This window comes from Oryctolagus cuniculus, chromosome 10 (assembly GCF_051225735.1).
Source record: "Oryctolagus cuniculus isolate XC-2025 breed Fujian yellow rabbit chromosome 10, ASM5122573v1, whole genome shotgun sequence".
NCBI lineage: Eukaryota > Metazoa > Chordata > Mammalia > Lagomorpha > Leporidae > Oryctolagus > Oryctolagus cuniculus.
The window spans coordinates 16,796,508-16,940,686 of record NC_142876.1 but is presented as its reverse complement, the minus strand read 5'-3'; the positions used below and the strand labels follow the sequence as shown (position 1 = coordinate 16,940,686).

The 144,179-nt window shown below is 47.8% G+C and overlaps 1 protein-coding gene and 1 long non-coding RNA gene across 11 annotated transcripts in view; both read right to left on the bottom strand.

Annotated features, from left to right (window-relative positions):
* Positions 1-46,804: 46,804 nt before the first annotated feature.
* RNF152 (ring finger protein 152) lies at positions 46,805-124,810 on the bottom strand. 10 transcript variants are annotated; one of them, XR_016213912.1, is made up of 5 exons: positions 123,635-123,774; positions 122,354-122,477; positions 121,837-122,013; positions 118,152-118,330; positions 110,484-117,303 (listed from the first exon to the last, which is right to left on the bottom strand). XR_016213912.1 is itself a non-coding variant. In XM_051851160.3 (4 exons), the coding sequence occupies exon 4, from the start codon at positions 54,686-54,688 to the stop codon at positions 53,966-53,968; it is 723 nt and encodes a 240-aa protein (XP_051707120.1). In that variant the 5' UTR covers positions 54,689-54,706; positions 121,837-122,013; positions 122,354-122,477; positions 123,635-123,923; the 3' UTR covers positions 46,805-53,965. The 10 variants fall into 10 exon arrangements, 7 of the variants coding, with proteins under 7 accessions (XP_051707120.1, XP_089161146.1, XP_051707118.1 ...); XM_051851160.3 differs by lacking the exons at positions 110,484-117,303; positions 118,152-118,330 and adding an exon at positions 46,805-54,706 and having other exon boundaries at positions 123,635-123,923; XM_089305020.1 differs by lacking the exons at positions 110,484-117,303; positions 118,152-118,330; positions 121,837-122,013; positions 123,635-123,774 and adding exons at positions 46,805-54,706; positions 124,692-124,810.
* A 13,907-nt stretch (positions 124,811-138,717) lies between these two features.
* Positions 138,718-144,179, bottom strand: part of LOC149123689 (uncharacterized) — a 12,649-nt gene continuing 7,187 nt past the window's right edge. Inside the window, exons 5-7 of the long non-coding RNA XR_016213911.1 lie at positions 140,375-144,179; positions 139,463-139,698; positions 138,718-138,948 (exon numbers count right to left, since the gene is read on the bottom strand). The exon at positions 140,375-144,179 is cut by the window's right edge and continues 3,625 nt beyond it. This is a non-coding gene — a long non-coding RNA (uncharacterized LOC149123689). The remainder of the gene's footprint in view (positions 138,949-139,462; positions 139,699-140,374) is intronic.

Sequence of the window (144,179 nt, the reverse complement as noted above, 5' to 3'; positions counted from 1 at the left end):
CTCTGTCCTTTGAATTGTGTGGACCCCCCAGTCTCTCCTCCCTTCTCTACACAGCCAGGTTTCTCCTTCCACCTTTTGTTTTGCTGCCAGTCAGCCTAAGCACTCTATTTTCTGCCTTTCTCCCCACGAGCACCTTTGTTTATATAGAACACACAGAGTTTGGCATCTTGTCTACAGACAAGCTGTCCACAGGCTGCAGGTGGAGTGTAGCCAGCTCCAGGCTGAGCCAGGAGGCCCGTGTTCTTGCCGAGCCATGCGGCTGTGACTGCCCCTCCCCCTCCCCCGTGTGCCAGTGTTTCCCATGGATAAGGAAGGAGTGGGACTTGAAGGGGGTAACAAACTCCAAGTCTGAGCAAGGTGAAGAGAGGACACCCTCGGTCAACCTCAGGTTTCACCTACCCACCCCCGAAATAGCAGGCACAATTTCACCAAATATGTGGCTCCTCCAGTGGCCAGGATGTAGCCAGGGCCTGCTTCTGCTTTGTACAGCACGTTGTCCAAGCAATGAGAGGAAAGCTGCTCAGTAAGCCCCCCTAAAGCGAGGTTCTCTGAGTTCTAGGAATTCAAATCCTAGGCCGCAGGGGCTCTGAGAGAGCCCAGATTGCTGCCCTGAAGGCAGAGCCATCTCTGACCTCTGAATTTTAGGTGGCAATCTGTGAGCTGCTTTGTGAACCGCGCCGAGGCAGTGCTGCGTCATGCAAAGCTGTGCAGGGAAGATGTCTGAAGACGGCAGTGCTTACCCTTGTGACCGGGACTGGAAGGGCAGCACACATGGCAGCCCCTCGAGAACGAGAGCAGCGAGTGGAGACGCAAGGAGGGGAACAGCACAGTCCAGCCACTTCCCAACACATCCGGCAGTGCAAGGAGGTTGCCCTGCTGCTCCCGTGTTCCAGGGCCTTGGCTGGGCCCTCTCGGGATCTTATTTCAGCTTCAGGACTCTTGCAGGCATCATTATCACTGTTTGTGTTGTTGTAACTGACAGGAGAGAGGGGAAATCGCCTCCCTAGACACACACAGCTGAAAAGAAAGCAGAGAGTCCAGGCTTTTGTAGGCTTTTCTCGATGCATCTTGCTCTCTGTGCAACGTGAAGGGAAGAACAAATGTCTTGAAGGGGTAACCATATCAGCGGGTGTTTATGTTTTTATGTTAGGAGAGGGCTGTGCATGTTTGTCAAAGGGTGAAAGTGTCCTGGGAAAGGGAAGGAGGAAGGAATACAAGACCAAGAGGAGGGCAGGACCAAGAGGAAGGGCAGGATCAAGATGAAGGTCAAGACCAAGAGGAGGGCAGGACCAAGAGGAGGGCAGGACCAAGAGGAAGGGCAGGACTGAGAGGAAGGTCAAGACCAAGAGGAGGGCAGGACCAAGAGGAAGGTCAAGACCAAGACGAAGGTCAAGACCAAGAGGAGGGCAGTACTAAGAGGAAGGTCAAGACCAAGATGAAGGTCAAGACCAAGAGGAGGGCAGGACCAAGACGAAGGTCAAGACCAAGAGGAGGGCAGGACCAAGAGGAAGGGCAGGACTGAGAGGAGGGCAGGACCAAGATGAAGGTCAAGACCAAGACGAAGGTCAAGACCAAGAGAAGGTCAAGACCAAGACGAAGGTCAAGACCAAGACGAAAGTCAAGACCAAGAGGAGGACAGGACCAAGAGGAAGGGCAGGACGAGGAAGATGGTGAAGACGGAGAGGTGTGAAGATGGTGAAGACTAGGAGGAGTGTGAAGACCAAGAGGAAGTCAAACCCAGGGAGAGGCTCTCCTTCCTCCAAGCTGAGACAGGGCAGCTTTTTCGATTTGGACTGGTTTGCAACCCCTCACACTGGGACCCTTCCTCTGGCCTCTTCTCTAGGAGGGGAAACCAGTGAGGTTTTCTTGAGGCTTCTCTCCTGAGTCACGGCCACGTCTGCCTAGCGAGGCTCAGATACCACCGATCCAGTGCCCGTTCCTCTCTCCTTCTTCCCATTGGCCTTCAATACCCCAGACGAAGTCCTTAGTAAGAGGAGGGAGATGAGCAGCACAGAAACAACAGAGGGACGGCATGTAGCGCCTGAGCCATGGGTATAAAAATCGGAAAAAAAGTTCCATTTTTGCTTTCAATTTCTCTGCCATCACAGGGAATCTTGGTCGTTGTTATAGAACTGTAGAGCTCTAAGATGCAACCTGTGATTAAGACTCCTGTATGCAATGCAAGAACTTGGTGGATGTTGCTGGCTCCACTTCAGTCCTGGAGAGAGGGCACCAGACCTGCCTGAGCTTTAAGGAGACAGATTGTCAGAGGCTCAATTGAACAACAGCCTCAGAGAAAGGCTGAAGTTCAGTCTTCCAGCAATGAGCTGAGCTGTCTTATTTGTTCTGAAGTAATAAAAATCAGAATTTTAAAATATATTCCCTTATTTGCCCTGAAGGGCTCAGGAACTCTTTCTTTTTGTTTTTTTATGACTCTGGTTTTACCCATAGAAGTAAGTGGCACTATAAATCCCAAATAGCTTCCTACCTGCTGTTCTCCCCTTGTGGGACTTGCAGTGATTGCTAGCTATGGTTTCAGGCTCTGCGGAAACAATAGGAAACAGAGAGTTTGCTTTCTGCTCAGATGTACTAGGGATAGAAGGGAATTTAAATGACATTTCATGCTCTCAAAAGAGTTGGCAGCAAATATGCGATATTACTGAGAATAGGCACTTAACTAATTTCTATTATTGGAGGTCATTCCATTGGAATTAGAGTAAAACTTCCAAGTTCAAACTCTTCACTTTACCTTATCAGACAGTCTTGTACTAAACTGTCACTCTGTAAGACCAGTCGCAGCTGGAACTCGTCACTCCTTTCAACAATGGGTAGAGGTAAAGCAGAGAGGGACTCAGCACCTTACCTGCCAGGATTCTGCCCATGCTGGACCATTTTATAGGCTTCTTCCCCACTTCCAGAGGGGGAGACATTGGTTGACAGTGCGCAAGTTGTCTTTTAAAGAGGACAACACCTGCTCTAAGCCCCAAGTCATTGAGAAGTACACATTAAACCAGAATCTCATTACAGTTGTCAGAATTACAATGATTGACAGCTAAGGAATCTCATTATGCATTTCCGCAGGATTGCAGTAAAGCTTTGACTAGTGTTTAGATATTCACATTTGCAGAAGTAGTATTTCTACTTGCTCTCACAGAACTTCCAGTAACACCCAGCCCCAGCATTGCAACTCGACCACATGCTGGTGGTGAGGCTGGTGCCCACAAACACCACGATGTGCTTTGTTTCATTTCTCCTCAATTTACTTTACTTTTAAATGATATGTACAGGCCGGCGCCGCGGCTCACTAGGCTAATCCTCCGCCTAGCGGCGCCGGCACACCGGGTTCTAGTCCCGGTCGGGGCGCCGGATTCTGTCCCGGTTGCCCCTCTTCCAGGCCAGCCCTCTGCTGTGGCCAGGGAGTGCAGTGGAGGATGGCCCAGGTGCTTGGGCCCTGCACCCCATGGGAGACCAGGAAAAGCACCTGGCTCCTGGCTCCTGCCATCGGATCAGCGCGGTGCGCCGGCCGCAGCGCGCCGGCCGCGGCGGCCATTGGAGGGTGAACCAACGGCAAAGGAAGACCTTTCTCTCTGTCTCTCTCTCTCACTGTCCACTCTGCCTGTCAAAAAAAAAAAAAAAAAAAAAAAAATGATATGTACAAATCGTTTCCCTCAATTTCATCCAGGCTAGCTCAACTCTGGTTTTCCTCCTCTAGGACAAGAAAGCAGCAGAAGAGAAGTTACCCAGCCTGTGATTCATGCTCTTGACCTCTGAGAAGCACTTCCAGTTTTACGTCTCATAGGGATGAATGGCAAAGCAGATGGCTTTAAGAAATAAATCAAAAAGTCATCTTTATTTGCAACCAAGAAGGGCCACATCTATACATTTGGTTAAATCTCATAGCTGCAAGAAAACTAGCATATGGTAGGAATGAGATTTTCGTAGAATTTTTGACTTATTATTTAAAGTCATTGGTGACCAATGGTGGAAAACTAAGCTTTTTTCCCCCAAAATTACTCCTTTTGGTAGAGGGTATGGTACTAAGGCCACGAGTGCCGCTCACTGGAGTAGTTTGGGAAGTAGTTATTGTGCCGGTTACTGAGCTGTTGCGTCTCAGCTTTAAATCCAATATTCCACACTCTGTGATTCTGGAGCTGGGATTCTGCAGAATCCTCCTTTTTTTTCCTCCTTCCCTAAAATAGCCTCTAACTGACACAGAAAATTTTGTTTTACTTCTGTGTACCCCAAATAGAAAGAGATCTTTGAAATTCAGCATTGGGAGTGCTTCATTCCCATCAGGATCCTTCCAGTGGGACGTTTCAGGAAAGGGGACGCGGGACGAGGTCTCTGGGGTCAGGTCTGCCCTCCGGGTTAGACCCCCAGCAGCAGTTGGGAGAACAGAGTGAACGGAAGCACAGCAAGTCTGTCCGAGAAAGGCACGCTCACTCCTAAGCTCGTGAGAGACAATTCCGGAAAACCATGACAACTTTCCCAGGCCCTGCGATATCCCCTCCCTTTTCCCAGCTACCCTTTCCCACTGAGGACAAAGTGACCACTGGGAGCTGTGCAGCTGCAGGGCCCTGAGGCCACTCCCTGAAGATGTACAAAACAGAGTGTGAGTCCTCTGGTTCCTATCATCAGCAACTCCAACCTACGCCCTACGTCGAAGCCCTGTGTGACTCACAGAGTCAGCAGTGAAGGGGGCGCTAGTGAGTCACCTGGCTATGGACTAGCAACTCCCTAGGAGTTTCAAATCCCATCTCCAAATCCCCAGACTGAACCTGATCCTTCCCATGTTAGCTGTGTTTACTATATTAGCTTTCATGATGGACAGCTCCTAGGATGCTCTCTCTTGAGATTCCAATGTGCATAAATACCATTGAGAGTGAGCAGGTCCCTGAAGCATTTCCTCTGTAAACCACAGAAAGGAGACCACTGGGAAACAGAGCCACACTCAGATGCAAATGCTGAGATGTGAGCTACAGATGCCCCTCCCTGAGGACGAGCGATTCTGATCATGTCTCAGGAAATTAAATTCCTCAGTCATGGCTCTTCCAGGTCATTTTCTTTTTCTTTCTTTCTTTCTTCCTTCCTTCCTTCCTTCCTTCCTTCCTTCCTTCCTTCCTTCCTTCCTTCCTTCCTTCCTTTTTTTTAAGATTTATTTATTTATATGAAGGCAGAGTTACAGAGAGAGAGGGAGAGACAGAGAGAATCTTCCACCTGTTGGCTCAATCCCCAGATAGCCCCTGCGGCCAGTGCTAGGCAAGGCTGATGCCAGGAGTCAGAAGCTTCTTCCCACATGGGTAGCAGGGGACCCAGGACTTGGGCCATCTTCTGATGCATCTCCCAGGCCATTAGCAGGGAGCTGGCATGGAAGTGGAGCAGCTGGGACACAAACAGGTGCCCATACGGGATGCCGGCATCACAGGCCACAGTGATCTCCTGATCATTTCTAATGGTGTCTAGGAATAGTCTAGCAAATAGCCAAAGGCAAGGAAGTTAAGTCCACAAATGCCAAGGGTCTAGCCTGGACGTTTATGTTGCTTGATCTGTTAGGATTAAGATCTGATAACCAACATTCGTACCAAGTGAGAATGCGGCAGGAAATATCGGAAATAGAATGCAGCGTGGAAATGGGCTTCACGTACAAGTCCTTGGGCGGGGCATTTGTCCTCTCTGATAGAACCAGTAAGGATATTGTCTTCATGTTGTTGTGGGGATGGATGCAATTTTTTTTTTTTTTTTTCTGAAAACGCCACCAGCAGGAGAACTTCTGAGCACAGGAGACACTTCAGAGCTCTTGCTAATCCCCCCGGCAAATCCAGGTATTCGATGTTTGTTGAGTGACTGACTGATTTATTGAAGTATCCTGACAGCCTTGTTGTGCAATGAAGGAGTTTATGTAGCTACTAAAGGAACCTATGTGGGAGAGAAGAAATCTAGACACACGAAGGATTTGAACCATTGAAAATCTTAGATTATGTGTAATTCATGTAAACAAAATAATTCTCCTAAGAAGTTTCCAGGAATTATGTTGTTAGTCATCGCTCCTTCTGACAAACAAAAGGAAGAGAAAAAAGCCTGCCAGCTACAGCAGCTGCGCATCGGCTAAGGAAACCGAGGCACACTCTGCTACTTTGGTCGGCTACCCTGGGCCCTGGGCCTTCAAAAGATGGGCCGTTTCCAGAAATTGCGGATAAAGAACAACAAAACCGTCATTTGCCTCTTACATATCCTGAACGCCTCTCTGCTGAGAGGCCACATTCTCATTTCTTCTTCTCAATCCCCGAAAGGAGAAAGGGAAGGATGCGCTCCACTGGCGCTTCGTACAAGAGAGCCCGAGAGTGGAGACTGCCTGGTGACTGCTGTCACAGCTTCTGGCTTCTCTGTAGAACAGCCTCCATATTGAGATAGATCGGAGGTCATTTGGCCAACACCTCTCAGTCTTTAGCATCCCCTGGCCTCAGCTCTGTGCTTCTGATGGAAACCAGGCCCCACAGCTTAGCGGGCTGCCAGGGAACGTGCTGAACCTCCCGAGTCCCCAGTATGTTTCCTGACACTCACAAATCCATTATAAGCCAGATGAGTCGCTCAAGCACTGTCAGGGAAAATGCTTCCAGGGGTCCAAGCATGCTTTTTATGTTGTTGAAGTGCTGGACATTATGCTTAAATGTTAGGCAGAGCTATAATTAAAACTCAATCCTATTTATATGTGGCATTGTTTCTTCTGAATCTCCCCACCAACGCACCAGGAATGGCAGCTCCATCAAGACCCTACCACACGAAAAGATGATCCAATACCACCACCACCACCACCACTAGCCACTCAGGAAACGAAATGGCATATCAAAATGATTTCCTTATATATTTTTATAAGTTATTTCTTTGAAAGGCACACTGAGGGAGAGACACAGAGAGAAAGATCTTCCATCCACTGGTTCACTCTCCAAACAGTTGCAATGGCCATAGCTGGGCCAGACTGAAGCCAGGAGCCAGGAGCTAGGAGCCTCTTCCTGTTCTCTACGGTGGGTGCAGCGACCCAAGCACTTGGGCCATCTTCCACTGCTTTCCCAGGCCATCAGCAGGGAGCTGGATCGGAAGTGGAGCAGCTGGGACTCAGACCAGTGCCCATATGGGATGCCGACATCTCAAGCAGCAGCTTTTCCTACTATACCATCCCCAAGATGATTTCTTATTAGATATAAAAAGTAGTAAGTAACTTGTGATAAATTTTAGAAAACATTTTCCCAAACCAGCCAGGATGAAATCAATGATGTAAAAAAGAATCAGTTTTGGGATTGTGTCCTAAGAGATTCCACTAGCACACAGTGGTTCCTAACAGTGGCCAGAGTCTGTGGCTGAATGTTCCTGTGTGAGACACACTACAGAGAATCGTCTAGATGTCTGATCTTCCCATTTAGCCATGAGTTCCTGGAGGACCTCACATATTGTGGATGCAGGAAAAATGGAAGGAAGGAAAGAGAATTTTAAGTTCCTGCTATAAGGGCATAGAAGGGAAAATTCTGGAAATATTCATAGGAGCACCTCTTCTGAGGACACAAATGGTCACCTGACACATGGGAAGAGAGGACCTGGGAGGGGCAGGTCATCAAGCGTGACCTTTGGGGAAGGAAGTCACAGTCCACTCAAACAGGCACGATGAGTGACAGGAAAAGTGTGCTCAGCTAACCCCTGCTCCGCCATCTTCTCAGGATTTGCCCATAGGCAGCCACGTGCCTTGGACTTTCTGAAACTTGAGGCTTCTTGCGACCCTTCTCAGGCACAGTAGCGACTGGAACTGCCCTGGGGGGCGGGGGGGGGGGGGGGGCTGTGGAATCCCAGATCTGCTCTTGGCTAACTGTGCGCATTCCTTGTACCTCATTTCCTTTGCTGGAAATAAAAGATTATAATCATTGTGAAAACTAAGTACCTAAGGAAACAGCTATCCTAGTCTGTGGCATGCAGGCACTCAATGAAATATATACGTATATGTATATGTATATGTATATGTATATGTATATGTATAGCATGTGCTGTGTTCTAGCAACTTCCACTGCTATGGGGCTGACAGCTGTTAGATTCCGTAACACTTGCGATGACTGGGAAGATGGGTAGCCAGATGTGTTCAAAGATAGGGATCGTTACATTTGAGTACGAATCATGTAAACACCCACACAGCACCGCAGCTCTCGCTCAGTATTGGTTGTTCCTTCCTTCCCCAATTCCAAGCAGTGATTACTGTCAGCTCCGGAGTCTCAGGGTCACAGAGAGGTAATTCAAGGAAGAAAAAGACTCAGAGGCATGCAGAAGCGCTATCTTTCCTGTGATAATCCAGACCAAAGCATTCCCAATTCCACGCGAGATAGGCAAAAATGAAAAGAAAGCAATATGCCAAAGAAGCCTCCCTCGTGGAGCTGTCCAGCGGGTGAGATGACCTGAGCGACCTGTTCAGATGCACAGCGAGGATTTGACGCATTCACGGCCGAATTCTTGTGCTGAAGCAGTTGTGTGCCTGGTACCACACAGTCAGACCCTTGGGGACTCCGGGGATGCAGAGCCGTGGGCTCCTAGGGCAGCCCTCCTCTTCTTGCACGTGTGGCTGGGGGAGTTCCTTAGCCTCTCCGGGTCTTGGCTGCTATCTCCGCAAAATGGAGCCAGTAGCACATACTTTGCAAAATTGCAGGGAGAATGAAAAGAAATGAGGCCCATCAAGCCCTTGTTTCTCCTCCCCTTGACTTCCTCTTATGTTGGTATATCAGGTTTGCACCATATCATCATGATTCGCTTATTGCATTCGTTATAACACGTATTATATGATTCTACCTATATGAAGTACCCAGAATATGCAAATTCTCACACAGAAGGGAGAACTGTGTTGCCAGGGTCTAAGAGGAATGAGAATGGAGAGTCACTGGAATGAGTACAGAGTTTCTGTTTAAGAGGAGGAAAAAGTTCTGGAAATAAATGGTGGTGATGGTTCCAAACGTTGTAAAGGTACCTACTGCCATTGAATTGTGCACTTTAAAATAGTTTAAAATTGCGTATCACATGTTAAGCATATTTTACCACTAAAAAAAAAAAGAAAAAAAATTAAGAGCTTGGCCTGAGAAACCTCTGAGCTTCCAAGGACTTCTGTCTAAATTCTCCAAGTATGGAAATTGCTTCTGTGAGGAAATTATTTGTGGTTGATTGATCGTGATGATTAATTTTCAAATTCTAATAAGAAAGCAGAAAAAAGAAACTGAATTCACCCACCAAGTCTACCTCAAACTTCACAGAGAAGGGTGGGAACATGCAGTCAGGTGACCAAAGCAAAACGACGCTGATTCTCAGATGCCGCAGCTGGCAGAGGGCTCCTTAATTTATTCATTTATTGGCTGTGAAAACCACAGCTGAAGATGTGAGGTGCACCTCCTCATCCAGAAAGTTCAATTATATAGTGTGAAGCAAAGTGAAGCGATGTTTTCCATTGGGGGAACGTTGGTGAAAGGAACCAGGTTTTAAATAGATTTTCGGAAGCAAACAGAGCATGAGAAGGGGAGACGTACAGACTGAAAAGCCGAGACTGGAAATGGGTGAGGTTCTCTTTTGAAGGAAAGTTCAGGCGCGATTTCAATAAAAACGTGAGCTAACTAACCACAGAACCTGGGCTTTCATTGCCTGCCTAACGTAGGCCTCCGGCTGCTAGGAAGACTTAACACTGAATATTTCACAAATCTCGTTCCAAAACCCAAGTGTGTTAAGGCCACAGGGCTGTGAGATGTCACACTCTCACTCCTTGGCGCTGGGTTTAGAAGAGGTGGCTTTTGGAAGGGAGGTGGGCTGCAGAAGGAAAGAAAGTGCAAATAAACAATAAGGCCGGCTCCGAGGAGCCAGAGTGGCAGTGTTTCCGGTAAACATGCGCTTCCAGAAAGCTCAGCTTCTTGCTGAATCCTGATGCCCTCAGTCACTTCTGCATCCTGATGCCCTCAGTCACTTCTGCTGAGCGGTCAGCGCTGACGCCCTGAGTCGCCTCTGCTAAGCTCACTGCGGCAACAGCCAAGGACAAGAAGAGGTTTTCTTCTCATTGAGTGATGTTAATTGGCCCCCGGGAAGCCAAAGGGGAAGCCTGCATTGATTACCAGTCTTATCTGCGCAGAGCAGCCCCTGCAGCAGCAGCTCAACGCCTAGGCTGCACGTCCCTCCGCAGTGGCAGCCGGGCTCCCCTGGGACTGGCTCGGCCACCCTCCGCCCGGTCACTCACTCCGGAAGTCGACCGCCGCCCTTCCCACCTCGGCTCGCAGCCCACGCTGGGTTCCGTTCCTTTCCCAACTGTCTCCCTTCTTGGGACTGCACAGATCTTTTCGGACTGACGTGGCCTCCAATTCTCTTAACCCCTGTTTCTCTCTCCCTTGGCCCCTTGTCATTTGGGGTGGCTGTCGTGACCATATGCAACGTCTGGCTTCTCTTTTGATCAAAAAGAGGCTCCGGGGGCCAGCACTGGGGCATAATGGGTTAAGCCACCGCCTGAAATGCAGATATCTCATAAGGGTGCCAGTTTGAGAGCCAGCTGCTTTGCTTCCAATCCAGCTCCCTGCTAATGCACCTGGGAAAGCAGCCAAAGATGACCCAAGTAATTGAGCCCCTGCACCCACGTGGAGGCCCAGGTGACGCTCCTGGCTCCTGGCTTGGGCCTGATCTAGCCCCAGTCATTGTGACCATTTGGGGAGTGAACCAGCAGATGGAATATCTCTAACTCTGCCCTTCAAATAAATAAAATAAATGTTTAAAAATCAATAAATAAAATAAAAAAGACGTCCAAGCTCTTGGCTGCGGTAAGGAGAACCACATCTGAATCTTCCCTACCCCATGTGGCCATTAGCAAGAACACAAATCTGGAATTGGAGACAGAGTTGAATCCCATCCTTGACTATTTATCTCATCACCAAGTCATTTAACCTCACTAGCCTCACGTCCCTAGGAGGAATGTTGTAAGAAGTTAATAAAATGACGTGTGTCAAAATGCCAGGTGCAGCTTAACAGGGAAACAGGAGGTCAGCCTGCTGATCCATCGCGGCCTGGAGGGATATTGCCTGCCTTGGCGATTATTTGAGAGATTTTGCTTTTGATGTCTGTCGTTTGCTTTTTGGGGTTTGTTTGTTCATTGGTTGTCTAACTGAATACCTTACAAATACTTCTGTGTGTGTGTGTGTGTGTGTGTGTACAAAGAATAGCAACACAATAACCCATGAGCCACTCTAAGGAAAAGATTGTTGCCATTACCTCTGAAGAACTCCCATTGCATCCCCTCCCCCAGATACAGGTTTATTTTAATTTTAATTTAGTTATTTTCATTTTATTTGAAAGGCAGAGAGACAGAAGTCCGAAATTTTCCATCCACTGCTTTGCTCCCCAAAAGCCTGCAATGGCCGGGTCTGGACCAGGCTGACGACAGGAGACTGGAACTCAGTCCTCATCTTGGATGTGTGGCAGGGATGCAAGTAGTTGAGCCATCACCTGCTGCCTCCCAGGTCACATTAGCAGGAAGCTGGATCAGAAGTGGAGTTGCCGGGACTTGAACCAGGCATTCCAATACCAGATGCATGTATTTCAAGCAATGTTTCAGTTGCTGCAATGTTTTGTTGTCTGTCCCAAAGAATAATTTTTAATTTGGGAATCATTCCCTTGCTTTTTTGCTTATTGTTTTGACTTTGTTTTTGTAACCCTATGCAATATATCTAAATTAGCTCTAAAATGTTTAATATATATATAAAACATACTGCAAATATTTTTCTGAGATTTTTTCATTCAATGTTAGGTGTCATCCATATGGTTGTGCATAACTATATAATTCATCCACTGTCACTTCTTTGTGGTATTCTAATGCATGATGTACTACAATTTGTTTATTGAATCACTATGCTATTAACAGAAATGTCTGTTGCTTCTAGGTTTGGGTTACTTCAGGGCTACTGTGAGCAATGTCATGTAAGTCTCCTGTTACACATATGAAAAATTTCTCTAAGGGATATATCAGATTATTATATATGTACTTTTCAATATTAAATATTGCTAATTATTTTCTGGCATCATTGTAAGAATTTATATACCCCCAAGCAATATTTTCACATTGTTCCCTATCCTTATCAAAATTTGACCTTTGTCTTTTCTAAGAAATCTTTCCTCATAACCAGTTCATGAAAACAGTCCCCTGCTTTGTCCTCTAGAAGCATCAGAGCTTTGTCTTTCAGATCCAGTGTATAATTCACCTGGAATGCACTGCTATGCGGTGTGAGACAGGAATTCAGTCTGATGCAGTCTGGCACTACTTTTTAGAAAGGTTTATTTATTCTTTTTTTTTTTTTTTTTTTTTTTTTGACAGGCAGAGTGGACAGTGAGAGAGAGAGAGACAAAGAGAAAGGTCTTCCTTTGCCATTGGTTCACCCTTTAATGGCCGCCGCGGCCAGCACGCTGCGGCCAGTGTGCAGCGCGCTGATCCAAAGCCAGGAGCCAGGTGCTTCTCCTGGTCTCCCATGGGGTGCAGGGCCCAAGCACTTGGGCCATCCTCCACTGCACTCCCTGGCCACAGCAGAGAGCTGGCCTGGAAGAGGGGCAACCGGGACAGAATCCGGCGCCCCGACTGGGACTAGAACCCGGTGTGCCGGCGCCACTAGGTGGAGGATTAGCCTACTGAGCCGCGGCGCTGGCCTATTTATTCATTTTTGAGAGAATTACAAGGGGTGTGTGTGTGGGAGAGCGAGCTAGAGAGAGAGAGAGAAAATCTTCCCCTCACTGGTTATCTCCCCTAATGTGTACAGCAAGCCAATTCTGGGAGCCTGGAACTCCACCCAGGCCTCCCCTATGAGTGGCAGGGACCCAAGTACTTGGTTCATCATCTGCTGCCTTCCCCAGCATATTAGCAGGGAGCTGGATCAGAAGCTGGGTAACTGGAACTCCAACTGGCACTCCAGTACGGGATGTGGGCATCCCAAGCAGTGGCTTAACCTGCTGTGCCACAAGGCCCAGCCCAATCTGACACCATTTTCAATAGTCCATTCTGTCCCCAGTAACCAGCAGGGCCTAAGTTTCTCTATATAGCTGGGTCTGATTCAGGTCCACTGTTTAATTTTCCCTCCCAAATTTTCTTAGCAAGTCTTGATATATTTCTGGCAAAGCAGGACACTCTCTTCAGCAGAGTTGGATATTCTTGGTCCTTTCCTCTTTGATAAAAATTTTCAAATCAGCTCATCAAGTTCAACAAAACAAAACCACCTAACAAAATTTATTAGTGTTTCTCGGAGAATTGCACATAAATTCGGGGAAAACTGACTTCTTTGTTAAGTTTTCTTCCATATCCATTAACACCAAATAGTCTTCATTTACTGGCGCCTTCTTAAATATGTTTCAATAAAGTTTAATAATTTTCCCCATGCTCTTCCTTTCAGATTTTTCCTCCTAGGTACTTTATTATCATTTATTAAAATTTATTAATTTTTGTACATTGATGTTATATCAGGCAATTTTTCTAAATTTCAATTAACTATAATAACATTATACTATCCTTTGGTTTTCTATGTACATAATCATATCATCTGCAGAAAAATAAAATCATACCTTTTCTAAATCTCACTGGCCTGCTTAAGGCTTCACTAATATCTATCTGCCTGCTGATTGATATTAGAGGCAATCAATACAATTGATTCTCATTATTCACAGATCCCATGTTTGCAAATTCACCTACTTGCTAAAACTTAATTATAACCCCCAAATCAATACTCCTAATAAGGACCAGCTTTGTGGTGTAGCGGGTTGAGCCACCACCTGCGCCAATGGCATCCCATATGAGAGCAGGTTCAAGCCCTGGCTGCTCTACTTCTGATCCAGGACCCTGCTCATGTGTCTGAGAAAGCAACAGAGGATGAACCAAGTCCTTGGGCCCAAGCTCTTAGCTTTTTTTTTTTTTTTTAAGATTTATTTGAAAGACAGAGTTACAGAGGGAGGTAGAGCTAGAGCTGAGCTGATCTGAAGCCAGGAGTCAGGAGTTTCTTCTGGGTCTCCCCTGCAGGTGCAGGGGCCCAAGCACTTGGGCCATCCTCTACTGCTTTCCCAGGCCATAGCAGAGAGCTGGATTGGAAGTAGAGCAGCCAGGACTCAAACTGTCACCCATATGGGGTGCCGGCACTGCAGGCCAGGGCTTTAACTTGCTGCCAACCCCACCAAGCTCCTAGCTTTGATGTGGACCAGCCCTGGCTGTTGCAGCCATTTGGGGCATGAACTGAGGGATGGAAGATCTCCTCTGCGCTCTGTAACTCTGCTTTTCAAATACATAGATAAAAGCCTTTTTAAAATGTGGGTTGTTTGACATACAGGTGCGCAGCCAAGGACAAGCCAAGCCTTCCTCTTGCTTCCTGTTTCAGTTCTCAGTTGCAAACAAGTGTCCTTTTCAAGGTCTACAGAATGTCACATTTTCCCACTTTTGTGCTTTTTATTAATGATTCTGCTGTTTAAAAAGGTCCCCCAGTGCAGTGCTCAAGCACTGTCTGGCGTTCCTGAGCCCAAGAAGTCTGTGATGTGTCTTTGCAAGAAGACTTGCATATGTTAGCTAAGCTTTGCTCGTTTATTTGCTATTTTTATTTCTGTGTAAGTTATATTTTCTGAGAAACATGTCCATTTTATTTGTTTTCAACTACAGTAGAAGCAAGTGTTTCATTCTTTTTTCTTGTATTCTGAACCACTGAAGCACTCACAGCCATGGCCCCTTTCATGCCCTGATACTGTACTTGTGCCTTTCATCTTATGCCTGATGGGTGTGCAGCAGGACACCTTGGCTTACACAATCCAGGTAGGACCCAGGGGCTCTGGTTACCTGGCAGTGGATGCCAGAGAAAGAGCTCCGACCTCCTCTGTGAAAATCTCGACTTCCCAAGAAATCTAGAGCCTCCTTCTCCAGAGGTCCAAATGCAACTTGGCACAAGTTCACGGTGCTAACTGCCGGTTCTCAGATGACTCCCCATGCACACTATCTGCCTCTGAGTCACCTGTTTCCTGCCCACCCAATACTTTTATCACTCTAGCAGCTACAAGGCTGTAGAGCAGCTGGGGAACAGTGTCCCCTGCTGAAGCAGCAGGTGACACGGGGCGACTGCCTTCATTCGCCCTGCCATAATCAATCCATCCAGTAGGCTTTCAATTCCATTGCTCTTTTATCATCCTCTCTAGTTGAAGCATTCTACTGTCCTCTACTTTTTCCTGTCCTCTGTTTTCTTTGGATTTATTCTGGCAATCTTTCTCAGTTCTTGCATTAGACACCTAGCTTATTAATTTTAGGTCTTCCATCTACTATAAGCATTTAAAGCTAAAAATTTCCCCTCTGAGTAAATAATATGTCAAATGTATGACACAAGTTTCGATGTTTGATATAAGTATCATTCAATGCTATGTATTTCTATTATTTCTTACCTGATCCAATTGATTTCGTAAGTATGTATAATTATTTTCATTTTGAAAATTTTCAAAAATATTCCAAAGAGATAAATGTATATAATAAACCCTCATAGATTCATCACTAGCCTTCAACAAACATCAAAATTAAACCATTTTTGTAAGAAGTATGTTTCAAATACATGACATTTTTCTAGTCTTTTTGTTGTTACTTTTAATTTATAATGTAATCATAGACGTGTGAAGATCTTCCATTTACTGATTCACCCCCTCAAATACCCACAACAGCCAGGGCTCGGCCAAGATGAAGCCAGGAACACAGAACACCACCCAGGTCTCCCACGTGGATGACAAAGACGATGATACTTGGGCCATCATCCACTGCCTACAGGATGAGCATCTGCAGAAAGCTAGACCAGTAGTGGAGCTGGACTTGAACCTGGCACTCGCTTATGGGCTGCAGGCGTCTCAAGCAGTGGCTTAACTGCCCAGGCAAAGCCTGCCTCCCCATTCTCCTTCTCCCCTACCTCCTCTTTCTAGCTGCTGGGGAAAATTCTCAGATATCATTTCACGTATTCCTTTTGTTCTTTTTTTTTTTTTTCACTTCCTTTTCAGGTAGCTGAATAAGAAAGATGTCAGGTGTAACATTTACTCCTGCTACCTGTATCTTGACTTCCTTTACATATTTTCAATCTCTTGATTTCTCTGTGCTGCATTCTAGGTATTTCTTCCAGTTCCTTCTTCCAGTTCACAATTCTCTCTTCAGCTGTGTTACTCTGCTTTTGGTGTCTGAGTATTCCTCTTTTCTTGCATTTGGAAAATAATTTTTTAAAGATTTTATTTATTTATTTGAGAGGTAAAGTTATAGAGACAGGGAGAGACAGAGGGAGAGGTCTTCCATCCACTGGTTCACTCCCCAAATGGCTGCAATGGCTGGAACTGGGCCAGGCAGATGCCAGCAGCGGGGAGCTTCATCTGGGTCTCCCATGTGGGTGCAGAGGCCCAAACACTTGGGCCACCTTCCACTGCTTTCCCAGGCCAGAGCAAAGAGCTGGATCAGAAGAGGAGCAGCTGCCCATATGGGATGCCAGCGCCACAGGTAGAAGCTAGCCCACTACGCCTCAGCAGTGACTCCTGGAAATGATTTTTAAATTGGTTCAGAGGCAGAGTCAGCATGGTGCCAAGTCCAGCGTGCTGACGGAAATGGAAAGGTTCCTTTAAGTTTTGCAGGTTTCTAACGAAGCATGAGTTGATTTGACAATGCTCAACCACATTTCCAGCAAAATAATTTAGAGGGCTTATTGTGTCCTGGTGACCTCAGTGTGGTTGATCTCACACAACTGCCTACAGAGATTTAAATCTAGGGGTGTGAAAGGTAAAAGTGGGGTCAATGGCATGTTCTTGTCATCTGAAGTAAACTTTTGGGCAAGACACAAGTCCTGCTCCTCAGCCTCATCCTGTGTCTATCCCCACACAGGGAGACTCTTCATTTTCAGGCATCCCCAATGTGATTACCATTGAACCTATCTGCTGTGCCAAACCTGAATTATCTAGGAAAAAGTAAAAGATACCATCCTCTGTCGCTCCCCGTCTTCGTGGAGGAACGACACAGGACCCTGCGCTGTTCTTCTATCTGCTCGGCCCTTCCCGGGTTTGCTGCTGGTTCTTCCCGGGTTGGCTACCGTCCCTCCACCTCCGTGGAGGGGCGGGCCCCCTGCCACTTTCCCCACTTCCGCAGGGGAGCGGCACACCGCCGGCCAGCTCTCTCGGGGGCTGCACAGGTGTTATTCGGATAGATGTTCCTTGGTGCATGTTGTCTCTCTCCTCCTTTATAGTCCTCTTCCACCAATCCCAACTCTGCTACCCACACGCTGAGTACGCTGCTCTCCTCCAATCAGGAGCAGGTCCTGCTGTTTATTGGTTGAACTGGAGGCAGCTGTGTAGAAGCTGTTTCCTCCTCTCCCAGCGCCATATTGTGGGAGAGCAGATGCATAGAATAAGTCTTAATTCCAGTAACTTAGTCTAGTCCGAGTTGCTCCCAGTTGCTCCCCACAATCCTCAACATCTTTAGACAGCTCTTCAACAAACCCGGCTATTCACATCTGCCAACAGAGCTCTTCGAGGTTATAGAACCACAGAGGCTTACAGTTCGAGGTCAGTGCTACAACACCGCACTCAAAAGCTAAGGTGTGGTGGGGCGGGCACCTGGCATAGCAGTTGACACTGCTGGAGACACCTGCATCCCATATCAAAGTGCCTGGGTTCAAGTCAGAGTTCTGTTCCCTATTCCACCACGCTTGCTAATGTGCACATTGGGAGGCAGTAGCGATGGCTCAAGTAACTGGATCCTTGCCACCCACATGAGAGACCTGGCTTCTGGCTTCCACCTGGCCCTGCCTGGCTGTTGTGGGCATTTGGGAAAGAAATCAACAGGTGGAAGATCTTTGTCTCTGTTTCTATACCTTTCAAATAAAATAAAAATAAGGGGCCGGTGCCATGGCTCACTTGGTTAATCCTCTGCCCGCAGCGCCAGCATCCCATATGGGCCCCAGGTTCTAGTCCCAGTTGCTCCTCTTCCAGTCCAGCTCTCTGCTGTGGCCTGGGAAGGCAGTGGAGGATGGCCCAAGTGCTTGGGCCCTGCACCTGCATGGGAGACCAGGAGGAGGCACCTGGCTCCTGGCTTCGGATCGGCGCAGCTCTGGCTGTGGCAGCCGTTTGGAGAGTGAACCAACGGAAGGAAGACCTTTCTCTCTGTCTATAACTCGACCTATCAAATAAATAAATTAAAAAAATTTAAACATAAAAATAATATAGGTAGATTAATAGATACATATTAAAAAAAAAAAAAAAGCTAAGGAAGTTGAGGTCCAAAGGTGTCAGCTAGGACTAAATCTGTGCCTTGTGCATTGCCCAGCTCTTAGGAAACAAATGGATTTAACTCAGGTGACCTCCCAGTTCAGGCCTTTTCCCACCAGGTACCATTGCTAACAGCACTGTTCATATCACCCAAGTCTAATTCTCTGAAACGGTCTTAAGAGGGTTCTAGTGCAAACATTCCCCAAGAGAGACACTTTTTCCTCAGCCTAAGAAAACACGCAGAGTGCCTGCCACCCACGTGGGAGACCTGGATTGACTTCCCAGCCCAGTCCCAGCACTGTAGGCATTTCAGAGTGAACCAGTAGGTGGACGCTCTCTCTCTTTCTCTCCCTCTCAGATAAATAAATCAGAAACAGACCAAAAAAGATGCACAAGGCTATTGCTAACGCATGATGTAAAGTGAATTTCAGGTCTTCTTTTTAGGTCACATCTGCGATTTGGCCACTCATAATTTTTTACGTGCTACTTGTGTAATTTAATAGCCCATGAGACCCTTTTGTATAATGCACATTGGGCCTTTATACCCAATTTATAGGCATAACTGTTTCAATTAATTGAAGAGGTTAATAGTTTTGTGTACTCAGTTTTATGGCACATCTTTCACATCTCCATTATTTATTTGATATTGCATTCTGGACCAGACATGCAGCTCCCAATTACGGCACAGTTCCCATGGGAAAACACAGCTTGCTTTATGACAGTCACTTTACGACAACAATTTCTAGAATGAATTATTGTCTACATATAACTTGCAGCATCAAATTTATTGGTGATGGGATTAGAAGGTGTGGCTTATGTGTTATAATTTTAAGGGTCAGTGTCAAAAGCAGTAGAATTTTAACAATTTTCCATGGGAAAACTATGATTTTATGATAATGAAAAAGAAGGGATTGGAAATGAAGCATTTAAGGAGAGTTTGCACATTTATTAACTAATGTGATATACAGGAATCTCATCCAGCCAGTAAAGAATGCTGAATTTGTTATTTCATAGCAGGCTGTATGTCTCCCAGGGAATAGTAATATTGATAATATATTTTTCATGGGATGACTGGAGAATTTTGCTTACTTACAGAATTTGCAGAGTTATTTTAGAAAAGAATTATAATGATTCATGTGCGGGTCTGTTTTAAAGTAGAGAAGATACACTGGAGACTTAGAACGCTGGAAAATGCAGCACATGAGTGGTCACGGGATACGAGGATGAAGATAATGAGAATCATCACTTGTTCAAAGGAACCAAGTCAAATGTTGACTGAGCATTAAATACTTCCAGAGGTTTGTACTTGATTATGTGCCTTTTGTTGTAACCACAATGGAAACTTTTGTCACCCTTTAACGTTAACAAACCATTGAGCAAACATAGTGACCTATCATGGTATTCCAGGTTTGCTTAGTCAGCTGCAAACTTACCACGCAGCGTCTCCCAGGGCAGGTGGTTGTGGATGAGCTACGCTCTATCTACGAGAAACAGCCAGGTTCCAAATAGTGATAAGCTTAATCTGGCAACATTAGCAGCTGGTATTCATCGCAACATGTGATTAAAACAAGTTGTGATTAGCTAATGATGATTTACTTCTATTATCACTGCTCACCATGCTCCTATAACAGGTTGCATAACGGTTTCTAATTTAAAACCAGTTGATCAGTCAGCATGATTATAAGGTACCCATGTAGGTTTATCTGCCTGTTTGAGATCACAAGCTGCCCAGTAGTAGAGATATTCAAGGAGATGAGAGTGTCCAGGATCACCTTCTGAGCTATGCCTCTCCTTCCTTGAAGGAAGGTATCCATGACAACAAGGTAGGATTGGGGAGGTTCAAATGGCTGGAGAACACAGGACACAAAGAGCGATCAAAGTTGTGAACTGCCACTTCAAGTTAAAGCAAATTCACCCCAAACTTGCTAACTTCAACAGCAAAACAGTCATCCATGTGGTATAAGGAGAGAAGTATGGGTCCAAAACTCAGGAGTTCTGAGTCCAAGTCGCAGCCCTGCCACTAATAACTGTAAGATCTAAAGCAAGTTCATTCACCTTTCAGCATTGACACAGGACTGAATAACCCTTCCCAGCCTCAATCTTTCGCCTATTTTATGCCTGTCTAGACTAAACCAACATGTTTCCATTTCTCCAGGAATCATCTCTTGCATCAGGGTTCACCACTCCCTCAGCTATTCTAGGTATGAATACAGGGAAGTCATTAGCTGTTCTAGGCTAAGAATACAAGGAAGGTCTCAAGAGACACGGCATTTGCCTTCCAGGACCCCACGATCTAGCCCACAGATGAGAGGCGTCTCACCCACAGGAAATCAAGAATGCACCTGTACAGTGCTAAGTAGAACAGATGGGCAGAGAGCAGACAGTGGTGCAATGAGGGAGGACCACTTCATCAAAACCCAGAAGAAACAGGGCTCAGAGGACGTCTCGGTCAGTCCCCCTAGGAAGAGCAGGATTTGTTCAGGCTGGAGGCACAGGCAGGGTACTTCAATGTGTGAGCGCAGCACAAGAGGACTTGGCAGGTAAGGATGAGTGTGGCTTCTGGAGAGAACATTACTCACACAGAAAGAAAGGGAAACACCAGGGTTTAAGACTGGCTGGAGGCCGGCGCCGCGGCTCAATAGGCTAATCCTCTGCCTAGCGGCGCCAGCACACCAGGTTCTAGTCCTGGTCGGGGCGCCGGATTCTGTCCTGGTTGCCCCTCTTCCAGGCCAGCTCTCTGCTGTGGCCAGGGAGTGCAGTGGAGGATGGCCCAAGTGTTTGGGCCCTGCACCCCATAGGAGACCAGGAGAAGCACCTGGCTCCTGCCTTCAGATCAGCATGGTGCGCTGGTTACAGCGCGCCAGCCATGACGGCCATTGGAGGGTGAACCAACAGCAAAGGAAGACCTTTCTCTCTGTCTCTCTCACTATGCACTCTGCCTGTCAAAAAAAAAAAAAAAAAGACTGGCTGGAAAGGTAATAATGAACTTCATCACAAGGACAAGAAAATAACCTGCTGAGCTCACACTTGATGCGGCGAAGCCGATGGATAAAGGGAACTTTGAGCAGGGGAGGTGTTCAGTGAAGGACTCTGGGAGAGGCTTACCCAGGTATCCCTTTGTAAACTGGGGTTATCTGTGGATGGGAGGGAAAGCCATAGACTGAAACAGGTTCAGGAGAGCAGAGTGGAGGAGCGAGGAGAGGCGGGGGAAGGAGGAGGCCTCTTGACAGACACCTCGGTGTGGAGGCAGTGAGGCTTGTGCACAGGAGGGCGCGCAGGCTGTCTGCACAGGAAATGCCTTTTTATAAAAGCAGGGAGTGACCTTCCTTAGTGCACTGCTCTGCTCCCATCATCTCCATCTTGCCAGGGACTGCACTCCATTTATCATTCTGCCTCTCTCTCCCCTCCTTTGAGCCCTCCTTCCCGCCCGTCTGCACAAGAAGTTTTCTGCCATCTGCACAAGAAAATGCATAAGCTTCATCCATAAGAGAGAAAAGAAAATCCCACATCCTCTTCCAGCTACCTCTCTCTCTCTCTCTCTCTCTCTCTGCCTCTGCCTCTCCGTAGTTCTGCCTTTCAGATAAATACATAAACCTTAAAAAAAATCAAGGGGTGCAATGGAGACCTCATCTGGCTGGACAACTGGGCGGTAGTTTATCCTGCTGAGCACCATCTCTGTCCCTCTCTCTACCTCTCAGTAGACTCCTGGTCTGGTTCCCACCTGCTCATCTCATCCTCCCTTCCAGGCTTCACGGCTGCTCATCTTCTGTGAATGAGCGCTCATGTGCACCCTCAGCCCCTAGTTCCATCCTGGGCTCAATTTCATTCTCACTCCGCACGCTTCCTGAGTGACCACATCCACTCTTCGGCTTCAGGTACCACCATGTGCTGGTGGTGCCTAAGTCAGCATCTACAGGAGAGCTCTCACTCAGGAACGTTAGACCCTCGTCACTGGCCTCCTGCACGCCTCCACGTGCATGTGTTCACAGTACCACACCGCGGCATCCCGTCCTCCAATATGGCCTGGTTGAAATGGCAGAAATGCCGTCAAACACCCAAACCAGAAAGTTCACATCTCCTCTCTCACGTGCACTTCCCATCAGTTATAATCAAGTGGATTATATCTTCCTCGGGGCATTGGAAAACTTTATAATGTGCTGCCTGTCTGGAAGGCCATTGATAAACTTCACAATTTACCAGAAAGGAAATGGTTTAATGATGATCTCATCTGTGTATGAGGAAAAAGTATTTGAATATTCAAATGAATTGATATTCATGGGTGATAAAGAAATGCTTTGGGAGAATGTAGCAACCTCATCTTGAGTACGCTTTTGCCAGTCTGCTTTGGAAGCATTTGAATTGTGTTTGTTGTAACAGTGTCTATTTAACATCAGCCAGCCTGGTAAGTTACTTCCAGAAGCCCCAGGAACAGCGGCTGTTGTTAAGTGATAAGGCATCCGATTTAATGCCCCCAAAGCTCTAGAAGAAGCAGGGAGGCAGTCAGCCAGGCCGGCCTGTAAGGGCTAATTATGGAGGTCTCCTGTTGCTTGCCCAGAGCCTGTTACATGCTGAGCCAGGCTTTCAGAGCCCTTCCTATGCACAAACACTCGGCTTCCCCAGAGCACACAGATGAAAGTTACATCAGGCCTCCCAGCCAACCTGCAGGTGACGGCAATAAAATTCCTGAAAGCAAAACCGCAAGGCTGGCCACTAGATCATCTCTGCTGTGACTGAAGGCTCTTAAAGGGCACTAGAGGTTGAACTGGGTTCCTCCAAAATAATGTTCAAATCCAAATCCCTGAGTCCCGGTGAAGGTGAACTGACTTGGAAAGAGTCTCTGTGGTTGTAACAAGTTAAGATGGGGTCAGATCGGAGTGAGGGAGTTTCCTAATGCAATGACTGGTGACTTTATAAGAAGAGAGAAATGTGGATCCATGTGAAGATGGCAGCAGAGCAGCAGGCATTGTCCCAGTGGTTGAGGTGTGTGCATCCCTAAATGGAGTACCTGGGTTCAATACCCAGCTCTGACTCCTGACTCCAGCTTCTCGCTAATGCAGACCCTGGGAGGCAGCGGCAATGCCTCAAGCAGTTGGGCTCCTGATCCCCATTTGGGAGATCTGGATGGAGTTCCTGGCTCCTGCTTTGGTTCAGGCACAGGCCCAGCCAGTGCACATATTTGGGGAGTGAACCAGTAGATGGGAATACAAACACACACTCTCTCTCTCTCTCTGCTTCTCAAATAAATAAATTTTAAAAATTTCAAAAGGAGGAGGGAGAGATTGGAGTAACGCATCTATAAACCAAAGGAAATGATGGATTTCCAGACGCTCCCAGAAGCTGGGAGAGAAGCATAGAACGGATTCTTGCGTGGAACATCAGAGAAAGACCTGATTTTTGACCTCCAGTACTGTGGGACAAGAAACTTCTGTTGCTAGAAGTGGCTCCAATCAATCTGTTACTTTGTTACAGTGGCCCCTAGGAGACTAAGACAATAAGGAATCCCTAGGTGGGACAGAACTAGGATGCAAAGAGGGGATGGTGCCCAACACCTCCACCCCACCACAGCTTAAATGGCAGATGAGCCCACATTGCATCTCGAAGGCTCTCAGACCCACCTGCTTCTCCAAGCTGGACCCCCATGCCATCTTGCCTGGCTTCTGTAACGGCCTCCTAACTGGTCTGCCTGCTCCAGTCTTGTATCACAGGAAAGGGGAAGATCCCAATCCTCCTTTACCTTAAGCCTTGCTGGGGCCCTGTGTGATCAGCAGGGTGATAAAGCCTGGAGTGGGGGCCTGGGGAAACTGCAGTAAGGAAGCTGAGTCACCAGCCCGAGGCCGCAGGGACTGCACAGCTGGAACTGAAGCCCAGGTGCGGCGACGCCCACAGCTGAAACTCCTGGAACAGGGTTGCCTGGGGAAAACCGCAGTTCCGGGCTTGAAGGAGCAAGCAGAGCCCCTAAAAGGAACCCAGCAGCCGGCCTGAAACTGGAACCCAGGGGAGCCTGGAAGCCTCGTCCTGATTCTCAGCAAAGACTCTAGAATCTGCGATTCACCGCCGGTCCCAGTGTGGTCACAAAGCAGACCAGAAACACCACTTGCCACACACTTTCTCTTCCCCTGCTAACCACTGCCTCCTCCAGCCCGTGCCGAGCAGAGCCTGATGGAACCGGAGCTCCTTCCAGCTGTGGCTGAGCCGGGTCCCCTGGGGCGATCCAAGGCTAACGCTGGCTCACTTGCCAGCCAGCCTGTTATCAGGAACTTTTCCAAGAGTGCAGTGAGAGTTAATGTTTATAAAGTGCTCTGAGAGCCACTGATAAAAGACCTTAAATGGCATAAATGGAACACATTGTGCAGGCCCCACATCTCGCTGGGGCTTGATGGAGACGCGTCCATCTCCCGCAGTAGGTGGACACTTTGCTGGAGATGAATTGAGCTCATTAATTAGGATCCTGCCTGTAGTTTATTGTGAAGGATGTTCAGTTATTACCGTAATTAGGACCCTGAGCCAAGCCCTTCCCTATCTCACTGTAAACATATTGGGGTAGGGGGCCTGCTCCTTGAACCCGCTGCGCTTACAGTTGCTGAATTCAAGCCCATTATCTTGCACAGACAGGCAGCCCGGGCTCTAATAAAATAAGGAAGCGGCTGATTTCAATGGTGCTCTTTCTTCGAATACTCCCATGTAACGGTGATGAATGCATTGCTTAATAGTGCTTCCCTATTTCCAGATATTAGCACAATTTTGGACTCGGGACACGTCTATACATCAACTCCGCTCAGCATCTAATAGACAGTTCAAAGCAAAATCAAGCTCCTTTACGCATTGGTCACCCAGAGGCTACTTCAGTTAGCCACAGAAGCTGCAGTGCCTTCAAAGCAATCCTTCTCAAGCCTGGTTGCACCCTCAAAGCCTGTAGGGAGCATTAAAATAATCTGATGCTCGGGCCTCAGCTTCGGAAATTCTGATTAGTTTGAGGACCAGGCATCAGTGTGTGTGTGTGTGTGTGTGTGTGTAGACATGTTGACATATTTTTTTTTTAATCAGTAGACTTTATTCTTTAGAGTAATTAAAAAGAATTGAACAGAGGTTAGAGATACCCCTTCCCATAAACCATGCAAAATATTTTTTGTAATATCTAGAGTGATTAAATGTTAGCAGGCAAGGCTAAGAACTGTTTTACTGCAAGTGCTACCCAACACAGCTGGAATCCGCAGCCTTTTTTTTTTTTTTTTAAGATTTATTTGAAAGGCATAGTTACAGAGTCAAAGACAGGTTTTCTATCTGCTGGTTCACTCCCCAAATGGCCACAATAGCTGGAACTGGGCCAGGCAGAAGCCAGGAGCCAGGAGCTTCTTCCGGGTCTCCCATATGGGTGAGGGGGCCCAAGGGCTTGGGCCATCTACCACTGGTCTCCCAGGCCCATTAGCAGGGAGCTGGGTCGGAAGAGGAGCAGCCAGGACATGAAAGGAGGCTCATATGGGATGCCTGCATTGCAGGCAGCGACTTAACCCACTACTCCATGACACTTGCCCCTCCAGGAGCCTTTTTAAAAATCCCTTCTGATTAAGTCACAGCCCTAATTCTTCTAGATTTTCCTCAATACTTTTCTTTAGTGTCACAGTCTATGCTTGAGAACATGAGTGGTATTCACTCATTCATTCAAAGATGACTGCTCACTGCCATGGTTTGTGCCTTCAGATTGCTTAATGAACCTTCTTATCAGCTGTCCCAGGTTTTGGAGTGCGCTCTTCCTTGTTAGATTAAAACGAGTATAAATAGAACACAAGGAAGGGCAGTCTATAGCTCTTGTGTATTGGCTGAAAGTTTGCAGAACTTAAGGAAAATTAGCATAGTATTTCAAAAAAGGAGTCATTGAATATTTTTTAACATTAGCAATCATGCTGGAAAGACAATCAAATAGAGTGGAGGGAGCAATCCATTTGAAAAGGAATAGAAAATATGTAAAAAAAATTTTCAGTATCTTAAAGGAAGCTACACACTTAACTGGGTTTTGGGGATCCATATCATTCATTTATTCACTGAACAAATATCTAAGCCGCTATTCTGTTCTAACTTCTAAGTGCTATGGATGAACCAGGAACCAAAATAGTCAACAGAGTTGCTCCTACAGAGCTTATATCCTGAGCATATTAGAATATATACACGTTCACATAAAATACATTGGAATTGTGTTACAACAGTTGCTTATTTTTAGAAATTTGCAATATTGGGGCCAGTGTTGTGGTGCAGTGTGGCGAGCTGCTACTCATGATGTTGGCATCCCGATTCAGAGTGCCAATTCCAGTCCCAGCTGCTCTGCTTCCAATCCAGTTCTCTGCTAATGCACCTGGGAAGGCAGTGGAAGATGGTGCAAGTACCAAGATGGGCCCCTGCCATCCACATGGGAGACCCGGATGGAGCTCCAGGCTCCAGCCAAGTTGTTGGAGCTATCTGGGAAGGTAACCAGAGGATGGAAGATTTCATTCGCTCTGTCTCACTCTCTTTCTCTCTCCTCTATCACTCTGCCTTTCAAGTAAATAAAATAAATCCTATAAAATAAAAAATCTTGTTAAAAAAGAAATGTGAAATATTATGTAAAGTGTTAAGATTGACATCCTGATGGCCTTTCATCAGCATTACGATGGAAAAAACCTCAAAATTCACTATGAAATGCCTTTAATTGTTGGATTTTGACTGCAGAGAAAGTGTGCATGCTTTGATATTGATGGGCTGTAACAAATGAATTGTTGAAGTGTAGGTTATAAATCCTATGAAGTACAGGAAAGAAATGGATGCAGGTTCCTTTCATAAGGTTAGTGGGCACGTTGGTCTGTTCAAGTCCATAGTCATCTGTTTTGGAAACTTGCTGGGGGAAAGTGGCTCCTTTATACAGTGAAGGGCACTGGGATCCAGCAGTTAGCTTTTACTGCATAAAAAACTTCTCTAAATGAAGTAGCTTAAAACAACAGCCACTTTCTTTAGCCCTCAATTCTGTGGGTCAGCCGGGAGTTTCTTCTGGAATGCTCAGCTAATTTTTGTCAAGCTCTGGTCAGCTGGTGGGAGAGCCTCCATGGCCGGCAGCTGCCAGGCTGCTGGGTCTGGAGCCCTCCATGGGGAAAGACCACCTCTGCTCCACGTGGCCTCTCATCCTCCAGCAGGCCTGGGTTTCTTCAAGAGGGGGCCCAATGCTCAACTATTGTTCAAGTCTTTGATTGTGTCACATTTGCTTATTGTCCTGTTGACCAAAGCAATGCATGGGGCCAAGCCCAGAGCCAATGTGCAAGAGAATGCCGGAGGGGTAGAGAGAAAAATCACTGTGGCCATTTGTAGAAAGAACCAGCCCTGGTGTTCCACTGCTAGAGTACAGTTTTCTCGGGAAGGAACCTCCTGAAATTTGCTACTGCATGTGAGGGTCCCACTCTGGTCCTGGGCGCCATACACACTCAGGATTGATTGTTCTAGTGAATACTGCCATGACTCTCCCCTACATGCAATTCTGAGAGAAGGGAAACATCTCCCGCAACCCTGAGACCATACTGGTTCCATCTCAGAGGGCTACACTTTCCTCTCTTAAAGCAGCCTCATAAATGTCATTTACACTTCTGATCTCCAAGAGGACCAAGCTCCTGTGTCTTTAAAAGAAGAGAAAGATGTTTATGATACTGTTGTAAACCTCTTTCTCCCAGGTCTCAGACCCAAACTATCTTCTTACTTGAGCCAAAAATGGAAGTGAGTCACTATTTGCGTCACTTACAGGTGAAGTGGGTGTTCTGCCCAGTGGTTAAGACACAGGCAAAGATGCCCCTGTCCCATATCAGAATACTTGGTTTGAGTCCTGGCTCTGGCTCCTGACTCCAGCTCTCTGCTAATGCAGAGACCTGGGAGGCCGCAGCGATGGCTCCAGTAGCTGGGTTCCCGCCACTTACCTGGGATACCTGGGGTGAATTCCTGACTCCCTCTTGGACTGAACAGACTGGAGCTCTCTCCTTCAGAGCCAAGAGAAACTATCAAATAAGAAAACCAGGAAATCTCATCTAGTACCTACATCTCCGTGTCTGTAATTTAATAAACTCCATGTAAAATTGTGCTGATGGCGTTGGCTATCAAGTTTGAATATAATTGTCATGAGTCACTCCCTGTCCTTGCGCAAGAGGTGATACTGTGTTGCAGCTAAAACAAGCTCTCAGGAGCAGGCATTTGGCCCAGAAGATACACATCTCCCATGTCTAGGCATCTGGATTTGATCCCTGGTTCGTGCCCCTGCTAATGCAGCCCCTGGAAGGCAGCAGGTAACGGCTCAAGGACTGGGTCCCAGCCACCCATCTGAAGACCTGGATGGAGTTCAGGGCTATTGGTCTTGTCCTGACCCAGCCCTGGACGTTGTGGGCATCTGGGGAGTAAATCAGCAGGCAGGAGATCTGTCTGTCTGCCTGTTGGTTTCTTTCACATTTTCTCTGACTTTCAAATCAATAAAATAAATTTAAAATTTTTCATTAAATTGATATTCCAAAAGAAGGAATGTTGGAAGAGCTCCGATCCTTTAAGACTGAACTACTGGGACCAGCGTCGTGGTGTAGCAGATTAAGCCGCCACCTGTGATGCGGGTATACCTTCCAGTCAACGGTTCAAGTCCCAGCTGCTCCATTTTCTATCCAGCTCCCTGCCAATGTGCCTGAGATAGCAGTGAAAAGTGGCCAAAGCACTTGAGTCCCTGCACCCACGTGGGAAACACAGATGATACTCCTGGATCTTGGCCCAGCCTGTGGGGGAGTGAACCAGCAGATGGAAAATCTCTCTATGTGTGTCTCTCCCTCTCTCGCTGTAACTTTACCTTTCAAATAAATAAATAAATCTTAGAGAAAAAAAAAAGATAGAATGATTGCTTTAGGGGCCCATCACCTAGCAACAAGAAGCTTATTTACCTGCTCTCCTCCAACAGGTAAACCTCAGGCGTTTCTAATTGCAATTTCAGGCTTCCTGCCACACTCCTGAGAAACCACCATCTTAAAGGGGTCAAAGCGAACAAGTCAAAGTCATATGTGAATGCGCCACTTTCCAAATGGTCGGCTAACGCGATTTTCCCTGGGAGCTGAGTTCTGAAGCTTCACATTGTGTCGGTTAAGTAGCTTTCTTGCACTACAGTTCTCGCAGTCTCACAAAAGGAGTCTGTAATAAAATTCCTGTTTGACTCCTGTCTGGGGATCAAAGACAAATGCTGAAGTGAAACAAGGTGTTAAATTGGTAGCAACTTGTCACCAGGTTGACTTATCTTGTACTCCTCCCTCCCTCCACTGGATCCTCCCATCCCAAGTCCATTGTAAAGGCCATTCGTTCTGTTCGCTCCTTGCTTCTCCTTTCACTGTCACCCTTAGGGGGCTCTTCTGACTGGCTCGGACCCACCCTTCCCCCAGTTATTTATTCCTGGTGAGACACGGCTGTGGGGAGCAACTGGGAGCAACTCGGACTAGACTAAGTTACTGGAATTAAGACTTATTCTATGCATCTGCTCTCCCACAATATGGCGCTGAGAAGAAAAACAGCTTCTACACAGCTGCCTCCAGTTCAACCAATAAACTGTAGAACCTGCTCCTGATTGGAGGAGAGCAGCGTACTCGGCGTGTGGGTAGCAGAGTTGGGATTGGTGGAAGAGGACTATAAAAGAGGAGAGAGACACCATGCACCAGGAACATCTAGAGGGAACATCTATCTGAGGGAACACCTGAGGAACATCTGAGCAGCCCCCGAGAGAGCCGGCCAGCGGTGTGCCGCTCCCCCGCGGAAGTGGGGAAAGTGGCAGGGGGAACCGCCCTTCCACGGAGGTGGAAGGGTCGGTAGCCAACCCGGGAAGAACCAGCAGCAAACCCGGGGAGGGCCGAGCAGACAGAAGAACAGCGCAGGGTCCTGTGTCGTTCCTCCATGAAGAGGGGGAGCGACACACGGCCTGTCCTGAGTCTTCCCTGTGCACAAGTTTCAGCAGCCATGGTCACTCCTTTCAACAATGGGCAAACTCCCTTGCTTCTCTACCCATCAATTGCAGTCAAACACAAATTTCTTGTCTCCCCCAAACATACTCTAAGGCTTTTTGCATTCTATGCCTCTATTTATACTTGAACCTCCATGAATGCCCTCTTCTGAAGTCCTAGGCCAAGGTCAAGCACCTGCTTCTGCAGGAAGCCTCCCTTGGTTTCCCTTCTTAGCAGGAGGCTTCATCTTTCAACGAAACCCTTTGTGTCACACACATCAACAGGCCACAGCGGTTAGGAGCACAGCTTTGGAGGCAGAGAACCGGGTTTTAGCCCCAGCTCTAGTGTTGTCTTAGCTGTGTTTCCTTGGACAAATCACTTACCCTTTCTGGGTCACAGCTTGCACTGGTCTGCTTTGAAAAAGAAGGTATAAGGTACTCAGTGGTTGTGAAAGTTAAGTCATGGAAAGTCTTTAGCGCAGAGCCTGGCATGTAGCATTTTTTTTATTCATGCTTATCTTGTAGTGTAGGTCCTTCTATATTTTGTCCATCTCCTTTCTTCATTGTAAAATCTTCGTGAGCAGAATCCTTATCATAATCGCACCTGGTCCCACTTGTCACTTCCATGCATGAGTACTCAAGAATAATTTGCATGAAAAAAACCTTTTATTCAAAATCACACTCATCATGGCCTTCATTGAGTAATCTATCTAAAAAGGTCCCATGCCACCTGGTCCCCCTAAATCTCATCATTGAGCTGTATTTTTATGATACTTAATTATCATCTGAAGTGGCAATATACACTTATTGTTTTAACAATTTGTTTTATTGCATATCTTTCCCACTAAATATACACTTACAAGACAGGGACTCGTGTGTGTGTGTGTGTGTGTGTATGTGTTTAAGATTTATTTATTTATTTATTTGAAAGTCTGAGTTAAATAGAGAGAGGAGAGGCAGAGGGAGAGAGAGGTCTTCCATCCGCTGGTTCACTCCCCAATTGGCCACAACAGCCGGAGCTGTGCCAATCCAAAGCCAGGAGCCAGGAGCTTCTTCGAGGTCTCCCAAGCTGGGTGCAGGGGTCCAAGCACTTGGGCCATCTTCTACTGCTTTCCCAGGCCATAGCAGAGAGCTGGATCTGAAGAGGAGCAGCCGGGAATCAAAACATCACCCATATGGGATGCCGGCACAGCAGGCAATTGCTTTACCTGCTACACCACAACGCCAGCCCCAATGCCAGATTTCTGCACTTAGGTCAATGCCTTGCACAGAGGGGCCCTCAACAAATATTGGATGAACGAATGAAGATCTCCAGTTTTTGCTTTTTTCTGAGTTGTATCTCTGTGTTACTCAGTCCAGGCTGCTATGAAAAAATAGCACAGGTACTTTACAAATAATAGAAAATTCTTTCTCATTTTTCTGGAGGCCAGGAAGCCCAAGATCAAAGCACTGGCAAGTCTGTGTCTGATGAAGCCTCACTCTCTCCCAAGGAGGCGCTTCGTTGTTGTATTTCACTGTTGTTGCATCACATGGAGGAAGGCGGAAGGGCAACAGTGACTGTTTTTATTTTTTTCAAAGATTTATTTATTTATTTGAAAGTCAGAGTTACACAGAGAGAAGAGAGGCAGAGGCAGAGAGAGAGAGAGAGAAAGAAAGAGGTCTTCCATCCGATGGTTCACTCCCCAATTGGCTGCAACGGCTGGAGCTGCACCAATCCGAAGCCAGGAGCTTCCTCTGGGTCTTCACTCCCCAATTGGCTGCAACGGCTGGAGCTGCACCAATCCGAAGCCAGGAGCCAGGAGCTTCCTCTGGGTCTCCCACGTGGGTGCAGGAGCCCAAGGACTTGGGCCATGTTACACTGCTTTCCCAGGCCACAGCAGAGAGCTGGATCGGAAGTAGAGCAGCTGGGACTAGAACCGGCACCCATAAGGAATGCTGGTACCTCAGGCCAGGGCGTTAACGCACTGCGCCACAGCACCGGCCCCAACAGCAATGGTTGCTTTGTGAAGCCCCTTTCACAAGGGCCCTCATCCCCTTCACAAGGCCAGGGCCCTCATGACTTAATCACTATCTAAAGGCCCTGCCCTTAATATACACATTGGTGATTATGTATCAACATATTTGGGTGGGGACACACGCAGACCTCAGAGCTAGGTGTAGAGAAAACAATTCGAATATTGACCAATTTGTCTGTTACCAGTTGAAGAAACTCAGAATGTGGTTGGAAATGCACAGTGCCGCCTTCCAGGGTTACCCTTGACTGGCGCGCCTCAATGTTGGGGCACCTAAGAGGGTGGAGGCCTCATTTCTCCTTGCAGTTAGGCAGAGATGGAAAAGAAAAGTAAGGCTTCTACCTAACACAGGGAACTCAAATGCCCACAGGGGCCAAGCAGAGAACGCAAACAAGAGAGACAACAGGTAGGACAGAACTACCAATGTAGGTGGGGCATCCACCACCCACTACCCACCTACTGCTTTGGAGTGAGGGGTCCATGTTTCCGGTAACACCGATATTCCGATTTTTCAAGAAAAGTCAGAAATCCGTAAGAAACAGCCAGATTGGCAGCACTGGCAACTAAGATGAAAGTTGGTGCAGGTCCGACACAGCCAGTTTGTGGCTGGATTGGATTACATCCTTGCACCCAGTGGCCTACGTCAGCTGGGCGGGCAGCTTGGGAGAAGTCCCCTGTTTGCATTTCAAATGACGCTGGGTTTCCTGCATGCAGGACATCCTGAACTCCGCTGACACTGATGAGAGGGTCATGCGCTGACCACATAATCCCCTACTTTTGAAGAGAAAGTTTCACCTGATCTCCCCGTCTGCAGTAATTGTGCTGAGCCTCTGGCGCGCTGCCGAGCGCTGTCCAAGAGAGTTCGGCCCTGATTAATTACACTGTGTTTGCCGAGAGCAAATGGCACAGCCGTCAATCACATTACACGGCTCTTCAGGAGGAAGCCCTGGTCTAGGACTTCAAAACTGCTACTGGGAAAAAGTAGTCCTCCCCATCCAGTTTCCATTTTGTTTCTACGGTGGAGAAACAGACATGATAGCTTGCAGTTCAGCCGTGTTTGAATGTACAGTTCAGGCACACTAAACACACTCACCGTGTTCTACAGCCAGCACCAGCGCTTCTTCATCCTCCCCAAGGGAGGTGGAACACATCACGGAAGTGCCCTCCCAGCCCCCACTCTGCCGGTACCCTCTGTCCGGCTTCCCCCGTCCGAGGATTCGCCCACCCCAGCTGCCGTGTGCACTGGCGTCCTTCTGTGTCAGCCTGTTCATGCCACGCGTGTTTCCAACACCACCCAGGGCACAACACGCATCCCTTTTATTGTTTATTGTGTTCCCTTCCCCTCCTGCCTCCTTAACTCTCTTGTCTATTGTAGTTGTAAATGTATACAAAAAGGATAGCACTTCTAGCGCCAACATCACTTGAGGTTTTCATTTTCTTAAAAGGATCCTGATTTATCTGAAACTATGGTTTTCAGATCACTTATATCTGAACCCTGCCATCATTAACCACTTGCTGGCCCTAGGAAAGCTATGTAACTTTCTTTGCCTTAGCACCTCATCTGAAAATCCAGGCCAACCATAATCTTATGCATACTAGTATATATCTAATATACGATGCTGTATCTATTATTTTATCTAATATATGATGTTATATCTATTATTTTTGTAAAAAATATTTATTTATTTGTTTGAAAGGCAGAGTTACAGAGAGGCAGAGGCAGAGAGAGAGGGTTCTTCCATCCACTGGTTCACTCCCCAAATGGCCACAAAGGACAGAGCTGTGCTAATTCAAAACTTGGAGCCAGGAGCTTCTTCCAGGTCTCCCAAGCTGGTGCAGGGGTCCAAGGACTTGGGCCATCTTCTACTGCTTCCCCAGGCCATAGCAGAGAGCTGGATCAGAAGTGGAGCAGCCAGGTCTCTAACCAGCGCCCATATGGGATGCTGGTACTGCAGGCAGTCGCCTTACCCACTACGCCACAGCGCTGGCCCCTGTTATATCTATTTTTAATGTAACAAAAATCTGAGGTGTATCCATGTGCAACGTTTGCTGATAACAACCTGAGGTATACCCGCGTACAACACTATGTGTAATATGCACGGACATAAACACAACAGCCCCCATTTAGTCAGACAACTTTTGGTCTTTGCGTTTCAGAGACTAGTTATGTATGTGATAAAGGACCAATTCTCTTTTTCACTATATAAATTTAATACAAGCGATATATCCAAATGGGTCCTTGTTATTAAATATAGACCATTTGTTCATCAGGGGCCGATCTGCGACAGTGGTCAGCAGAGCTGTCACAAGCCCCCGCACATTTCCCTGTTAGATGCTCAGTAGCCCCAACCTCTGCCTTCCCGGAAGCAGAGGACACATTGCACAGATCACAGGGACAAGTCTCAGGCGGGAAGTTGGCTGAAAGCTTTTGAAGCAAAGGAGGGAGGAAGAAACGGAGGGAAAGACAGGAAGAAGAGGAGGACTCCGAGCAGAACCACGTGGGCCATTCCATGTGGGTGCAGAACCCTGACCTGGACCCTGACCTCCCATAGGCAAGCACGGCTGAGGGTGCGGCAGGTGAGAGAAAGCGCAAGCTGAGCCTCCACACCGCCCCCCCCCCCCCCCCCCGCAGATCACACAGTCCTCAGGGACAGAAGTCCTTAAGGAGCAGGGGTCCCAGGGGAGGGATGGTGGAGCCCTCTCTCCAGGATCAGAGAAGCCTCCTGCTGGGGACATCATCTGCAATGCATTTTGAAAATCGCGTAGGAGGTTCCCATTCCGACCAGACCAGCAGGGGGAAGAGGGAACTATATGGACAAATCACCAGGGGAACATCGAAAATTGTTCAACACTGCTGGAGCTTAAAACAGACTGCAGGGGGAGGTAGGGGTGTGTGGCTCAGCTACCTGAGCCCTGGCCGCACTGAGAAGATGGAACCAGGAGGATGCGGTGTGAGCAGCAGGTGGCCCACTCAAAGCCCTGTGGGTTTTAAAAGAATACACTGGCTGTGGCGTGGCGGGTGAGGCCACTGCCTGCAGTGCCGGCATCCCATGTGGGCACTGGTTCGTGTCCCAGCCGCTCCTCTTCCAGTCCAGCTCTCTGCTGTGGCCTGGGAAGGCAGTGGAGGATGGCCCAAGTGCTTAGGCCCCTACACCTTTGTGGGAGACCCGGAAGAGACTCCTGGCTCCTGGCTTCGGATTGGCGCAGCTCCGGCCATTGCAGCCAATTGGGGAGTAAACCAGCAGATGGAAGATCTCTCTCTCTCTCTCTCTCTCTCTCTCTCTCTGCCTCTCCTTCCTCTCTGTGCAACTCTTTCAAATAAAATAAAATTAATTAAATAAATAAAAATAAAAGAATACACTGGTTTTGGTGAAAAGTGGGCAGGAGGCAGAGGCATCAGTCAGGAGGTGACTGGAGCATCTAAACCAGGGTGATGACCACAAGGCCATGGAAGGGAAAAAGCACATAAGACGTGTATTAGCCTTCTCAATCATTTGTTTAACGGGCACGTAAGAGCGTTCATGGGTAACTAAAGCATTCCAGCAGTGTGTGTTATACTCTTAAGCTTTGAAGCATCTGATTCCCAGAGTAGCTAAGTGAGGCCCATTTTACAGATGCAAAACTGAAGTGGAGAGGGACGTTCATTTTTCCCGAGGTTAACAAGAAGCAAGCTGCAAAGCCCGAGTTAAACCCAAATCCTTCCATCCAGGTGCACTTCCACCTCCATCTCATGATGGAACCAGCTCAAGACCACTCCCCTATTTAGGCATCTCCAGGAAATGAAAATTGGCTCAACAACAGGCCGTCAGTCATGAGAATGAAAAATTCCAAAAGTAGTGGAAACGCTCAGTGGATTACAGAATTCCCAGTTATTGCTTTGGGCGCAAGTGGCCTGGCAGATAGGAGGAATGCAGCGCTGTTTCTGGTTTGTCCTGCAGTAGGCAGTGACCCCCCTTGCACATGCACGTGGTGGTGAAAGAGTGAACCAGGAGGACTTACAGGGCTCTCACAGGATGCCTTCCTCTGCTCCCTGCTGCCTGGTGCAATCCCTCCACGAAGCAGAAGGGCCATCCTGCCATGACGGACAGTCTCGCTCCATCACCAGGAAAACCAGAAAGCATCTGCTGACCCGCGTAGGCTTCATGTGCTTCGAGACTTCTCTGCCGCCCATAATTGCACACTAATTTTGTTTGGTGTCTCCATTCTCCAGCCTCCCAAACACAAGTGCCTTCTAAAAAGCCAAGGTCACATCTGCCACCTCCTGCTAAGTACATCACTTACTCGGTTTTCTCAGATCCACTCGGTGAAAAAACCATTTTCTGTTCAGAGATAAATACGGTTGATCCTGCCAATGTATTTACGTGACTGGGCCTGCCTTTTATGGCTGTAAACAGAGGAGTCCCTGCTAGAATAGTATTTTGCTTTCAGAAAGCACTTCGGGCCGAGAGGCCCCTTTGAGCCCACTTTGGCTTGAAACTGCCTTTTAGAAATCGGCCACTTTATGCCACTGAACTTGACTGTGACCACAAAGAACAGCTCCAGGTCAAAGGCACAGCCTTAAAGAGGCCAGGTTGGTCACTTGTTTCCTGACCTGCCATGAGAGGGGCCTCCACACTCTACAACCTCACGGTGAGACCCCAATTAGAGTCAACCGAATCAGGGAGAGAGACTGGCTGGGACAAGAGGAGAGTGGAGCCAGAGGCTATCTTGAAAATACCCAGAGAAGTGGCGTTCGCTTTTCTCTCCATCAGAGCTCCGTGTGCACCAGCATAACAAACGTCAGCTGGGTCGGAGTGGCCACAGCCTTCCCCTTGTGCTCCCCTTCCAGAACATTCTCTGGAAACTATCACTTCCTACCAACTTCTTCACTTTTCAGCTAAGGAAACGGAGGACCAGAGTTGTTCGGTGACTTGGTCCGAGGCCTGTGGCAAGGACAGGGGCAGTGTGATGGCCTACGCGGGGCTCCTCACCAGAGCGGGGTTGGGGAGGGGGGCTGGAAAGAAAGAAGAAACAGCGGCGGCACACTGGCTCTCCCTTGGACAGTGTCCACGTGATGGCTCTTCTAAGTGTGAACCTTCAGATCGTCCCTCAGCTCCCCTCCGATCTGTCTCTCCCTGCCCTCCCCCAACCAGAGACAGGCATTTTGCTCTTTTTTCCTCCTTGACCAGGCTGGAAACCTTTCCGGGACACACAATCATAGGCCCCCGGGCCTTCCTATCATGAGTCACCACTTAATGGGCTCCAGGGGAAACAGCTCACGTCTCAGCGCAGTGGGAGCAGCGACCCTCTCCACTTCCCACCACACTGCCCTGCAAGGGGCCTGCTCCCCTCTCCCTGCTTAGCCACACTTCTCTTTCTGTACAGAGAAATTTTTAAAAATATTTATTTTACTTATTTGAAAGGCAGAGTTACAGCAAGGGGGAAAGAGAGAGAGAGAGAGAGAGAAATCTTCCATCCACTGGTTCACTCCCAAATGGCTGCAACGGCCAGGGAGGGCTGGGCCAGACTGAAGCCACGGGTCTCCCACGTGGTTGCAGGGGGCAAGCACTTGGGCCATCTTCTGCTGCTCTCCCAGGAGCATTAGCAGGGAGCTGGACCGGAAGTGGAGCAGCTGGGACTCGAACCAGCACCCATTTGGGATGCCTGCATCACAGGCAGAGGCTTTACCAGTTCAGCCCCAATGCCAGGCCCTGTACAGAGTAATTTCAAAAACTTCTTGGGAAAATGGAATTAAAATATAAGTTTATTTGGTGCAAAGATTTTTGAAATCTATGCATGGTTTTTTCATAATATGCATTTTGAAGACTGCTTATATGCACAGATTTCAAAATTTTCAAAATTTTTGCACCAAAATAAATCTTTTAATTCCATTTTCCACGAACTTTTTGAAGTGCTCTCATATATGTCAATAAGTAATGTCAATAACCAGTAGGAGCCGAAATGCCAAGATCCAAGAAAACTGCAAGACCAACTTGCTTAACCAAGCTTTTCTAGAAGGGAAGTCTGTTTTGACTAATGTTTGCAGACTGTTTGCTTACTATTCATCTATCAGCAGTTCTGTTTGCCGATCCTAAGCAGATCATTTATCTGTGCCCAGAATCCCTGGATAACGGGCATGCTGTAAAAATAAATGGAATAGATAAATTAGTTCCTGAGCTTCTCAAATAAATCCAGGGGAATTGGACATATCTCAAGTCATTCGGTCTTGAAGAGGAAAATGGAGATGGCAATGAAATGAGAAACAGGCTTTTTATTTGAGGAAAAGCAAGAAGAGGGGGAAAGACTCACTCAACTCACGAAACATTCAGGAAAGAGCGTCCTATTTGCAGAGAAAACTGGTCATTGTTATTCTTGAGAATTTGTTTCCCAACTGCCTTTTTCCATAGCCTCGATTCAGCTGAAATCTTTAGAAATCTACGTGGAGACTGGAATACAGGTTTTGGCATAGTGCACTCAGTGAGTTTGTGACTTGACCAGTACCGCACTGCACATGGCCAGCAGGAAGGGGCGGGGTTTCTCTCTCAAAAGACAAGCACCTTCCCCATCAGACAGAGAAAATAGCCCTAATCCCCAGCATCTTTCCTGTTACAAGGCTTGTATTCTTTAAACAAAGTTCTATGCGAGTTAGACATGTGGGCTAGAAACACACACACACACACACACACACAAATACACACATTAGTATACACATAGCATGTTATTGAGACCTCACCATGTACCAGGCACTGTCCCTGCTTTCACGGCTTGAATCCTCACAACAACCCTACACACTGGGTACTATTATCCCCAGCGTAATATGAAGAAACTGCTAGTGTTAGCGTCTCCTATAGGTCATGTGATCGAATCAGGTTTTTTTTTTTAAAGATGCAAATAGAAAAACATAAGATTTAAAACGTGGTACAATGAAAGTACATTATATTTAAAGTAGACATGTGATATCCATGTCTGCAACAGTTTGTATTCCACGTTAGCCTAAACGGTAGTTTCTTTTTCAGATCTTGCCACTGGAAAGTTGAGGCAGGTACCCCGCTGTGATTTGGATCATTTTACACTGTGCCACTTGCAGTATCCACTGAGCACCTACTATGGAAGACTGCTTTGGCAGCCTCTGGGGAAGCCAGCATCTGATCCTACCTTCGCTCCAGCTCCAGTCAAGACTAACCCACTTGTACCCTCCACCGCCCTCCCGGATCTGGGACTACGGTGAAGGGGGATTCTCAGATGATTGTCCCATAATGTTCCGTTGCAGGTGCCTTACCTGTCACCTTGACCAGCCCTGCCCCTCCTGCCTAAACCTATACTGTGTACTGTAATAATTATTACTGTTTTTAAGATTTATTTAACTTATTTGAAAGGCAGAGTTACAAAGAGAGAGGGAGAGGCAGAGAGACAGCTTCCATCCTCTGGTTCACTCCCCAAATGGCTGCAACAGCCAGAGCTGGGCCAGACCAAAGTCAGGAGCCACAGGCTTCTCTCACATGGGCACAGGGGCCCCAAGCACTTGGGCTATCTTCTGCTGCTTTTCCAGGCGCATTAGCAGGTAGCTGGATTGGAAGTGGAGCAGCTGGGAATCGAACCACATACCATAATTAAATACGCAAAAATAAAGTGTGATGATGGATTCAAATTAATGGACTATGGGAAAAATACACAACGTGTGCAGGTAGTCCAAGTGAGAGGGTACGTGGCTCTTGCCATCAGTTAATTCTGAATAACAGGTGAAGCTGCTAAGCCGGTCAGCCTTCGGCAGGGACCTTTTCAGAAAGAGGAAATGACTTTATTGCAGGAAGAGAGCTGAACAGGAACAACTCATTAAAAGGGGTTTGATGGGCAGGAAGGAGAAAGGGAACTCTTCCCCAAAGCAAAAGAAAGAATCTAAGTGCAGAAAATGATGAGATCTGCAAAGAGCATCCCAACCTTCCGCGTATTGCAAAGCTGTCAGCGCGCCTGCAGCCTAACCGCCTGTATTATCTCAGCAGACAAGATGACTCATACACTCACTCATTCGGCAAATATTTACTGAGCTCCGATTCCTCTCCTTCATGCTGGGATTCAGTGGCGGGTGCAAAGCATGGACGAACATGGTCTCTCTGGGACAGACCCCCGGCGGGGGTCACAGGCTCTCCTGTGATAGTGGGACCTACTTCAAATCTCTAGTAAAATCTTCCCCCCTCAACACTGCATTCACTAATCTGCATCTTGTCACTAGTCTATTCTACTTTTTTTTTTTTTAAAGCAAAACACCATGTCCTCGTTTATGTAAATGGAAGTCATTTTGAAATTAATAGCTAAATCAGAATCACCAACTGTTTTCTTTGTAAAAGGCTAGAGGATCTTGGATGACACTTAAGGAGGTGTAAACATTTTACCTTCCCAAAGATTGTGAGATGAGGAAGAAGAGTACGAGACAGAACCTGGGCTATGTCTTGATTGTCTGACCTACAGCTAGGGAGCAGGTGTGATTACGTGGGAGGGAACTCACCAGGGAACTTCCAGTGCACACTCACGTGTTAAAGTACGGGCAGCCCCCTCTCCCTGGCTGAGCCACATTCCCGGATTCGACCAACCGAAGATCCAAAATATTTGGAAATCGAAAATGTGTCTGTACTGAACATTTTCAGAACCTCTTCTTGCTGTTATTCCCTACAAAACATAACAACTATTTACACGGCACTTACATTGCATTAGGCATTCTATATAATCTAGAGGTGATTTTAAGTACACAAGAGGGTATGGGTAGGTGATATACAGATAGAACCCCATTTCATATAGGGCATTCAGGAGTCTGCTGGAAATGATCTCCCAAGGATACCAGAGGCCAGGTGTGCACAAAAATAGACAGAAACTGAGAGAAGCACAGATAGTTCTCTATTGCCTATATCTTGAGCATACTAGAAAGTAAGCATTACAACTGACTTCACTCCATGAAGCTGATGGTCTATGAAATGGAAAATTACTTTAATTTTAACTTACATGTCTTGCCCATGCTCATAAACTCCTCTCCTTGCCTCTCTTCCAGGCAGTGGTTCCCCAAAATCACAGCTTTCTGATGGGGGCCGGCAGGGCTTCAGGCTGCCCACCAATTCCAAAACCTTTTTTTCAGTGCATCAGTGGATCAACTTACGAGTGGCCATCTTCATAAGTTTTGCTTAAGCTGGTATTTTAAAACTAAAACACGTGCTTTTTTTTAGCTTAAGAGAGTTTAGAGATGGCGCCAATTGGGTATTTTACTAATTCAGTATTTTGCTGACACTGCAAAGCTTCCAGTCTACCAGTGCATGTGCAAACAGTTCAAATTCCTACAATTTGGGAAAAGGATCCTTATTAGTACTGACTTGAAATGATCATGCTTTTTTAATTGCTGCTCTTCTTGTTCTTAATAGCAAATTATTGTGAGTCTTGCTCATCATTATCAATTTAGAATGTTGTGGGTTGTTTTTAACCCCACAATATGCAGTAATGAATATTTATGACTTTTAGACTATAATTTACTCAAATTAGACTCTGATATGTATGCAAGTATGAATCAGCCATACCCTTGCCAGAGCAGATGTATACACATTTCCCCCCATAATTTGTTCATGCGAGAACATTTCATTGGTAATGTGGGTAGCACATGACTTCAGTGGGCAAATGACTCACATGACACCATCAAGGTAAATCTCATACAATGATTGGATTATTTTGTATTTGCATGATATTATCTCAAAGTAAAAAGGAAACAGAAGCCAAAGGCTTAATCTTGTTACATAAATAATAAATGCTTAATGTAGTTGTCTGTTTGGGGTCAGACTTTGATTATCATTTCAACACAGATCTGAATGAATCAAGTTGAGATGGTGAATCATTATTCAAGGTCATTATTCCTCTGTGTTCTACCAGAGTAGATGTTCAATAAATGATGGGTTTTTCATTTAAATGAATTAGGAGAGAAGCAGGCCCTTTAGCACTACAAGATGCTTATTCATATGAGATGCTTATTTTAACATGTGTTTCCATGTAGGTAGGCCACGACACCCAAATGCTGGGTCACACACCGGCCTGAATGTGGCTGTGGAAGTATGTTTCAGAGGACATTAACAGTTAAATCAGTAGAGTTTGGGGAAAAGAGATCACGTTCCAGAATGGGAGTGGGCCACACCCAATCAGCTGAAGGCCTGCAGGGAGCAACACTTGACCTCGCCAAGGAAAAGCGAGTTCTCAAGGATGCACGCAGGCCACACCTCCACCTCTCCCTCGGGTCTCCAGCCAGCCCTGCAGGCTGGCTGAACCTGCACAGTATCAGCTGAGATAACGTCTTACTACCTCTTGTTTGTCTTCTCTCCTCCCCTCCCCCACAGGAACACACACACACACACACACACACACACACGCACATGTACATCCCTCACTGTTCCATTTCTCGGGAGAACCCTAGTACACATACTAACAACCGTGAGAAGTTCTACAATTTAATAAAATTGCTCAGTCCAGCGTTTCCCCTATTTGTTTAAGCACGAAACATTTTTTCATGAGCTACGAATATCTCAAAACAAGACTGCACCTTCGACAGAGGCTCCTCTGCAGCCAGTGTGGGCACACTGGACCCTGAATGGATCGGACTCAGAAACCAACAGCACCAGGACTGGGGCACAAGACCGCGAAGTTTCCTTCTGCAGCCGGCATGAGCACAGGGCGGCCAACTCCCATACAGGGCTACGTCTCAGGGGAAGATGCCCACCTGTGAAATAAGCCCCTCTCCACGCTTTCCTTGAAAAGCCCTCCCTCCGGCGTGAATGTTTTCGCTTGGGCTACATCTCAAAATACCATAAACTCGGTGGCTGCTGAACAATCAGCTGTAGCCCAAAGCCTTCGGCTCCCACGCCTCGCCAGCACCCATGTGTTGGTTCACGGATGACGTCTTCATGCTGTGTCCCCACATGGTGGAAAGGACGAAGCAGTCTCCTTAGGCCTGTTTCATAAGGACACTAATCCCATTCACCAGCCAAAAGCCTCAGCTTCTTCTTCCATAGCCTGGGGGGCTGGGATCTCAGGGCACACTGGGGTGAGGGGGCGGGGATCACAGGGAAATGTCAAGTGCAGCAGACGGATGTACCAATGGCAGGGGCCAAGGCAGAAGAGCAAGCAGATGTCTCCACAGGCCACACTTCTTTCACTCATCGGCCTTCTCAAAGGCTTCCACAGTCGCTCCTCACCAACCCCAAGGCAGCCCTCAGCTCTGACCCTAGAAGCCGCTGCTTGCAGAAAGCCCCCTTTACTGTAGCCCAACCCTGCACCCTCCCAGCAAGCCAGCCCTCCTTCCCACTCCCTGCATTCCAACACCTTGCACCCTGCTTGGAGTCAATGCTTGCCTTTCCAAAGACACCCAGAGGTCTGGGTGAACGACCCGGCTCAGAACACAGTGCTCCCAAAAGCCGCACCCCGGCAGGCTGTTATTGTAAGCTGAAGGGAACTGTGAAAACCCAGAAGCAGGAAGATCTCTTTGACCTCCTCGCACCCTCTGACCTTGTCTCTCCTTGTCCGAACACCCTCACGTGCCAGGTGGGGGCCATGTCCCACCAGGACTCCGAGAAGAACCCGAACACACAGGCCCAGCCGAGTTCCTCCATTTATCCCCATTCATCACCTGCCTACCCTCCATTCATACTTCTGCACAACTGATTACTACAAGATTTCCCTGGGTTGGGTGGGGGGGTTCTTCATTTTTTTGAAAGTTCCCATGTCACATACGACTTGCAGTAAATCAATTTGTTAAATTTTTCTTCCATCAATCTGCTTTTCGTTATGGAACCTTGGGAGGGCAAAGCAAAGTTGCCCCTTTTTCTCCTCTGCTTGGAGTGGCCATTTCCTTTTTTTTTTTTTTTAATTTTTTTTTTTGACAGGCAGAGTAGACAGTGAGAGAGAGAGAGACAGAGAGAAAGGTCTTCCCTTGCCGTTGGTTCACCCTCCAATGGCCGCCACGGCTGGCGCGCTGCAGCCAGCGCACCGCGCTGATCCGAAGGCAGGAGCCAGGTGCTTCTCCTGGTCTCCCATGGGGTGCAGGGCCCAAGCACTTGGGCCATCCTCCACTGCACTCCCTGGCCACAGCAGAGAGCTGGCCTGGAAGAGGGGCAACCGGGACAGAATCTGGCGCCCCTACCAGGACTAGAACCCGGTGTGCCGGCGCCGCAAGGCGGAGGATTACCCTAGTGAGCCGCGGCACCGGCCTGGAGTGGCCATTTCCATCTTGTTCCTGTCCGCAGACCTGGTGCCTGGTGCGCAGTGAGCATGCTGTCTTGGGGGACAGGGGAGTTTCCTCCTCTATTCTCATGACTCCTACAGTGTTTTCTCTACTCTGATCTCTTTAACGATCCTCATCCTTTTATCTGCCACGAGTTCATGAAACGGGTGCTGGTGCTGTGGCACGGCAGGTTCAGCTGCCGCCTGTGACGCCTGCATCCCATGTGGGTGCTGATTTGAGTCCCAGCTGCTCCATTTCTGATCCAGAGTCCTGCTAATGTGCCTAGGAAAGCAGCGGAAGATGGCCTGAGTGCTTGGGCCCAGCACCCACGTAGCAGACCTGGATGGAGTTCCAGGCTCTTGGCATCAGCCTGGCCTGGGAAGCGGTTGTTGTGGCCACTTAGTGAATGAAACAGTGTTTGCAATCTCTCTGTTTCTCTCTATATATATCCCCTCTCTCTCTAACCCTGCCTTTCAAGTGAACAATTTTTAAAAAATGTTCATGAATTGTTTGTGCATACATATACATGCATATGTGGATACACACACAAGGGGACTTCAAAAACTCATGGAAGGCCGGCGCCGCGGCTCACTAGGCTAATCCTCTGCCTTGCAGCGCCGGCACACCGGGTTCTAGTCCCGGTCAGGGCACCGGATTCTGTCCCGGTTGCCCCTCTTCCAGGCCAGCTCTCTGCTGTGGCCAGGGAGTGCAGTGGAGGATGGCCCAAGTGCTTGGGCCCTGCACCCCATGGGAGACCAGGAGAAGCACCTGGCTCCTGCCATCGGATCAGCGCGGTGCGCTGACTGCAGCGCGCTGGCCGCGGCGGCCATTGGAGGGTGAACCAACGGCAAAGGAAGACCTTTCTCTCTGTCTCTCTCTCTCACTGTCCACTCTGCCTGTCAAAAAAAAAAAAAAAAAAAAAAAACTCATGGAAATGTGCATTCTATTTCAAACATCATTTTCCATCAACTTCTCAAAGAACTTTCCTACACCTGAACATTCAGTTACTGCAGCAAAAAAATGCTAACAAATAGGCAGCAAGCATGACAGTGTGGAGAAAGATGGGGACACAAGGAGCAGCAGGTGTGGGGACTCAATCACAGCCGTGGCATTTTCTGGGTCAAGCAGAATTGTGCAAATTTTCACAAAATTTGCCTCCAAAAAGAGAAGCCGAGGCTCAGTCTTCATTCTAGAATTAGTTCCTTTCCCCGCATTTGCCATTCACCCAGCCCGGGGCAGCATGGGGTTTCTCTTGCAAGGCTTCGCACTGGAAACAGAAGCATCAGGGAAAACAATGCATTGGCAGACAGACAGGCTTTGGGTCCAGAACATGTGGCTGTTTGGAAGGAAGTATGTGTGTGTGTGTGTGTGTGAGAGAGAGAGAGAGAGAGGGAGAGAGAGAAAGGACTGCACGCAGAGAAGGCTGAGCTGGTGACTCCCTGCACCTCTCCTGGACTTTCAGTGTGGGTATCCCCAGGCGACATGTACCTGGAGGACTCTCCTGACTCCCTCTCCCTCCCCTGCCCCCATCAAGTAAGTCTCCAGGTAAGACCAGAGACACCACCAATTCCCGGCAGAGGAGCTCGGCCTGGAAAAGCCAAGGCACTTTGATACCTCTCTGCCTCCATTTGGTTGACAGAGAAGTTCGAGCACAAGCCTGTGGCTCTCACAAGGGAAAAATGTTACCCAGCCCCGTCCCTCACCTCTGCAATCAGGGAAACGCATGAGAAACTCTAAGTCATGCTAAATAAACTTACTGCCCAGAGGGTGCTAGTGCACATTTAACATCACAACCCATACATCCCAGTCTCTGATAACCCCTTCATTAGGATGCAGCCATCTGCTAAGCAGAATGAAAATTCTTTGGGTGATCCAGCTGATGGAAGATAGGATGCTTTTGGTCAAAAAGGTGCTGCCCAAATGCCCTCTGGCCTACTGACGCAACAGTTCTAAAGTTTTCTTTTCCAGCCTTGGCCAAGAGGCCAGGTCCCTCTGCCTCTTGACTACACAACGGCTGCATGACATTGTCCTACACGTTTCACCTGGGGCAGGAGGCATGCAACGTCATTTCTGGACAGTAGAGGACACAGGGAGAGCCACAAAAGCATGCAAATTCCAGTTGCAAAAGCAAAGACTTACCCATCAGCCATGAGCACCGGCTTCCTGGAGAAACCACTTCAGTCACCTCCACTTAGCATCCTTGGTTCAGGATCACCTGGTGGCTTTATTACCCAAGCCTATGATAATTCTTAAAGTAACTGAGGAGTAGATTCCCAAATAGCTTTTTTTTTTTTTAACTTCATGAGGCAGGGGCGATAAAAGGAATACATGAGTCTGTTTGAAATCATTTTATGAATTTTAATCATAGCAAATGTGTTTTTACAGTAGTCATAAAATCAACATTACCACATATACAAAGGACAAGACACCAGTTTGGCATACAAAAATACCATATATTAAAATTGGGTTCATTGGAAAAACTCAGGATGGGCTAAGACACCATCGATAACAGAGAGAGCAAGCAAGAATGCTTTTAAGACATTCAGATTTATAAACAGCAGCTTGATGTCCCCTTGACAAAGTCAATATTTGGCAACATTTGGACAATATTTTCTGCACGGCCCAGAAGCTCATTCATCTGTGGGGCTTTCTGGCCCTTTAAAAGAAAAGCTCGTAAATAAATAATCCACATAATTGTAAATGAAACATGTCAAGGACAGAGAACAGCCCCTGAGCAGCATTAATCTAGCCTCTGCCTGGAGTACTTGTGACCAGGAGGGCCAGGGAACCCGCCAGGGGAGCTGTGAGAATGGAGGGAACCCTGGGCAGCAGCGACACGGCTCAGGTTGGGAGTCTGTGACGGCCCCCAGCTGAAACGCTTCCACACTAGACCCGTCAAGTGAGGCAAATATGAACCAGTGGTGCAATAAAAAAATACATAATAAATGACAACCACCCGTTATAAACCAAAATATTCATGAACTAGTTTCGCCATCAATATGAAGGTACGCGAGTCAGGACAGACCCAGAATAGGCATCGGATCCCACAGTTGCCAGGATGCCCGAGCTTCTGCTGAGTCAGCAAAGAGCGCTAGAGCAGGCTCTGGACTCACCCGAGGCCTGACAACCCGGAGTAAAAGCACAGAACAGATGATGGGGGATGGAGCCTCCTTGGACCCCTCATCGGCTGAGCACATTCCCTGCATCTGGGGTGGAAGGTGGTGGTCCCCACTGGAATGACAGATTGTGCTTGACTAACTCACTCCTGCTTCTCCTGTGCTTTCTTTGGCTGGTTCATCAGCTTCTGCTGTCTTGCTTTGCAGCTATAATCTCATGAGGGATTTTCCTGCATTGTAAAGTATTTCTCTCTCTCTCTCTCCCTCTCTCTGGGCGCCCCTGCCTAACTGCTGACATAGGCCCAAGGCCTGTCCCTATTTCTCCCGTAGGCCTACCCACTTAATAGTTGGGTTATCTCCCAGCCAAGCCAGAAGCACATACCATACTACTATATAAGATACTCCCACGATTTAAAAAGAAATCCAACCAATATCAACTTGTTCTCTTTAAAGGCGTCTGCCGTTATCTCTTTCCTTCTCACAACCTACGATCCCTAACCACTGTCACAGCCAACAGGATCCTTCTAGATTCTCCAAAAGCAAATCTCAACTAAAAGCTGATCATCCATTAGAATAAGAAGACCATATTCTTAGAGCAAACCAATCCCAGTGCAGAGAGATTGCAAGATTTTCACATGGGCTACAAGCCCCATATCCCAAGGTTTTGAATTCGGAGCTATGTTCTAGAAGCACAGGGACAGCCATAGACCATCCCTGCAGAAACAAAGAAAGCATGCTGTTGCAGATCAAGAGGTCCCTCAAAACTCTGTTCAATATTCCTGATTGTCTTCTAAAAATTTCATAATATGTAGAGTATCAAAAATCTTGGATCAGAATAATAAAAAACAGCTAACGAGATGAGTGTTTCCAAGCACCACTACATCAGAAGTGAGATATACATAATAGGATACCCCAGGCAGTGAATCCTAAAAAAACAAAAGGTCACTGGCCAGACTGAGCAAGGGAACTTGTGCAGGAAACAGTACGAGCAACATTGTACGCGTTCTGGAGTGGTGGTGTGCTATGCACCCCCAACCCCTTGGGCAGAGCCAAAAGTAAGCTATTTAGAAGACAGAAAATAAACACCCCACCTGCCCATGTTCCTCAGTGATCAACGGCTTGCCAATCAAATCCATACAGTGGAACCTGCCACTTACCATGTATCTGCAGAGTCTCACAAGTTTAGCTGTGTAGAAGTTGGTTTGACACAACCTATGCTGCTCATAGCAACTGTTAGGAAATTAACAACCAAATTCGATGCTGCATAACCCACAAAATGAAAAACACGACAAACATGATTTCTAATTCTAATTATAGCTAAGTAGTGTGTGTGTGTGTGTGTGTGTGTGTGTAAGTCAATGTGTCAGAAACGACATTGGTTTGAGTTTCTACTTATTTTTTAAAGTGTTTCATGTTAAACAGAATTTAGCAACCAACCATCACGGCTACTGGAAAAGATCGCTACTTTTCTACACAGTTATGGAATTGTCTCGACTCTCTCACTCTTCTCTGGAGCTCCAGTTCTGGTAAAATGTACCTTGTGGGCAATGTTTCACTGAGAATGATGGAAATACCAAGGAGTGGCTTCTCCATCTAGGTCAAGGATGACAGATCAACTGACTGACACCTCTGCGTGAAATAAAATGCTGACTGGTGGGTAGCATCATCTTGCTAAGAGAAGATAGAAAGTGAAGTCTTCTGCATGCATCACTCTTCTCACACCAATAAACTTCGGACTCTAAACTTCCTCCTAGGGAGAAAAAGCTACTCTCATTTTGGCAAAAATTTAAAAATAATTTTTGAGGACAAGCTAAACAGAACAGTTTTCCCACTGAAGAGCTCTAAGAAAAAAAAAAAAAGCAACCCAATTCTGCTCAATCAGAGCAAATGCATTTGGTTTATATTACATTTGATAAGCAATGAAAAGCAAGCTAATCAATCTCGACATAGTATAGATTTTCAAATAAGGAGATGGGAACGTCTCCAATCAAAAACTGGACTGGCGTAAACACCACACCGTCAGTAAGAGTCTGATATTTAGCTTCCCTTATTCTCGTAACAAGAAATTCCAGTAGTTTTAATAACCCTCAAGTTTTTAAACTTCATGGGCATTTTTTTTTAAAAGGTGTCTTTGGGCAAAGCACCAAATCTTTACTTTTGTTTTTTTGGTGATAACTAAAATAAAACAAAAAACAAGCAAAACTAAAACAATGTCAAATCTCCCTCTAAAAATAGTACCTACATTTTGGTCTGGCATCTGAAAAATGATGCTACATATGCCCACACCAAATACAATGACAAGCTGTCAGACTTCAAGGGCAAACTATAACACTCTAACACCACAAAACATGCTTGCTCTTTTATTTCACACCTTACTAATGCAGCAATGAAGTTTGGGTAAGATATTAGACGTGTAGAAGGATTTCATTAGGCTTTTTTTTTTTTTCCTGTAACATTTACTTTTTTGGTCACTAGACCCTAAACACAATTTCACAGTACAGGTCATGCATAGTTTGCAAGTCAAACATTTTACAGCTACTTTCTAGCTACTATTTTTGGACAATAGATTCACATGCAGCTAATGATCCCAAAAAAGAGGGGCTTAATAAAGCACTCTTGAAACTTCACTGATCATTCCTTGACTCAAAGTACCTACGTAATAATCCCAAAGAGCAATCAGTGGATTTTTACTGTCATACTTGAGATCACCTACTTTTTAAGCCCAGAAAGGAATTTTTTTTTTCTTTTTGTCAACTGCATGTTACTGGCCCACAAACTTTCTTAGCTTTCCCATTACTCTATTAACACCTTGATGCCAGATTCCCATGCCTAGCTATCCAGAACCGGACTATGCCATATGGTAGCCACTAGCTCCATGAGGCCATCTAAGTTCCTCAAGACTAAATGAAACTAAAAATCCAGTTCCTTAGTCATACTCACCCCATCTTAATCCCCCACCAGTCAGTGTGGCCAGTGGCTACCATTCGGGACAGCACAGGCCTTAGACCATTTCTATGATCCCAGAAATTTCTACTTAACAGCACTTGATTGAGAAGCTCCCAAGGGCTGCACTAGCACGAAGCTAAGCCTCCAAGGGACTTGCTGTGTAAGTCAAGCACAAGATTAAACATAACTACATTTTTAAAGAAAATACCTCAAAGCTTTCTGATCATAAAGTATGACTGCAACTGAGAACTGATTTGCCTTCTTATCATAACTTATGCCCCAGGTCATTGCTAGAAAAGTTTCCAAAGTCAACGCTTTAAGGTAGCATATTTGGCTCTACTTAACGTAGTAAGCACTCTCTTGCTTAAGTCAAGATCATTAATAAAGACGAAAATTCATGCTTATAGTTTACTATTTACACAACTCATTGTCCTTTACATATGATGAGGGTGGGAGAGGGCAATATTCTGCAATTTAAAAATTTCAAATCCCATGACTTGATAGGTGTCTTTAAATGTTGACACTCCTCTTGTTCCCCAGAGAGGTAGATGTTAACTAAAACTGAAGATACAAATCTACAAAGAAACAAAAACAAAGCCTGAATGCAGCAGATGAGCTAGCAAAGGGTATTCAGTCACCCTAAAAAGGATCGTAGCCAGTAGAGATAGCAGACCTAGGACAGAGCAAGAGGCCAGTGCAATGCAAAGCTCTTGTCCCCCACCCCTGAGGGCCTCAACGAACTCACTTGCAAACCGCAGCCACCAGAAGCCGCTCTCCGCTCTAACGCTCAGTGCTTCTGATTGTGACTTTTCATCGATGCGCCATTATGGATTCTGGCTGCTTGTGTCACTGGACTTTTGTCACATGGGGTAGCTGGGTTGTTAATGTTGTGAGTGAAGGCCAAGAGGCCAGAGCAATGGAATGCCAAATAACATTAAAGTGTCATTAAGCCTATAAAAATTCTACCTGGCAGGTTGAGATCTCTCTCTCTCTCTCTCTCTCTCACACACACACACACACACAAATGCACATCCCAACAGGCAGCTGCATAAGTGCAGGAAGAATCCACTCTTACGTCAGTAAGATTTTCATACACACACACACAACTTCTGATTTTGCTTGTTACTGTTAAGTTGTAAGGTTAAGAATTTACCATAGAGCCACTGAATTTTACACTGCTCAATTGCAGAAAGGTCTGTGGACATTTTTACTCTACAGCTTTGCACTAGGAAAACACAGGACACTGTGTCAGCACACACATTAGTATCTACAGATAGCCTACTTAGCAGCAGAAGTCTAGTACATACTACTCTACAGGCTCGGTCACATCACACTGTACATAAACATATGCAGATATCACTCACAAAATTAATCTGATTACAGCATGACTTCAAACTACAAGAGTAAAGTTCATCTGAAATGTAGCATTCTTAATCCAACATTTCTGGGTCTGGGTTTTTTTTTCCCCTCCAAGAGAAACAAAAATTAGGTCAGACATGCATTACAGCAGCCTGGGAGAGTTTGAGAAATTGACACTAACCCAACAGTGTACTGTGTTATATAAGAGAGAATAGTAGTCAGCTAATATAATACCTAAATTATTAATACCAAATAAATCCTAGATTATTTGTTGTATAATGCCCAATAGCTTACACAATAAAATGGCATTTTAACCTAATTTCTAGTTTGAGCTTCCAAATACATTTCCTAAAGGCCTTACAACAAATTGGAAAGATTTGAAAAAAAAATCAGAGTTCATAATTTTATATAGAATTCTCATGTCAATTAAGTGTCAGCTTTGTATTCTAGTCAATGTATTTGTTTTTTATTTGATGCTAATCCCATCACTTTAGTATGCATGTTTTAGGCTGTTTGAAGAGAGCAGTTAGCATATAAAGAAAGCGTCTCCATGTTACAGGGCTATTATCTAGCTTTGCTTTTTCACAACCAACCACTGCTTTACCTTGATTTCCCTCACAACCCCACCATTTTCAGGGATTTAATGGAACCTTAAAACAGATCTGTTTATGACTGCAGTTCCTGTCACATACCACTTGATTCCCGAATTCCAAAAAGGAGATCAGAAGAGAACTCCAAAGCCCAGAGCGATTTCTGAACACACGCATTTACAACCAGCAGCACCTAGAGACCTGCATCCATGTAGGGGTACCTGAACTGGTGCACTTACACTGGGCATGTGAATTGCGAGTTTACCTTGCTGCTTCTCAAGAAAAACCTATCTTGAAACACAAAAGCTTTTCCTGCAAACATCAACAAGAGAAAATTGGGATTCTAAATGGTTTCACTCTCATGGAACAACACCTTTCCAAAAATAAGCACAGACTGTGTTTTCAAATGCCATCACGGCTGTTAACACACCCGAAACTGGGAGAAAAGAGAGATTCCTCTGTTACTCTCCCCTTGCACCTTACACAATGCAGGACTTCAATACACAGATGAGAGGTGAAGTGAGAGCTGGAGGTGACGTGTAGGAGACCCCGCACGGGCAGGGTCCAGGTGCCCGTGTGATGCCTGTGAGGTGCCTTCGTCCCAGACAGCTGACGCGTTCCTACCCAAGGTCTTCCTCCCGGGACTCTTTTGAAAAGACGCAAACACCTGAGGTAAATCAAATCACACACACACACACACACACACACACAGATGCGCAATATTTACATTTTAAATTCTGGTTTCGTGAGATGGCTTGAGAAAAATCGGCATCCAGGTTTCCTGTGGGATGAGGCATTTCTCATGATTTCTCGGTTTATTGCTCCCCTGTTGGGCTTGCAGTTTAATAAACACGTAGCGAGCTCTAATTACAAGTGAAGAAAAATGAAGGTACAAGACAAAACACGACACAGTGGAGACACTTGTTCCAATATGTCTCCAAAACAGGATGGTCCGTTCAACTTGCTTCAACTTGGGTGCCATTCAAAATGTATAAAAAGCCTCAGCAACTGAAATGAAGACTGGCTTTCCTTTGGAAAAAAAGAAGGGGAAAAAAAATGCGAAGCAGCCAGCACTGTGTCTTCACCGAGTTTTTACATGGATTCGCAGGTTCAATTCTACTTGTGCACGTGGCATCTCTGTTTAAATCTACTGCACACAGAGAAGCCCACATTGTACGCTTAGTGTCTAAGTAGGATACGTCTATTTTGTAACATGAGCTTGAAAATCATAAATTACAGTCCATTTAATACGTGATTACGAGGATGCATGCAGTCGTCCCCAGGGCTGTCGCCACCCACACTCAGAACAATCCACCTGGAATCCTACAGAGACCTCACCTTCCGCCCGCTGCGGTGTCGGGGTTCGGGTGAATCAAGTGGCAACCCAGAGGCCAGCGCTCGGCACCAAATGGTCAGTGTCGCCCCCTCTTCTCACGGGATCCCATCCCCTGCTCAACCCCGAAGTCGGCACCCACCAGAGCCGCCCTTCAGCCGCAGGAGATCACGGTGAAGCGCTTAGAAATACAAGACATGTTGTGCAGTACGATGCCCAGGAGGAAGACCAGGACGCAGGCCACCAGGATGACAGTGCACACTCCCGACCACGTGGAGCTCTTCACCACGCCCCGCCGGTCCGGCTCCTCCTCGGCCGCCTCCGGGGCGGCGGCCGCCTGCAGGGGCTGCTGCTCAGCGGGGATGGTCACCACGGTGACGGACTTCTGCTGGCCGCCGGGCAGCAGGCGGCAGCCCATGTCTCCGGGCAGCAGAGCGCGCTCCTTGGAGATGGGCAGCGGCAGCATGTAGCACCCATTGCTGGGAAGTTTGATGAAGACCGGGGTGTGCTCCGAAGTGTGCGGGATGGCGATGACGGCCAGCACCTCGGGGTCATCGGGGAGCTGCGACACGGAGAAGCCCGGGGGCAGCTTGGTGATGCCCCGGCACCAGGGGCACCTCACATCCTTCTGGCTCGTCCTCATCTGCTGGAGGCACACCGAGCAGCACGTGTGCTTGCAGTCCAGCAGCTTGGGCCGCCGCCGCGGGCTGTAGTAGTTGAAGCAGATCTGACATTCCAGCAAGGAGTCCTGCGACAGCGTCTCCATGGCCGGCAGACAGCGCCCCGCGCACAGAAAGGAGCTGGGTCTCAGAGGCCACCGCCCTGCGTCGTCCCAGTGCCCGGCGAGGTGGCCAGGGAGCTCACAGGCAGCCAGCATGCGCAGGTGTGTTCATTGCTGAGGGAGACAGAACGCGCAGAGTTAATGATGGCAAAGGAGCTCAGGCGTGAACCAAGGTAAGGGGTTTACCCCGGGGCTCTGAAGTCTGCACTCTGGGCCAAACCCCAAACTTTCCCGCTCAGGATTCCCGTAAGGCCAGCGGAGGTGCAGGCGGGTCGCCGGGAGGACTTGGCAGGGGCACACGTGGCTCTTTTCCACGGAGATGAAAACCCCCATGATGCCACTGTCCATCTCAGAGGATGCTAGGGTGTCCTTCTACAGTACGCTGGGGAAGCCCCCTTGCTTCAGGAAGCTTGTGGCATCTCCTAGAAGTAAAGTTCGTTCCTTGGATCCACTTGACCTTGTCCTGACTCTGCTTTTCCCTCTGCTAAGTATTTATTGCCAGATTTAGACAACTTCACAAACCCAGGGGCTTCATGCAGCTAACTCGCTTATTTCACAGGGGTTAGGATCCTGGCTTTTGGGGCCGGCGCTGTGGCATAGCGGGTAAAGTCACCGCCTGCAGTGCCAGCATTCCATTTGGGCATCAGTTCGAGTCCCAGCTGCTCCTCTTCCAATCCAGCTCTATGGCCTAGGAAAGCAGTAGAAGATGGCCCAAGTCTTTGGTCCCCTGCACCTGAAGTAGGCAGGCATACAGGCTAAAATCGATTAGGTTTGTGAACTGGAAGACCACGCATTTGCCACGCCCCTTTGCCTTTATTTATTTATTTATTTATTTATTTTTTGATAGGCCAAGTGGTCAGTGAGAGAGAGAGACAGAGAGAAAGGTCTTCCTTTTCCATTGGTTCACCCCCCAATGGCCGCCGTGGCCAGCACGCTGCGGCCAGCGCACTGTGCTGATCCGAAGGCAGGAGCCAGGTGCTTCTCCTGGTCTCCCAGCAGGTGCAGGGCCCAACCACTTGGGCCATCCTCCACTGCCTTCCCGGGCCACAGCAGAGAGCTGGACTGGAAGAGGAGCAACCGGGACAGAATCCGGCGCCCTGAGCGGGACTAGAACCCGGTGTGCCAGCACCGCAGGCGGAGGATTAGCCTATTGAGCTGCGGCGCCGGCCTCGCCACGCTCCTTTGTGACCTCATGTCCCTACCTGGCTACACCTGAGTGCCCAACCAGGCAATCAGGTTAATTAACCACTCCCCTTTGGAAGTGGGTTAAAAGCCTGGGACACTGTGTGTCCCAGGCCTTCTCTTCTTTCCCTGGTCTCTTGCCAGGAGGGGGCTTGCTGTAGCCCTGTGCCTCCAGGGCGTATGACCTTCAGGCCACCTGCCCTAGGCTTCCTGGCCTAGATGCTCCTCCATGTGGCTGGTTCCTGGTGCTCGGTATTAACCCAGATTTACCTCTCTCTCTCTCTCTCTCTCTCTCAGATAAAGCTCTCACTCTTCTATGCATCTTTCTCACTAAATAAAGGCTTAAAATGTACCATGCTGCCTTGTTTATCTGTGCCGGTATTTAGAATTCTCTAAATATTAGGCAAGAACCCTCCCGGGCTTATTAATATTGGGGATTTATTAATAAGCATATGGTGATATCATATGGCACCCCAAATTCTGGTAACATGTGGCAGCCCAGATGGCGCTACTGGGGAATTTTAAGGGCCACATTTTTTTTTTTTTTTTTTTTTTTTGACAGGCAGAGTGGATAGTGAGAGAGAGAGAGACAGAGAGAAAGGTCTTCCTTTTGCTGTTGGTTCACCCTCCAATGGCCACCGCGGCCGGCACATTGCGGCCGGCGCACCATGCCGATCCGAAGCCAGGAGCCAGGTGCTTATCCTGGTCTCCCATGGGGTGCAGGGCCCAAGCACTTGGGCCATCCTCCACTGCACACCCGGTTAAGGGCCACATTTTTGTATAGACTTTAGGGGGTCATTTCTGATATCACACCCACATGGGAGACCCGGAGGAAGCTGTTGGCTTCTGGCTTTAGACTGGCGCAGCTCTGGCTGTTGCAGCCATCTGGGGAGCGAACCAGCAGATGGAAGACTCTCTCTCTCTCTCTCTCTGTCTCTCTGTAACTCTGCCTTCAAATAAATAAACAAATCTTTAAAAAACAAACAAACAAAACTGATCCTGGCTTTCCCATTAAAATAATTAAAATATGGCCACAGAAAGAAGCATGAAGATCTCTTTTTAGCATTTCTACCACATCATTTGAACCCAAATATTTCTGATCAATTAAAGAGATAAAAACGGAACAAAACACAAAACCCAAAAAAACAATCACAAAACTGGAAGCAGCCAGGAGCTGTGCAGGGATCACAAAGACATGCTAATCACAATGATATCACTAATACTTTCCCAGTCAGTTCTTTCAATTTCATTTCTATTTCATTTTGCACCGAGTAATAGAACTAAAAGCAAATACCACCAATTCACTCCTTGTCATCAACTAACAATAGTGAAAGACTGTCAGGGGAAGATTGGCAGGCATACCCCTGCCCAAGAGAAGAATGTGCTAACCTCCTGGCAGGGAGGTTTGGAGAGAGACTTAGTGCAACTCAACTGAAATTTAGGGGCCCCACCCTCACACCCCCAGTGCTCCAGTGTGGTTCCAACAAAGGCTTCCCAATTCTGTTTCCCACTGAAAGCATCCAAATTATGTGTCTTCGAATGGAGTCACAATGATTCTGGAAAGAACTATTCAACCTCTATTGTAAGAACAACTGTTAGTCCCAGAATCCCACCTACACCCAGAGGCAGCAGGAGCCCCTAGCAGAAAAGCTCTTACATGGTTTTTCTCTTTTCTTTCTAAAATCCTTTGTGAAAGAAAACAAGCTCCCAATACATGAAATGTGTTAAAATTAAGAATGCAGGGGGAAAAGCAGGCTAGTTTAAAGGGGAAAAGACAGTGGACAATCAAAAGAGTATCCTAAAATATCTAGCTGCGTTAAGAGCACCTACATTATTTAAAGTAAAACATACCAACATAGCGTTCAGAAAGTTCATATTAGAATAAAATATATAATCCACTTACTAATCCAAAAACATATCTGAGTATCTATTGTATACAAGCACAGTGCTGGGCGCTGAGTTAGAGCCATAGACTGCCCATGAACTAACTGAAGCTTAGGTAAGAATGAACAAATGAATTTATTTTTCTCTTTCATTCACTTATTCATTCACATTCTCATTGAACATCTGGCATGTGTCAAGCACTGTGGTATGTATGTACTTCTGTCCCTGGTAACTAACCTTGCCACTTTCTGTAAGACCATCCCAGACTAGAGGTGAGAGCTGGGATTGTAAACACAAAGTACCACAAAGGAGCTGGCACCATCAGGGACAGCTGAGCAGAAAATCCGCACGAGGACATGTAAGCCATGGATGCAGACGTGTACAATCAGAGGACAGGCTGTCTTTAGGTTAAGACATCAGCAGGGGCTGGCACTGTGGCATGGCGGGTAAAGCTGCCGCCTGCAGTGCTAGCATCCCATATGGGTGCCAGTTTGAGTCCTGGCTGCTCCACTTCAGATCCAGCTCTCTGTGATGGCCTAGGAAAGCACAGAGGATGGCCCAAGTCCCTGTGCACATGTGGCAGACCCGGAAGAAGCTCATGGCTTTGGATCAGCTCAGCTCCAGCCATTGCAGCCATTTGGGAAGTGAACCAGTGGATGGAAGACCTCTCTCTCTCTCTGCCTTTCAAATAAATAAATCTTAGAAAAAAAAAAAAAAGACATCAGCAAAGGACGACAACAATCACAGAATTACTGCTCTCTCTCTCTCTTTTTTTTTAGATTTGTTTATTTATTTGAAAGGCAGAGTTACAGGGAGGCAAAGGCAGAGAGAGAGAGAGAGAGTCTTCCATCCGCTGGTTCACTCCCCAGATGGCCACAATGGCTAGAGCTGGGCCGATCTGAAGCCAGGAGCCAGGAGCTTCTTCCAGGTCTTCCACGTGGGTGTAGGGGCCCAAGGACTTGGGCCATCTACTGCTTTCCCAGGCCATAGCAGAGAGCTGGATCGGATACTGGCACTGCAGACGGCGGCTTTACAGCTACGCCGTAGCACCAGCCCCAGCATTACTGCTCCGTTCCAGCTGTGACATTGATTGGCTAGAGGATTTTTTCGCATAATCCCAGGATAACTTAGAAGTGTTCTCTAGGAGCTCCATAGTTTTAGCTCTTCCGTTTAAGGTGTTTGACACAGATGTCTTTTACAGAGATCAAATTTTCAAGAGACCCTTTAAAGCATTCGCCCCAGCCCACAGAGGGGACAAAGGAGCTGAGTCAGGCACACGTGGACCACACACAGCCTGGAGCACCAGGCCCAGGGGTTTGGAGAAAGATTGAGTCCCGGCAGACTGGGAGGAGGAACCGAGCAGCTGATGGAAGCAGGAGGCGGAGATGCAGTGACAGAGTAGGTTCAGTGTATCACAAGGAGGCCAGGAGGGGAGGAAGTGGAAACGGCTCAGGAGAAATCAAAACCACAGAAAGGAAGAAGCACAATGACTTCTGTTTCGGCCAACCCCCATGAAGGTGCTGGGAGGATACACAACTTACTCAGGGGACAATGAAGACCACAAAAGAAGCTGAAAAGGGGGCCTGACAGAGAAAAGTCAAGAGGGAAGTTAAAAGAGATCAGGCAGCATCCACTCAGAGGAGACATCAGCAACAGACACACACAAGAGAGCAGAGAGTGGGGCTGGTGCTGCGGCACAGCGGTTCCAGTCCCGGTGCTCCACTTCCAATCCAGCTCTCTGCTGTGGCCTGGGAAAGCAGTAGAAGATGGCCCAGGTTCTTGGGCCCCTGCACCCACATGGGAGACCCAGAAGAAGCTCCTGGTTCCAGATCAGCTCAACTCTGGTCGTTGTGGCCAACTGGGGAGTGCACCATCAGATGGAAGACCTACCTATCTCTCTCTCTGCCTCTCTGTAACTCTGCCTTTCAAATAAATAAATAAATCTTTAAAAGAGAGAGAGACCTTCAGGGGCATAAGCAGGAAGAGACCCGCCTAAGTAACAAGGCCTCCAGACAGAAGTGTTCTAAGCAGCACAAAGCTGTGGGTAACAGACATTGAGGAAAGATCTTGGTACCTAGGAGGTCGCCAGCACTTTCTAGAGGGGGTTCAGCAGAGGACCAGGGGTATAACGGGGACTTGATAATTGGTGTGACATCAAGAAGTAGGGTGGCACACTCAAAGAACACCTCTTTTATTTTTAGAACACAGAAATTTGGGCAGGTGAGACAGATGAGGCAAGTTAAGTTGCTCAAAGCCAGATAATCTGGTCTGTGCTATCCAATAGGGTGACCACCAGCCACAGGTACAACCAGCAGTTCATGTGCAGAGCTTGGACAGGGGAAAATGCACGCTTTGCTGCAGCGGAATTTATAATGGAATCAGAAATCCCCAGTGTGTTAGAGGATAGGGTAGAATTCTTCTAATTTTAAACCCAAGGCAATGAAGATTTGTTGGTGAATCTCCCACTCATCTGTCCTTATGTTAAAACCCACTGACAGTATTAAATCAAACTACAATTTGGCCTGAGGGAGCCTCCCTAGGAGTTCTTACATAACAAACTGCAACCTAACTTAGTATGTAAACAAACTGAAAGCCTCACTTAGGAATATGCCTTTGTAACATATAGCGGAGTCTCAGCCAATCACAGGAGGTCAACTGCTCAAACCAAGTTCAAATAAGGCAACAGCCCAGCTACAGCCAATCCAGCTGTCCTTGTACCTCTCTTCTGTTATGTCACTTCTTTTCTCTATAAATATAACCTGCACATGGGCTAGGGCACAGCATTCGGAACCACCTTTGATCCAGACTGCTGTCTGATTGTGGAAACCCAGATAAAAGCCAATTACGATCTACAAAACAAGATTTGTTGTAACTCTGTCTTTTAACAACATTGATCAGCCCTTAACATCATAGACTCTAGGGAGATGTGGCTGTGCCAGTGAGGAAGGACTGATGACTTTGAGCTATGGTGGCAGAAATAACAAAACTGGGAAGAAGTACAAAAAATGTTACAGATTCCTGCAATTTTATGAATTTGAAGAGATCTTTCCTTAACAATGAGGCCCAGGACAATGACACTCAAGGCAAATGCAGTTGGAGACAAAAATGTTTCATGATAGCAGTATTAAAACAATGACCACGGGAGTAGACTCTGGACGCAGTCTCCATCCCACATCTAGCAGACTGCCAGCGTTGAGTCCTGGCTCCACTTCTGATTCCAGCTTCCTGTCTATGCACACCCTGGGAGGCAGCAGGTGCTGGCTAAAGTAGTTGGATCTCTGCCACCCATGTGTAAGACCTGGATTGAGTACTGGGCTTCTGGCTTTGACCTGGCCTAGCCCCAGTTATTGAGTTATTGTGGGCATTTGGGGAGTGAACAAGGAGATGAAAGAGTTCTCTGTTTCTGCCTCTCTGCCTTTCAAATAATTTTTTTTAAAAGAAAACTATGCTTGAAAACAGTGACCAGCAATTTACTTTTTTTTTTTTTTTTTTTTTTTTTTTTTTTTTTTTGACAGGCAGAGTAGACAGTAAGAGAGAGAGAGACAGAGAGAAAGGTCTTCCTTTGCCGTTGGTTCACCCTCCAATGGCCGCCGTGGCCGGCGTGCTGCGGCCGGCGCACCGCGCTGATCGAAGGCAGGAGCCAGGTGCTTCTCCTGGTCTCCCATGGGGTGCAGGGCCCAAGCACACTTGGGCCATCCTCCACTGCACTCCTGGGCCACAGCAGAGAGCTGGACTGGAAGAGGGGCAACCAGGACAGAATCCGGTGCCCCGACCAGGACCGCAGGCGGAGGATTAGCCTATTGAGCCGCGGCGCCAGCCAAAAACAGTGACCAGCAATTTACTTATTATTATTTACGAATATGGCTTCCTTCCATATTATTTTCCTTACCTTCTATGAAACCATGTGGGAAGTAGAATAGAGGCTTTGCCTTTGAAGAATCTGGCTCTGTCGCTTAACATCTCTGAGCCTGTTTCCTTACTGGTCAAGCAGTGATGGTGGAATTGTAGTTGAAGATCAAGTAAGCTTAAATGCTCTGCCTTAGAGTGAAAGGTCTCGGAGAGTGCTAGTTCTCTCCTTCCTCTCCACCCAGTCCGCCGCTGAGTGTGGTCTATCCAGAGGCGCTTCCTGGCTAACAAGGAGCTGCCATTTTGAATAGCTCAGGAAGAGAATCCAAGTGTTCTTGGCCTCGCCCCAAACCTGCCACATCATCATTTTCCAACAAAACCAACATGCAATTTTATTCATGAATTTATGTTCCAAGTAATGTTCACTTAATTTGTGTTAAGCTCCCTTAAAATTAGATTACACTTCTCAATTTCCAACTCCATACAAATAAGTCCTAGGTCTTATAATACCAGTTGAACACAAAAGCAGAAGTGGAAAACAGTTTCTATTTTCAACGCTCAGCCACTTAAACCATTTTGACCGCAGCCCCTCTGATTTACACATTGATTGGTTCTGTATTAAGCCAGCCTGTACTGCATTCCAGTTTATTTTCTGGGGCATAATTAGCAATGATGATGATTAGTTAGGTAAAGAGAAGAAAATTTATGAGGCTGTGGACTGAAGCTAATGATGAATCATTCTTCCCTCCTTTCATCATAAAGTCAAAGACGCAGTCAACTACCGAAGAAAGGGGGGGGGGGGATGGAGCTAGGTCTACAGAGGCCGGACAGAGACTCTGAGCTCTTTGTCACGTGTGTTATACGTCAACACGAACTGACGATTTCTTCAGGAAGCCGTGCTTGGCATCGTTTTGCTTACAGGAAGAGCAAGATGTGATGCTCAAATAAAATACTCATTAAATTTTAAAAGGAAAGAGTACTTTGGTAGAATGCGTAAGAACAAGAATACGCTGAAATATATTGGAACAATTTTTAAATGTCACTACAATTTATTGTAAAAGTACCTAAAGTAAAGCTCAAAGAGGAAAAACAGACCACAAAAAGAGGAATAGTGGCCAAGGAAGGGCATGCTCACAAAAAATTATGGCTTATAAGACAGAATTTAATTTCAAACAAAGCTTTATAAAATAGTACTTAGTTACATAAATACTAGCAATTGTACAATAGATAAATAAACCAAAGGGGATGTGTATGTGTCGTTTCTGTGTGTCCTTTGTTTTTCTAGGGCTCTGAAAGTACTTTACAATGGAGATGTATTTCATAAAATAAACAATTTTAACCAATAAGCATGCATCTTTATAAAAGTGTTCAAGAGGTAAAATGTGCCAATTGGTGAGTCTCCAACATTGAACTTTAATAATTTCAGTTGTTGTTAGAAGTCTAGGCACATGAGCCTGAGGATTAGAGAGCTGATGAAATAACTAATCCAGATAGTTTAACTCTGTCTATACTTACAACAATCTTCATACATTCTGTGACAGTGGATTAATTAATTATAAAGCCACTCCATAAAACTGGCAATGGTCTGACACTGATTACACCTGACTGCTCCTAAATTGTTCCACTTCATCATCTTTGTGAGAACCTTAGATTCAACGGTTGTGTTGAGGAAAACCTCAAAAAAAAAAAAAAAAAAAAAAGATTAAACCAGCCACAGTACTATTTTTCTACTGCAATAGTATGACTTTCTGATATAAGTCATCGACTTAATTCTTCAAGAAAATATAAACACGTGAAATGAGATTAAACAACATAGTTACAACTCCATTTCATCTCATATTTCAGCTGGTAAGAGCACTTGGCTATACTGAATCCTGGCAAACACTCCAGGAATGGGAACGGCCTATGACAGGTAAGTCACCGACATTCGCTTCTCTGGTAGCAGAGAGCAACCTTTCGGTGGTAAACCTGCTGCTTACACGTGCAGTCCAATTGGTGTAACTGCTGCTGCTTTAATGCAACAGGGCAGTGGATCCCAGGACCCTGAGAAATCCCAGCTGAGAAACCCATAGGCCGACGCTCTAACATCTGTGCCATTTCCTCCCCCAAACACCCTGGGCTGCCGGGAAAACCACCATTCAATGTCGTGAATGACCAAGGAGAGTAAGGTGGGGGGTGCTGATGGTGCTGCAGGCCTAGGGAGATGGGGCAGGAATGGTGGGCCAGGGAGGGCAACAGGGGGTGAGCAGGAAGAAAGCAGCAAACCATCCAGAATGCCAAGGTCACACCCAGAAACTCACCACACAACTAAGGGCTGGCCCTGCCAGCACTGTCCACAGGGACAAGGACAGGCCCGACAAGCTCTAGGTGCCATACCTGCCTGTGTGCACTGTGGATTCAAGGACACACTGCACCAAGAAATGGTGCTGCGGCGCATACCAACTTTATGGTCTTGAAATACAACCAATCAAGTAGTCACCACCACCGGGGGTGGTCCTCAGCCTTCACTTAAATCAAGTTCACAGGAGAAGAATGAATCTGACCCATATACATTTTGGTGATGCATATTTAAAATCAGAAGTGTATAGGAATCAAGACTTTTTTATTTAAGGAATTAAAGCCACATTTCAATACTTCCCTGAGGTTGAGAACCACTGGTTTTTGCTTATTTGACTATCTACCAAGCATTATTAGTAGGCATTGAGAGAAAAGGATTTTCGCTCCAATTCTGTCCCTAAGTAGGTGGGTAATCTGAAGCAAACCAGATCCACATCATTTCCCAGTAGTCCTCTTCTTACCCCTTAAAGTCCATATATTTCTCGGGAGAATGCAAAATATTTCATCATTTCCAAACAAGAAAGCCTATGAGAGAACATTAACAGCAACGAGTGTTTGCCTGCCCACGGTATGGAGTTCCCTAGAGACTCAGAACCACTTAGACGTGTATGCAGCTGGACGGCAGGGAGTTCAGGAAGGGAACTGGCTCGCACAGGCATGCGCTGAGAAGGCCCACACAGGTCCTCAGCAGGCGGCAGGCCCCAGCGAGCTTCAGGTCCATCCGAAGGCTCCCAACCAGGGAAGCTGCTGGGCTAAGTCTTGGAGTCCACAGGCTGGGGAGGCTGGACTTCCGGTGTCCATGGAGGAGAAAGGTGCGTCCCAGTTCCCGGGCAAGCGTGCCAATCACTTTCTACACTTGCCTTCTCCAGCCCCCAACTGGCTGAACGGTGCCACCGACACTGAGGGCAGGGTCCCCGCCTCATCCACTAAGATTCACGTCCTAACCTCCTCTGAAAACACCTCACAGAAACAGCCAAAATAACACTTTACAGATTTCTAGCTGTTCCTCAATCCAGTCACGATGACACTTAAAACATGGATCCAGACCTTGAACAAAATGAACCATGATACCAGAGGTCTTGATCCTAACTCCAGATTAAAAGCAACTCCTTATTGGATAGATGGTCACAAAGACATTCTGGTAAATTCCTCCTGATGGTGTGAACTCTGCACAGGGTGGCTGTATTCATTTGCATAGTTTAGCAAGCCACAAAGTGGCAGAACAAATCTAGAATTGGCAGGGTCAATGTCAGCCCTTTCACAGTGGCATCTTACAGTGGCTCACTCTGACCATCAACAAGTTCTTCTAAGTACTGAGAACACGGATGACTGGGGATGAGTAGAGTTCCAGCCATTTGAAGGAGATACAGGGAGGCAAAGTCTTGGCTCAATTACAACCCAAACGACAACCAACACCGCCCCCCTCATTGTTAATAAGTCTCATTTATTTTCACGCATTAAAAACCAGATATTTCTGAAAATGTCTTTAAATTATCCAGAGAATAGTCTATATTAAACACTGGAAAGCAAATGACAAATTAAAAACCCAGTGAGGTTTACAGATATCTCTTTAGCTAAGTCTATTCAAAAGCCATTCACAAGATTCTTTTCTTTGAGCAGAGAGTATTTATTGCTGCAATTTCCCTACCTGCCCTCAATACCGATGATTCATTGCACGAGTTAGGCCTCCAACTGAAGTTACAAAGAATTCCTAAAGGCACTGGTACTAAAATTAAGCACCGCGGGGAGTCAGCTGTCAGTCTGCTCATGACTTCTGCTTTTTCTTACTTCCAGCTGCAGTAACTCAATGAAGGATGATTTTCCATTTAGGAAAAGTAAGAACGAATGAAAAAGGCACACACCCTGAAACTAGATATCGGACAGTGGCACAGCCAAATGCTATCCATCATCAATCCATCTTTCCTCACCTAACAATAAATCAAAAAAATTTCTCTTCGCTCTTTCTTAAATGTATTTTTAAGTCAACTTCGAGGCAAGGCTTATCAATAAAATACACATATTTTAGCGTACAGTTCAATGAATTTTGACAAATGTACTCTCCCTTGCAACCACGACACCAGTCAAGATATTTCTACCTCTCTAAAAGGTCCCTTGGGCGCCTTACCCAGTTCACCCACTGCTCCTGCCCTGGGGGCGACTGCTCCCCACCTTTCAATGTGTGTAGTTAAAAATCCAAGTCATGAGGTACTGGTTTGTGTACGGGTGGAGAACTTCCAGCCTGTGGTCTGTACAAAACCCACAAAATCATTTGGTCTGGCCCTGCCAAGGCAACTGCAGGCCAGACTCCAAATTCAATAAATCTATGGCCGACTAATTTTTACGTTGATAATTTTGTATGGCCCGTGAATGATGTCATAAATATCCCAATGGCCCTTGGCAGAAAGAAAGGTTCCCCACCTCTGGCAGGGGAAAGTGACACTATTCGGAGTGTAGCTTTTATGCTTTTGGAAATACATCTTCATTCAACTCCATGTACCTATTTCTCAGAAGAAACCTGCGAGTAACAAGTACTGCCATTAACTAATTCAAATATGTACTGAGTACAAGGCACTATTCTAGGCTTTGGGAGGAGCTCTAAAGAGAAAAATAAGGGGCCCTCCTCTGCTCAGGCCCATGGGAAACCTGGGCAAACATGCTAGACGTGCAAACAACCGCGCACAGTGTGATCCGGGTTGCACATGGGGGTGTCAGGTGGAACTGGGAGAAGGAGAACTTGACTCTGGCTGGGGAAGCCAAGGGAGAGTTTTCAAGAAAAGCCATCACTTAAACTTCAAAGATGAGGATTTGGCATGTGCCAAGAAACAGAGACAGAGATAAGGGAAGACAGCAAGATAAGTGGTTAGGAGCAGAGACTAGTACCTGGGGGCAGTCACAGCGGCGACCCCATCAAGTGGTGAAAATAGACCTGAGAAGCATGAGAAGGGTGCCGGGCCCATGGGGAGCCCCTCCTGGAGACAGTACTACCAGGGGAGGTGGGAAAGGGGCGGAGCCTGAAGGCCCAGCCTGGAGCAGGGAGCTGGGGTTTGTGCAGTCCTGACAAGGCACAGCCCAGTGAAGGAGGAGGCATAAGAACAGACAGGGGCTAAGGCTGACCTTGCTGTATTCCTGGAAAGCAGGACTGGAGGATGGGGCTGGGCCCCAGGACCCAGTGGCACTTCCTCCTTCCCCTTCCCACCCCAGGGAACAGAGCAGCTTTGCCTGCAGGCTGGGAAGGGTGAGGTCACCAGATGGCAGCAGGAGCAGGGTGCAAAACAAGGCCCAAAGCGGGGAACGAGGGCTGAGAGAGGGGAGGGAGGAAGCCCAAGTTCTGTCTTGGAAGAGACTCCGTGGGAAGGAAGGAAACAGTCTCACTCTCCCCGTGATGCAGTTTGGATTCCAGCCTACAGGCCTTGGGCTAATGAAGACACCAGAGGGGAGAAGTGTAACAGTGACAATATTATTATTATAATTCTAAACACTTGGTACAATTCAGTGCCTGAGTACATTAATAATGGGTAACCACCACCACTATTCATTCCCAGAATGTTTTCATCATCCCAGACAGAACTCTGTACCCACTCAATAATAATTCCTTATCTCCCCCACCTCCCAGCCCCTGGCAACCTCTGCTCCACTTTGTGTCTTTGAATCTGTCTATTCTAGGTAGCTCAGGAGTGGAATCATACAACATATATTTTTTAAAGATTTACTTATTCATTCGAAAGACAGAGTGATGGACATGCTGGGGGTTGGGGGGCGGGGTGGTCTCACATCGACTGGTTCACTCCTCAAATGCCCTCAACAGCCAAGGGTAGGTCACGCCAAAGTCAGCAGTCAGGAACTCCTTCAGGGCTCCCATGCAGGTGGCAGGGACCTAAATACTTGGGCCATCACCCACTGCCTCACAAGTGCATTAAGAGGAAGTTGAGGCCGGCGCCGTGGCTCACTAGGCTAATCCTCCACCTAGCGGAGCCGGCACACTGGGTTCTAGTCCCAGTCGGGTCGCCGGATTCTGTCCCAGTTGCCCCCCTTCCAGGCCAGCTCTCTGCTATGGCCCAGGAATGAGTAGAGGATGGCCCAAGTGCTTGGGCCCTGCACCCCATGGGAGACCAGGAGAAGCACCTGGCTCCTGCCTTCAGATCAGCACGGTGCGCCAGCCGCAGCGCGCCGGCTGCGGCGGCCGTTGGAGGGTGAACCAACGGCAAAGGAAGACCTTTCTCTCTGTCTCTCTCACTGTCCACTCTGCCTATCAAAAAAAAAAAAAAAAAAAAAAAAAAAGAAGAAGAAGAAGAAGAAGAAGAAGTTGATGGGAATCAGGGAGGAGCAAACCAGGCACCCCGAGATGGGATGCAGGCGTCTCCAGCAGCGGCATCACCCACTGTGCTACCATGCCCAGGCTTTCATCATTGTCCTAAGATCTGCCTGACTTACTTCCCTAAGCATGCCTAAGGTCCACCCATGTCTCCTGACAGTGTCCTTCCTTCCTATGTCTGAGTAATACTCAATTGTGCGTTGCCTTTTTAAAGCTCCTCTGGCAGTAGAGTGGGGACATGAATTGGCAGGAGCTCAACCCAAGGAGAGAGACGGGGAGGGCTGGGATGAGGGTGTGGGCAGCAGGAGATGGGAAGAAGCAGAGCAGATCAAGAGGGCTCGGGGACTGGCTGGCAGCAGAGGGACGGCAGAGCAGTGTTGCAATGTGGATGACGAAGACTCTTGGCTTAGCCAAACTTCAGTCAACCCTGAGTCTTCTGCTAGGCTCATCTGTGCTCTTCCTTGTAAAATCCAGTTTTAGCAAAGAACTTTGCCAAGTCAACTCAGCAAGAGGCCCCACCTCAATATCTGAACACCCTTGATACCTGAGCAGGTCCCCCACCCTCAAGTCTGATCACCTTGGCCTGTCTTCAGCAAGAATCTGGTTGAGCCAGAACATTCCAGATCCTTGATGTTTTCTCTTGGCAACTTTCCACCCTCCTCCTTGGGTATAAAATTCCCATGTGCCCAGGCTGTAATTGGAGCTAAACACGATCTCTCTCCCACATGGTAAGACCCCTTGCAGTGGTCCCTATGCCTATATCTTGACTGATGGTCCCCAGCAAGTCTTCCTTACTGGGCTTCAACAAGTACAACTGAGTACGTTTTTGTTTAACAGGCAAAGAGCCTCAGGTTTCTCACTGAGCCAGATGATGGAGGTAGCACTTGGGGGCAGGGATGGTGTGGCTCTGGGGAAACACAGTAAGGATGAGTGGACGGCCAGTACTCAGGGGATCTTGACGGCTTCTACCAACGTCCTGCCTTCTACCTGGAACTATGGGAAACTAACTTTCCAGCATCATTTTATTTATATGAAGCTACCTTTCCCCCTGTGGAGAGATGACGAGACAACGAAGAAAACCCTATTTCATGAACAGAAGAAGAGACCATGAATCACATGTGTAACTTTACAGAGATTAAATTTTAACAGTGTCCACATTCTTCCCACTTCTGAAAACCTATGGTGAAATTCTTGGAGGAGGATCGGAGGCGTTGATACCTGGGATTGCCAGCTGACGGTTACCTCCAGGCCAAGGCTGTAGCCTTCTACATCCCTTTCTCACTAAATACGGGGCTGTGATTTCAGAGGAGAAACACTAGGGCTCTGACTCATCCCGGCTGCTCTTCCACAGACGCATCCTGACAGAGGAAGGAAGTTTGCAGACACAGAGGACGGCACCCAGAGGCACTCACTGACTAAACACACCCCGATGAAAGGGCACGAGTGGCGCTCCCTCACGGCCTCTCTGGCTGCATAGTGAGAGTATCCCGCTTTCCAAGGAACCAGAAACTGAAATGTGAGGTTATGGACCATTCTGGTTTTTAGATCCAAGAACCACACACGAGATATGTAAGCTACAAGGAAAAAAAAAAAGAAGAATAAAAAAAGAGCAACTTAGGACATAATGCTCACCCCTACTGTCACCAACTACCATCAAAGCAAAACAGCACAATTGTTATGTCAAATAAAAAGTAACAATTCATTTTATTTAAAAACTTGACATGTAAATGATTTTTATTAAAAAGTCCTATTAAATGGTAAATCTTAATATCTCATCAAATAAAAAACAAAGGGGGACAGCGCTGTGGCGTAGTAGGTTAATCTTCCACCTGCAGTGCCGGCATCCCATATGGATGGATGCAGGTTCTAGTCCCGGCTGCTCCTCTTCTTATCTAGCTCTCTGCAATGGCCTGGGAAAGCAGTAGAAGATGGCCCAAGTGCTTGGGCCTCTGCACTTGTGTGGGAGACCTGTTAGAAGCTCCTGGCTCCTGGCTTCGGATCAGCTCAGCTCCAGCCATTGCAGTCACCTAGGGAGTGAACCAACGCATGGAAGACCTTTCTCACTGTTTCTCCCTCTCACTGTCTATAACTCTACCTCTCAAATAAATAAAAAATTTTTTTAAAAAATGGAATTCCAAAAGCTTTTTAAAAACTACATAAGCTTACAGCATCCATAGTATTCCAAATACAGTATGCTTATGTGGGTATGGTGCATCATGATCCATGCATACATTCATATAACATGCCATGTAGAATCCCATTTATTTTCTTGAAACTCACAGTTACTAAGCCTGAAACTGGTTTTATTACAGTCATTGCAATTCTTCTTCTTAACATCAAACGTACTCAATGCTAGTGGAAGTAAAATATTCAAGTAATATATATTTCATTCAACTAGCAAGTCACTTAAACACCTGATTTAGTCAGCAGTGAACAACACCTGATAGTACTCTAAAGCATTTTTGGTATGTAAAAGTAGCAAAGTCTATATTGTTATTCACATATGTGGGTATTTCCTTTTTGTTTTAAGTACACATAGATGCACCAACTATTTAAGCAAAGTTACTAAAAACATTATTTTTAAAGTACAGAATATTTATTTGTTTTAAACTGGTAATTTCAGTTAAAGAAATTAAGTCTTATTTGGTGAAAACTGTTATCCCAATTCAGCAAGACAAAAACATTTCTCAAATAGACATGGATACCTCATTGAATTAATCCTGCATAATCTGTAATAATTTATTGAGTTCCAGCTTTCATTTCCTTTGAGGACAAAATGCTCACTAACTTACCTTTCTCTCAGCTGTCACAACATGTGCCTAAAAACAGTGTGCTAGTATTTTTGATACTACCCAAATTCCACCAATAAATTTTAAAAACAGCAGATTAAACAAACATGCATTTTGTTCAGTTGAGAATCAAATAAAGTCTTTCAGGCCAGTAAACAAAATTGGTAGGATTTTTAAAGCTGTCCACAGCCCACCTGTGTTAAGTCTCACCAGCTCCTAAGAATGTGTGTTCAGTCACCAAATAGCAATTTGGTGAAAATACACCTTGCACACCATGATCTTCACACTCCACCTGGAGACATGGCGGTAGCTTTTGTCAGTCTGTTCTCATTTTAGGAGTACCTATAACTGCATGGTAAATCTATCTGCTTCGTTCCAGATATTCTGCAAAACCGACGGAAGAGGAAGGCACGTATTAAGCCACCGCCAGCTCAGCCATGGCAGTGTGCTTCTACTGAAATTCACCCACTCCTACATGCAGAGTTATTTCCTTGCTTCATGCATTTTCTGACAAACACGGATTTACATGAAAATAGATTTCTCACAAACCATTAGCTGATGCAGGTCACAAGAATCAGATTAAATTGGTTTATTGAGACAGCTGTGTATTCCACAAAACAATTCTCTGATGCTCTTGAGTTTGTGAGTAGCTTAAAAATAAAACAAGGTCAGATTTAACCTCCAGGAGGGAGCAAGAAATTCCAACCTAAGGTGCACCCCACTGCTGAACTTCTGTCCCTCAAGCGACCGTTTTAATTGTGGTCCCCCTTCTGGGTTTCTGGCCAAAGGACTGTCAACAAGACCACAGCGCCTCAGCCACACACACAAGCGTGATTTCTGCAGGAAGTGATTCCAGGACTGCAGAAGCCAACGTGTGGCGGGGATGGGGATGGGGGTGGGTGGGCAGAGCATGTGGGTGTTAGCCTGGTCTGTGTGCTTTCCTGTAGCTGAAGGGAAACATGTCAAGGGCTCTCAGGGCCACAGACTGTGCATTTTAAAAATGCCATCTATCCCTGAAGCTGGATTATAATAATCAGATAAACAGACAAAAACATTATGACAACAATTTGAGGAGATCTTTCTTTCTGCCCGTAAATCTAGGATGGAGCAGGAGATGCCTCCAGGTGACCTCTCAATTACACCTACTCTCACATTCTGATTGCTATTCGTGTAAACAGCAACAACAACAACCAAGTCAGTTTTACCCACAAGATCCAATACCCGACCCACTGGGAACACCAACTCACGTGTGTGATTGGCAAAAAGCTAACGCAAACTGTTCTTCCCCACAAAACAGCAAATCATCATCCATTGTTCAAGCATCCAATGACTTATTCAGCACCTACTATGCACCGGGCACTTCTCTCAAAGCAATCTGCCTCTCTTGTACGTAACTTTCACCCTCAACAGGGAATGCTGTCCTTCCCTTCAAAGGCCTGGGAAAATTCCGCCCCAGTGCCCATCACCTTCTTCAAGGAGCTTTCCCTCGCCCGCCAGCTGGCTTAGATGCTGCTTTCTGGTCTCCCGGGAGCCCCTTCTATAAGGAGCACAGACTGTTTACCTGTGTCTCTTCCACTGGGAAGCGGGCTCCTTCAGGGCAAGAACCTACACACCCACAGTCAGGATGGTGAAAGAAAGGCCCTAAGGACAGTGATCTGGTCTGACCTTAATTTTGAGAAACTAAGGCGTACAGTCACCAGTATTTGTAAGCGGTTGAGAAATCATAAATACAGTAAGATTCATGCACTAACCATGTGCTTTTGATTTACTTCCTCCTAGTATGAGTAGTTAAAGGAAAGAGTTACTGGGGAAGTATCTGAGATGTTAAACTAACAACATTTAAGCATCAAATGGTGCTATATACTGATGTGTCCCCCAAGTTCGTAGGTTGAACTCTTAACCCCTCCGGGATGGTATCTGGAGGTGCTTTGTGGAAGTAACGAAACTTACATGAGACAATGAGGGTGGTGGGACTCCCATGAGAGGATGAGTGTCCTTCTAGGAAGAGGGAAATATTCTAGCCCTCTCTCTCCCATCAAATGAGGACACAGCAAGAAGGCTGCCATCTGTCAACCAGGAAGAAGGCCCGCACCAGAACCTAACTATGCCAAGCACCTCGCCCTTAGAGAAATAAACGCCATTGTTTAAGCCATCCAGTCTACGGCATTTTGCTAGGGCAACCCAAGCTGGCTAAGGCAAGGCAGATGGTGATGTTTTATCAGACGAAGAACTAAAAAAGAATCCATGACCCCATGTTAACAATTAAAGGGAAAGAAAAAATGGGGGGGGGGGAAGAGGAGGGGAAAAAGGAGGGGGAATTTTCTTTTTAAATTGACTAATATTAGTTTATATATGAACAATGATTAATTTTTTGAAGATTTATTTATTTATTTATTTGAAATGCAGAGGGAGAACGAGATCTTCCACTTGCTGGTTCACTCCCCAAATCGCTGCAATGGCTAGGATTGAGCCAGTCTGAAGACAGAAGCCAAGAACTCCATCCGGGTCTCTCAGGTGGCTGGCAAGAACCCAACCACTTGAGCCATTTTCTGCTGCCTTCCCAGGTGCATATAGCAGGGAGCTGGATAGGAAGTGGAGTAGCTGGGACTCGAACCACTACTCCAATATGGGATGCCAGCATTACAAGTAGCTGCTTAACCCTCTGCGCCACAACACCAGCCCCATGATTGATTAATTTTTTTTAAACTACCATTTTGTGATGTTCAGTGCACTGACTTATTTAGGCAAAGATCATCAACAGATGCTAAACTCCCTGGTGAGCAGTTGTGGAGAGACAGGATATTTGCACATCTCAGAGCATCGGCTCACAGTCTGCTTACTAACTGATAAACAGCAAAGCCATCTTTACAGAGGAGGGACTTGGCAGATATCACTTTGCCCAAAGAGCAAATGAATCCAGCACATCCGGGGATGGAAGAGGCTGACATCATGCTGCCTGCTGGGGAAGAACACAGCATTGCTCACCAGGGACCTTGCACCTACGCCTGGAGGAAGGAGACAGGTGGCACCACCACTGGCGTCTCAAAATGGCCAATGTCATGGAAAGGAAAACAAAGAGCAAGGAGACAGCTACAAGGGACTAAGGAGACCAGGACAGTAAATCTAACGTGCAAAGCACAGTGGCATACAGGACTGGGGGCGGGGGGAGGCTGCAGCAATGAGAGATACTTGTTTCACAGGAACTGTGCATTAACGATATTGCTGGATTCATGGTGAATTTCGTGGGTGTGACAGTGGCGCTGTGATTAGGTAGGAGAACGTGTTTGTCCTCACAAGATCCGAGCTCAAGGCACTAAGGGCCTGAAGACTGCTGACTACATTCTCTCCATGTTTCGGTAAATATGAAGTTTTCCCAGAGACAAAGTCACAAAGCAAATTGACTCCAGGCTCATCTATGTCCCCACAGGACAAATACTTCATTAAGCTCTCCATTCCGCGGGGCACAGTCACTCTTTGTATCTCCAGGCTGCTAGGCAGGGGAAAGCCTGCGTGCAGGGCTAGCAAACCTCTCAGCCTTCTAGAAAATCCCCTTAAACATCCTGGGTGCTGACCCACACACTGAAGCTCCCTGGCTGTGTTTTTCTTGACTAAACTGTGTCACACAGGCAGAGCATCCTGGCTACGACACCCACAGGCACCCCTTTCTGCAGAATCCGTTCATTACAACTTGCGTGGGGCACACAGGATCCTTCAGGATCCAACTCAGGCAGCACCCGGACCCCAGGCCCCCGGCCCTGCCCCAGGCTCTACTTGCCCTCCAAGACCTGGTTTCCCACCTCTGTGCCTTTTTTTTTTTTTTTAAGCAAACACAAGTATCCTTCCTGTCACTCTGCAAAGCCGCAGGCAGCCTCCTCCCCAGATCCTTGGTGAGCACCTTGGTGAGCACCATTCCCACGCTGCGTTATAACTACTGCTCCTCTGCAGCCCTCTCCCCAGCCTTGGCTTCCTCCAGAGCAGGAAACATGGTCTTTATCTTCCCAAACAGCAGCATCTCAGCACACGGCAGACAGCCTCATCTTCGGCGAATTCAATTAGCATGGACCACAAACAATCCTCTAATGCAATCTCAGGCTGCTCTTTGAGCTTTCCCCTTGCTCTGGCACGATCAAGGGACCACAGCAGCCGGCACAAAAGGCTCCAGCTCAGCCCTGTAACGGAAGATGGGAGGACACCACAGAAATCCCCCCGTTCTGGGCCTGAGCTTGGAGCCAGCCAGACTTTCGTTGGCATGAGCAGAAATAAGTCTCAGAGAAGCAAGAGGAAACGCAATGGACCTCAGTGTGAGCCGAAAGCAGCCTTCCCTTCCAGAATGAACCATCTGAATCCTTCTGACGGCCCTGGCTGCTCTCCCAGGCTCCCCAGCGTGGCCCCAGAGCATCTTTACATAGACCCTGAGTGTCCCCCGATGGCGCTGGGAAGCAGTGGAGGAGCAGCAGAGGGTCCGGCCAAGGGCAGCACACACACATCCATGCACCGCTGCTGCTCAAAGCTCACAAAGTCCTGAGTTCAACTCCACGGTCAGACCTGCCAACGTCTTCACGCAGCCTGCTCTCCTTGACTTCCGTCGACTCCCCCTTGGAAGCTTGATGCTACTTTATCCAAATCTGACTACTTCCCACGTGCTCTCCCAGCCTCCTGTCCCTGCTGGAACCCACTGCCAACGGCATTCGAAACGACCAGTGCACTCTCCCCTTCCTCGCACTTCTGCAACCCCAATGGAACTCTGCCATCATCTCCTACCCCAGAAAACACAGCGCTCACCCCAGCTTGCTGCACAGAACCAGTAACCGCTCCCCAACAACCCCTCTGATAGCTGCAGACCTGGGGTCCCCAAACCCCTGTGTGCTCAAAATATTTCCCACACAATGGCAATCCAATCGCCAAGTCAGGAACACAGCCTTGGCACACTTCCACAGACCCACACAAATCCTCAAGTGTTATTTAGGAACCAAGACCCAGGGGATAGGTGTGTTCATTGTCACCATCAACCCAGGCGTGTTGGTGGACACAGCTGGGAAATATGGAGCTCACGAGCTCCTCTGGCAATGTCTGCACTCAGCTACTGTTCACATCCCATCTCCCAAGGTGAAGGTGGTGGGACCCGGGAGGCGGGCTTTGAGTGATTAGCTCCTGAGGTCAACGAATCAGAACACAGACCCTCAGCAGACACTGAATCTGCCGGCACCTTGATCCTGAACTTCCTAGCCTTCAGAAATGCAAGCATTGATAAGCCACACACAGTCTACAGCAGCCCAGAGTAAGACAACGCCCCAAGCCTTGCTCCTGGAAAGCAGGCAAACCGCAACACCAAGAGACCCTCCTGGGACCCGGGCCTTTCTCTTCTTCATAAGCCACAACCCCAAGGGCTGAGACTCCAGAGCAGGGGGTGGAGAATGGTGCCCCTGCTCTAGTCTGGAAGCTCCCACTGTCATCACCCATGCTGCACTACTCCATGTGTAGGCGTCTAACTCCTGGCTTCACGGGTGGATGTCCAGAGTCCGACTCTCGGGAGTCTGCGACCCAGCGCTGTCCGCCCAGTGCATGACTACAGCCCAGCTCCCAGGACTCAGGACGATGCAGGCCCAGCTTCCTAGGGGTTTCTTTGTTCCACGAGGAGAAATTTTCATTGAAAAACAGCCCCAAAGGACTACAACTTTAGTGGTAATAGTCCACTTCCCCTTCGTTACTCTCTAATGGAGACTTAAGACGGTGTAGCGAACTGATATGCAGCTTTTAGGGTTTGGGGGAGGTAATGTTTTGATTCCCGGGTCCACGCTCATCAGCTAGTCCAGGATCTCTGAGCTTCCTCCCCCTCTCTGCTTTTGAAGCTGGTTTCTCGCAGCACCACCGTTATCCCCTCCCTACCATTCTGCCCGCCTTGCATTTCTGGAAGCTTGTGTCATGCTGGCAACACCACCACACACAACTCTTCAGTGCCTGCTGCAGGAGCCTAGAATGGGGTGAGACCCACGGGTTACATCTGGCCACTCCTGGGAAAGGCATCCAAAGTTAGGCTCAGCCAATTGTAAATTCCATCTCCTGCTTTTTTTTTTTTTTTTAAGATTTATTTATTTATTTGAAACTCAGAGTTACACACAGATAGAAGGAGAGACAGAGAGAGTGAGAGAGGTCGTCCATCCGCTGGTTCGTTCCCTAAATGGCTGCAACAGCCAGAGCTGTGCCAATCCAAAGCCAGGAGTCAGGAGCTTCTTCCAGGTCTCCCACATGGGTGCAGGGGCCCAAGGACTTGGGCCATCTTGGACTGCTTTCCCAGGCCACAGCAGAGAGCTGGATTGGAAGTGGAGCAGCTGGGTCTCGAGCTGGCGCCTGTACAGGATGCCGGCACTGCAGGCAGCGGCTTTACCCGCTATGCCACAGTGCCAGCCCCCTCTATCTCCTGCTTTTCAGAAATTCCTACAGGGTTCCTAGCATAATGGATGTTTAATAACATTGTCAGGCTAACTAGCAGTGATTTCTAGTGGGTACCCATAAAAAGTCACTACAAGGGCCTCAAATTTTGGACATTAGAGTTTTCATTTTTCCAAGATGAGAGAGGCATATAATAAATTACCTCCAGACCCACAATGTGATATGACACCAGCTATTATGGCTCATGGAACCAATATTCATGAAACAGTCCCTTCTCCATTAATAATAGTTACAAAATGACACGTCCCACCACTGAGCTGGGCTGCAAATCTATATTCTTTGTTTAAGAATAATAAATAAACGAGCATAGCTGAGTCTGACTATTTTGGGGGCACCCTAGTGAGATCTTTGTGACCGTCCTTTCAAACAGGAGCGTCTCCCTTTCCAAACCTGGTGATTCTTAACTCTTTGGGTTAGAAGCCAGGCTCAGAAGGCAATGAGGGGTACGTTCTAAGGGGGTAAAGATGCAAAAATATATATATTTGTACATAATGAAAATTATGCACATAACTTTCTGGAATCCAATCACTCAACCTCTCCAGGAAGTCTCAGGTAGAGAACTGGCCCATGGAGCAGGAGTCTGATGTAGTGGCTACATAACCACTTGGGAGTCCCACATCCCATGTCAGAGCGCCTGGTTCAAGACCTAGCTACACTACACTTCCAACCCAGCTTCCTGCTAATAATGCAAGTGGCAAGTGGGAGGCAGTGGATGGTGTCCCAACTGCCTGGGTCCCTACCACCCACATGAGCGACCTCGATGGAGTTCCTGGCTCCTGGCTTCAGCCTGGCCCAGACTTGGCCATTGTGGGCATTTGAGAAGTGAACTAGCAAAGCAAGGATCTCTCTTTGTCTGTGTCTCTGCCTTTCAAATACAAAATGAAAACAAAGAACTGGTCCCAGACTAGAGCTTCTCTATCATTAATGTACCAGGAATCATCATGACTACTTTGAGTGGGAAGGTTCTAGAACGTGGGTCAACACGCTTTTTCATTTAGGGGCAGTGGATGCTCTTTTGGAGTTTGTAGGCCCTATAGCATCTGTTATAACTACTCAACCATGCCATTACAGCAGGCAGTAGCCATCATGAGTGGATATGCCTGCATTCTAATAAAACTTTATTTGCAAAGACAGGAGTTGGGCCAGATTTGACCCCAGGGTTTTACTAACAGGTATCACTCTAACGCTGGCATAAGGACTATAACAGCAAATCACAAATCCAAACTCAGTTTATTTTTACGATAAGTTTATCCTGTTCACTTTGTTATTTTCATAACCAACAATTCTGTTTGCATTTTCCCTCGGTGAGCAATTTGTTCCGAAGAGGCCATTGTTCCATTTTGCAGCCGACACAATGAGGGTCAGAATAATTCCACATTATGAACGTTTCCTGAAAGACCCTTTGTGGCTGTGGTTTCTAAGTCACAGCACAGTTCTGTTGATTGACAGCTGACCACACACCAAAAAGCAGAACACATTTTTCGGGTTCCCAGGGGCTCCTTTCACGTCTGCAGGCTGCTGTCGCTGTTCCAACAAGCCTGGCAGCTGTCACACTCAAGCCGGGAGTCACAAGGACTCTGTTGCCCTGCAGACTTGTTTTCCTAACCCTTAGGGCCCACACGAGGCTCTTCCCTGGCCTCTCTCCTCCTTCGCGGCAGAAGGCTGAACGCTTGACTAGCCTGAGAGATTCACTGAGTGTCCCCTGTTACACGGCGGGCGCTGGCAACCCCCCTTCAACCACAGAGAGTGGAAGTGGCTTGGAAGGTCTCCTCCCAAGTGTCCTGCAGCCCAACATCCAGGGCTGGCCAGGTGCCCGCCGACCTGCTCTGTGAGAAGGGTGGTGGAGCGTCCCACGAGGACAGGTGCCAGGAGCACCAACTGCTGCACACCCTGCAGAAAAGCCAGCGCTCTCTAGTAGTGGCCAAAGTCGTTGCGGCGTTTCTAGTCATTTTCACTGCACTCTTAACTCAAGCCTCACCAAAGTAGATGTTTATATTTTTCAGGATGGTTGGCTATGTGGAAAAATGGCTCCTCAGAAATCTAAAGAGAAGTGCCATGTGATCCGGTAATTCCACTTCTAGATTCCTGGTTAAGCAAAACGTGGTCCCTCCATACGTGGCAAGAATGTTTAGCCTTAAGAAGGCAGGAGGGGGCCAGCACTGTGGCATAGTAGGTAAAGCCACCGCCTGCAGTGCCAGCATCCCATATGGGCACCGGTTCGAGTCCTGGCTGCTCCACTTCCAATCCTGCTCTCTGCTATGGCCTGGGAAAGCAGTAGAAGATGGCCCAAGTCCTTGGGCCCTTGCACCCATGTGGGAGACTTGGAAAAAGCTCCTGGCTCCTGGCTTCAGATTGGCGTGGCTCCAGCTGTTGCAGCCATCTGGGGAGTGAACCAGCGGATGGAAGACCTCTCTCTCTCTCTCTCTCTCTCTCTCTCTCTCTCTGTGTGTGTAACTCTGACTTTCAAATAAATTAATTAATTAAAAAAAAAAAAAAAAGAAGAAGAAGAAGGCAGGAGGTTCTGACAAGTGCTGAAACATGGATACATCCAGAGGGCCTTATGCTAAGTGAACAAGTTTATCACCAAAGGACAAATACCCATTCATGAGGATTTCACTGACACAAGGTGCTTAGTCAAAATTATTCAAACAGAAAGGGAAAAGGTGGTTGCCATGGGCTGGGTAAAGTGCAGAACGAGGAGTCATTTAATGGGGACAGAATTGGAGATTTATAAGCTACAAAGAGTATGGAGGTGGGTGACAGCGATGGTTGTACAATATCATGAATGTAGCTAACACCACTGAGCTGTACACTGAAGACAGCTGAAATGCCAAATTCCATGTGTATTTTACCACAATAAAAATAAGCAAATAAAAAAAATAATAAAGGCAGCAGCACGGGGCACAGGGATAATCCTGCACTAACCAGGTTGCTAAAGAACACAATCTAAAACTCTGGAAAGCACCCAGATGCTTATCATTTCATACACAAGTCAAAGTTAAATTTATGTGCAAATATCTTCTAAAAAAATCTCACACAACGAACCTGAGAGGAACCATGAGTAATGGAATATTAGAGACTCACAAAAAACAATTCTCTCCCACCATTCTTCACAAGGCAAAAGGAAACCATTCATTACTTTGATCCGGAGGAGTGAGCCGCAGTGGCCCGTGTTTCTGCGTGCTTGTTATTGTTGCCTTTTGTGCGAGAAATAGATTTGGGGCTGTAGTATTAATCACAGTAGCTCTTTGGAGCTAAAAGGTGAGCTTCCTTTTTGAAGTCACAGGCACAAAGAGGCCCACAAATTATTCATCTTGTGTCTACCCAGGAAGAGAATTTAGAAAAGCAATGATCGGTGGGCCTGCAGGTCACACACTTGCTTGAAGACCTGCGTCTCCAACGAGGGCCACGGGAGGCCATGAAATTTGATTTCTCACGGGAACGTGCAAAACACATCTTAACCTCATTTGTAAAGCTCTGATGACCTTTAGATATTCACGATGGCCCTGCCAAAAAAGCATTTATTCACATATTCAGCCTAGTGACGGACAATTTATGGAGGGCACGAAAACGCTGGCGACACAATGAGGTCTGTGGGGGTTTTTGTCCCAGCTGGGAGATTGGGGTTAAGAGAAGTTCCGTACTCACTTGCAGAGGTGATGTGTGGGCTGCGCTGTGTAAGAAGGGCAATGCTGAGGACCTCAGACAAAACCTCCTTAGCCCGAGAAGTCTGCTCAGAGGGCCCGCCTCTCACTGCACCCAGGCACTAGCCCTGCCAGTTGGGTACCAAAGGCACACCCTCCAGTCGCTTCTAACCCTAACCTGGCCACGTGGGAGCTTCCGTGCCGGAAAACACCAGACTCTTCCAGATAGGTGCTGACACTTGAAGGGTACAGCAAAAAGGCTGCTACCCTGAACGCAGGCTTCAGAAGTTTTTCTACCATTTCTTTTTTTTTTAAAGATTTATTTGTGTATTTGAAAGGCAGAGTTACAGATGAAGAGGGAGAGATAGAGAGAAAGGTCATCCACCTGCTGGTTCACTCCCCAAATGGCCACAATGGTCAGAGCTAGGCCCATCCAAAGCCAGAAGCCAGGAGCTTCTTCCAAGTCTCCCATGTGGGTGCAGGGGCTCAAGGCCTTGGGCCATCTTCCACTGCATTCCCAGGCCATAGCAGAGAGCTGGATTGGAAGAGAAGCAGCCAGGACTCAAACAGGTGCCCATATGGGATTCCAATACCATAGGCAGATGCTTAGCCTATTATGTTACAGCGCCTGCCCTTACCATTTCATTTTAAATAGGTAGCTATATTTGTACCTCAAGACACAGCTGACATTATGTGATGTCAGTCTTCCACCAAAACAAGGCTGCAGATGACTACCCCCTAAGGTACTCATGGTCCCACTCTTCAAGGGACTGACTGCTCACAGGAGAGGATGCCCAAAAGCTGGTGCTCCCACCTACGTCCTTCCTCTCTGGAATCACTTTCATCTGATAAACCTGACCATGAGCCCATTCAAAATCTGACCCAGTGCACACTGCTGTGGCCTCAATACTCGGCCCCCTAAAATGCATAAGGTAAAACCTAATCACCAAGGTATCAGGAGATGGGGCTCCAAGGGATGGGATCGGTGCCCCTATAAAATAGAGCCGATGGAATTTCTCCCCTTCTAGCACGTGAGGACACAGCTAGAAACCACGTATCAAGCAGGACACAGGACCTCACTAGAGGTTTGCCTTGCTTGATCTTGGATTCTGCAGCCTGCACAACCGTGAGCCATAACCTTCTGTTGTTTCAAGGCCTCTAGGCTATGGTGCTATGTAATGGAAGCCCACAAGGACTACGAGAAACACACTGTATAATTCTCAATCCAACCACGCTCTCACTTGTTCTTGCCATTTTTTTTTTAAATCCCCAAAAGCCTATCCTTGGGAGGCGCTACTGAAGCATGAAATAAAAAGCCAAAGATCCAACAGTCACTTATTGCCAAACAGTACGTCCCCTTCTCACTTCCCTCTATCCACTCGTGCAGCTAATTCAATCTCGTGGCTACCTTGGGCTACTGTCCACCTGGACAATCTTTTGGCTCAGAGGCCGAGTAGCGGGACAGGTGCTCCCCAAGCACCTGCTCCTGTTTTCCTCACACCCTTCTCCCATGTAAAGCCTTAAAGGTACATTTGCTGAAGTGTCAGCCCCATCAGCATTGCGGCTGCCTACCCAACACTGAGCAAATACCTACATGCAATGGTGTTTCCATCCACCCCAGAAAACTCGCAGAAACTTTATGATCAAGAAGCACCAGGCACAGGCACGTTAATACTGCTCTCCCCTCCTTCAGTGGTAAGAAAGCCAGGGAGTACAGCGCACGGCCACGTAGAAGCCCTGAACTGCCGGAAGAGCTTTGCTTGAGCAGTACTGAGGCCCTAGGCACTCAGCAATTCACTGGATTTGAGTCCAACCCGTCACCAATGACACATTACAATTACATGCACCCTTACATGACTCCCTCACACTTACGGAACATTAATTTCCTCACCTGTGACCTAGAGTCACAGTCACACCTATCTTCAAACACTGTTTCGAGGATTACGTTGGGGCAACTAGCAAGTGCATCCAGTTAGCAGCACAGGGAACACCTGCTCAGCAATCACTAGTGTTCTTCCCCCAGCAACTGCAACAGTGCCAAGGAGAAAACAGAATATTCAGAAACAAACCAAAGGAAAGAAGTGCAGAGAAAAGCACAAGAAAGAGGATCCAGAGTAATACTGTAAAGCCAAATCATATCGTAAAAGGGCAGAAAAGCTTTAAAACACCAGTGGATCAGGGCTTTGCCAAGTGAGCTATTTTCCATTTGCATGGGCTCTGCTTATGCCACAGCACTGCTCTGCTCCCAAACGTTTTGGTGTAGTTACACTCAGAGCTGGTAAAACCGTGGCCAAAGTCTCTCGGCTCAGAGAACATCCCCACGAGTGTTCTTGAATCTATGAACCACGCAGAGGCACTCCTGAATCAAAAAGAAAACACAGGCATTGCCTATTCCGCCCCGAAGCTTGCTTGCAAATCCACTGCCACAAGCATGATGTAAACATTGACTTTCCTTAACACACCTCGGAGAATGCAAAGCACCAAGGGTGATGGAGTTTGGAACTCAAAAAACTACCACTCAGGGGCCGGCGCTGTGGTAAAGCCTCCGCCTGCAGTGCTAGCATCCCATATGGGCGCCAGTTCGTGTCCTGGCTGCTCCACTTCCAATCCAGATCCCTGCTAATGGCCTGGGAAAGCAGTGGAGGATGGCCCAAGTGCTTGGGCCCCTGCACCTGCATGGGAGACCTGGAGGAAGCTACTTGCTCCGGGCTTCGGTTTGGCTTGGCTCTGGCTGTCGCAGGCATTGGGGGCATGAACCAGAGGATGGAAGACCTTTCTCTTGCCTCTCCCTCTCTCTGTAACTCTACCTCTCAAATGAGTAAATAAATAAAATCTTAAAAAAAAAAAAAAAAAACTACCATTCAGCTACAGACAAAAGCCACACCTTTGAGATACCACTCAGGTTTCTCAGAGACCTCCAAGTCACAATGTCTGAAATGGAGGAATTCTCATTTCCCCTCTCCACCCCCAACCTGCCCTCTGCACAGTCCTGCCCCTCAGTTCATGGCCAGGCCACCCTTCCAGAGGCTCAGGATCTTGCCCACGGCTCCTCCTCCTCCCTATTCCCCAGCCCCACTTAAACATGTCTGCGCCCCAGCCACTCCTCTCTCAGAGCCACCGTCCCACTCACTAGGCTTCCTGGGATCCCTGCGCGGGCTTCCGGTCACCCTCTGTTGTCCCCCTCCAGCCTCCACAACTGGTCAGAGCCTGCAACCCCTGTCTCTGGGCCTGTAACCACCACCCATCCTGGCCCCACCTGCTGGGTCCCACCCCTAGGCCTCCCTGGCATGTTCCCAAGGCCTGACCTTCACCCTGGCTCTCCCCGCTGCCTGGGCTCTCTGCTCTCAGATACTGACACGCCTTCCTCTTCACCACCTTCCGGTCGGCGCTCCGATGTCAATTTTGGAAGAAGTCCCTCCCTGGCTGCCTTCTGACAAGCAACGAGGTCTCCCAACATGCCCTGCCCCTTCTCCTTGCTGACTGCTCTCCAGATACGGGCATTTTCTGACGTCTTCTGTCATCTATTTCATTTTGCTTGGTGTCTTCCCTGGACATCAGCCCCACCCGCACTTCACTTAGCGCTGTGTCCCCAGCACCTAAAATTATGCCTGATCCATTGTAGACGCTTGACTTAAAAACTACCTCTGGGCTTCTCTTCCATCAGCTAACTAAACACCCCTGTGAGGTGCCAGGACGTGTGGCCTCTTCCTAACTCCGTCCTCTCTCTGTCCCACATCAGTTCAAGTTTCCTAAGGTTCTTGGTATTTTTGCAGGTGATGTCAGTCAGTGCTTCTACAATTTTTCTAGCCATTAATAATTATCGTACAGTTGAACAATTCCATATACTGAGAGAAGCCCTAAGCTCCTACGTCAGAAAGGGTCAAAGGAAAAACACTGATCTCACTCTGCTACTTCCACCTGCAAGTGGAAGACACAATCGCAAGTCACTAACAGAAGAGCAAACAACACCCACACACTTGGCATGTGCATGGACAGTCTCTGTTACATGGCCTGGGCTGGGAGTCACATTCCTAGGGAGCACTGGGAGAGAGGCCATGGAAGGAACTCCTGTCCCCCTGTGCAGCCCAGAGGGTGCTTCCATCAAGGCACCCGGGGATCACCAACAGCGGCAAGCCAGGACCTGTCACTGAAGGGCCTGCCTGGCAGGAGCGAATGTCTAGATGGCAAATGAGGTTCACTGGGATGGGGAGGAAGGAGTCCTCTGACCTCTCTCCCCTTGTCTGTCATCCTCCCGCCAGTGGCCAAGCCCAACCTGCAGCCAGAGGGCAGGGGAGACCTGGGGAGCCTGGAGCACGATCTGCAGGGCGGAGAACACCAGCCACAGCTCTCTTGGCCCAACAGGCACCTGGAGGGCCTGGGCCAGCCCGGGGAAGAGCACAGAAGGGAGCAGCACGAGCTCTCTCCCTTTCCTTCTCCTCCCTGTTAACCGTCGATTCCCTGGGATGAAGGAGCCGGGTGCACGTAAACTTGAGCTAGGGCTGCCTCACTCCATCGAGGGGAGACAGACGGACTTCAAGGAGCTCAGCTCTGGAGGGTTACAGCTCACAGCACCAAGTCCCTTGGCCAAGGCAAATGGTTTCTAGTACCCAGCACTTAAGAACCAAGCCCCCCCTGGCTGGCGCCGCGGCTCACTAGGCTAATCCTCCACCTTGCGGCGCCGGCACACCGGGTTCTAGTCCCGGTCAGGGCGCCGGATTCTGTCCCGGTTACCCCTCTTCCAGGCCAGCTCTCTGCTGTGGCCAGGGAGTGCACTGGAGGATGGCCCAAGTGCTTTGGCCCTGCACCCCATGGGAGACCAGGATAAGTACCTGGCTCCTGCCATCAGATCAGCGTGGTGTGCCAGCCATTGGAGGGTGAACCAACTGCAAAGGAAGACCTTTCTGTATCTCTATCTCACTGTCCACTCTGCCTGTCCAAAAAAAAAAAAAAAAAAAAAAAAACCAAGCCCCAGTTGCCACATGGCATGGCCAGTTTCTTTTTTCTAGAAAATCTCCATTTTTTTTTTTTTTTGCTACCTTGAGACTGACCCTGATGGAACTTCCTCGGACCCACAATTACAGGTTGGAGAACGTGACTCTTCTAAAGCCATGTCAAATGTGTCCTAAGTGACTCATCACCGAGCGATTGTGGTAAACACCTGCATCAAAGTTCTAGGTGCCATCTGCACCTATTCCAACAGCCACACAAAGGAGCCATTCATCGCCAAGCTGGAGTATCCTGCCCAAGTGACCACCAGGCTAACACCAAACCTGTGCAAGTTTCCGGAATCAGTAGAAAGAAGTTTCAGAATTTAATCTTAATGGAAAATTCCCAAACGGATGGTGTCAGATTACTCCCAAACAGCAGTGATTGCTCCTCCACTGAGGAATTTGAAAGGATGCAACTGTGTGGGTTAAATCCTTGTCCAATGAGTTTGAGGGGCACCTGGCTCCTGGCCTCCGTTCCATCAGGCACTTTGTCACCGGAGGCAAGTCTCGCCTTCTCAGCACTCAGTGCCCTCATCTCTGCAATCCCTAAATAAGATGTTCCTCAGGACATACCGGGAGAGTCAGCTGCGATGTTCTTCCCGTCTCGGTTAGAGACTTCTCTCCTAACTGTGGATTTTGTCCAAGTTAACATCACAGTAGAACTGAAAGCACGCATGCGTCAGACCCATCTGGAATCGAGAGGTGGACCTTCCGCTGACAAACCCTGTGAATCTGGACCAGAATTCTACCCCTGTTGTACCTGACCACATGCAGTGGCTGGGTGACAAAATGCACAGAATGGCAGAGTGCCACCATTACCACCATCATTTTTCAAATGTGCTTTCAAGTCGAATTGGTGAAGGAACAAAATTTCTTTGAGTGCTCTCTAGAATTATTCTCTATCCTACAAATAATTCTTTTCAAAAAGTTGAGTTAAAAATAACACAAATGACTACCATGATCACTATCAACTCTGGATAATAGCTCTAATTGCTTAAAAAAAAAAAAAAGGCAGACTCAAGTACGTGTACTTGGTCAGAGCACAAGAAATTTGTACTAAGGGAATCTTGGACAACTATTTCAGTTTGGACCCTTTTCTATGAAAAAGAACAGCAAAGTAGACCTGTTTGTGAATGTGTGAATGCTGCCTTGAAAACAGGGAGGTGGGAAGATACTGCATGCAATTTTTTTAAGATTTATTTATTTATTTGAAAGACAGAGTTACAGAGAGGCAGAGGGAGAGAGAGAGAGAGAAAGGTCTGTTAGGCAGGAAGTTAGGTATGAGCTTATGTGTGTGTGACAAAGGCCTCCGGAGAAGACTTCTATGTCCAGCATATGCATCTACATCTCAAAGTTATCCCGATAATGCTTCAGGGGCAGCCCAGTGTTCGCATCCTGCCCTGCCCCCTTCTACCTGATAACCTGCCAGGCAGAGGTCCCTGCTCCTTCTGCCTGACAAATCTTCCACCATCTCCCAGATGCAGCCCAGTATCTGCATTTCAAACACCCTGCTTCAGATCACCATTCTCTAGGGGGTCCTGCTCACCCTTCCTCTGAACCCAGGATAGCACCAGCTAGGTTTCCTCCTGTCTGATACCTTCAAGGAAAAACTCAGATAGGAGCTTCTTAGTATTTACAGCCATAAAATCCTTTGTTTCAGGAGGAGATGTGTGAAGACAGAGACCCATCTCCTTAAAAACCCCTCAACCGGACTGCACGCTCAGCCCTCTGCCTCTCTGCTGAGTCGCCCACCTGGTCTGGCCAGGTGTAATCTCTGCACTCTCTCTCAGGTCCTGTCTGGAGAGGTGCCCATCCATTCTTGCGGATGTCCCTACCCTAATAAACCTTGCTATTTTACCTCCCACTACTCTCTGTCTCACGCCTGAATTCTTTCTTGCGCGAAGACAAGAACCCTCCAATTTCTCCGGTAACAGGTCTTCCATCCGCTGGTTCACTCCCCGGATGGCCACAATGGCCAGAACTGTGCCTATCCAAAGCCAGGAGCCAGGAACTTTTTCCAGGTCTTCCACAGGGGTGCGGGGGCCCAAGGACTTGGGCCATCTTGTACTGCTTTCCTAGGCCATAGCAGAGAGCTGGATCAGAAATGGAGCAGCTGGAACTCGAACCGGTGCCCATATGGGATGCCCGCACTGCAGATCGGGGATTTAACCCACTGCACCACAGAGCTGACACCTGCAAGCAATTTTATATATGGCTTTACCTAAAGTGCTCCTCTGAGCTAGGGAATCTGATGCAGGCTTTTTCGGGCTCTCGCCAGCACCTGACCTGTGAAGAGCTAGCTCACCCTGGGCTCGGAGGCCTCCAGACACTCAGGAAGTGGCCGTCCGGACAGGACTAAGCACCCCCATAGAAAGGGGAAACACCCAGTCACATGTTTACTTTGATGCATGATTGATTGTGCTAGCAATCAAACCAGAGAACCATGGCCACGTCCAGGAAACTCCTTGGTGCATAAGTGACTGCAAATGACCTTTCTCTGCCTGGGTCCCAAGACATTGCTGATAGGCACAATGAGAAGAAATTGCTTCAGTTCTGTCTCTGGTTGCTGCAAATGAACCACCTGAGGTCTTCTATTTCTGACCTGTCACAAACAAAAAACATCAATCATCCAGTCTCTCTCTTGCATCACCATTTTGTATTAGGGTTTTAAATTCAACTTTAAACCATCGAGGTCCTTGACAAGAGTATCTACTCCGCATAAACATTTCATTGACAGCTTTTCCAATAAATATTTACTGAAAGAGGGAAGAAGGAAAGGGAGAAAAACACTCACCAAGACCTCAGGCGCCCCCAGTTTCAAGGGTAAGGAAGTAGCAACGCAGGGCCATGGCAAGACACCCAGGGAGTATGCCCCGTGTTCCAGGTGCCTTACCAGCTGCTCACATTCGCCCCCTGGGGGTATCTTATTTGACCATTTTACAGATGAGAAAACTTCCTGAGTGTCCCCCCAGACAGTAAGTTTCAGAGTCAAGACAGAAACAGAGTCGACAGAATCCAGACTGGCTGCACGCCCAAGTTCACCTAATACAACCTTAAAAGGCAAGCAGTGATGTTTCCATTTGTAGAAGAGAAAATCAAACCCAATTGGTTAAATGATCAGGAAGAAGCCACATGGCCACAACCAGTGCCTCTACTTGTTCACGACCATAGAATCCTAGAAAATAAGACTCCGGCCTGTTCTTCCACATGGATGTGTAATAAGCTCATCCGATGGGCAGATGCCTGTCATCTCTCCGAACCTCGACCCAGAAGTCCCACTGAAAATACAACAGCAGCAGCAGCGCAGCACCTTGTGATTTATAAGGACAACTGTATCTCTAAGAGTCTCCCTGTGACATGCAGAAGGCAGATAACGTCAGGCCAGGGCACACTCAGTGACAGGCGGCACATCACGTCACTGATCAAGACACCAGGGACACGAGGCGACAGCAGTGACGAGTCCCAAAGATCACGGCTTCAGGAAACTGTGGTTCCCAAGGAATACGCTGCGAAATGACCATGTTCTCTTCCAAAGTGACACATAAGGACACACAGGCCATGAATACAAGAGGTCTTTCCCAATGCTCCAGGAATCCACGTATTTGAGGAGAAAGCCTTCATATTTTCCTTTTCTCCCCCCTCCCAACTATGGATCTTTAAAAACCTCTGCGCACTAAAAGGAGGAGAGAGTTCACTGAAGGAGACGCTGTTTGCCATCCGGGCACGCCAGTCTGTTTGTTAAACACGCTCAGGAGTGCTGGGTGACTGCCACTTTTGTACTTCTTGCTAGAATTGCACCCTGACTCAGAAGCTGACCTGTGTGTGTCACTGAATGAGACAAGACAGAGCCAACCAAGAGTTTTCTCCAAACTCAAAAGAAGATCTAGATCATCAGCCTTCAAGGCAAACTGATAATCACACTCAGCAAACCCTCGGCAGGGGTCTCAGCCTCAGTTTCCACCCACTGCCACCGTAAGAAATCTCAAGCTCTGCTTCCACCTCCTCTGGCTTAACCTGCCAGGGCGCAATCTGGACTTGGGGACTTTTCAACATTCCCCAGGTGGCTCTAGTGGGCATCCAAGGTTAGACCCACAAGTACAGAAAGTAAGGCACACACCTGCCTGCTTGCCCAAAGAGTGCCACGCAGGTGCTAATGACCATGAAGAATTTCACAGTTCAAAGGCAATCTGCTCACTGCATAATTGAAAAGCCTTTTATGATTGCTCTCCTGCCTCAATCTAGATGAATATGTTAAAAAAAAATCCATTTAAAGAGTCCTACGTGGCTCTTTGAGAGTCACAATCATAGCGGCACATTTAAGCATTATAAGAACTGAGGGTAGGCAAGGACAAATGACCACGAAGTCCACGCCTCAAACAATTTACATCTTACAGGTCTGAGGGCAGATGCCGGAGATGAGGCTCCCTGGGCGGGTGTCAGCGTGCTGGCAGGGCTAGTCCCTTCTGGAACCTGTTGTGGCTTTCGATGGCTGCTGGCATTCCTTGGCTCAGGGCCCCTTCCTCACACCACTTCCCCTCTTACTTCACTGGAATATCACTTCTCCCACTATGAACACTGATCTCCTGCCACCCTTGCGAAAGCACTGGGCCCAGTCAGATAATCCAAGATCAACTCAACACTCCAAGATCTCTAACCCAATCATGCCTGCAAAGTCCTCTTTGCCACGGAAGGTGACATGTTCACAGATTCCAGGAATCAGGACAAAGACATCTTTGAGGAGTCATTATTCAGCCTACCACCAATCGAGGTGGGCATCACCACCTCTATCTTGTCATCCACCCCGCCTGCAAACCAGAGGGTTTGTCTGCAGTTCCTGGTTCACTATCTAAGAGGTTAGAACAACATACAGGGTGCTATGGGCCACAGGAGGCAAAGTCTGCCCTCCTTTCAACTGCTAATTTCCCTTCCCAAGGGCAGGTCATAGTACCTCCTCTGATAGAGGCCTGGGCCTCCCAGGCCCTGGAGGACAGGGACAGAATCTGGGCAGATGGGCCTTGCTGGGTTTCCCTGCCCCAGGCTGTCTGTCATTATCCCCTTCTGGTCAAATCCATCCCAATTCTGTTGTCTCTGCTTCAGTGGTGCCTGTGGAATGAAGTCTCCATAAAAAAAAACACAAAGGACAGGGTTCTGAGACCTTCTAGGTAGAAGGAAAGTCAACAAGAACTCACCCTCATGCTGGGAGCCGGGAGCACCCCAACTCCGCAGGGGCAGAAGCTCCTGTGCTAGGAATTCTTCCAGCCCCTGCCCTAAATACTTCACCTGGATGCCTCTCTGTATCCTTTAAATATCCTGTTTGATAAACAGGTGAATGTCAGTGTGGTGTTGTCCTGGGTTCTTTGAGAACGCCCAATTTGTAGCCCATCGGTCAGACTCACAGAGGCCCAGACTTGCAACTGGGTGTGAAGTGAGGGTGGTCTTGGGGATGACCCCCTCCATCTGAGGGATCTCACACTATTCTCTATGCAGGTTTCAGAACAGCATAGCCAGTATCCACTGCAGAACTGACAACTCGCCTGTTGGTAGTCTTTCATGTTGATGTTACGTGGCTTGGGAGCAAAGTCTGTGGTTCCGACACACTGTTAATGAAACCCTGGCCAACAAAGAATCCTCTCCTGTTAACAGCCTCCTGCACTGCCAGACACGCTTACAGCCCATGACAGCCTGCCTGCTGCACAGTGACTTACTGTCCTGTAATAGTTTTCTTTACTAAAAATCTGCTGAGCTGTCTTTTTAGGGTCCCTAATACAACCAGACGGAGCTGGCTGCAGCCAAAATTGTGACATGAGCCTACACAGATCAGCTCAGACCAACCCTGACCATGGTCACCTTGCAGTTGGCTGTAATGTTGAATGATACACCTCATCTTTCTTTCTTTGTCTCTTTAACATTTATATATGAAAGGCAGAGTTAGAGAGAGAGAGAGAGAGAGAGAGATCTTCCATCTGCTGGTTCACCGCCCCCCACCCCATGGCTGCAAAGGCTGGAACTGGACCAATCCAAAGCGAGGAGCCAGGAGCTTCTTCCATGTCTCTCACTTGGGAGAGAGCAGGGCCAAAGCACCTGAGCCATCTTCTGCTGCTGCTTCCCAGGCACATTAGTAGGGAGGTGGATTAGAAGTGGAGCAGCCGGCACTTGAACTGGTATCCACATGGGATGCCAGCCCTGTAAGCAGCAGCTTTACCCCTACACCATAGTGCCGCCCCATCTCATGTGTCAGGGCCATCGCTGAACATACAATGCGTGGAAAGGCATGATTCGCTCAGGCACAGCTCAGGACTTTCCACGTCCCTGTCCTGTGTATCTACTGTGTTCCGTCATTTTTTTTTTTTTTTTGTCCAATTATGCCTCATTTACCCTAACTCCATAATTTCCCAACCCCTTTTGGAATGGGGAGATAGATTTGGGCTTTGTTGGCTTTCCTCCTCCCATCTCCTTACAGGCCTGGAACACAGCTTCTCCTTCTCCCAGGATGCATCTGGGGTCTTGTGAACTGGCACGCCCGAGGGAGGGCTGGGACGGCCGGCTGCTCAAGGCCCACAAGCAGTGTTTTCGCCTGGCCTCAGTTAGGGTCATTGCTCCTTGGCCCATACGTGCCAAACGGAAACCTGCGGCTCCAGGCACCACCACTGGTAGGACCCCTTCTCTTCCCCAGGCCACAGAGCAGCAAGCCCAGGGCGTCAGCAGGTCATGACGACACAACCATCTGAGACTGCTTAGGCAAGAAAAGAAAGCGGGAAGAAAAGTAGGCTCTCAGATTTAAGAACGTAAAACAACGCGCACCAGCTAAGTGCTAAGACGCACACAGCCACTGCACGAGTCTCCAGGAAAATGTTCAATAGGTGGCACCACGTCCCCCACACCCACCGTACTCTCAGAATGACAGGAGAAATGGTCTTTCGGAGATGTGTCCCTGGCTCTTTTCTTTCTTCCTTTCAAATCGAGGGAACTGCAGGGTGGTACTTAGAGTCTCAGCCGCCTTCTGGAATGGGGCATTATTTTAGTTGCGGTAATGAGGAGATAGTGAACATTCTATTATGTGGTTATACTTCTCTTGATAACTCGGAATTCCATTTCTCTCTCCTTTTACGAGCACATCAGAGGGAAAAGATCCCAGTGCTGAATCATAGCCACTTTAACAATGGGAGCAAGTAAACAAGCCAAGCAAAGCTCACTGCCAAGTTTATACTCTGCCTATGTCTGTGTTCAATCTGATGTGAAAATAGTGGGGAAGGAAAAAAAAAATCAATGCCGTATCAGAATGCAACTGGTGTAACAGCAGCCAGTTACATGATTTCCCTGGACCACAGACAACCCAGCGACGAAGCCACAAAAGATAGAAGAGCAAATAAGAGTTCTTAAATGTCATTTGGAAGAATTCAAACTACCAGAATATTATATTTTAAACAAGCTAATAGCAACACGGAAAAAGAAGAGCTGATAGAACTCCCTGTGTGGTTTGTGCTCATGCCAAAGCCATCCCTGAAGCCAGCACCTTATTCAAATTACACGCAATGCATGGACCGACCCGAATGGGCAGTTACGGATTACCAATTTAAAGACACAGCCAATGTATTTCATAAAATATTAGGGTAGTACCCAAAGAGAATTCTAGCTTACCAGTAGTCAACCACAAAAATATAATAAAATTAGGATGTTCTAGTCCATATAATTCATTGCTTTGGCAATATCATAACTTCAAAAACAAACTGGCTAAACTAAAAGAGACTGTGCACTTGCTAGCACACACCACAACATGGCCACTCGATATGTTCTTCTATCCAGGTACTGAAGGAGCCCTGGGCCTCGTCCTGGTTCTGCCACTAACTTGCTGTGCAACCCTGGCCCTGCCACTCAACTTCTCTGAGTGCCAGGATTCTCATCTGTACAGGGAGAGGGCCGGACACCCTGACCTTATGACGTCTTTTCCAATTCTGACTCTAAAAGCTTCCAAAAGATGCATTAACAAAATTCACTGGCTGCTATCTGTCTGAAATGAGATTCTAATTGGGTGGATGAGCAAAGTGACGCCAGTGAAGCCAATGATCAAGACTCTTGAGAACTAAATGCTGGAAAAGAACACAGTCCCAGGTAAGCCTCAAAGCGTATGGGCTCCCAGGAGTTCATTGCAAAGATCCCTTATCAGCGGGGTTCTTTGTAAGAGAGGCCTCTTCATTCCAGCCACCTCCAGCAGTCTTGGGACACGTGGGGCCACTGCGGGTCCAGCATGGCCTCCCAGGTGTGTGACTGAGGCCTGGCTGCTCCCTGGAGTTGGACAGAAGAGAATTCAGAACATGCGCTTCCCTCCTCCTGCTGCCCCTCACTCTGGGGCCGGTACAACCACCTCGGTACTCCTGAGGGGCCACGGAGGCAGCCACCAAAAATGAAAAGTGGGCTCACCAAGCTGTTGACTTCTGCCAGATTCAGCTCCCCGAACAGCTAGCTCCAAGTAACAAATGTGCTTGCTTGAGTGGAAGAGCTCAGGAAAAAAGTGACAGGAAAATTGAGGACTGGCTATAAAACTCATCTTCAAAAAGCCATAATTATCACAATAGTGTCACCTAAGTATTATTTACAAACTTCCTTACGCACAATCCTTCCTCTCCTAACAGCCCTCATCTAGATACAGTGCCATTACTCAGGGACAACATTTTAAATTAATTAAGTTGTAAAACAAGGAGAAACCAGCGTTTTTCAATCAAAACTCTTTCGTGACTATCCTTAAAATAGACGCAGGAAACAAGAATAAAAGAGAAGCTGACTGTTTACCTCTCTGCTGACAATTTGTATTTACCAGTTTTATCATATGCCATTTTCCTTTTTTTTTTATTTGTTTATTTATTTGACAGGCAGAGTGACACAGAGAAGGAGAGAGAGAGAAACATTCCAACCGCTGGCCCATTCCCCAAACGGCCGCAATTGCCTGGAACTCCATCCTGGTCTCCTGTGTGGCGACAGGGCCCCAAGTACTTGGGCCATCATGCATCTGCTGCTTTCTCAGGCACATTAGCAAGGCATTGGATCAAAAGCAGAGCCGGGGCTCAGATATAAGATCTGCCATCCCAAACAGCAGCTTCATCCACTGTGCCCCAAAGCTGGCCCCCGTATGCCAGTTTTCAGACTCTGTCTCCTTGCAAGAGGAAGGACAAAGTACAGAAATGACTTGTCCCAAGGCAGGTCACACCAAAAACCCCGATGGCTAAATTCCAGTGCCTACTCTAGATCACCACATACCATGTCCACATGGTTCCAGTCTCACGGCAAACCTAGAATAATTTTTATATTAAAAAGCTGTCAAAGATTTCACCCAGGACTTGCTTCTAAACCACCAGATCTCCAGACTACTTTGGTTTGAATTCCAGTAAGATGAAGCAAATTTTCAATAGGAAAAAAAATGGCATTTTCTCTGCAAGCAGCAACAGGCAAGAGAATGTCTCCCGTCGTCTGCTGCTATTGCTGCAATTCCTCTCTTAACCTCCTGCGACCTCCTTTAAATGACCAACCGTTCTGTTTCATGGTCATGTTCTGCCCAGACAGCGGCACAAGAGCAGCAAGAGTTTCGCGTCTTCCAGGGCCTGCCTGGCAATCAAAAGTATTATGCTTTTTCCATTCTATTTTGGGGTGACAGGCCATCACAAAACATCCCAGCCTCAGCCTTATGAATCAGAAGTCATTTAAAGTAAATTTGTCATGGAAGTGTGTAAGCAGCTATATTCTGAAGAATCTTTCAAAATAGTGCCTTTGCCCTGTGATTATAAATAATCAGACAATGAAAACAACAGCAGCAGGAAAAAAAAAATAAAAACAACCCTCTGGTCCCTGTTGAGGCGGCAGGGATGAGCTTAGCTTTAATGTTGGATCTTCTGTGCCACTCAATCTATTGAAATTGATGAGGCGGGCTACCTCTGACAGGGGCTGTCCCACCCTGGAATCCAGAGGCCACAGCTCTCTTCACACAATCAGAATCCCCCTCCCCAGCCACCAGCAGTTCCCCCCACCCCAGGTCCCAGCATTCGTCCTAACCTCAGCAGAGACATGGGTAGGCCCGGTGCCTCCTGGGACTCCATCCGGGTTCCACCGATGCTGTGCTCTCCCACCTGGGGTCCGCTCCCCCCCACCACGCCCCGACGACGCCGGGGTCCTTTATTGGTTTCCTAGCTCTCCACAGGTGAAGGCCCTCAGACCTTAAGACTCCTCCTACCCCTAAGCCACCTGAATCCGTCTCCCCCACGACTCTGTCCCCCGAGATGTGGCCACCTCTGGAAATCCTGAGGTCAGCTCCAGACGTGCCATCACAACCTGTCACCCCAAAGGACCCCTGCGCCCCAAACTCTGCTGCAGCCCCTCCCGCTCACCGGTTGCTGACTTCCCCAGCCCCTCCTAGGCCTGGCCAGGCCCTGAGAGTGAGACGAGCAGCATCAGTGACCTCACTTTGCTGGTAGCCCTCGGTGCTAGCCCCAAACCTCTTCATGCCAGGGCACTACCGCTGGAGAGAGGCTGCCCTCATTATCACCCTCACTATTTACTTGAGGCCTGCCAGCGGCTTGCACAGAGCAACCTATTAATTGCCTTGCAGACATCATGATGCAGCAAATTTCACAATTTTCACAGAGGTGAGAAAACCAAGATCCCATTTTAATAAGAAGTGTGCTTAAGCTCAGTCAGTAAGACTAGGGCAAAAACCAGGACTCAATTCGGGGTCGCCTGGATTTGTTCTTACTGAAGGAATCTTATTTGGGGAAACTCCATGTTTCTTATGCACCAGCTAATGTAGGTACTGACTATGGGGGTGGGGTGGGGGGCATTTTTCTAACCCATATGTGCCCATCTAAAGTCCTGCCGCCATGTCCTCCTATCGTGGGCAAGTGTTGGAGGCTCCCTCCAGCCACCTACCAGTCATTGCCACCACCACAGCCACGCATTCGCTCAAATTCCCATCTCAGTACTTCTGATAACACCAACTGTTTCAACTCAAACGGGCAGGCCTTTGGAACTTCCCACTGGTACCACTGGAGCTTCGTGGTTTCCGGCTTAGCTGACTTAAGTGAAACAGCAATGGAGCACGAATGAGCTGTTGTACAAATTCAAACTCAAAGTTGCTTCGAAGCGTGGCATCACTTTGACATGTGGGGCTCCCGGGGTGCCATGACACGTGCACTGGGGATGTAGGGGCACAGCGTGGCAGTCTGGGGGCACCCAGGGCTGCCCCCTATCCAGGTGCCATAATCTGCCCTCTGAGAATGAGCTTGAAGCTGCGACTTGGATGAGAAGCAAACCCTCAGGGCAGAAGGTGGCACAGGCAGGGGCTGAACTACGTCCTTCCCAAAAGCTACGTTGAAATCCGACCCTCAGAACCCCAGAATATGACAGATTTGGAAACAGCTTGCAAGGATTTAGCAAGAGGTGCTCCTGGAGTGGAATGGCCGGTATCCTCAAGGCAGGAGAGGCAGACAGAGGCAAAGCAGAGTAACGTAGCCACAGCCAAGGAACACCCAAGAACACCACAAGAAGGGATGGAAGGAAAGATTCTCCTTACCAGCTTCAGAGGGGCTGGATCCCCAAGTGCTTGGGTCCCTGCACCCACGTGGGAGACCCGGACAGAGTTCCTGGCTCTGGGCTTCAGCCTGGCCTATCCCTGGTCATTACAGCCATTTGGAGAGTGAACCAGCCAATGGAATATCTCCCTCTCTCTATAACTCTGCCTTTCAAATAAGTCTTTAAAAAAAAAATCTGCAGTTGGAAAACACTCCTTTAACTTTTTTGGCTGCCCAGGTGATACAGCCGGTCTCCTACCCACTCTTGACAACGAAGTATCTCTGGAGGAAGATCTGAGCAGCTTCTCCGGGCTTCAGACTCCAGCACTCTGGCCCTTGCACTCTTAGCTCCTTTTGCACTTCAGATCATCACGCACTCCCGTGTGTGTGCTACAACTGGCACACCACCCCAGGGTGTCTCTTCCTGCAGCTGGAATGGGGGTAGTGTCTGAGAGGCTGGTGCACAGGCAGACATCTGATGACCTGATGAGCCTCCTCTCCAAGACAACAAGTGACAAGGAGGGCAAAGGCAGGGCCAGAGCCAGGCAGCAGGTATCCCAGGAGAGGGCAGCACACGAAGGGTTAAGATGAAAAAGCCCTGGAGATAAACTTGGGTGGAGGCTGTGGCTCTAATCGGCTGCCTTTCCCACATTGCTAATCTTGCCCTTTCTGAGCAACGCCCAGCCATGGGTCACCAAGAGAACTGGACTTGACCTTGCAGGCCTCTGCCCAGTATGGGGGGTTCCTAGCAGAGACCAGCTCTGACACCAAGAATGTGGACTTTTCTCAAGTCAACAAGCCAGCTCTCCAACTGGGTCCATCCAACTGCAACAGCAATTACCCAGGATTAGCACAGACCCGCCCCCAGCCCCCAGGTCCGTGGCTCAGTCCCCCAAGACCAGCCCCATTTGGGTTGCAAGCCTCTTACCTCCCACACTTGATCCACCACCCAGAAATGGGCGGCTCCCATGCACCCTACTATTATAGCCAGCACAACTCAAAACAGCCAAACCAAAGAGGCGCACAGGGCAAGTTTCGGGGGATGAGAGCGCGTGGGCTCCATGTGTTCACCAACCCGGAAGCGCTCTGAGCTGTGTCCTGCAGAGGTCTCGTGAAGGTTCCGCGGTGCTGGGGACAAGGCTGACCCAAAGGCTCCACTGCTAACTGAGCTGATCTCCAGCCCCGCTGCCCTCCCTGGCGGTCTCGGGGTGGAGCTGAGTCCCAACCCTCTAATCACAAGCGTTGTCCACAGGAGAGCCCACGGGAGCCGCCTCCTCAGCAGGAACTCAAGTACAGCTGAAAGAAGTTCATTGTGAAAAACAAAAGACAGAACATTCCAAGGGTTTTACAAGTTCTTATGTCAGGAACCTGGAACAAAGACCAAATAGCCCCACAACTCAGGGCCTTTCAAGGGGTTTAGATGCTGGGTGCCAGGACCCGGGAATGAAAATACCTGATTCTTGTTCCATCACAGCACCACACCCTACGATCATCCCCCAAGCCATTCAGCACTTAGACCTGGAGACCTAGCAGCAGGCTTTCGGCACCTTGCGTCCACAAAATGCCATCCCCGGAAATATTAAAGACCATGGAAAAAATGTAGGGTTTCTTTTTCGGATTGAAATGTCTACTTATTTCAAAATGAATTAGTAGTTCTCTGGATTTCGTGATGTTTAATTCATTAATGATAACCACAGCTCGAGAACTGGAAGGGAAATTGCTTCCAGGATAAAATTAAATGCGCAACTCTAAGCAGTGATTCATGGCTTTTCCTATCTAAATTACTAATCCACGTGACAAACCTGGTTGGCAGCACAAAAAAGCAATACGGTTTCCCCCCATTGCCTTTATATTCTTTGCAGAATTGTTTTGCAAACTGTCCTAAACCCAAGTCTGGGATAATCCCCCAGCTAGCAGCCCCCACTCCGCTGTGGAATTTAGTACTTAGACTCTCTATTGGCGCAAAGAGACTCAGAATGGATTAACACTTTTGTGTCTCGGAAGAGTTTCTCCATATTCGGTTTAGACGTCTATTCCAAGTTGAAGGTAAAGCTTCCCATGATACCTGTTCCGACCCTCAGAGAAGCCGAAGTAAAATCCATGTGAAACTCGGAAAACGGGGCATTTTCTTTACATTTGCAAGGAAGGCAAGCCAGCTGAGGTTCAATTACAGATCCCCGATGGAACAACCTGGCACTTAGAGTAACTGCGTTGTCTAAAAGACAGCATAACATTTCCTAAATTTCCCGAAACCCAGGCTGTTCTGCCTCCAAAATTCGCTCTCAGGTCTGCCCCTACCACTGGGGGCTAAGGGACACACAGCAATATTCAGGCCACAGACCACGCCCTTCCCCCACCTCCCAAGGTGTCTTTCAGACCAGCCGCTCTCTGTCCCCACCTCTTAGTGGGGCGCCAAGGCCCACCCGGGCACAAGAATGCACTGTGTCATATCATCAGTGAAACTTTTTTTAAGAAGATTTATTTATTTATGTATTTATTTGAAAGGCGGAGTGACACAAGAAGAGGAGAGAGACAGAGATCCATCTTCCACCTGCTAGTTCACTCCTCAAATGCCTACAACTATGAGGAGTCAGACGGGTTAATAAGCAGTCAGGTAGGCCTCTGTGGAAATTGGGGGTGCAAAATGCTTGCTCCCCTCAAAAGCTATCTTTAGCAAACCTTTAGCAAAACAAAAGTGCCTGCCCACTCCTAGGGAGCTTCCAATATTATCTTGAGGACAGCATGAGCTTTACTGTGAAATGAGGTACCTATCCCTCCCTCCCCGGGTGGCTGTTTTATTTTATCATGAGCAAGCCAGACAGGACAAATAAGAGTACAAATCAGGTCTTTTGATGGGTTTTATCCCCGCCTTGTAGCTGATTGTCAGTTGATTTCTTTCTTCCCCAAAACAGTGCTTATAAACTCCACTGCCATCAGCCCTTCGGGTCTCCCTCTCTTGGAAGCCCTCACTCATGGTCACTTTGGCGGGAGCTTTCCGATTTAATACATCCTGCTTGTCTCTCTTCCTTGTCCACATGAAAATTTCTTTCACATGAGACAAAGAACTGAAGTTGCGGCTTCACCATCACGGTGTAACATAACCACCAGGAACCAGGAACTCCTCACATGGCTGGCAGGAACTCAAGTAGAAAAGGGACTCAATCCCAAGCACTCTAATATGCGTAACCAGCTGCACCCCAACACCCACCACAATGTGAAACTTTAAAAAATGAATAGGGGCTGGCAAGTAAAGGCCCTGCCTGTGATGTCAGCACCCAATATGAGTCCCGGCTGCTCCACTTCCAATCCAGCTCCCTGCTAATGCACCAGGAAAAGCAGCAGAGGATGGCCCAAGTGCTTGGGCCCCTGCACCCGCATGGGAGACCTGGAAGAAGCTCCTGGCTCCTGGCTTCAGGCTGGTCCAGCCCCAGCCGCTGCAGCCATCTGAGAAGTGAACCAGTGGATGAAAGACCTCTTTCTCTGTCTCCCCCTCTGTCTCTGTAACTGACTTTCAAATACACAAATAGATCTTTAAAAAAATTAAATAAAAATCAGACTCAGAGGTTTGTTCCAAAATGGCTCAGTAAAGCCCCTAATGAGTGGGGGGGGGGTTGCGGGGGGGACACAACATGGGGAGATTTGTGGGGACTTTTCACAGGCTCTGTCAGAGAATTTTTTCCACCATCATCAAATGTTACTGAAGTAGGCAGGCATATAGGTTAAAATTGATCAGATTTGTGAACTGGAAGACCACGCCTTTGCCATGCCCCTGTGTGGCCTCATGCCCCTACCTGGCCACACCTGGGTGCCCAGCAGCCAATCAGGTTAATTAACCCCTCCCCTTTGGAAGTGGGTTAAAAGCTGGGCCATGTGGCCTGGCCGGCTCTTTTTCCCTGGCCTCTTGCTAGGAAGGGGCTTGCTGTAGCCCCGCACCTCCAGGGCGCGTGGCCTTTGGGCCATGTGCTCTAGGCTTCCTGGTGCTCTGTATGAACCCCCATTCACTTCTCTCTCCTAAATAAAGCTCTCACTCTCCTATGCATCTTTCTCACTAAATAAAAGCTTAAAACGTACCCTGCTGCCTCGTTTATCTGTGCCGGTATTTAGAATTCTTCTCTAAATGTTAGGCAAGAACCCTCTTGGGCTTATTAATATCGGGGATTTAGTAATAAGCCTGTGGTGAAAGTGTAAGGCACCCCAAATTCCAGTAGCACATGTGGCACCCTGGATAGCATTTCTAGGGAACTTTAAGGGGCCACATTTCAGGGTAAATTTTAGGGGGTCTTCTCCGATTTCATTACGATGCTTGCTGGCTCCCAAAATTTTGACACAAGCCTTTTTGAAGTTTAAATGTGTTCAAGAATTGATAATTCACAGAGAAGGAATCCAAGTGTCACCAACAGCTGACCAATGCCGAGAGATGACAAATTCTTTAATGGTGACTGCTTTTCACTGTTGGAGGGAATGGGGAAGAGTAAAGAACCATTTGAAGGAAGCACAGTCTTTTTCACTCTAAGGAGGGAGTGCACTCCTACAGCTGCACCATTCCCGTGATCTCTTTGTGACAGGCGGGTAAGCTGTACATAAACCAGGCTGGACTCTCCAGAGCTCCCATCCTACCAGCCAGGTGCATATTATGACCATGAACTCGGCATCAAGCAAAGGCAGATATCATTGGCAATGCAGCAGGAAAAGCAGATAGCAACTGAGTCCACAGTAATCACTCAAAATGCTCCTAAATCCCATAAAGTAGCCACCAACGTCCTGGCCACCCAATTCCATGAGGAACCCCACTGTATTGTAAACATACACAACACACACACATAAATATAGCTCTACTGTTAGATGCGTTTAGCCTTAAACCAGTTATGCTAGCTAAAGTAAACATTAAGTCCATCTGCTCACCTTTTGAGAACTGAACAAGCCTCCCAGGGCCCATCTGGATACCCCGGCTCCTCTTCTGTAAAACTCTCCAAGGAGATTCATGGGAACAGGTGGAGCTGGGTGTCCCATGTCTCCCTCTGCTCACGGCCAGCACAAGTATGCACAACAAATGGAGGTTGGCCTTCAGATGTTGCTGCAGGCTTCCAGTATGTGTCTGTCTTTGGTTCAGGTTGTTTCTTCCAGGGAAAATCACGTTTAAAATATTGCCCAATATTTCTCTTTTCTTGGCAGTTAATTCAAAGTCTCCAGAACAGCTACACTTGCTCAAGATGGGCTCAGACCGAGACAAGGAGATGGAAGTGAGTCCAGCCCACCTGCCCCTTAATGACCCTGTAGGGCGCTCACCCTGAACTGGAGCATCCAAAATGGCCAGGACTTCAGAGGGGACTTCAAACTGTCCCAGGGAATGAATGCAAAGTTTAAATTAGTACTTTGCCTTGTAATCTGTGAATGGAAGGTGCTGTAGGAGTGCAGATGTCAGCAACCGTCATCCCAAAGACAACGACACAACAGAATGACAACATGTACAACTTCACACGTGACTTCACAGCAGATTGATAATCAATTGCCTGTGCTTGAGGCTCTGATGGTTCCCACTTCAGTGATTAGACGGAAGAACTTTTAAAACACTCATTTGTAGGAACACTGTTTTATACACATTTGAGATTCTTCAAAAAGATTTTTAGAATGCTCTAACATCTTGCAAGTCATCTTGTTTGTTCTATGAATTTCCCAATTTCATCATTCCTTTTTAAGCAGGACAAGCTAAAGCAAAGCTTAGTCTTGACCATTTCAATGACCACAAAATGCTACATAGCAAACTCTAGGGAAATGGAATTTCTGGATTTTCAGCTGCTGACTCTACAAGCAATTTCTTGGTGGGGCCCAAAGGTGTCGCAGAGACCTTCCGTTCTTATTTCCAAGCAACTCAGGTGTTGGAAGAAACGGGTCTGCGGTAAAGATCCATCTTTTGGGAACACAGGAAACACAGCCCTACTTCTAAACAAATGGGGCACAGGGAGCTACTGTCGCCTCATTCAGAGATTCCACTGCTGAAGTTTCCAGATGTGGGATGCCCATCACCCCACGGCAGACAGCATTAGAGGGGAACACCCAGAGACCCTCTTTATGAAGTAAAACAACACAAACACCAACTGTACTCCATGTGTTCTCCTCACCCTTCCACAAGGCTACAGCGAAGTTTAGCACCAAGAACTCTGGTAAGAAGAAAACCTATGTGTGTGTGAATGTGAGCATGTATGCACACAGGCAAGACAGACCACTACATGCCCACTCACACAGACACCTGGAAGCGTATTGTCTTCCTGTCTTCAGACGAGCCACTTAACCACCAGCCACCTCACTTCCATGCATCATGAACTTGGCACAACAATGATAAAGACAAAATGAGACTGTTTATAAGCAGGTGGATAGGACACCAGGAGAGAGATGGTGCAATTAGGGCTTATATCAGAAGCACTGGCATTTTCTGATGTAGGCTTATACATTAGACTTGTTCTTTCTGAATGGCACCTATGGAGGAAGAGGGTCAAGTCCACCAGCTCAGGTTAGACATCACCACATAGTTTGTCATATCCAGGGAGATATTTCCAGTTCTTCCAAACCTCACCTTCTTTTGGAAAAAAATAATTTGAAAATATAGAAATATTATTTTCCTGCACCCACATTTATCACTAATCCCCACGCAGCTTTTAGGATTATAAAGAGGCTGAAGAGGGGGTAGGGGTGTGGAAAATACTGCAGAATGCCTCCGCATGCCAGTGAGGATCTGGCTATACTGACTATGGGGTTTGTCTTGTAAAGCCACAAAAACACAGCATCGTTGTAGGTCTTCGCGTCTGACACATTTCTCATCCTTCCCTCGCACGTGGCTCTGGGCTCTCACCTGCTCCAGTTTTCTTGCACCTCCAAGAAGAGAGGGAGGCACCATGCCTGTCACCTCACCACCTGGCTTGCTGTGGCTCAAGAAAAGACTTCAAATGCCAGGCAACTCAGTGGCTCAGTATTCGAGTCTTGGCCAAGAATGAGGCCTAAGCTCCTGCTCCCATCGGCCCGTGCAGGTCAGAGTGTTACCCTTCACAAGGACACACGTCTCCCGGACACAACTCCCAACAGGAAACAAGAAGGAAAAGGATTCACGCCGAAGTGGCCACACATCAGCTTCAGGCTCGGGTCCATCAATCATGTAGTCCTCGGGGCCTGCCTCCCGTCCTGACCTCAGATGATTGTCCGAGGATTAAGTGAGACAACGCACACACACACACACACACACACACACGACACCGTGCAAGTGACCCCGGACATAAGCTATCGGAATCAACCTCCCCATGACACCAGGCTGGGCAATGCAGAGACATTTGCTCAGGATCACAAGGCTGATAAGCTGAAAAGAAAGTGCATCTCCCCCCAGCCCCACCTGTCATGTGCTCAAAACTCATGCTGTTGACACCACACTGCAGACATGACTTGCTAAGGGTAAAACTAGGAGTGTTCTGCAGCCTGACATTGCTCTGCAGGGCTACCATGTGAGCCCTGGGAAGGTAAGCTGGATTCTAGAAGCTCAACAGGATGGCCTGTTCTGTCGGGGACAACTCTGTGAGACGCAGAGGCTTGGTCCATCAAGTCACCTCTTTTTGACTTGGTTTCCCCAATTCTAACCTGGGAACAATTGCCTTGGGAGGAGCTAAGCTCCTGACATCTGGACACATTCGTGACAAAAGCTAAACCTCCCTCAGGGAGACTCCAAGAAAGAGCGTGTATAGGAAGGTGGCAAACCCAATGCCAGGTTCCTCCCTAGACTGGAAGTGGGCACTCACACAGCAACAGGCATGTGTACTTTCAAAATACTGCAAATGACCTCGATAATGTTCTGTTGAAAACTGCGCATTGGGGTGGGCATGTCTGCAGTTGGGATGCCTACATCCCTATTGGAGTGCCTGGCCTCAAGCCTGGGCTCTGCTTCTGATTCCGGCATCCTGCTAACCAGAGGCAGCAGGTGATGGCTCAAGTACTTGGGTCCCTGCCACCCACATGGGAGACTCGGACTGAGTTTCCAGCCTCCTGGCTTTGGCCTGGCCCAGCCCTGGCTGGTGCAAGCATTTGGGGAGTGAACTAGAGGATGAAAGATTTCTCTCTCTCTCTCTCTTTCTGCCTCTCAAATAAAGTAAAAAAAAATAGTAACTTTGAGTTAACTCTGGGGAGTCCAATTTTTAATCTCCAAAAATATTCCTGAAAACTCACCTATTTCCATAATCTACAGCACATCTGTAAGTAGGCCTCTTTCTTTTCTGGCTTGACCTACATTTGAGAAGCATTCACTATTCTATTGAAGCAGACTTCCCTCAAAATAACCTCATTATTCTTGACTTCCACAATTATGTCATTGATAGAATTACCACTATCATGCCTTTAGCAGCTATTTGTGGCACTATAATTTCCAGATGAATGTCTGGTGTAGAGACAAGATAGCCACAATAACATTATTCACGACAAGTCAATCATGACTCGAGCAGACAGCACCACGGAATAGTAACGGCTGTGTACCAGCACTATTGCCGATCAGATTCAGGGCTTCCCTCTCGCACACAACACCACCAGCTCGAGCCTGAGCAAGCTACTAGATTTCACCATGCCTTCTGTCTGCTCATCTGCAAAAAGAGGGCAGAAACAGAACTTACTCCCGAATTACTGAACACGTTAAACTGGGTAATCTCTGGAGAGCGTCACAGAATACTTGGCATTTACTCAATGTTAACAATTTTTTTAAACTTACAGAAGCACAAATAAAGATAACTAATACTTAAAATTTGACACAACATTTTGTAATTTCCAGACTTACAAACCAGTAGTTCACGGTGACAAGGCTTCCATTTTCTGCTGACAAATTAAACTCCTGATTATTCAAAGTCAGACAGACTAGTAGCGTAAGTTCACCCAACACATTCTCGGATGGACTAAAACTTCCTCCTCTATAAACCAAGGAAACGGAACAGGCCCAGTCCAGGATCCTGACTAATTGGTGCTCGTTACTGGGAGGTTTTAGAGGCTGATCGGGCTGAGACCTTATTAGTAAACAAGCCTTTTAAAGGAAAATGAAAACCCTTGCACCCCCCAACTATTTTCCTAATCTATGCTAATAAACCCCCAACTATTTTCCTAATCTATGTTAATAAGCATTCGTTCTATTTATTCCTGAGTACTCCTCATACCACATGGAGTGAATGTTGTCTAATTAATTTGATTTTAGAAATATCAAAGCTACTTCAGATTTCCACCATTGTTTTACCCATCTGGACCTGAAAATCTACCCTAACATCTGAGATGGAATCAAAGGCCAAACCTCGCAGACATTAGCCCCAGTACAACTCTCACGGACCAAGCAGAAGAACCAGTCAACACAGTCACTCTGTCTTTGGACTCAACAGCTAAGAATAAGCCAGTGGTGAGAACCAACACATTATACTGCTCGTTACGCATATAGGATGCGGCTACCAAGAGGAAGTCAGTCCAGGCATGAGAAACATTTTCATTTGCCAAGGGCCATTTGGATATTTATAACATCATTTGCAGGCCATACAAAATGGTCAACTTAAAAAGTAGCCCGCTATAGATTTCTTGAGTTTTGAGTCCCACCTGCAGCTGCCTGGGCAGGGCAGACCAGACGATTCTGCAGGCTGTATACGGTCTGTGGGCTGGCGTTCCTTAACCCTGGTGTACACAGGAAAGCATGAGCTCCCTGGCATCCTCAAGGAGACTATGGACCGGTGGAGACAAAGGTAGCACTTCACACATTCACCGGTGAAGGAAAACAAGCGAGGTGCCTGGGATGCAGAGACGAATCAGACAAGACGCTGGGGGCGGTACAGGGCATTTCCAGCTGGAAGCAGCCAGGGGTGGGAGTTGCACAGGGAAGTAAAGGAAGAGTCAGGACCTGACCAGATGGACAGAGGAAGAAATGAGCATCGTAAGAGGCCACAGCATGGGCAGAGAGGCCAGCGCAGATCATGCCTGCGGAGTCAGCGGACCGGTTTGGATGAGGGTGAGAGCAGGCTTCCAACCAGCCTCCTAGGCAGGGTCCTACATGGCACAGTCCTTATACAATATTTATAATATTTATATTATAAAAATTATATATTATATTATAATGTAAATAGTATAAATCCAAGAGAAACCATAACCAACCTGGGAATTGTAAATATCAATGAGGCTGTGCTCTGTCACCTGTCCTTTCGCAGGCAGCTCACTCGAGTCTCTCCCTCCCTCTGCTCAGCCTCAGACGCATGAGGGCCATCGGGCATGGTTTTCTCAAGTCACAGCTCCGACTCCTCTATGCAACACTGTTTCCAAAGTGAAGTCTTAAGTTCTCCCAAATTTGGCCCTTTTTTATTACTCACGCAGTAGCTAAGACTAGAAAATCTGTTTGTCTCCTGCCTCCCATTCAGTTGGTCTGCAAAATTCTACGAATTTTGGCTCTGAAATGTCTCCTGCGTTCATTCACCCTTCCCATTCCTGACACCGTGCCCTGGGGTCCGGTCTTCAGTGCATCTCCTCTGGAGCCCCAGGGATTTCCCCGTGTCTTTCCTGGTCCCCAAGCCACCAGTGGCTTCCTGCCAAATGAACCCAAGGCCTCCTTCCTACCAGCCTTGCCCACCCTTTCCCCTATTATCTCCACTCCCATATGCCACACTCCAGCCACAAGGCACTATTTTTGTCTGGAAGACGAGACCCTCCCTCCCCCACCACCTTCCTCTTGTTAGTTGGGTTCCTGCATTGGAAATGCTCCCCCTGCCCCCCCGCGCCCACATGTCCAGATAATCACTACCCACTCAGCAAGGACACTGTCACATGCTACTTTTTCTGCAAGACCATTCCAAATCCCCCAGCAGGAAGTGCTTCTCCTGCCTCTGAACTCCATCATCCTCTCATCCAGTACCACCTGCGTGGCACCCCCGCGTATGGTGATCTGACTCCACAGGGTCCTGCCTACGGGACCATCTCTGTATAAAAATAATCAAATCAGCATGCTACTTTATCTTCTAACATGAAAGCATCATCCATGAATTATGGAAGATATAAGAGCGTCAGCTGACAGCTCAGATAGGAAATCATGTTTGACCCATACAAAAAGAAAGCAGTGGTAATAATTCTTTCTAATCATCACATACAGATGTGAGCTGAAGTGATGAAATACAGACCTCATAGAAAGTACGTCTCCTGAGAAGAATGAGAAGGCCAAGGCACGGGGCCAGCTCGGTGGTGCAGTGGGTTAAGCCGCTGCCTGCAGCACCAGCATCCCATATGGACACCGGTTCAAGTCCCTGCTGCTCCACTTCTGATCCAGCTCCCTGCTTAAGCACCTGGGAAGGCAGCGGAAGATGACCCAAGTCCTTGGGGACCTGCCACCCACATAACAGACCCAGATGAAACTCCTGGCTCCCGGCTTCAACCTAGCCCAGCCCTGGCCATTGCAGCCATTTGGGGAATGAACCAGTGGATGCAAGACCTCTCTTTCTGTGTCCGTCTCTCCCTCTCTCTCTTTAACTCCTTCAAATAAATAAATGAAATAAATCTAAAAAAGAAAGAAAGAAAGGCAAGGCCAAGGCAGTGTGTCCCAATGGGCTGCAGCATCAACCTGGAGCCATCAGCTCAGGGTGCTCAAGCCATCTCCAGTCTTCGCGAACTCTGAGTTTGATTTAAATCATCATTTAGCGTCTGTGCTTCCATCCCCCACCTGTATAACAGCTATGGACAGTATCTTCCACTGACTCCACAGCACTGCTGAAGCTGACAGCGCTGTACCCAAACACTCAGGGCCTTCCGTGGCGCCACTGTCACGGCGTCAGCCGTCCTTACTTTCATTCTGGCCAAAGAACCCCTACACTCATGTATTTGGCAATTAAGAGACCAAGCAGGATTTTTATTAGGAAAAAAAAAAAAGAGACTTTACAATTGTGTCTTTGTGAAGCCGGATTCGCTGTACTTCCTGACAGGGATCCTGACGGACAGGTGCCCCTCGGTACAACCCCGTGCAAACAGAGCAGGCCCCAAGACCACTAAGCCAAACACACAGCTTTCAGCCGGTGAAAGGCTCAGCCACAAACAGCCAGGGTCTCCCATCTGACTTAGGCATTTCGGTCCATGGTTCTGCATAGACAGAACCACAAATACAATTAATTGCTGCAAAAAGAAACATAAAACTGTGCACTGAATTTAGTCCGATAAATAAACAAGCTTTTGGCTTCGGCGATCTACAGAACACTAATCCATGGTGTTCGGCAGCACTGAGCATCTAAAAGTCCATTTCAGAGACTGTCATGTCATGCCGTGATTTATTTATTAATGGTGCGGGGAACAGCTGTGACTGCAGGGCATCAACATCTGTCATTTTCCCCCCAAAAGGTTAAAATGTATTAAGCAGAAATTGCCACAAATCTCAGCCCGAACTTCTGCGGCACACACATACACACAGTGGAAAGAAAGCTGCTAGGACATTAGATGTTTGATTGCTTTCTACTCAATGTGTTCACAGCGTAAAGTTTCATCTTGGAGGCCAGCGCCGCGGCTCACTAGGCTAATCCTCCACCTTGCGGCGCCGGCACACCGGGTTCTAGTCCCGGTCAGGGCGCCGGATTCTGTCCCGGTTGCCCCTCTTCCAAGCCAGCTCTCTGCTGTGGCCAGGGAGGGCAGTGGAGGATGGCCCAAGTGCTTGGGCCCTGCACCCCATGGGAGACCAGGAGAAGCACCTGGCTCCTGCCTTCAGATCAGCGTGGTGGGCGGGCCGCAGCGGCCATTGGAGGGTGAACCAATGGCAAAGGAAGACCTTTCTCTCTGTCTCTCTCTCTCTCACTGTCCACTCTGCCTGTCAAAAAATAAAAAAATTAAAAAAAAAAAAGTTGCATCTTGGGCACATGTCAAAAGTATTAGCAGTAGGAATCAGACATTCATATTTTATCATCATTTCTGAGAATATACAGAAATTAGAAGAATTACAGTAATAAAGCTAATGTGACATAAGAACAAACACATCTCACCCTTCCCCATGGTTGGAATCTACTTTTCCCAGCTACCTACAGTGCTGGCCTGGTGCCTTAGGCAAGAACCCTGCATCCCAAGTGTCAGCGAGATGGACAGGAATACCTTAAAGTCTCAGGGGCCTACTGCAATGAAGGTTTATCTCTCTGATGCCTTTATCACACTGCACTGTAATGCCACTTGGCAAGGCACTTTCTGCCCCACCGGTTACTCAGGGCCCCAGGCTCCTTCCACCTGGTGGTCCCAGAAGCTTCTGCATTCTCCCTGAGCCCCCCGCAACCCACCAGCACATCAGCAGGTGAGTGAGTGTGCATAAGGCACCCCCCTCAGAACTGCTCCTCACTTCACCCACCTCCCACTGGTGAGAACCAGTCCTATGCCCACCTAGAAGCAGGGGCCTCCCAGGGCACATTTCCAATGTCTGGAGTCACCTTTAATGACCACAACTGGGGCGACATCTGGCATCTAGTGGGTAGAGTCCAGGGATCCCACCCAATATGTCCACAGTGCACAGGCAGTCTCCCTACAACAAAGAATGATCAAGCCCCAGATGTCAACAAGCTGGGATTCTGGTGGGCGGTGGGCCAGTCTCGGCCACAACCACACAACACATCTACCCTCCGCTCTACCAGCACTTCCCACTGACACACACTACTCAAGCCCATCAAGGCCTCGGGCCCTCATTATTCATTCATGGGCTTGTTCATTCCTCCATTCATCGGTCCAAACTCCTTAACAAGACAAGGTCCCAGCAGTCAAAATGCTCCTAATGGGGCAGGGGCCGCAACCACACGCAGGGGGAAGTGGGATCAGAACAAACCAGTGGGAGGGAAATGGATTCTGCCTGCAGAAGCTGCAGCGAAACCTTCCAGGCTGCACCTGTTACAGCTTTCCACGAAGGTGCTGTGTTCTGTGGGGGGAGAGAGCAGGTGCAGGGGAAAGGTGTCCCAGGAAAAGCGAACTGCATGACCAACGGATGGGAAAATGATTTATTCCCCCTTTCTGGTATAGGGAGACATAATAACTAAGGCAGCAGAGCTGTAAAAAAATGTCTTTTGGTTCTGTTTGGTAGGACGAGGGTACTTCAAAAAGCTCACAGAAGCGTTGAGTTAAAAGATGTTTACTTTGATGAAGACACTTCTGAAATTCTTCAAAATATACATTTTCCGTGAACTTGCTGAAGCCCTCTCACGTAGTCACGTCAGCGTCTGCTCGAGTCTCCCACCCAATGACCTACACTGGCTTTCCCTCAAGTGGCCCACCTAGAAACACTCCACACCGCCGCACTTCACAGACACCTGCATTAGCACAGGGCAAAGCTCAGGCAGCAGCTGCAAAGCTCGCTGCAGATGTCCAGAAAGAACCTGCTGCCAGTGTCTTCAAACAAGGCTGCCTCCAAGTCAGCCTTACACTGACTCAGGCACACAGGAGACCAAAACACACAGCCCTCTTCCCAAAGACAGGCCAGCGGGAGAGTCAGATCTCTCCCTAGAGTGATGCTACCCTGAACCAGATGTGAGCAAAGACTTTTCATTTCTTTGGATCCCTGGTCCCAGTGGTGAGCGTGCAAGAAGACACACTACATTTCCCAGTGTTCTATCCCAACCAGCAGGAACAGGCCATGGGGCCTTGGACAACTCACCTGCCTTGCAGACAGTGCGTTTAAAGCCCTTTAACCCACCAGCTATTTTATTTGGGTTCTCCTTATCTCCCTGCCACCCAAAATCGTCTTTCAGCTGTCATGAAATACATCGTGGAATCCAACACGGTTTGGGATGCAAAATATCTGCTAAACATCCATGTCATGTGGTGGAACATTATCAGTAACAACTTCAATTTGCTTCGGGCAAGATGCTTTTAATTATGAAGCCAGCGTTATCATGCAAACAGCAGTCCCGGATTCTGAAGCTAAAAACTGAATGTAAAAAGACCCTACCCCTATACTCCTACACCGGGTTTCACCCCCATTCTTTTCTTTACTCATTCTTCCTCCCTCCAACTGCTGTCTCTCACTGCTTTCCTGATTCCACTGTGCTCAGCTTTGGGAAAACAAAGTGTATTTAGCCGTTAAGTACTATAGATTATATCGAACGACACCAGTCACCTGGCACTAAAATGCCTCATAAAGGAAGGAATTTGTTTCTTGACAAGCCAAAATCTCAAGAGAGAAGTAAAAATGAGGGGAGCAGACTTCAGAACCCAAAGGACCCGGAGCTGTTCAGATGCGCTCCCTCGCAGGGTGAGCTGAGAATTCCAGACCGCAGGCAGACAACAGGCAGACAACCTGCAATGGGGTCCTACTCCCTGGGTAACCACATTCCCCTTTATGCAATCTCCCAGGGCTGTGCTTTGCAACAAAGATGTGGACTCACAGGAAGGCAGAGGCAACCAGAGAAAGAGGAGGGGCTGAATCAGCTTCTCCGCACTGCCTTCCGAATTTACAAGGAATTTTAAATCGTCTGGATGGTGGCTCTTTGTCGATCTCCATTGCAGGCTGGACTTGACCACAACGAATGTGATTTTATGAAACACAATAGAGAGGGTTTGGCACCTCTGTGGACAGGCTCCACACACAAGGTGAAACCAGTCTGGGGAGAAATGCACTCTTTTTCCTTCTTAGTGAAGACATTTTTCCCTGGGAACAAACAAATGTCTTGTAGGGCAGTGTGACTGCCTTGAGATGCAATTCTCAAAGACCTGATTTATTATTTTGTTATAAACCCAAGGGTATACGAACGATTAATTTTTAATAGATCTGACTTCACTGCTGGGGAGAAAGAAGTAAACTACTGACTGCAGAGAAACGCTAACTCTTTGAACTAATATTGAGCATTTGGTGTGCAGAAATAAAAGCAATTTATTAAATGCATTCCGTGTGCCTACATTATTCCCTGCCATAGACAAGCCATTTAACTTTTTCTTGGGTGAAGTCATAGACGGTGAAGAAATCTGGCTCACGGGGAACAGTGAACACGGTATCTCAGGGTGCAGAATGATGACCCGGCAAAGGGTGACATAAACACCTGACACCTGCTCTCAGGTGCTACGCGCGTGAGGTGAACAGAACTGGCAGCCAACACACGAATTGCTCTTCCTGGCAATCGGCTCTGGATCCTGCCTGCAAAGACCCTGTAGCCCAGATGGACAGCTACACTTCCCAAGGAGAGAAAGAACACGAAGGGTTACGAGCCGAAGACCAGAAGAAGCCTGTGCCTTCTCTAAAGGCCTTATCGGTTTCCATCAATCCCATTTCAGGTCCCTCTGCTGTGCCTAGAGTCAGGCCTAGTGCCCTCCCCAGTGCCCATTTGGCACTACAGACCCATCATGAAATGTCTAATCTTCGGAACGAAACACTAGATGCTGTGGACACAGGGCCCCGGGCCCAGCCCATGCTACCATCATGTTCACAACATGGGCTCTTTCCAGCAGCACCGTAACTGGGAACAGATGACAAGAGAACTCCCCTGCTGGCAGTGTGTGGTCCCAACAAGGAAAACAAAGACAGAAAGAGAGCAAGTTCCTACATACTTACACTCCATATATCGGTGCGAGCAGAAACCCAGGGCATATTGACGGGTGTGCATTTTCCAGTCAGCCCCCGGGGACCCAGAGAGACACTGGCACAGACCTACTCAAATCCTATTAGCAGCCACCCAGGCTCGATGGGAACGTGGCTCTCAGAGACCCCTTCCACTTCTCTTCGCAGCCCTCAAAGGTATTCCTGAAGAATAAACTGATTCCACCCTTCCTTCCACAAGTCGTCATTGAGTGCCTACTGCATACCAAGCCCTGTGGAACAATCCTGCTAAGCACAGCAACTTGCCACTGCTTACGGGGGATTTCTGAAGCATCTCATTAACTGTAAATCTGCATTGTTGAAATATACATCGAGTTTGTGTATTTAGATTATACAGTCTAGTCTCCCCACCTCATCAAAGAGTTCTCTTCTTGGGGCGGGTACTGTGGCGCAGCAGGTTAAGCCACTGCTTGGGGCACCCACATCCCATATCAGAGTGCCTGTCTGGTTCAAGTCCCAGCTACTCCATCTCCGATCCAACTTCCCAACCCATGCCTAGGAGACTGAGGTGATGGCCCGAGTACTTGGGCCCCTGCCACACCTATGGGAGACCTGGATGATGGAGTTCCTGGTTTCTGGCTTTGCCTGGCCCAACCATGGCTGCTGTAGGCATTTGGGGAGTAAACCAGTGGTTGGACTCTCTCTCTCTCTCTCTCTCTCTGTCACTTTATTCTTCATATAAATAAAGAAAAACTTAAAAAAAAAATGAAGAGTTCTCTTCCTTAAAGTAATAATCGTGAAAAAGATCCCATTTCACAAAGCAGATTCCCAGACAGCTGCCGAAGCCACACTGCCTTCTCCTCCTCTCGTGGTCTTCCCTGCTCTCTCCTGCCTCTGCTCAGTGTGCCTGGGTATCTTGAAACATGTTCACTCTCCATGAAGTCTTCTTTAAGATGCCAAGCAAGGCTCACAGAACAAGACAGGACCCCTAAATGGGGCACCAACTCCTCCCAGCGTTCCTGGAAGTGCTCCAGTTTTCCAGTGGAAATTTCCACAAGCCAGGGGTGCTCTTTGTCAGGAGCAAACTTGAGGGGAGTCACCCAACCCCCAGAAGCTGGACCCTAGGTAGGAGCAAGTCCAGCAGAAGGGCTCCTCACTTCCCCCGGGATGAGAGGCCCAAGGGGAGGATTCAGAACCCTTTAAGGAAGGCTCAGGTGGCCTGCAGGCTACCTCAAGACCTCTTGTCAGACTTGCTTCCTACAGCACCTTCCAGTGCCTTCCAGCTTCTTCCTAAGACCTACGCATCCAACTCCAAGGCTTCCCAGTGGCCAGGTTCACAACGAATGAAGGCTAGAATTGTCTTGGATGCGCTTATCTCCTTGGCCAGCTTAAGGGCTACTTCAGGCTAGGCCTTGCCTGTCCATCTTACACTTCCGGTGAGCACAATGCCTGGTGCATGGTGGGTGCTGACCACAATGGGCGTTAACAATAGCTGCCATTAATTCAGTGCCTGCAAAGTGTGAAGCAACAGAATATAAATCATCCTATTCCCCCAGGAGCCACGAGACTGACTCACCCCCATTTTGCGGATGAAGAAGCCAAGGCTCCACTGGAACTTAAGGGCAAGTGACAGAGCTGAGACTGAAACCCAAACTCATCTCACTTCTGGAATCCTCTTTTCTAACTACTCAACTGCATTAAGACTAAGTAAGGAGGGCGTGTATGGGGAGAGATCAAGAACTGAGAGAAGAGCATCAGATATATTTATTTTATTCTCTCCCATTATCAAAAAAAAAGGAGAAAACCAAATTAATTATGAGTTAAGCAGGCACATTAAGCAAGGTGGGGATTTTTATTAGAATTATGCCTGGCCCAGAGAAGTCATTCAATATTTCAATTAATAAATACAATTTTTACCCTAAATGTGATTTAAATAATTGACATTAACGTTTCAAATGCTTTTTATCTCACCACCGTAGGCAGACAGATGGATCCCTACATCCAGTTTCTGAAGTGCTGGATGGACAGAGCAGGAATGCGTGCAAGGGTATTTATCCTACTCAGGGATGCCTCTTCATCTGCATGATTCAATTAGCTCCCAGTAACAGGGGGCTCGGACGTCAAGATTTCAATCCAGGAGCACTCCAACCACTTCAGATTTCTTATTATTCACCTGCAGACGCAGCTAGTTTGCAAAGTTACCCCAGAGCACACAACTGCAGGACAGTATCCACCAAAAACTTTGTTTTGAAGATGTTTATCTCAGCTCAGCTCACCAACCTTCCAACTGAGAACGTTGTGTTGGTGTTAATGAATTCCTGGCCATCTTCTCCAAGCAGCTGAACATATTTCCCTCTTTCATAATAACACTCTCCATAATGATCAAGCATTTCAAGGCTCAAAGAAGTTTCTATCTTGTGAATGAGTATTCCAAAATCAAAAGAGGTGAGGTAAAACAGATGTTTATCACAAAGGTATTTATGCCCACGAGTTAATTACAAAGGGAGATGTAATAGTCAGTTACAGCAACCATCCCCCAATCCTGCCAAACAGACATCACAGCCTGGGCCTCCAGATACAAGGGTGGCCTGCTGGGCGGGAAGTCCTAATGCTGCTAAGGTCACCAAGGAAAACCTTTTTTCTTTTTCTTATTAGTTTTTTTGTTTGTTTGTTTTTTGTTTTTGCAGAGGGGACTAGCAGACAAATAGCAGTTGAAAAACAGATATCAGTGACAACTAATTTTATTAGAATGATGACTTCAGTAAAAATATCCACCTCCCAATCATTGGTATGCACACGGCACTCTGTTTAATTCAGCATCTAATCATTAGGAACGCAAAGGGGGACGTTCTTAAGTTTCTGTTTTTTTCTTAACTTCTTTTAATACCCCAAGCCAAAAGTGTAATTCGAAGGTCACTCTCTGTGTTGTCAAGACTCACCAACGATTATTTATGCTGGCAAACACAAAATGGGATCAAATCCCAGCCAGTCCTCATCTCGAAGAAGCTTGCAAAAGAGCTGGGATGCTGCCGGACTCAATCGCTCTATCTGCGAGTCTGCAGGACCCCTTGAAGGCGACTGCACCCTGCAGGGCCAGGGTGAGCAATGGCTGGAATGGCCCCGTTGACTGAGACTCTTGGGATAGGTGCTTTGATGACAAAAGACATCATAGGACATCTTTTCAATACAGCTCCACTTCTGCAAACTCACTGGGGTTCTGTTCTTAGCAATTAAACAGAAAGAAAAAGATGTTTCAATCTTGGGCAATAATACATGACAAGTGCCCTTTGTAGAATGAATGAACCGATGTTGAATGAAATGAGAGATGAAGGCAATCTGGCCAGAGAACTTTGGAGTAATAAAGGATGGCTAAGGGCTAAAGTGATCGACTCAAAATTTTTATTAGAGTTACTGCTGAGTTGAGCCTTTAACAATAAAATGTAGGAAAAGAGAACATTTTTGGCTGTAGAAAGTGCTAGAAGAAAGAGGCTAAAAAAAGCATTTTGGGGGGAAAGAGTAGTTTAACTGTCCTAGCTAATGTGGAGTTTTAAGCCAAGGTTGCAAAGGAAGTTTGGGTTCAAGCCGGGGAAAATTCCATGAAAAACACTGTAGAATATGAACTTCCTGCCTCACTCCAGGAGGCTGGTAAGTGAGGGTACGAATGACCAAATGGCTCACTGCTCTTGTAACATGGACTGGGTAGGAAATTTAGGAGGTGGGCTGACCTGAGAGGGACCCACAGGGGTTCTCAGCTAGGATGCGGCAGTGGAGATGGAAATTAAGGGATATGTGGGAACCGTCACTAAGTTTTTCTGTTAATAACAGAATAGCAATAGAGTAAAAGCAATCCTGCTCCCCACGTCCACGGTATCTGCCAAAGCTTTTACCAAACTCTCATCGGTCCTTGTCGAACAGCAATGGGGCAATGCAGTAAGAGTGTGATCATCTGGATATATAAATAGAAAAGGTGCATTTCCTTGGGAGGGGGGAACGACATGGTGAGAGTGGGGAGAAGCAGACAATACTTGGTCAGCAGGTGTGCTTTCCTCTTCACCACCACCTTACCACTGCCTTCCGGTATGACGGTCTGCTAGAAGCCCGGATGATGCCAGAATAAATTGTATTATGCAGGATCTTTGCGAGGAGTCTTATTAATGCAGGAATTAATCCATCAAGTAGTAAATAAGGCGTCTTTTCTGACTCATTCTGTCCACTTCCCGTAGATCACAAGAAGCTCTGCACAACTCAAAGAGAAAGAACAGAGCCCAGGCTTCAGCGGCAGTGACGATACACATCGTCTAAGCCAGGGACCCACGCCTCCAAAACCCCCCAAGGAAATGCGGCTCATGTATGTTCCATGTAAGGAACAACCAGAAAACAAAAAATCCTCAAGCCTCTAACAAGGATATATTCTCTTCAAACTGACTTCCACCCAGATGCTGAATGTTGGGATACACGGTGTAACAGCCCAGGTGTGGGGAAGACACAGGAAAGCCAACGACTGACTTCCTCCTTCCCGAATCACAGTGAGTGAACCACGCCCATGCACACGCAGCACCTAAACACCCGAGCAGCCAGCTTTGGTTATGAAATTAAAGCGGTAACAACTCAGAAGCCACGTAAGACACAGAAATGCATGTTGGAGCTTCCCAAATATTTTCACTACTAACCCCTCAAGGCTGAATTTTCATCTCAATCAGTCTGTACCTGCCTCTCCATTCTACCCCAGCCACCCCGAGTGTTCTTGAATGGTCCACTTCTAGGACTGGTTTTCCAGCTGCTTGTCTCCCAACTCAGAAGCCCTCTGGGTGTAAGAGCGTGCCCTTGAGTGAAGCTGGACCAGAGGGACCCCTTCAGTTGATCCCCATGTTCTCCAGCGTCACTGGCTCAGGGACTAATGCAGTTTTCCATGTCACTTCTATATCTGAAGGGCTGTGTTTCTAAAGATGACTCTGTCAAGAGGATGACTGGGCCAGAAGCAATACTGCTTTGCTAAGCTGCATGCTTATGTTGAAAGTACTTACCAAATCTTAAAAATCTGAATCCATGCATGCTGTTATCACAGTGTAAACAAAGATCTCTGAGTGACCAGCTCTTCACGAAGCAAAAGCTCTCTACAGCCGCCGACTGCTGAACGCAGCCCCTTGCAATGCTTATTCCAACAGCACACAAGTCTTTTAGTGGAACACGCAACAAGGAAGGCTTTAAAATTTAGCACCTGCACCATCACCACAGTGGCTGATGTCCCAGAACCTTCTGGGTATCCCGAAAGTCCCAGTGACCAAGCCTCTTGCCCTAATCGCTTTCGCTCAACATCAGACTAAGAAGGTGACCTAAGGTTACCTTAAACCCATTCCTGCCCCTCTCTGTCTTATCTGCTGCCCTTTAGTCTTCGCTGCAAAAGGTCACCTCTCAGGTGACACCAGGCCCACCTGCCTCTTCTGGGCTGTTCCAGACAAGCTCAGGAAGTCTAGACAACAGGCAGGTGGAAGGGAGAAAAAGTCTGTAAGCATCACCTATTACATAACACTAAGCTCACAACCTCCTAGCACCAGCCTTGGAAACACCTCCATGGCCTATTACTGTAGAATAATCAAGCACTCAAAACAGGCAAAAAGAGAAAGGCTTGCTTGCATTGTTATTTGATGGCCAGTGTGCAGTCCTGTTAATAGACATTGTATTGACACATTAGTAGGTAACAGGTTGGGATAGCACCAGATTCTTTTAAGATATTTATCGTTCATTGATCCAATGTTCTGGAAACACCCAATACACACCAAGCCCTAAGCTGGGCCCAGTAAGACATACTTAGTAACCTCATCTGGGCCAGGTCACTGTGGAAGGCATTTGTGATGTTCCCCTGTATCCAGGTCTCCCTTTTCAGCACAAGAAATGTTCAACTGTGGTTAAATAGGGTCTTATGCCTAACTCTGGCCCAAGCAAACTGACTTGTGGTTCTGGCTCGCAGGAAGCCTGCAAGTCCAAGTCCAGATCAGGCCTCTGTCAACCTGGGTCCCTGGGGGACTATAAGGAGCAGGGCCCACCTGCCAACCACGCTGGACACATAGCACGGGAAAAGGAGAGGCTGTATCTAGCCACCCAGAAGCGGAGGTATTTGTTGCCGCAGCAAAACCCAAGCTATCTTGCTGATCCGTCACTGTTTAAAGAGAGGGAAACTCTAGTGAAAGCCCCCCCTACCACCACTGCCCAATCCGCCCATGAGCCAGATAACACAGAGGAGCAGAAATCTCGTCAAAATCCAAGTGCGACAGGGTCAGAACGCCATCCTGGAAAGCAGGAAGTGTGGACAGGACACACGGCTTCAGGTGCTTCTGAGAGAATAAGGAATGAAAACAGAAACGCCTCTCGGCACCGGCGGTTCTAATCACCCCTCTGGAAGTCAGCGACCCAGAGTGGAAAAAGGCCACCTTCCGACAAACAGGCCAGGCCCCTCCCAAAGCAGTGAGCTCCCCAAACAAAGAGGCACTCAAGGAGAGGCTGGATGCGATCAGCATATTCTCCCTGGGTTCAGCTCTCTCTAGCTTCGGCCCGCCTCTCCCCTATAAGCTCTGTGAAGGTTCACTCCTGTGTCTCTGGTCCCGGACCCCTACCCCTTGGCACCTAACCCCAGAGCCCATTATCTATCAGGTGCCTGCAAAACAACCGCTGAATGAATGCACATCTCTGTAGAAAGGCCCTGGAGCCAAGGGCCTAATCACCTCCAGCGCAGAGCTAAACCCAGACAGACCACAGCCATCTGGGGGTGGAGAGCCTCCTTCCAAAACCAACACAAAAAATTAACCATCAGTGCAGCACTTCATTATGATTTATTACTTTACACAACTGGAAACCACAGTGAATCGAACCCTGTTCTGTGGCTATATTGGTTCTTGGGCGTGCACTGACACGTGCAGGCAGCTGCTTTCCCATGTGGAATTTTGTGTGCGAGGTATTTATTTTTTCTATTTTTTTTTTAAAGCCACACCTTTTTTCGATCGCATTATTACAATCTCTATTATCTCACCACGTGGTCTTTCTTCTGGCAGCGTGGAGTACACACCCTGCATTATTGCTGACATGAAAATTACTTGTCAAAATGCCTCCATCCCAGCACCACGCTACACCCGCACCCTCGCAGAGCGTGGGCCCAGGTAACTCCTCTGCCTCTCCACGGGACTTTCAGACGCTCCTCGGCACCGTAAATGCCAGCGTCGCCTTTCAAAACAAAACATCCTCAGAAGTGAATGACACATCTTGCAAGTTTTTTGACTTTATTTTTCAAGAGTTTGGAGGAAGGGGGAAACAGACCCCATGATGCCACTGCTGCAGTGCAAAGCAGAGCACCGGTGCCTCTAACCCCCCGCAGCCTCCGTCCTCCTGTAGGGGAAACCTGGAGCCCTTCTCCATCACCACTCTGATTCTCTGCTACTTGTGCAGGACGCGAAAGACACTGCCCCCTAGGAGAAAGCGCCAGCGCCAAGGTGTCCTGCTAAGCCTGAAGGTTATGTTTTCATTGCACTCTATCAAGATAACCCCAGCGCTGGGTAGGCTGACATCAAAACAGAACTCTCCTTGGAAAGAAAAGAATAAGCCCCAGTTTTTGGAAAAGAACCAACAACCTAAAGATAAAATAGAGAATGAGAATCTAATGGTTCATGGCTATATAAATGGAAACTTAACTAAAGCTCCATTTGTCTGTTCTCTGTCTGCTCCTCCGACCACCTCCCCCTTCCACCTCCCAGGAACTTACTGCCAGCTTGTCTCTCTCGATATGGCAAACACTATTAGAACGGAGGGAAGAGACGCGAATTCCTAAGAAGGTCACAGCATTTAACCAATGCCCTAGTTGAGCGCTGGTCAAATTCACAATCAGCCTTGCCATGACATCAGCCTTGCAGTGACTGCTTTTCAACAAAGGACTCCCCACCTATAGAGCGAAGCCAAAATGCATTACTGAAAGGTGCTACCAATGCAAAGCCCACCTCCAGACACAACCGCCTATGCATGTGTCTGATGCGCCCCAAATCCCTCACCAAAGGAATCCCAACCCCGCAGGGCACCCTGCCCCCCGGGGGCCTTCCTCAAAAGGAAGGGATAAAGTCATTTGCCATCTCTTCCTCTGACCCAGGGGTGTCAGCAGCCCCCACTCTTTCACACAGACGGCAATGGGTGTTGATGCAGTAGCCACCCAAACAGCCCTGGGCCAGCGCTGTCCGCCCCAGCGACCCAGGGACACCCAGGCGGCTACCCAGCGTAGCGGGGGTTACCTGAATCTGTCACCGAGTCCCTCTCACCCCTTCTGCGTGATGACATCAAGTGGAAACGGTAGGCGTTTGGGGAGGCAAGAGGCTGACAGGGAGAAAGCGCAATCGAGCCAGAGCTTTGTTCCGCCTGCAGTGGAACACATGCAGTCAGGGTTAGAGACGCGCAGCAGAGAAAGAAACGCACGCACCCTGCCGGGCCGGCGGCGCGGGAGTGGAGCAGGAGCACTGGGCGCGGCGGAGGCCGGCGGCGAGGTGCGCGGGGCCGGCGGACGGGGAGGGGGCGCACCGGCCGTAATGATCTCCCGGGGGGAACAGCCGCCTCCCGGACCTCCGCAGTCCTCCCCGCCCCCAAGTTCTCGGCCAGCAGAGCCTCCACGAGCAACAGGGATTCCCGAGAAAGAAAGCGGGTTCGGCGGAGAAGAGCACGGCGGGGCGAAACGCACTGGGTACGCCCGCTCAGAGGGGAATGCGGGCGCCTCGCCGCCGGTGCACACACCGGCGCTGCATTCGCCAGCATCCTCGCGGCGAGGGCCCCCGTCCTCAGGCTCAGCGAGTCACTGTCGCTCCGCTTTGCCCATTTCTCCACTCCTTCCACCGCCGTGCGGCGCCCCCACCCCGAGCGGGCTCGGGGGCCGGTGCTGGCCGAGTCCGCTTTGTCCTGCCGCCGTCCTCCCCGGAGCAAGCGCCCCAGGCGCCAGTGTCCGCACAAAAGACCCCCAACATCTGGCCCACCGCTGCGCCCTCTGCCTCCCGGGAGGCGCCCAGGGGCAACTTCCTAGGGGGTGGAACTGCACCCCACGAGGGGGCTGGGAGACAACGATCCGAGGGGTTCGCGGGCTGGACGGGGTGGGGGGGGCGCAGCTCTGGGGCGCGCGCACACGCACGTGCACCCCCTCCAGAGGCGCGCGCGGCGCGGGCACGAGGCGGGCTCCCTCGGACCGGAGCTCCAGGGGGCATCCGAGGACTCGGTGGAGCCGCGCGACCGCGCCGCTCCCTAGCCCCAGCTGCACGCCCAACTCCGCCAGCGCTCGGGGGAAACGCAACTCCGGGGACCACCACCTCCCCGGTGTCCCGGGGCCGCCCTGCAGCGCTGACCCCGCAGCTCCGCTCCCCGAGACCCGTGGGGGGGCCCTGCCACCGTCCCAGAGATGCCCCCCAAATACCGCCGGCGGCAGCTGCCCTTTCCCGCTTCCCTGGTTCGGGGCGCAGACATCCCTTCGCGCCTCGCTCTGCGCCCCGACCCAGGAGCGGGCAGAGCGGAGAAACAAACCGAAACTCACTGACCTTCCTCCGAGGGCTGGGGCACCGGCTACAGGGGCGGCGGCGGCGGCAGCAGCATCGCTGGGTGGTCCCGGCGCGCCCGCCGGGCTCCACAAGACGCGCGCCGCGGGCCGCCGACTCCTCCCGCCGCGGGCTGCGGGGCGGGCGCGGGCAGAGCGGCGGCGGCGGCGGCGCCTGCAGCCCCAGCTCCCGGCCCGGCCCCTCGGGCGGCGCCCCCACCTGCTCCGCCACCCTCGGCGCCTGGCTCGGACGCCGCGGCCGGGCGCTCGGAAGCGAGCGGGGGCTTTGTGTGTCGCGGCCGGGGCTGAGACACCGGAGGGGGCGGGAGGCCGGGCTCTGCTCCCCGCGGCACCGCCCCTCCCGGCGGCTCCACCTCCTCCCCTCCCCGCCCGTCCGGGACGTCGGTCTGTCGGTCCCGAGTCGCCAGCCTCCCCCGGGAGGAGCGGCTCTGCGCGCGCGCCCTCGCACTTCCCCGGCCTCGTAGTCCGGGTGCCCACCCTCGACGTGGTCTTGAGCCCCACGCGGGAGGCGGCCGACCAGGAGTCAGGTGTAAGAGGAGGCCGCGCCGGCGCGGGGGAGGCGGCCGGCGGAGGGGGAGAGGCCGTTGCGAGAACCCTGTCCGCAGCTCGGGACCCGGGACCGCGTCAGGGTGCAGGCTACACCGTCGTGGTTCCGGGAGCTGCCCTGGATCCGCGTCAGCGCCCGTACTTTTTGGCTGTCCCCAAAGTTCACGCAGTCCAGCCGGGGCGGTGCCCTGCTTTCATGGAGAGGAGGATGCATCCCAAGGGGCCTGGATGGACACTGCACCCCCGAGATCCCTCGGATGGGGCACAGAAATGGGGGAGCAGCCAGGTGCACGTCCTGGTGGTCCTAGGGAGAAAGGCACCCTGTTCCCCCGCCTTAACGCCTAACTCAGGGCCCACCCCAAAGCCTAACTCCTACTTTAGGGACACGCTTTGAAGGACTTACTGTCCCCAGGTGGTCTCCTGCCCCTTGAGTTACTGCCAGTCAGGAGCATGGAGGAGGAAAGGCGCCCATCAAGGGTGATGTGCACACTCACCGGTGCCTTCTTAAAGGAGCTCTGTGCCCAGTGAAAGCCTCGAACTCTGTGGCTCTGGTTATGCCCACCATCCAAGGCTCTGGTTAAGCCCACCATCCAAGGCTCTGGTTACGCCCACCATCCAAGGCTCTGGTTACGCCCACCAGCTTTCCCAGGTCTCCAGCACCAGGCTTCAGCGGAAAGACTCCCAGGCTGTCTGGATGCCCTGAAGGCTCATCCACAAGCAAAGAAGAACTCCCATTCTCTCTCCAAGATAAGAAAAGGAAAAGGAAGCCGACTGAAATTCCTAACAGACTGGACCCAGCCTTCTCGTCCTGTCCCACAAATACTACCTGTTGGTGGTGTTTCCAGATGCACTGTCATTAAGCACAGGCAGAAAATAGGTCAGTTGGAGACACTAAAGCAGATGGGGACCAGTGTCACCGGGGGCCAGGCGTTGCTTCCTCCAGTCACCTGGCCGGTCCTTGCCCCACTATAAAGTCCACGTGCACCTGAGAGAACTGACAGCCACCTGTGCATTTCAGAAGCTGACGGTAATATTGCTGAAGACCTTAAGAAGCTAAGCCTCACCTTCAGGGCAGAAAAGACTTATTTAAAAAAAAACTCTTAATAAGAATCTAATGAGAGTATCAAAAACTCTGATGTTGGCCAGGAGTTTTCAATAAGGAAGGTCTGTTATAATATCCCCAAGATTTTTCTAGGCAATGTTAGTCTAGAAATATTATTATACAAGAGTGACTTTAAAGACTACTTTTAAGAAGCTAATTTCAGGGTTCAGTAATTCAAAATGCTTCGACTCCTTTTTAAGCTGCATTTCAAGACAATTCTTTGGGAGGATTCAAGTATCCAGCATGGTGTGGGGTCCACACAGCCACCCTTCGTCATTCATTTCTCCTGCTGATATTTTGCTTCTCAGAGCATCACGGGTGTTCTGCCCTCTGTCCAGTCTTGTAAAGTTGTCACACCGAGCAGGTTAATTAACTGGGGCAGACTGGGATAGGCCAGTTCCTAAGGTCTGCTGGGGGTCAGGGCAGGCAGGCGGCAATAGTTTGAGTCAGGGGAGGAACAGGTAACAACATGTCAGAACTGATTCTTCAGCGCAGAAGTCCCAGGAACAAAGCAGCCAGGAGCAGGCTGTGTTCAGAGAGAGCCGAGAGGAGTCAGGAAACCGACATCATATTCGGGGCAGGGCCACTCCCACTGTGTCTTCCCTGTCTGGAAGAATTAGGGTTCGCAGGATGGGGCCTGGGAACCAAGATCAAGATCTAGAAATTCATGAATTCACAGAGCAAATAGATTCCTTGATCCTGGGCTATGGACGGGCAGCCTGGTCCTAGGGTTTTCCGTCTTACAGAAAAGAAGCAGCCCAACCCCTTACTCTTGAATGGAGGAAGCACGCGACCCACAGCACGTCAGGCCACAAGGTCGATTGCTGGAGCATGCGAGGTGTAAGGAAGGGGGTGGGAAACAAACGGCTGGAAGGGCTCCGGCAACTGTGTGTTGGGGTCTCGCTGAGAAGGTTCCTTTTGGAAGCTGAGACCTTAAAGAAAACTGGGAAATAGGGACAGACTGTTCCTGATAGCCGAGAGCGTCCAGCGGGGGGTCTGCCCTTTGCCAAGGCAAAGGTTGAGATCCTGGAACTGGTCCCAAGGTCAGTCAGACCTGTAACCTTGACCCTCACTGAGTCACCTGAGCTGGAATCAGAGCTGCTTCCTCGGGGCAAGGATGAGGCCCTCTTCATCTTTGCACCCGCAGCCGGCAGGGAGCACAAAAGCCCAATAAATGTTTATTGAGCCCAGCTCTTAAATCTCCCAGGAGCTGGGGTGGGGCTGAGATAAATGCGACCTAGGGCAGCCCTCCCATCAGGATGACACTTTGACAGAAGAATGTGATAATCCCCGCATTGCTTTGGGTGACTATCTTCCTGATCTCTGAGGGCAAGGATCACCTTTCAGCTCATATCCTCCGCACCTGTCAGTCACACGGAGGAGGAGGGAGGGGTGGGCAGGTCAGGAGGAGCACAGGGGAGAGGGGTCTGGCCGAAGACAGAGACAAATGCTGTTCTGTGCTCGCTGCCCCTGCAGATTCGAAGCCAGCATGGTACTGAGAGCGAGTGTTCTGCTCAACATGTTTGAATTTTACGTGCTAACGTTGCAACTCAAAATCGAATTACAGTGACAGTTGCACAAGCTCGTAAATCTACCAAAAATCATTGAATTCTGCACTTACAGCAAGCGGCTCTTAAGAGAAGTAAATTATACTTCTATAAAGTTTGACAACATTGAAGTGCTGCTTTCACAGGCTGTCAATGATCAGCCAAAGAGGCACCTTTAACCAAACACATTATCACCCCGCCTAATAGATGTTTAAACCAGATTGATCTGCAAATTTACTTTTCCCTGACGTGATATTAGCCATCTGAAGTGTAGATAGTCATGGGGCTGGCACTGTGGCACAGCAGGTTAAGCCACAGCCAGCAATGCTGGCATCCCATTTGAGCGCCAGTTCAAGTCCCAGCTGCTCCACTTCTGATCCAGCTTCCTGCTAATACATGTGGGAAAGCAGCAGAAGATGGCCCAAATGCCTTGGTCCCTCCCACCCATTTGGGACACCCAGACAGAGTTCCCAGGCTCCCGGCTTTAGCCTGGCCCAGCCCTGGCCATTGCAGCCATTTGAGAAATAAACCAGGAGATGTTAGATCCCACCCTCTCTCTTTGTTACTCTTCCTTTCAAATAAATAAAATAAATAGAAAAAAAGCCTCTGAAAACATATATAGTCTATAATGGTTTACTAATAACGCTTACTAAAGATACTGCATATTTCAAAACTGATTTGTATCTTGGAGTCAACCCCAACAGACTTACTATACTGAGTGAGAGAGATATTGTATCTGACATATTGTCTAATCTCTTACATAGTTAGAAGCCAGTGCTGTCTGTGGACAATGAAGTACATATACTTCAAAGTACTCTACCGAAGTACTTTGGAAACCTTGGAGGATTTTAATAGGAACTATATCCAGATTGCTTTTCCAAAAGTACTGATGGGTTGAACAAAGCCATCTGCTTATTTTAACCTCATATACATCACACATATTCAAAAACAGCCAGCTAGAATTACATGGCAGCAGTCAGGAGTGATAGTGAACACGTTTAATCACGTGCAGACACAGGCCTGCCCTGATCAGTTTCGATGGTGAGCATAAAAAATCAGGGTGGACATTATGGCGTGTCCTGGCTGGGTGTCCACTCAAACTATGATGCAAGATCCTCTGGACAGTCAACAGCAAGCAACAGCTCTTTTCTCATCACGTTTGTACGGTTTGGGATTAAGTACAATCCTCACGTGAACCAGGAAATTGATGGCGTCTTTGCTACACGTATCATAGAAGGAAATCATTAGGAACTGAATTCTACTCAATACATCGTCTAATCAATGCAAAACATTATTCTCACCGCCTGATGGATGGGAGTGACCACACGAGAGTAGCCAGGGCCCCCACCTCTGTCATCTTGCCTCTCCTTTGCTCCAAAGGTACCTGCCCTAGTGACCCATACGGTTCCCATGTCCTCCTTCCCGTCAGCTGTCATGTTCACACAGCTCCTCCCCTCATTTGGCCCCTGCTCAGTGCCAGACAGTGGAATGGTGCTGCTTTGAGAGGGACAAAAGAACCAGAAGGTTCTATCGCCATTTTCCAAGACCCAGTCTGAATCCAGTGCTTTGCCTGACTGCTCACAGAAGCTGATCCCAGACCCTCAGTCCCAGGCACTCCATCGACAGCCAGCTTCGGCCTCAGGGCACCTGCCACCCTACACCTGCTTCTGGTCCAGTGTGGCTTCACTCAGCCCATTCTCCCCACCGCTTCTGCTCTCAGTCAATAACTGCCCTCATTCAAGGGAACCTGGGTTTAGAGAATCAAGTCAGTGCACCCTCTAGTGGTTGGGAGGAAAAGTGGCAGCCTCTGGACCTCGCCCAGAGGTCAGACCTTTGTAGAGGCCAGCACAGGGCAATGCCCAATAGGACATTCTCCACCTACTTTACCCTTGTTGCTTTACATCTTTCCTCTCGCTTCTCAGAAGGTAAAGTATGCTGGGAGAGAGGCTAAAGGTTCCCTCCTTCAGTTCTCAACCCTTTTCCTTCTATCTCTTCCTAACTCTTCAGCAATGTGTGCAACAGTTTGGTGTTCACATATTTCATTGTTTTAAAGGATACAAAGTATTCTGTCACAGGACCAGGGGACTTAGGATGTCAATCATGTCCAAAGTCGATTCCGATACAGTAATTCCTCTTTTACTGGTGAACATCTATTGAGTCTGTGAATCACATTATACCCGTAATCTGCAGAGCTGCCAATCCCGCCTTACCAAAGCCCGAGAAGTAGCATGATCATCCCCTCTTTACAGAAAAGGAGACTCATACCTAGAGAACTGGAGCAATTTGCCTAAGGTACTATGATCAGTAAATGGTGAATGTGAACCTGACCCAGGTCTGCTGGATCCAAAGTACTTCCCCTAAATTGCTGCCCTGAGATGCCTCCTCTAGACCACAGTGTCCAGGCAATTCTGCCTCATTGGGCTTAAAACGCATCTCAGTCTCTTCTAAGACATTCTTATTATAGCTAAGGATCAGCAAGGGGCTCCTAAACCTGACCCTGTGGCTTACAGTCCTGAAGGGCCCAAGACTGCGTGTGGATCTGCTGTCCCCTAGCCTCCTGCTCCGTTTCTCTGCACCTCTCCTTATGCAGCTCTACAACCTGTGGTTCTCAGAGAGTCAGCAGCTTCAGGGCTCCAAGGGCACGCACATCCTGCCTCTCACCCTGACCTTCTCTGTCTTCACAGCTCACTCAGACTTCTCCAGCCAGAATCATTTCTCACCTTCTTTGCACACTTATGACCCATTGGTTGTTCTTTGGGTTTGTGCTTGCTGTATTCTGCTTCACATCAGAGTTGGCTGTTCACTCATCTGTAACATCAGTAGATCCCCAAAGACTGGAGCTGTTGTTTATTCAACTCTTCTGCCCACAAACGCTCACACCCACTCAGCACCAAGCAGAATAAGGTGTTCATGCCCTGCACACAGTCAGCGCTTAACAAATGACCGATCTAGGCTTTCTCTGTTCTCCCTTCCAGGGTCATGCTTCATACAATCCTGCTCAGGGAATTATCTCTAAGATGTTTCCTGACAAATCTGTTACAGCCCAGTTACTCTAGCCCAGCCATCATGGGATTTAGGATTATTTCTAAATCCATTTAAAATAAAAAGGCTGGGGAGAGAAGTGGGAGCAGGTAGGGGAAAGGGTTAGGACATGACATGAGAATTCTCACTCTGGGTTCTACAGGCATCTCAACACCAACTCTTACCCCTTACTTCATGTTACGGGTTGACTTGGATCTACCAAGATCTTGAGTCCTAATCCCTAATACTTAAGGATGTGACCATATTTGGAGGGAGGGTTTCTTAGTTGACTTTCTGTTGTATAACAAAACACATGTATAAAGAAAAGAGGTTGACTTAACTTACAATTTTGGAGGCTGAAAGTTCAAGATCAGGCAGCCGCATGGGTTTGACCTCTAGTGAGGGCCTTCTGGCTACATCACGATGTGGAGGGTGCCTGGTGAGAGAGGGAGCGAGCACTTCATTGCAAAGCAGAAGCAAGAAAGATTTGAAGGCCAGGCTTGTTTTTTGTTGTTTGGTATTTTGTGGCTCCTGGGAACTAACTGGAGTCTCAAAAGCAGTCCATTGATCCTTTTCAATGTCGTGCCTCCAGTGACCTAATTACCTTGCACTGGGCTCCTCCTCCTACAGATCCTATCACCCCAATACCACCGCACCGTGGACCAAGCTTCCAGCACACAAATCTCTGGGGGAAACACTCAACTCACGTGCAAACCATAGCACAGGGTCTTTACACAGGTGATCAAGCTAAAATGAGGGCATTGTGGTGAGCCCTAGCCTGGCATGACTGGTGTCCAGACAAGAAGGAGAAATGCTGACATAGACAAGTACAGAGGGAAGGCAGCGTGAAGACGCAGGGAGCAGACAGACATGTATATGCGGGTGAGAAAGTCTTAGGACACAGTCCTCCCTCATGGCCCTTAGAAGGAATGGAGCCTCCTGAGACCGCCATCTCAGACGTCCGGCCTCCAGGACGTGAGACCACACCCACTGTGTGGCACTTTGCTATGGCAACCTTAGCAAATCAATACATCCCGGAACTGGATTTCACAACCTGTAGCAGTCTATTGTCTAGGTGGTGTTTATTCCTTGAATGTTTATCCACATAGGTAAGCAAAAAAGATAATGAAGCAATCGTGCAGTCACACGTTTGGGGGAAGAAAAATGGTAATGGTAGCTACGTTTATGAGACACTGTGTATGTCAGTAGTGAAATAATTTTAATAGAGGAATGTGGATAATTCACCATACGAGGGGCTTCGTAAACATTATCCCACTTCATCCTCCCAACCGCCCTTCGGAGGGGGCCGTCGTTACTGCCAGCTCACAGTGGAAACTGTGACATTCAGGCAAGTTCCACAGGATCATAGCTTGAACAAGAGGGCCCAGCTTGCTCTTCTCCCGTGAGGCACATCCCTCCTTTTGTTCCAGCGTGCACTCCCGCCTGCATGCCGGAGACAATCCTAACTTGTAAGGAGTCATGCAGACACTGCTGGTGCTTCCAGTTCTCTTGCCTGTCGTTGGTTCAGGGATAAGGATGTGACTCCGTTCTGGACCATGGAAGGAAGTTGACTGGAAAGCTTCTAGAAAAGCTTTCTTAACCATCAAAAAGAAATGCACAAAGTGGCAGCTCCCTTTTTGCTGCTGAGTGGTACCTAATCTGTACATGATGGCAAGCTGGCAGCAACCATTTTGACACACTGAGGAGCAAGCTCTCTAAAATTGGGAGAGAGGAATTGTAAAGGCAGCAGGGCTGTTGACATCATTATACTTGAGCTAAGCATCTCTGCAAGTGCCCTCCCTCTGTATTTCCCATTTCATGTGACAACTCCTGCTCTTCTTTAAGTCATATTGTGTTGCTTTCTGCTCTGTGCACTTGAAATCATCTCAGTATGAAAGTTCTGCAAATGTGCTCTGATTTACCACAGTAAGAGTAGATTTTATCTCTTTTTAAAGACTTATTTTATATATTTGAAAGACAGAATTAGAGAGAGAGGTAGAGACAGAGAGAGAGGTCTTCCATCCGCTGGTTCACTCCCCAGATGGCCGCAATGGCCAGAGCTGAGCCGATCCAAAGCCAGGAGCCAGGAGCTTCCTCTGGGTCTCCCACGAGGGTGCAGGGACCCAAGGACTTGGGCCATCCTCTACTGCCTTCCCAGGCCATAGCAGAGAGATAGGTCAGAAGAGGAACAGCTGGGACTACAACCAGTGCTTCAGGCCAGGGCCTTAACCCACTGTGCCACAGCACCGGCCCCTAGAGTAGCTTTTAGATATAGCAACTAATCACCTAAATTCACTATTGGGCAGAATTTCAAAGGCCAGAGAGAAACAACTTCTTTTTGTTTTGTTTTAAGTAATTATAGGGGCCGGTGTTGTGGTGCAGTGGGTTAAGTCACTGCCTGCAAAGCAGGCCTCCCATATGAGCACCGGGTCAACTCCTGGCTGCTCCACTTCCAATCCAGCTCCTTATTAACGCACCTGAGGAAGCAATGGAAGATGGTCCAAGTACCCTTGTGTATGTCAGTAGTGAAATAATTTTAATAGAGGAATGTGGCCCCTGCCACCCGTGTGGGAGACCTGAATGAAGCTCCTGGTTTCAGAATAGCCCAGTCTCAGCTGTTGAGGCCATCTGGTGAGTGAACCAGTAGAAAGACGATCTCTCGCCCTCTCTCTGTAACTCTGCCTGTCAAACAATAAATAAATCCTTCTTTTAATTAAGTAAGAAAAATGCGAAATCCACCATTTAAAGCATGTCTGAGGACACTGTGCAATGGCATTAAGCATATTCCTGTTTCTGCATAAGCATTGCAGCCTTCATGTCCAGAATTTTATTATCCTACACTGAAACTATGCCAGCTGCACAATGTCTCCCCATTCTGTCTCCGCAGCTCCTAGCAACCAACTGGACTTCTCTCCGTACCTCATTTGAGTAGAATCATACAATATTTCTCATTTTGTATCTGGCTCACCTCACTTAGTCTAATGCCTGCAAGATCCATCCATGTTGAAGCATACAAAATAATTCCCTTCCTTTTAGGACTGAATGATATTCCATTGTGTATGTACACCACATTTTGTTTATCCATTCATCCATTGATGGACATTTAGCTTGTTTCCACCTTTTGCCTACTGTGAATAAGGCTGCTTTGAACATAGCTGTAGAGTATCTGTTCAAATTCCTGCTTTCGATTCTTTTGGGTGTACCCCCAGAAGTGGGAATTCTACTTTTAAATCTTTGAGGACCTGGCGTACTGCTTTTTACAGCAGTGAGACCATTTTGCATTCCTACCAAGAGTGCACAAGCCCTCCTGTTCTCCACATGCTGGCAAACACTGGTTGTTTTCTGGTTTCTTAAAATAAAAATCACCCAAATGGATGTGCAGTGGCGTCTCATTGTATTTTTGATTTGCATTTCACTATTGATTGATGATATTGAACATCTTTTCATATATTTTGGTCATTTATATATCTTCTTTGGAGAAATGTTCCTTCGAGTCCCTTGCCCATTTTTGAATTGAGTTGTTTGATTTAAGTTGTTGAGTTTTTGTCAATCTTCATATATTCTGAATTTTCATCTCTCATCAGATTTGCAAGTATTTCCTCCTATCCTATGGGGTGCCCATGAAGTCAGCCCTGCCAACTACTGTAGTCTTCAGAAGCCTGGGACACCAGTCAGTAATGATGTTATGTTCATTCATCTCTTAAAGTTTTTCAAGAACCATTTAAGGACCAATGTGCATTGTGCACACCTTTGCATTAGAAAATCCAGAGAGAGAGATGGGAAAAGTACAGACAATATCAGGAGTTAGATTCAACTAAAACTAATCATTTCTGTGAGCTTCCAAGCTGTCAGCCTCTTGGTTCTTGCACCTCTAATTCATCCCCCCCCCCCCCCCCACAGTTCTAGCATGCTGTAGTTGTCTGGTAGGAACTCAGATGTTTGCTGGCTGGCTGGCTGGTGGTTGGATGCATGTGGGTCATATTTAGGAAAGAGAGGATAGATTGGACAAGTAGCTCGGGTTTTGATTTGCGAATAATGGCCTTAGTTTGGGGGTAGTGGACTTAATTTGGGAGAAATGAAAAACAGGAATGTTTCTGAGCCAAAGGGTTCTTCCGAAAAGCGGATGCAGGATAAACTGGTGAGCAGAGAAGTCAGAAGTGAGGAGCGCAAGGAGAAAGCCATTGCTCTGGTCCCCGGAAAGGGGATTAGGACTAGAGTTAGAATGGTGGCCTTACTGTAGCAGAGTGTGACCAGTTCCGCAATAGCACCTACTTCTTTATGTTTATCATGCCTTTTCAATTGTTCCTGCTTGGAAAGTCTCACACTTTATAGAATTGCAAATTGATTCGCAGAAAGTGTGAATGGTTCCCCAGGCGGGAGTAATTAAAGAGCCTGGCTAGCCAGGTCAGCACAAGCAAAGCTTTCCCTCCTCACCCTGAAGACATGTGTGTGCTGCTGGATGAACTTTCAAACAATGAGGTGTCCAGGCTCCACCCCAGATAGTCTGATTTAATTGGTCTTGGGTGAGGCTCAGGCAAGGGAGTTTTTCAAAGCTCCCTGGGAATTCTAATTTGCAACCTGGTTGGGCACTTCTGGACTGCAGCATGGCCTGGCCATAAGGCAGGGCCTGAAGACAAGAGACAAAGGGGAGGCAGAGTTGATGAGACTTGACAAGGAGTTGCAGAGAGATGCCAAAGTGATGACAAGTGTTTAGCCCGAGGGACTAACCTTCTCTCCAAGCTCATCTCACCAGGCCAGAACGGATGCACACCCACCTAGGAACAGACGCATTCAGGGTTGGAAGAAAAGGAAAGTTTCCGGGCCAGCGCTGTGGCGTAATCGGCTCAGCCTCCGCCTGCAGCACCAGCATCCCCCATCATGGCTGGTTCGTGTCCCGGCTGCTCCTCTTCTGATCCAGCTCTCCGCTGTGGCCTGGGAAAGCAGTGGAAGAAGGGCCAAAGTGCTTTGGCCTCTGCACCTGCATGGGAGGGAGCCTGGAAGAAGCTCCCAGCTCCTGGCTTTGGATTGGCTCAGCTCCAGCTGTTGCATCCATTTGGGAAGTGAACCAATGGATGGAAGACCTTTCTGTCTGTCTCTTTCTCTCTGTATGTAACTCTACCTCTCAAATAAATAAATAAATCTTAAAAAAAAAAAAAAAAGGAAAGTTGCTGCTTTAACCCACAGACGCCAAGCAGTGTGCATATGTAGACGATGAACATGTATTCTTGGTTGGAGGTCAGGGAATGGCTAACTCTAAAGATTGCCATATGGACAATGCTTCCTCTGCATTGTTCCAGCAACTTCCTAAATTGTGTCCTTGGAAACAGTCCATGAGATTGTTTATACCTCTTGGATTCCCACAACCATACCCAGATTAGTGACCCATAGGAAAACCAGTGAGGTGGTGAGTGGGTAGCAGGCCTGCCCTTGAGATTGAAGGCAGGATGGGTGGAGGGAAGGATGAGTACAGGAGGCGAAGTACTGGAGGTGCTGGTGGCGTGTCTAGGGAGAGAAGATCCACAGCAATCGGAGATGTGAGAGTGGATCACTGGAGTTGGGTCTGCCTTGGATCTTAAACGATCCAGTAGAAATTGCTTCAAATCCTGGATGTCGATGAATTCACCAAGGAGTTTAATAAAAGAAGTGCGGCGGTCCAGGGAGCGGATGCTAAGGAAAGCCGTCCTTAGGGGGTTGGGCGAGAAACAGGAAGCACACAGGCACCTGACTTCCGAGTGCCGCCCACCTTTCCTTTCTTGTCTGCCCCCGGCTTCTCACTTCCAGAGACTGGCTCTACGTCCCTGAGCGAGGCCTTGACTTTTCCATCCCCTCACTCCTCTTCCTGAAAGAGTCCTCTTCTCCCTGCGTCCTCTGAATGAGCCCTGTCCAGTGTCCCCTGTGCCTCCACCTGTTCCGCCTGCCCATGCGTAGTGGCCTCCTTCCTGTAACCCTCTTTGCACTTCTTTGTAAAGCCCTCAGGCTTTGTGCTTTCTATTGCTGTGCAACAAATTCCCCTTGCATTTATCAGATGAGGGGCAACCAACGTTTGTCTCTCACAGTTCCAGACGGGGAGGAATCCAGGAGTGGCTCGGCTTGGCGATTCTGGTCAGAGCCTCTGCTGAGGTTGACAGAGGTGAGGGGAAGCGTGGTGGTCTGAGGACTCCACTGGGAGCCCATGCTCTGTTTTCAAGATCACTCCCTGGCAGGACGTCTGTCCCTCAGTGGCTCTGAGCAGGAGACTGTCCGTTCCTAGCTCCTCCCCAGGGCTGCTTACATCCTTGGAATGTGGCAACTGGATTCTCTCACAACATGTGACTGAGAGATAGTGAGACAGACAGACAGACAGTCAGACAACAGCAGAAAGCTATGTGCCTTTGAAGTCCCAGACTCCAGAGTTGTATCTCATTATTTCCTCTTTGTTCTGTTTGTTAAAAGTGTGTCACTACGAGTAGCATAGTGGAGTTAGTCTCCAACTTTTGAAGGGAAAACTGTTACAGAATTTGTGTGCATATTTAAAACTACCACATGGGGCTGGCACTGTGGCGTAGTGGGTAAAGTTGCCACCTGCAGTGCTGGCATCCCATGTGGGCGCTGGTTCGAGTCCCAGCTACTCTACTTCTGATCCAGCTCTCTGCTATGGCCTGGGAAAGCAGTGGAAGATGACCCAAGTCCCTGGGCCCCTGCACCCACATGGGAGACCCAGAAGAAGCTCCTGGATCTTGGCTTTGCATCAGCACAGCTCTGGCCATTGCAGCCAATTGGGGAGTGAACCAGCAGGTGGAAGACCTCTCCTTTCTCTCTCTCTTTCTTTCTCCCTCTTCCTCTCCTTTTCTCTCTGTACTCTGACTTTCAAGTAAATAATTTTTTTAAAAAAAGGATTTATTTATTTATTTGAAAATCAGAGTTACACAGAGAGAGAGAGAGAGAGAGGTCTTCCATCCACTCGTTCACTCCCCAATTGGCCTCAATGGCCAGAGCTGCACCAATCCGAAGCCAGGAGCCAGGAGCTTCTTCTGGGTCTCCCACGCGGGTGCAGGGGCCCAAGGACTTGGGCCATCTTCTACTGCTTTCCCAGGCCATAGCAGAGAGCTGGGTCAGAAGTGGAGCAGCCAGGTCTCAAAACCAGCACCCATGTGGGATGCTGGGACTTCAGGCCAAGGCGTTAACCTGCTGTGCCACGGTGCTGGCTCCTAAGTAAATAAATCTTAAAAAAATAAAAATAAAAATAAAACCACCGCGTGTACTGACCATCATCTTCCCTACATTCAAACTCGTCTTTTCATTCAGTTGCTTATTTACTTGGCAAGGCTTTCATGGGAACACCTATCATGTTCATTACACTGCGCTACGCAAATAGAGGACAGGGAACCTGCGCGTCATCCCACAAGTAGCACAGAAAACAGCAAGTGAAGAGGAGCGGCTGTGCAGTGCAGGAAGGGCTACGGAGCGAAGTGAAGAAAACACGGGAGCACAGAGTCGGAAGTAGCTCCACTTAAAGGAATTTGGGAAGACCGCAGGGAAACATTTCCCCTCGGCGGCGTCTGCCTACCAGCACCTTTCTCCTCTCCTGTCGTAACACATCTCCTCCTTCATGCCGTGGGGTGGATGTGAGTCCTTCCCACCAACACAGAATTGAGCACACCCTGGACACTGTGTCTCTCTGGCCAAGCAACTGGCTCAAGGATGATATGGGGCATGATTTGGGACAATGCAAGTCATTTCTAGATTTTTTGGGGGAATCGATAGATCAGAGCGGCTCTTTTCTCTGAGGTCATGGTCATGGCAGCCTGGAGGGAGCTGCCGGCAGCCATCTTCACTGTGATACCAGAGACCAAGGACGTCCACAGGCACAAGGGCATCTCAAGAAGGTTATGGAAAAATCTTATTTTGGTGCAAAATAATTTTGAAATCTATGCATAGCTTTTTCATAATATGCATTTTCTTAAAGACTCCTCTGCAACACACACATACATACATACACATCCAACTGTATTTCTAAAAACTCATGGAAAATCAAAAAAAATTATGCATAGATTTCAAAATTTTTTGCACGAACATAAACTTATCTTTTAATTCCATTTTTCATGAGCTTTTGGAGAATCCTTGCACATGCATATGTATATACTTTATAAAATATATCCTATTTTGCATGTATGTACAGTATAATATATATCCCATTTTGCTAGCATAAAAATTCAAACCATTTAAAAGAAACTGAAATTAGAACTACATATGCTAAAACTTAAGGAATTTGGCCAAAATTGTACCCAAAAACAAATTCAAAGTTTTAAAAGTTTTAACTGTAATTCAAGAAAGGTGGAAAAAAGAAAAAGTAACTATTTGACTCTAGAAGCCATAAAGAGACCATAAGATATCTAATATAAAGAGAAAGAAGAAACTAATAAAGTTAAAATCCCAAAATAATAAGTTTAAGGATTGGCCAACAAATTTGACAGCTTTATATTGGAGGAAAAACAAAGTAGATCATATCTGAAAAATTGAATGCAGGAAAACAGTAGCAGTAACACACATATAGGAAAAGCCAGGCTTGCAGGACTATCAGTGAAGGAAATTAAATAGATTAGCATAGATTTGTACATGAATTGTGGTTCACTCTACGCTAAGAATCATCAGAATGTGGGAATTTTCTGAGAAAGGCAAATTTCCAGAATTGAAACCAAAAGGAGTAAAGTATGCCAAAACACTAATAATAAAATAAACCACAAAAAACATCAGAGAGCTCCTTGCACAAAAGGGTTCCAGACCAGTTTTGAAATTCTCAGAGAATGAGGATTCACAACCTCAAAGATTTGTTTCAGAGCAGGTTAAAAAAAATGAGATTATTCCATTCACTTTCTTTTTTTTTTAAAGTATTTATTAATTTAGAGGTAGAGTTATAGACAGTGAGAGGGAGAGACAGGGAGAAAGGTCTTCCATCTGTTGGTTCACTCCCCAGTGGGCTACACCAGCTGGAGCTGTGCAGATCTGAAGCCAGAAGCCAGGAGCTTCTTCCAAGTCTGCCACACGGGTGCAGGGGCCAAGGACTTGGGCCATCTTCTACTGCTTTCCCAGGCCATAGCAGAGCTGGATTGGAAGAGGAGCAGCCGGGACTAGAACTGGCAGCCATATAGGATGCCGCCGCCACAAGCAGAGGATTAACCTACTATGCCACAGCGCCAGCCCCTCTATTCCCTTTCTAATCCTGCTGTTCACTTGTATGTGTCCCTGCCTGTCATGATTGATTTTATTGGTCTTTTATTCTTACTTAGCCCCATATTCTACCCAACTTGCTGCCTTTCTACAACGGTTCAAAAAGCGTTTCTGCTTCTGAGGAGTTGCTCCTAGGCTAGGAAACATGCTCATGGGTAAGAAGTAAATAGTAAGTTGTTTTTCTCATTCTTTTCAGAATCCAAAATTTCAATAATATATGTGTATGCTGTGGATGACCCCGTGTTGCATTCCTAACAAAGACGAATGCTTTGTGATTATCATCTTGCCTTTCCGTCTGTTAATTTTAATATAAAGCTTTTATAATTCATTTTGGTTTGGTTTTGTTTGTGTAATATCATTCCCCTTTAAACTTCCTGCTGGTACCTACCCCAGAGGTGGAGGTCAAAATCTCGCCTGTCAGGCCTTCCATCTGCGTTGGCTTTATATTCATAAGTGCTCTGCCTTACAGATTTTTCTTCTCGAATACCAACTGTTTAATATTCAAGATCAACTCCTCAGTAAACAAGCCAGAGTTCTGAGCAAGTGCAGAAGAGAACTTGCCGACAGGAGGAAGCTTGCCATCCTGCTTGGTCCACTTGCTGGAAACCTGAACAACCTGGAATCCTAAAAAAAAAAAAAAAAAAAAAAAAATCCAAGTGGCAGAGCTGTGTTCACCAAATTCAAGGACAAAACTAGCCAAAGGAAAGTTTTGCTGCCACCAGCAAAATTCTTCCTGGGCGGTGAGCAGGAGGAACACTTTGTCCATCAATCCATAAAGATTCAAATCCTTCCAAAAAGGGAAGCCCACAGTTTTGCTGACCGTTTTCATAGTTAATTCAGTGCAACTGACGTCATCTTCTTTAAACTCTCTCGCACAGGCAGCCGTGCTAGGTGTTCCGTCCCTTCTTGCTCCTTGCAATTTTGTTCTTATCTTGGAAGCAACTGCATTAGAGCGAATGCACACAGGCAACGCACACACACGCACGCCAGCTCATGCGGGGAAGGTGTGATTCAAGTTTTCGCTCCTCAGCACCGACATGGTACCTACACATAGTTTACACCTAGTAAGTGTTATCTGAAACCAAATCAAATCAGATTGAACCTAACTAGCACAATGGAATAAGGAAAAAGCTATGGGAACAACAGAGGAGAGCAGTTTCTAATTCTGCCTGGGGGAATTAGAGAAGGATCAAACAAAAACTGCACCGAATGGGTTTTGAGGAATGACACAAACCTTTTTGACGATTCAATTTAATTGCATGGAGCAAACATGCGTTTAATTTTAATAGTAAATACTTACACATTTTTACACAGCATTTTAATCTTCAATACCCTGGCAGGCACTAAATAATTGAATTTTCGAGATTAGAGTCTTCAAAAATCATCCACATTGACTTAATGTTCCCATCGAGTAGCTACATGAAAAGATAAACACCAAATTAGAACCGAGACGGCACAAAGCTAGGATTCCTCTGCCCCTGATTCAGAATCCCCACCCCTCCAGGGAGAAGAGTGATGGCCCCAACTCTGTCTCTGACAAATGGAAACCACCTGTGCCAATGCAGGCATCAGCGGCACCCCCACCATGGGTAAGAAGACACTCAGCTCCCCCAGGCACAAAATGAAAGGCGGCCATATTTAAGGACTGACATTGGCTTGTTGTTCCTACTCGCTTCCTCATACACTAAGAAAACGATGGGAATGCTTTGTGTCTGAGAAGCCCTCTCATCACAGAAGTGGTGTTTCTGCACCTGTGATGCATGCATTTCCCAGTGGAACGTTCCTTGTTGTCACGTGCCTTGCGTGTGAACCAGCACTGAAAACAGAGAAAACTCCGGCTTGCAAAGTGGGAGCCAGGAGAAGCTTATCACAAGGCAGTGCTGGAGCTTCCTAAGCCAGAAGTGGAGACCACTGGCTGACCACTGTCCAAGGCTGGTGGTATCTCCAGGAACACACTGGAAGGCAAGGAAATGGAATAAGAGTGCAGGAACTGGGCCTCTCCTCTATGCCTCTAAGCCAAGGGCAAGACCAGAGGCAAGGAGGGAATTCACTCCGGATGGACTGAGAAATTGAAGGTTTGATTTAGAATAAAGGAGACGTTTTTACTCCTGAAAGTGAGTCACAGCCGCCTAAATAAAATTGTTCTTGCAGTGAGACCTGCCCTAGGTGCTATCATGAATCAGGGAACAGAGATCAGACCACACTGTTCAACTCCAAGTACCATTTGTATCCATTGTGATAATCCGTTGAGGAAATGGGTTACGCATCCTTAAGACACAGCCTCATTTGTCCTAACATGGCCAAAACAAACACGCGCTACATAATCTATTCTGTTAGCAGTCATCATGACTGAATTGGTTTAACCACATGGCAACCCAAATAATTGTGCAAAAATCAACCATAATTGCTGTTGAAAGTCTAAACAGCCAGGCAGAGGTTGACCGAACAGCCTTGTGTAGCTGCAGCCTGAAACTTGTCTATTTTTTCTATAACTCCCAATAAAACTAAAAAATGAAATTTACATCCTGCAGTCATTAACATGACATTAAAATTTGTTTGGATAATCAGAACCTGGCAGACATTCAGTGTCATTGTTGTTTTAAACAAACACTTTCAGTTTTCCACTCGGAAACAGGCCAAGGGACTAACCTCTAAGATTAATAAGGACACAGTTTAGCTAGAGAAACAAATTTCAGCCAACACTTCCAAGGAGAGGACACGCTGCTTCCGTGACGTGCTCCAGCCCCTTGGATTAGTGTGGAAATGGCCTCCTGACCTTGAAGCTGGAGACACCATGCATCCATCACTTGCAAGACCCTGGAAGGAGTTTCTTTCAAGACAAGCTGTTTCATTTCTTCCTATTGGAAGGGTCAGAAATCCTGACCAAAAGAAGAAATCAATTGATCCGGAGGTGGTTGAATAGATTCACTAATAAAACTTACAATGTTTTCTAATTGTATGATAATGACAGTACCCGCAATGATAAAATGGCTCACAATTTGGAAAAATGAAAATAATACAAAATTTAAAAATCCCTAGTTACTCCATAAAGCACTAGTATTTTCAAGGCAAGATTATCTACTCAAAAGCTTCTGCCTGACTCATGTAAGAGGATTCTATTATGGGTAAACTGGAGATAAAATGGGAGTTTTAATATGATTATAGGTCAGTGGTTTTTGAATTGTTAATGTATAAAAGACCCAGAGGCATATGCTGAATACAGAGTCCATGAAAGACACAATTAAATAAACAAAAAGCAATTTACAAGCTGGAAAACATTTTGAGTTTTCATGCAATGTTCTAACACATGTCCTCTAGCATCCAACTTAACAGAGCTGAGCCGAGACCACAGAAAACAGGCAAGTAAATTGATTTCGCTTCATGGGCCCCAAACCTTAAAGAAAATGGATTGTGGGAAAGCATTTCAGAATTGAAAGTATGAACCACAGGAGTAGACACATGATTTTTGGGGGCATAGACACTGTTTGGAACGGGACACACCCTACTGATGCTGTACAATAATGAAGATGAGATGTACTTACTCATGTGTTTGTATAGTTGTTCTACCAATCTCACTTCTAGAAAGGATTTGTTGTAAGTGAGAAATTCCAGGGGGTAATCAGAATACAAGGCGAAGTTCAAAAATGACATGAGAGTGTATATTACGAGGAAGTTACGTATGGATTTCAAACTTTTTGCACCAAACAAATCTACCTTTCAATTTCCTTCTCTCCATGAACTTCTGCATGTGATGGGAGGTGTCTTACAGCTTCCCTTTGGCATTTCAAGGATGACCTTGGTAATGGTATTCAACCTCCCTCTTTTCTTGACCCTTGGGCCTGTGGTTACTCATGTGGGCACCAATGTCCCACCTTGAAATGCCCACCTGGGCACAGCAATCCAGAGAAGAAGGGTGGCTGCCCTCTCTGGGCCACTGCACACACAGTGGAGACCCTGGAAGAAACACACCTCCCTCTGACATCAGCCCTGACGTGATGAGTTGCAAAACTTATCAGAAATAAACATTATGGTCTTGCCAATTCTCCGATTCCCCAACACCAATTGAGTGTCCAACAACTCAATTCAATTCTGACCCTAACTGCCCAGAGTTAACATTAGACTCCTCAGGTTTAGGGATTTAGTCACAAAAGATCACCCTCACTTCAAACACCAATTCTAAGTGGGTTACCCAGGCTGCTCTCATTTCTGTCCAACTTGGCTACAAATTCGGGTGATTTTCAGATACACCTGCTTCAGGTTCAATAAATTTTCTAGACTGATCCATCCAGAACTCAGGAGAATACTACCTACACAATTTAAAGGATGCAAAGGAACAGCAAGAAGAAGAGGAACATGGTGTGAGATCTGAAAGAACCCAAGTGCAGAAGCCTTTGTCCCCGTGGAACTGGAACAGCCCAGCCCTCCACCTCTGGTTGTATTTCCCTACCTGGAGCCTCCTTGAACTCTGATGTTGGGGAGTTTTGCGGGTGGTCTCATTACAGGGGCATGATTGATTAAATAACTGGCCTGGAAGTTTGAATTCAAACTCCAGGCCCTCTGCCTCCCTTGTTGGTGGGGGGGATGAAACTGAAAGTCCCAGCCTTCTTATCAAGGCTTGGTTTCTCTGGTGGCCAGCTCCATCCCTACGCTATCTAGTGGCTGGTCATGAGTAGCCTCAATAGCATAAATTCAGGTATGGTTGGAAGAAGCTCATGTGAGTAGCAAAAGATGCTCCTAACACCCTTATCATTCAGAAAGTTCTGAGAGTTTTAGGAGTTCTGAGGCAAAGACCAAATATACGCATTTGTATTACATGAGTTTGTCTAGCTTTAAACCTTAAAAGGCTCTGTGATATCAGCTAGCTAATTCAAACAACTTTCCCGCAATAACATAAAATGCCCATTTCTTTCTTACACCCATGAACTCCTACCACATCTGGTGAGGATTTAAATTTCATTCAGTATACATTTCCTATAAGCCAATTATGAATGCTGGACACTTCCAGGGCTCGCAGAGTAAGGCCTACAAGTAGCTAAACCCACTGGCTAACATTTTTACATACTTTAAAGAATGCTGCCCTCACTTTATCTCAGGCAGCTGTGTTA

Bases quoted from the DNA above. Each gene is read 5' to 3' on its own strand.
- RNF152 (XM_089305020.1), bottom strand. From the start codon at position 54,688: ATGCTGGCTGCCTGTGAGCTCCCTGGCCACCTCGCCGGGCACTGGGAC.